The 119,294-nt window shown below is 40.9% G+C and overlaps 1 protein-coding gene and 2 long non-coding RNA genes across 8 annotated transcripts; 1 reads left to right on the forward strand and 2 right to left on the reverse strand.

The window, feature by feature from the left end:
• Window positions 1-5,100: 5,100 nt before the first annotated feature.
• Window positions 5,101-78,753, reverse strand: MXI1 (MAX interactor 1, dimerization protein). Of its 3 annotated transcripts, none has more exons than XM_019725104.2 (6): window positions 78,248-78,753; window positions 60,183-60,315; window positions 39,782-39,811; window positions 12,337-12,451; window positions 11,557-11,728; window positions 5,101-7,646 (listed from the first exon to the last, which is right to left on the reverse strand). In XM_019725104.2, exons 1-6 carry the CDS (start codon window positions 78,507-78,509, stop codon window positions 7,483-7,485), a joined length of 876 nt encoding a protein of 291 aa, XP_019580663.1. In that variant the 5' UTR covers window positions 78,510-78,753; the 3' UTR covers window positions 5,101-7,482. The 3 variants fall into 3 exon arrangements, with proteins under 3 accessions (XP_019580663.1, XP_019580665.1, XP_019580664.1); XM_019725106.2 differs by lacking the exon at window positions 78,248-78,753 and adding an exon at window positions 75,993-76,147; XM_019725105.2 differs by lacking the exon at window positions 78,248-78,753 and adding an exon at window positions 61,496-61,810.
• Window positions 76,084-78,041, forward strand: LOC109444035 (uncharacterized). Its single transcript, XR_002136770.2, has 3 exons — window positions 76,084-76,219; window positions 76,787-76,856; window positions 77,847-78,041. It is a non-coding gene; the product is annotated as an uncharacterized LOC109444035 (long non-coding RNA).
• Window positions 78,754-81,541: 2,788 nt separating the features above from the next.
• Window positions 81,542-110,812, reverse strand: LOC141572893 (uncharacterized). Of its 4 annotated transcripts, XR_012498426.1 has the most exons (9): window positions 110,597-110,812; window positions 109,714-109,870; window positions 97,693-97,744; window positions 95,979-96,018; window positions 95,657-95,858; window positions 92,593-92,648; window positions 89,843-90,179; window positions 87,865-87,972; window positions 81,542-82,567 (listed from the first exon to the last, which is right to left on the reverse strand). It is a non-coding gene; the product is annotated as an uncharacterized LOC141572893 (long non-coding RNA). The 4 variants fall into 4 exon arrangements; XR_012498427.1 differs by lacking the exon at window positions 95,657-95,858; XR_012498424.1 differs by lacking the exons at window positions 95,657-95,858; window positions 97,693-97,744.
• Between the last annotated feature and the right edge of the window lie 8,482 nt (window positions 110,813-119,294).

Genomic DNA, 119,294 nt, shown 5'->3' on the forward strand with positions numbered 1-119,294 from the left:
AAAACTTCTAAATAAAATATACGAGTACTAATGTTCTTGTTACTACCTCGTTTCCCCCAAAAATAAGACCTAGCCGGACCATCAGCTCTAATGTGTTTTTTGGAGCAAAAATTAATGTAAGACCCAGTCTTATTTTACTGTAAGACCCAGTCTTATTTTACTATAAGACCGGGTCTTATCTAACATAAGACCGGGTTTTATATTAATTTATGCTCCAAAAGATGCATTAGAGCTGATGGTCTGGCTAGGTCTTATTTTTGGGGAAACACGGTATTTGTAACATCTTCAGGTACTAAGAATCAGCAGTATCCTTGAAGGATTGCAAGGGAAACCTTTTAATCAAAAAGCACTGGACAGAGATTTGGTATAATTGTGTGGCCACACAAAATGGTTTTGGGTGAGATTACCTTGGTATGTTTATTGGAATAGTTGTTCACCTAGTGTTTGTGTAGTTAAGACTCTTGTGTTAAGACTTTTGCCTCTTTGACCCTATGGGCCTTCCTTTCTGCATGTTAATTTTCCTGGAGGGCTTTGCATTAGGAGAGAGAAAAGGAATAAAGGTGACCCCATTATATAAAATATATTTTTTAATAGGCACATATAGCATGAGATCAGGAGCCTTTGTGTCAAAGACCTAGATGTGGCTCTTTGAAAAGTCCTACCGTTTCCCTGAAAATAGGACCTAGCCAGACTATCGGGTATAACAATAAATACCGGGTCTTATATAGTAAGACCGGGTCTTATATTAATTTTCGCTCCAAAAGACACATTAGAGCTGATGGTCTGGCTAGGTCTTATTTTGGGGGAAACACGGTAGTATCAGGATGATAGTGTCTGGACTAAACTAAAAGGATTCCTGGGGAGCTAGAACCTGTCTCATTGTTTGATGTTCAAGTTGAGAAGATGCTTAATGAGAAGCATGATACCAGCAGTACTTTACAAATGAAAGTGGTTAAGCTCTCAGTATTCTAAAATCGAATATGATGCTTAGTCTTAGGAAGGTTTGTTAACAAAATTTAATGTAGCGTTTCCCCTCCGTCAAAAGAGACTTGAAGCTGTGTAACTGACAGACCAAAACGGTAGTCATTTAGGGCCCCCAAGTAGCTATTGGTTGCATGTTTCATCTTCTCAAAACTTGACATTAATTATTGAACATTTCAAGCATAGACTAGTTCTAACACCCCCAAAATAAGTAAATTTAAACCTTTAGTATTAATCAGTTAACATGCTTTTTAAATTAACATGTAGAAAGGCCATGGAAGAGCAAGGACTCGAACCAGACTGCCATGTTGAATCTTGGGTCCCTCGTTTATTACCTGTGTGCATAACTCCTCTTTGCCTCAGTCTTCTCAGCAGTAGAATGAAAATAATAACCTGTTTCATTAAGTTGTAAGGATGAGTGGGTTAATATGTTAAGTGTTTAGTAGAGTACCTGGCATATGGTAAGCACGATAGAAGTGTGCTGTGTGCAGAGTGGTAATGGTGAATATCTGATCTTTTTTCCTTTGAACAATAATTCGTTTTACGCATAATAATTCCCATTGTTTACAATTGTGGCCCCTAATTATAAATGTAATCAAATTACAACGTTGTATTAAGTACATCCTAGTAAATGTTTAAATCTTTATATTAGAATATCTTAGGACACATTTCTTAATGAGAATGGAATATAGGTTATAATAAAATCACCCCTAATGCCTGTTTAAAGAGGGATTCCTGGATTAGGGTCTTATTCCAGACCTATCTAGGCCAAGGTGTATCTGTTTCTGACAAACACCCCACAGGTGATTCTGATTTGCATCCCTGGCTGGGAACCATATATTTGGTTAAATGTGAAAGCAGCTTGATTTTTGAAATGAAGGAAAAATTACCTTAGTAAGTGGCAGTTTTCTTATCCCAACTGGGAAGACTAGGCATCAAACAAATGAAATTCATCCATTTATTGTAACAACTCTTTTTTTTTTTTTAATGCTTGTTTTTCTTACAAGGATGTGTGTGTGTGTGTGTTTCCATTACAATGCAGTTTTAATGCTGAGTGCGCTCCTTTAAAATAGCAAAGGAAAACCATCAGGTACATAAAGGAACATGTTTTGTGAATTGTGTGTCTAGATTTTAATTATAAAAAGTGAAAAATACCACTTGCAAATCCAGCCAAAAAAATATTTTCAAAGCTTTGACTTTTTGCCTCAATTTGGATATTAACTGAAATACAAAGAAAATCTATTAAAACCAACAAGGTTTTTATATGTTAAAATCTTTAGTTTAAATATCTGCTGATTTGTATTATACTATGAAGCAACCAATTACTATAAATGGTAATTTAAAAGTTCAACAGTAAATGTGAACATTCTTTATATCTAGGATTTTTGAGTTGCAAGTTAAACTGAATTTTTACTGCAGTGGAGAGGAAGAGCATAGCAGACAAAACAACAGGTAATATTGTAATTTAAACAAAAACCCAAATAATTAAATCCCCTTATAACTATGATTTTTTTAAAGCATGTCTGTGTATCGATATGTTCTTAAGAGGTTTAGAAACCAATGTTGACATTCTAAGAATATGTTTGGCCTAGCTAAAAATAAATAGTAAAAGAAAACATAAGATGAAAGGTGTTAGGTTTCTGTGAGGTTCTTCAGTTGCCTTTTCTGCCCTTCAGCTTATGTATATAAAGGTGGTTCTTTTGTGGCCTTGAGTGGGGTAAAGCAGATCTGAAAATAACACTGGGCTTGTGGTAGTTGACAGCTGAACTAGCTCAAAATATCAAATTTTGGGTACATATCTTTCAGTTCCCAGGAAATAAAAACGGGCAATTTACTTCCACCAAGCACCTCACCAATTTATTTTTATAAAACCAAGTAGACAAGTTACTGGAATTATTAAAATCATAATTTGTTTCTCCAGTTAGTCTTTTTTAAGACCACAGCTAAAGAAACCATGGTTATATTCATAAAGAGAAAAGGTTTGCTTTTTTGAAGAGCTACTTTCTCAACTTGAGGCCAAAAATTATGGTTATTATTTTTGCTGGCTCATGATTTCCCTTTCTTGGTGAAACTGATGTACTTTCCCCGCTCCTCTCCCCCCCGCCCCCCCAAGCCCTGTACTCACTTTAGCAAGATGCCGTGAATTTCTGACCAGAGAAACAGAATTCAGGTTTGGAGGAAATGCTTGACTCTTTATGTCCATGGAAAACTAAGAGTTGAAGTCTGAGATCTGCAGCTAGGCTAGTCTTTAACAGATGGTCATTTGTCCAATTGTTCATTGCTCAGAAGTATGCAGAAAGTAGGTTAAGTATCCCTTTGGTTCTTTTGCCCCGTTTTTATCCTCCAAAAGCACTGTCAGGTTTAGTTTACCTAGGTTTCAGAGTAAGAGTGATGAAGCTAGTTTAGAAAAACTGAATTAAATTTGTGGGTTTTTAAATACACTTTAGAGATATTTTATGGTTTTTGTTATGTTTTTACAATGCTATTCTGTGCCTTGGTGTGAAAATCTACAATATCCCAATTACTGCCCTACCAATAAAGACTTTAAGCGTTCCTCCATAGCAGAGCCAAGAGCTTGAGAAATGGAAAACATTCCAAAATTTTAGGAAGTTAGCTGGCAATACTTTAAAAGAACTTTATATAAGCTATTTCCCCTAATTTATGATTGTATAAAAAGGTAAAACAGGACCAAGAAGTTGTCAGCCAGTACATATATTTTGGCCTATACTGATCATTTAAAAGAATCAAATGTATTCCACAAGAAAACTGATTACCTGGTACATGGGCCAGGAAGTTTTTTTTTTCCTTGGCAAGGCCAGCACTAAATATTAACTAGGGCATTTAATTATTATGCAATGGTTACTATCAGTGTATAACATACTCAAGCTCAGGTCAGACTTTTTTTTCTTAAAGAAAAGACCAGGTAATCACTAAAACCGATGATACATCAATCTTATAAAGCATTTATTTAAAAAATTCTATAGGATATCAAAATTGACTTCTTACAAAGTATAACCTGCCATGGAATTTTGTGAAAATGAACCATTTTATTTAATAGAAATAGTCTTTCTGCAAGACCCACAGTCAGAGTAACTAAAATTCAAGATTAAGGATGAAGAGATTTGAAGGTTGCATTCATCAAAGGAAGAGAAGTACATACCTCTTAATTTCCTTTTGGTGCTACAAACTCCTAGAGGAGGGGGGATTTACATACATTGGTTTTAATCCTTAACAACCTTTTGAGATAGAGGTAGTATTTATCACTTTTCAGGAGGAACGTTTCCATAAAGGAATTAAGTAATTTGCCCAGGGTCCTTAGCAAATGCTAGAACTGGGATTTAAAGTGACTCAAACCCTTGTTCTTCACACCTTATGCTGTTTCGGGGGGAGTATGGAATTTTTGAGATGGAAGGATCAAAGAAGAAAGAAAAAGGGCAGCTAGTTGCTCCTTCAAGTGGAAGAAAACAAACTCACCAAAAACCTCTCAAGAGAAATGACCCAGGAAGCAATGTAGCCTTTAGGAGCTTTGCCTCAATAAACCTTACTGCCTTTTAAAATCCTTTCATAATGCTAAAAGCTGTCAGTGTCACCGGAACTAGAAAAGGCATTTATTTTTACGTGAGCTCATAACTATTAGAAATGAGTAACAATGACATCATCAGAATCTTCTTTGTTAATAGGCACTGAAATGGGATTTACCTGTACCTGTTAATATATCACTCAGGCATTGTACATACAGGGTACCATAACAGGTTAGTGGGGACTAAATAGGAATTTCCCAGACTTGTTTTTAATGTAAATAATATGTGTGGCCAAAGGGATTCCCTTAAAAGTTATCTGGAGAGCAGATAAGAATGACAAATGGCTTTGTCTTCTACTTGAAGCAGTTAAGATTATCACATACATTAAACCATCTACAGTTAGGTTACATGGAGCTATCAGTCAAGAAGGCACCTGTTTAAATTATAGAACAGGAAATGGCAATGATTCAAATTGCCATTAATTCCGGACTACTGAAGTAGGATCAACATAGACATTTACGTGACAGATGCCACTCAAGGTGTGGGTGCTCATTTACATTTTTTCCTAGAGAAAGGTGGTACAAAAATCACTCGGGTATTCTTCATTCACAATTTTTATTTCTTGCAATTAACTTTTGTATCTTCAAAGTCGATTTATCTTTTAAAAAATTAATACTTCTTACTCATCATACAATCCACCCCCCTCCCCCAAGGAAAACAAACCCAGGGAAGGAGTAATTTGGGGGGCAGTTGAAATAGGTACTCTAGGTTCGTGACAAAGGCGACAAAGGCTTCTCAGCCTACCATCCTATACATATACAACAAAATGGCAGCACCTCAAGTTCACCTGAATGAAGTTCCAAATCCCAGCCCTAGGCAGGTGACACAAGTGAATGCCATGGGAATAACAATGGAGGCTTACTCACTGGCTTCCATTTCCTTTCCATGGCACTTAGCAGTCTTCAAACTCTCACTCGGGAAAGTCAAAAGTAAGCAAATATATAGAGCAACATTTTGACCCATCCAGGAGTAATTTTAAATGAAACCAGAAATAATTTATCTGGGCCACAGAAATAAATTTGTTTTATCATGTTTTTCATTAAGTCCCCAGCACCTGAAGTACCAAGTTCTAATAATGGGCTCCTAAAGGCATGCAGTTTTTCACACATCTACTTCAAAGAATTTCTTCCACTCAAACATAGCACAATCAAGGATAAAATATTTTTGGAGGCACAGGAAGAGCACAAGAACAAGTAAGTATATATATGCTGAGGCCCTGTGTATGACCAAGATGGTAACACTTCATATATAGAAGCAGTGAAAGCTGTTAAAGTGCTACTTACAAAGGATAGTCTAACATTACACACAACTCAACTGCACTGCTAAATATGGTTGTCTTTATTTTCTTTTTCCTTGCCCAGCCCTCTCTAAACAAAATAAAACTACAGGACTGAAATTAACAACCCATTAAAATCAGCAATAAGTTATGAAAATCATAAAGCTTTTTTTTTTTTTTTTTAAGTAATTAAGGGTAGTTAAATTATTTAAAGTATACAAGTTCAAAGAGCCAGGGGTAGGGTCTCCGAGAAGGCTTCCTGGGGTAAGGGAAAGGGCCAGGGGGAAACTTGGGAGGTTGAAAGACAAAGGGAACATGTGACATCAAAGTGCAGGCTAGGAATTCCATGTAAAATAACATTTCTGAAAATATTGATAAGAGCAACAATAGCACCTGCACGGTGGGATTGTGAGGAAGGAGAGAGACTGCCTGTAGGAAAACGGAAGCAAATCTTTACATTAAGATGAGACAAGTGCCGAACTTAACTATGTTAACTATGATAGTGTTCTTACTATAGATACCAGGTGGTTAAAGGTGGTCAAAGGTAATGATTCTAAAAGAAAACAAAAACAGCATTGACCTTTTTTCTACCTAGCCCAGACCTCATTCATTTTTTGCACTATAAAGAGTGAGGTGTGAGGTGTATTATCATTATCAAATGCTGCATCAAAATAGATGATTTTTTCCCATGTTTTTCCACTATAAAAGACATCTATGTTTTTTTATGGACAAGCTTTAAAAAGATGTCATTTTGGTTTTCAACACATACAAACAGTTATCAAAATCTGAAATAAAAATGCTGCCCTGGCTCAGACCTTGGCCTGCTAATCTGTGTGCACAACTCCTCTGGCCCACGCAGACATAGGCACGTGGAGCTTTTTCCTTCTGGCCCCTCAATTGGAACTCACAGGCTCTGTGTGGTAGAGGCGGCCATGCACGGACGGCCCCCATGCTGCCCAAAGGCCTAAGGGCTGCTAACTGGCGGTTGGGTGCCCTAGTGCTAACAATGCAGGATAAGGTTGGCTTGCTTAGCATGGAATCCAAAAGAAAGCTGAGCTGCATGATGATCCCTTTCAAAAGGCTTCATGGGAGTCTCTCCTTTTGCAGAGCATGAAATGAATTTTTTTTTTAAATTAAAGAATTGATCATCCACAGGCTTCACAAGGTGTCCCAGGCGGAGTTTTAATAGCTATCCAAGACTAATGCCTGATTATCTTGTCTTGTCATTACTATAGGTTTGATTTTGTTTTTAGGACCATAAATAAAGCTCAAGAAGGGTTCATATCCCATCCTTAAATGTGTCTACTCAATGTAGTACGAGCAAACTAGAAAAGAAAAAAAAGAGGATAGAATTTCCAATGTCCTCTTTCAAATCAAATCAAGAAAATGACACACAAGATTTCTGCTGCCATTAGAAATTGTGATTTTCAAAAATGAGTATTTGAATATTTGTTCTGCTGGGGAAGCTCTGCCCCACTTTTTGCTAAGTGTTTGCTTAAATAGAGGTCTTCTGACCCTTTTGTTCAAGTATAGTTTGGTTTAATTTTAAAGAGGAGACTGCATCATGAACCCAATTTAAGAGATTGTTTGGATTGAATTGGCCCAGTAAATATTTTGCCCTGCACTGTTATGTCATGCTGGGTTCTAGGAAGTGAACGAAAGTTTGACACTGGCACTGGAGTAACCCTCGTCACTCCCAATACTCTGCAGGCTGCTGTGGTCATCAATGTCACTGATGCTGGTGGTACTGATATTGTCCACTTCTCCATGGGAGAACTCTGTGCTTTCAACATCCACTTCAATCTCCTCTGCCAAAGGGAAACAAGGAAGAGCATTAGTAATCTAGTATACGTGCACTTTCAAAAACTAACAAGGCATGAGGAAAAGTGATTAATTTTTATAGTATAAAATAATTGTTATACAGGTTATTATCAGTGATGTCTGAACAGAAGAATGCAAAGGTGAAGAATGCAAAGGATGTATTTTTGCGAAAGGAAATGTCTGGTGTACAGTGGTGGTCTCAATTTAGGCAGCAAGTTTACTAAAGCCTTTGACGCCAGTCTGTCTGGACCTCCCACCAAAAGCATTCGGCTTATTTGGGAATTAGTGCTTAATATTAAAAGATCCCAACCCCAAGTGGTTTAACAACATCTGTTTTCCATTAAACTAGAAACTAATTCTCACTGCTGTTTATTAATCAGAGTTGCCTTAAAAGTGGAAAAAAGGATAAACTTAATATAGGCAAACTAGAAAATTTATCCGTCCAGGTCTTTGGTGCTATCATTCTACAGATACTTCTACAGTTTTCTAGGATTCGTCATAATAAAGATCTTTGATTATTCAGTAACGAAAACAAGCTGATCATTATAAAGTGGACTTTCTGGGATTTGTCTTCAGTTTAATTTTCTTGCATCAAATATAGCTTGAAATGAGGGCCTGACGCTTAGTGAGATCTACAGTAAAGATTATAGTAAAGGCATTTTAATGGTGGTACTTAACTTTACTTCAAAAATCAAACATGATTAAAAAAGACCCTAAATACATTTGACCCAGCTATTGATAGGTATTTTGCTAAATACTACATATACAATCACCAATAATAAAAAGCAATACACATTTAAAAAGATAAAAGACAGTTAAAAAATTGTTTTCCCCTAACAATGAACTCAACGTTCTTCAGTTCTCTTAAACAAACTCAAAGCCTGATGTTTCCTATTTGGCACTGACTTGAAGGGTTCACACTGATACAATTGCTTTAGGAGAAAAGTGGATTCTTGCTGAGCCCAAGAAGACAGAGTAAGTTATTTCAAAGAGTGTAATTTTCAAAAGGGCTTGATGCTTCTTCAAAAAGTTTTAGAGATCTGTTTTTAAAATGTAGGCAGCTGTCCAAACAAGCTGTACAAATAATCCTATGAATTCATAACTATTTGTTTCGTACCCATAATGCTTCACAGGGTATTTAGTGTTTCCCAGTATCACAAACACTCATCCAAGCTACAACTGGGAAATAAAATCAAAACACCCTACCTAACAGAGCATCATGCTCTCAACTCAATCAAAACAAAGTAAAATGATAAATTGCTCTAGCCAAATGGACTAGAGATGTTACTAAAAAATACTGGAAAAGAGGGCTGCCAGATAAGAACAGACCTAGATCAGGTACTAGCACACTGGGAGTACTAAAAAAATGAGAACTCTAATGATGAAGATACACCCTCTCTAAAATGTGGAGGTGGGTAGGTACAAAGAGGCAATAACAGCAGGAAGAGTAGTTCACATAGCTAGTAAGCAGAAGACTAGGACTAAGGCTGCTCCTGATTCCGGGTATTTCTGCTACACCTCTCACTGTCTCTCATCTCACAAACGTAGCATGTCCTAGAGGTTCTTGCTGTTGCCCCTGGCAAACTTCTGTTCTCCAAAACTGAGAGCCACAAATAAACGTTTACATAAGCAAAACATCAACAAAAATAACAAACCCAAGGACTCTTATTCTTATGTTAAAAGGATTCAAAAACCAATTTTAAAATCTCCTACAGAATATAGGAAATTTGAGTATTAAAAAGAAAAAGAATGACATACAATGTATACGAACAGACTGAAAACATGAGTTCATAAAATAATCAAAAACAAACAGCAAAATAAAAAGCCCTGTTACTTCTGGAGGCTGCTAAGGCACCAACTTATTCAGAAAATTGATAAAGCAAAAACAACAAAAACAAGCATTTACCCTATCTTCCCTGTATTTCAGAGTAACCAAAAACTTGAGGAAATATTCTTCTTTATAGATGAAAAAGTTAATAAACAAAGAATGACAGAATTAGAAAATGACTATTTTGTAACGCCTAATGAAATAATTGGGGCAACAATCATCAATGATTACTAAAACCATTAAATGAAAGGTTGATACATTTGCGTAAATGTATCAAGATGACATAACGTGAATCCACTAACCAGTGTTTTCACTACAGTGGGACAACTAGACATAATATTGATGCAATAGGAAGTATTATACAGCACCACCTATTAAGTATTCTTGCCTCAAAAAAGAACCTGAATTTAATCAAGCCACTAGAGCTATCAACCAGTTTATAGGAAAATGAGAACAGAAGAACATGTTAAATGACACCATGAGGTTTCAATCAGCCAAATCAAAAACGTGGGAAATTCTGTAAGAAAAATGGCAGTTTCCACAACAAATAGCATTGAAAAAAAAGTGGGAAGGGAAAATGTTATAGATTAAAAGTATCTTAAAAAGTACAAACAAATGCAGTGTGGTCTCTGGATTCTAACTTAACGGTAAAAAGCCATTTGGTAAAATGCCGTTTTTGAGAAAATCTATCACAGAAACTGGGTATCAGATGACATTAAATAAGATCTGATTTTATTAATTTTGTGGGATATTATGATAGTATTATGATTTTGTTTTTAAAAGTCCTATTTATTAAAGATACATAACTGAAGTATTTAGGGACAACAATGGTCATGTTATCTGGGATTTAAAAACATTCCCAAAAAAATGGTGAGGATGAGGGTGGTGGAGATAAAACAAGAAATGACAGAATGTTGACAGCTGTCCACACTGGGTGATGGATACATGAGAGTTCATTATTCTATTCTGCTTTTGTGTATGTTTGAAAATTTCCATAATAAAACGTCAAGAAATTCTGTAAAAATTTCTTTTTTGTTTTAGAATCCTTGAGATCTCGTGAGCTCTTATTTTCCCCAAATGTAAAGCTAAAACTCACCAGAGGTATTGCTGCATAAATTATGTAATCACTATGCTGTACACCTGAAAGTGATATAAAATACTAGAATGTCAACTGTAACAGAAAAAATAAATAATTTTTTAAAAATCACCAGAATTTACCTCTGGGATCTTTTATTGTGGTGTGAAGCCTGATGTAGTGGGAGCTACAGATGAATAGATCAGTGAAATTCAAATAATTTTTTTTTTGTTTAATTTTTGTTTTTAAATTCTGCCAAAGATAAATGTTCTGGGACAGACGGAAAGAGAAATGAGGGGTGTAGTACTTTAAAATACACATATAAAGATTAACATCGACAGTAATACAACACATCTACATCATGGATCTTCTTGATATAATAAATTGAGAAGAGCACATCATCCTCCTGATATTTCTTCCCCCAAATGTATAACCTCAATCTAATAAGAAAACATCAGACAAACCCAAATTGAGGGACACTGTATACAAGCTAATGTTCTTCAAAGGTGTCATGGTCATGAAAGAGAGACTGAGGAACTATCAAATGCAATGTGGAATCCTACACTTATCCTGTATCAGACAAAGGACATTCAGTAGGAAAGCTGGTGAAATTTGAATAAGGTCTATAAGTTAATAATATTGCATGAATGTTAATTTCCTGGTTTCAATAATTGTATTATGCTTATATAAGACGTTAACCTTAGGGAAACCTGGGTGAAGGGTATACGAGAACTCTGCAGTTTTCTACAGAAAATTTACAACTTTTCTCTAAGTCTAAAATTGTTTCAAAGTAGGAAATTAAAAATACATATATAATCAAGAAAAGTTCCATAGTTCATACAGGCGTTACTAGACAATGTTGTGATTGCATAAAATCTAGAAGGTTAGAGTGATGGCCAAAAAGAATGTAGACACAGTGCCTCCCAACCTACCCTCTCCTGAATGCAGACACAGGGGTGGTAGTGTTTCATTGGGGAAGAAGCACACTGCCTACCTCGCTCTGAATCAGAACGATCTGAAGAAATAGTTGATCCAATGCTGTCCATTCGTATCCGTTCCATCTCCTGAGGACCCTGCAGCTGTTCCAGTCGCCGCTTTAAAAATCTTTGTTCTCGTTCCAAGTTCTCTAGCTGGTGCTGGCTCTTCCTTTCAGCCTCTTCAAGTTTCTAAAATGATATTTAAATTTGTGTGTAGTTCAGTACAAACAGTAAAACTGACTGCTACCTAACATCTCAAAAGACTTCTTCTTTGGCAGACATGAATGAATATACAAGTACATAATGTGTACATATGAAAACATACATAAATACATATTTTTAAACACTGAAAATAGTTCTTTCTTCACTAGTTTAGTGCATGTAATGAATGCTACGTTACTAGGACAGCATAGTATTCTCAAAATCTGTAAAGTTATCTCCACGAAACAGAAACTTGCTCTGCATTGTCGTTTGATGGAAAAATACTGAGGGACACAGCCAAATGAAGTCATCTCCACCAGAGGGCACAACTGCCTTCCTTCTGGGTATCCGCAGAGTAATTGTTATTTTCCTAGTATTCCCAGCTCTTTAAATGGCCACGCTGTCAGAACAATTTCGTTTAATCAGGTTATGTTGCTCCTATCAGATTAGCTGGTAAGTTTTCAGAAAGATTTCTCTTGAGTCAGTTATTAAGGAGGGCATGGTGAGCTAGTTGATGTATGTGAGTAGGAATCATTGCTTCTAATGAAACCAGGACCGAGAGAATCATATGCAAATGTGAAAGTAAAAATTCTCACCTTGATGTGTGCTTTGGCTTTGTTGAGCAAACCAAGTGTTGTGTGCCTGGTGCAGTCTGGTCCTAGTGGAATCAGAACTTTTAAGCGTTCTAAACACAGGCGCAGATGAGCTCGTCTAAGAAAGACAAAAACGTCAAATCAGCACAGCCTGAATATTCCACTAGAAACATTGGAAACCTATTTTTAAGACAAGTAATAACTTGCACATTATTCAGTCTATAAACAATCATACCGCTTATTCTTCCGTTTCAGAGTATCTACAAGTGCAGGCATGCCTACTGATTTCCAGTCTCTGCCATTTCTGTTGTAGTCTACAGATACTGGTCACTTCAGATTATTATCCCCAGTGGGAACCCGTCAGAGATGATTTAATCTTTAACTCACCCCATAAACTATCTTAACTGTATTAACGTGGAAGTAGGAAAGCATACTAGGGCAATGATACTTGATTCTGAATGCCTGAAACTGCAGGTTAGAGTAAGGGTTTTCAGCTGGGGTACCCCAAGGGGTATAAAATACTCACAAATTCCCATTTCCTCCCTCCCACCTTTTACACGCACACACACACACACACACACACACACACCCATCCTACGTATCAGATTGAATCATATGGAATTTCTGGTATTCAACCATTTTTCACTTACAAAAATGGCAACTTCATCTGATCCAACACAATAGCAAAATTCTGTGACCAGCTAGGACAGGATCCTTAAGGCAAAATATACAGCTCTGTGGTCAATTCCAGCCACTGAAACCACAACCCATAAAACAGTCCCCTGCTTCCTAATAATCTAAGTGTACCAGCTCCTTAGCTTTTAATTTTTATTTCTGTCTCTTTCCCTCTCCTCTCTCTTACCACTTACTTCTAATTTTCTACACATGGGAAAAAGCCAGGTGAAAAATCCTTTACTAAAAGTCACTGCATTCTTTAATCCACCCATCCTGTGGGCAAGTTAGGGAAAATGTCTCCTGAAAATGCTAGCAGAGAGACTTATGGATTTACCTTCCCTGTACCCTAAAGGAAATATGATCACCATGGTGAGAGTTCTGGGTACATAATTCCAACCTAAAACAATGCTAGTCCACATCTTTGGTTCTGTGCTTCATAAGGCATAACATAATTCAGCAGTTAATAACACACCTGAAAACAAAATCCAGGAATGTGTTCATATTTTATCCCTACTCCTTAACTATTATTGAACATCTAGCAACTGTCTCAAATGTACCAGGCAAAACACATCCTCCATTTTCTCCTCAAAGAAGGCCAAAATGGTTTTATTAGCCCACTCACCAAACTATGCTTTCTCTGTCTTAATACACAAGAAATAATGTTAAGTGAAATTCTCAAATGCTAGCAATTTGAAAGAAGGGTGGCGAGCAAGGATGAGTAAAGATAGTGAGGTCAGAGATGTGGCTGATGAATTGTCAAGATTCCTCCAGTACCCACTAGCCCAGCTATAAGTTAAAGGTCTGTTAGTATTTTCCATTCCCAATCTCTCTAGTTCAATAACTCAAATCTAATAATTAGCTCCAGGCTGAAACCTGACATACCTGATATGGATAAAGGAATTTTTTTTTATTTTCGCTAAATTGAAGGTATAGCAATGAATTCCCCTTCATGTAATTTAATAAAGTCACTCTCCTCCCCTGCTGTGCTACCCAGAATTATAGACCCGTTAGCAAAATGTTCATTTTTAACTGGAAAACCTCTTAGGTGAGGACTCTTATATGATCACAGAGTGCTCTTGCTGAGCAGACTTAAAAAAAAAAAATCCATAGTAAAAAGTGCCTTTAAACTCTTCATTAGGATTATTACAGCATATGCCTAACAACTGTACTCATATATGACTGGAGGGTGGAGAGACTGGTAGTTCTCTTGCTAATAATTAGGGATTCCCAAGGGGGCTCAGAATTCAGTCATCTAAAAAAGTTAATAAAGCAACTAACTAGTAAAGTTGACAAGTATGTTGCTACGAGAATAACTTGTCAATTTTGTTTAAATTACTTTAAACAAGAAATTGAGAAAGACAGTGAATATATAGGAAATATCTTTGAGAAACTTCAGAATGATTCCTTACTATAGTTTCCTATCAAGGAAAAAATGGGTGGGTCAATTTTCTGTTTTGTGAGACCTAAGTTAAAGTCATATTAAAATTTGGGCAGAAATCAACTAACATAATATTAAAATGTCTATGTTTTCGCTCTCTATTCAGTTTTATATTCATTACATGACTTTTGTATACTAGCAATGTTCCAGAGACGTCCTTGAGTGGGAGAAGTAAAAAAAAAAAAGGTAAACTTTAAGAGTTTATAATCTAAACTACAAAACAAAGCATATTGTTTTGTTTCATTTGGTTCATAATGAGTCATAAAGATATCAAGCACAATAGAATCTGAATAAAAGGAGAGATTGTAATTGGAGGAGACATTCTTATAAAAGGTTGAAACTTGACTTAGGACTTCAGGGATATTGAATTTGTCTATGAAAAAGCAAGGATTTTCAAGTTAATTAAAAGACGAATAAAGGACTCAAACTTAAACCTACAATTAAAAATAACTTAGTTTCGAATATATGGTGATGGAAGAACTGACTCTGGGTGATGAACATACAATGGGATTTATAGATGATGTAATACAGAATTGTACACCTGAAATCTATGTAATTTTACTAACAATTGTCACCCCAATAAATTTAATTTAAAAAAAAAAAAAAAAAACTTAGTTTTTTCATTGGAGGGAAAACAACTGAGTTGGAATTCTACAAGGAAATATTACAGAGCCCCGCTCAGCAGTCTCGTGATCTATGACAGCACTGTCAAACCAGGAGCTCCCAGGCCACGCAAGCCAAGGTGTTAAGTAATGCCTAAATGAATAGAGAAGGCAGACTGTCCTCTAAAATATTTTTTATTAGCCACTACTGAACATTTCTTCAGCCACGTGATTGTAAGTGTGCTCCAAGATACAGCTTACACTAAGAAAACATACCCTGAGATACCATATCTCACAAAGGCCAATGATGACATTTTCTATGTTTTGTAAACACAGTCCTCCAAAATAGATAACAGTCTGAAGGAAGAGTGGTGAACGATGTATTCTGCTCTTCTGTGGGAAAAGCTGTATCTGTGGGAGCCAAATGTCATTTCTTAACAGTTTTTGTACTTGCAACTGAATCAGGCATTTGGAGAGTAGTATAACAAAGGGTTAATGGCAGTTGAAGGACAGCAGCTAACCAAGAGGGAGCCACACTTTTCAAAGTTGCCATCCAAATACTGCACACAGATTTCCACATGTGCTTATACGCCAAACATTTGGGTAAATGCACCGTTCCGAGAGCAATGGCTACCTTGTTACTGTAACGCGTATGGCACAATCCTTCTTGCCTTACAGTGATGCTGTGCTGTTTTTCACCCTTTCCCAGAGTCTCCCTGCTGGTAACCAGACTGCAAGCTTAACCACCAACAACCTAGAAAGGCCTATCTTTTGATGCCATCTGGTCTTTTCTTTTCTCGCCTTCATTCTCATGTGACTGGTGGCTCAGGAGCCTCCTGTACGTGGTTGACAATTCATGGGCTGTAAGACACTGGTGAAAGAAAAGAGGACAAGAGACAGAGAAGAAAAGAGCTTGGTTTGATATGAAAATCCTTATGCACTGAGTAAAAAATTGCAAGTACCATAAAGATGTTTTTCAAGTCTCCAAGGAGTGGAAGAGCTGACGCAGAGAACAAAGATTCATAAAAGGCATGATGGTGCACCTTTAAGCAAAATCGGGTAAGAAGGCCAGCGGAAGTTAAGGCTGCTGTGCTGACTATTCTGGTGAACACCAGACGAACCACCAATAGAAAAAAACCCTGACACTGGAAAATTTATGCAACTAGACTTGATCAAAAATGAGAAAAAAATTTAGCCCCCTGGTTAGCATTTACTTAACTTTTCACAACACATGCATAGCACAATAAAAACTATGAAACGAAAATCTTTCCGAATTTAGCACGAGAGACTATAAAGCAAAGATGATTAGACCTGCCGCAGGAGGTGCCCCGTGAGAAAACTGAAATTTCCTTTCTGAGAGGGACAGAAAAAGAGGATGGAGAGAGACCAAAGTACTTTTATTTTCAAAGATACTCAAGTCTGTTTTTAAGTGGGATTTAAATGTGGGTTTTACCCAGGGGGAGAGGCAATTCCCTGAGATAAACCCATTCGAGAGACGGTCCCACACCTTCAAAAAGGGCAAGCCCCTTGTGGGAAAAGGGAACAATCAGAGTCTGTTTGGCTTTTATTTTGGTAGATTGGGATCACTTTTCCCCGAAGGAGCCAATGCTGCTTTTGATTTCAAACCTTGTAAACTCTACTGCCAAACTGAAATATCCCAGAACATGAGGAGAAATGATTTTGCTATAAAATGTCCCCTCCTAGTCGCTGTGATATTTTTAAAGCATAGGTATATCAACCAGAAGAAGCACACAATGTTGACGATGAGAGGAAAGAATTCCCTTTCACAAAAACAAACAAACAAACAAAAAAACTGCAAGTCTCATATGATGAATGTTTTTCAAGTTGTACCTCGAAACTCGAATCCCTCTGCCCCACAACAATGAGAAACTCCATGCGCCTGCCCAGCCTCACCAGCAGTCCATTGGCTGCCGCCCTGGAAGGCACGGCCCTTCACTGCAAAGAACTTGCTTGTCTTTCATTCCTCCACTACAGGATACCAAGACTTTGCCAAGTAACTAAATCAAAATGGAAAACAAGTCAAGTGACAGGGACAGCACTTGTATTTTCCTCTCTGCTGAAGGTTACGCAACAGCCTGCTAGGCCTCCTTTGAGCCACATTCTTCAAAACTGCAGGGGCTTGTGGCCAGGTTTCCCAGCTCCCTACACAGCACTTGTGCACATGACAGCAGCTAGCTGCTTATCCTACACATTTCTCTACAATTGAATGTGTTGAGAATCTTCTGGAAAATCTCCCACATTTCCCAAAACAAAACATTTGCCTGCCTCCTCTTCTTATGAAAAATGACATTAAAAATGGATGCAGATACCAAGCACATTCATGCTGCTCATGAATTTTATTAACAAAAATCTGATCATATGCTGCTGTTCAGCTTATTTTGTTTTGTGAAATAAGAAAGCTTAGACAAGCAATTCCTATAAAATGGCATATGGTAATTATGTTTCACTTACAACTTATACTATATTATCTACTTCACAAAAAATAAACAGACTATTAACTCTCAGGTAGTCACACAGTATCTTGGTAAATGGCATTTCCCTAGCGTCACACGTGACAGTGTCATGGGGTTTGATGACAACAAAATAAAAACTCAGAAGAATAGCTGGGACCCTCTTCTCAGTTTTCAAAGAAAAGCTGCTTTCATTAATATTTCTCTTAATGCAACTGGTGTCTTACAAAATAGACAGATAGTAATATCAACAAATGTTATGACGAAGTTGCAGATTATATAAATTATATATACTATATAATATTATAAATTATTCTACCATCATATTGTCCGCCTCAGCACTGAAGGGCTCATTTATATACAATAGGAAATAAAATCAGTAAGGCTGAGAGACATGTTACTCACTCTTGGAAGGCTTTTTAAAAATCACTCTCTCCTAATAAAATCTAAGTAGTTCTTAGGGTAGAGAGCCAGAGAATATTTAAAGCCAAAAGGTTAAATATAGTAGGCCTTCCAGAAGTCATAGTTTTCCTCAAAGATTTGGAAGAAAAACACTATTTTATATAAAAACAAGCACAGATAATGCAAAGAATAACTTTTGAGATTAAAAAAACAGAACTTCAACTAAATCTCCCATTATTTCACACTGCATCGCAGGACGTCCAGGAATCTATGTGCAAACCTGCAGAGTGTATCACTGCAGATGACTGTCAGAGCTTTGGGCCTCAGAACATCGTTTTCTGAACCAGGGCTGGGACTATGTCTTTCAAAGGTTAGAGAGGGAGAAAGAGTAGAGAGGGAGACGAAAGGTGGGGAGGAGAGGGGAGAGAGATGTGAGTACTCAATAAATTAACGATGACATAATAGTGACATATTCTTTATCAAGCCACACCGATTTATTTAGTATTTGTAGCTCAGAGAAGTGCCACTCAGAAATAACAATGATTATCGGTAAACAATGAGCTCCACCCTATTATATCACTGAACTAGACATTGTAAAGATTTTTAAAAGACGCCAGTAGTAATCTTTATCCGTTTGAAGACGCTATAATTGAGCCTTCCGCCTACCACCTTTCCAGCCCCACTTCCCATTACTTCTTGAAAACCTCTTCCACAAACCAAATGTGCCTTTGTATTTACTGATTTCTCTACCTGGAATGCCTTTTTCTCCACCGTTCACCTACTTGGCATCTGACTCATTTGTCAGCCCACAGTCACACCATTGTTTCTTCCATGAGGCCTTCCTCGCCAAACCCCTTCCTCAGATAATTACTACTTGATTTTCACACTCATCACACTACATTTTAATTTTCTTCTAAATAAGACTGACTCCATCCTTGTAATCATTTCAGTTCTTCTAATACCAAGCAGAATGGCCCAGAGTGGGGAGGAAGGATGTAACAATTTTTAGTGGATATATCTGACTAGTCTCTAACTCACCAAAGTTGAGGTAACAATACTTGGGCCTCTAAACAGCATAATCAGATGCCAGGCCAACATTCATGAGAGCTCTGCTTACGATGCCAGAACTCTGCACTGGGGTTTGTGTGTAGCTGCGGTCACCCCCAAAGACAACTACATGCGGAATAACCAACAATCTCCAACTTAACTCTTGATTCGAGTTGACATCTTTTTTAATAGCGAAGCACAGAATTAAGGATTGCAGCCATTACAACAGAGTAACTTATCAAAGGATCGACAGGGATGGCAGACTAGGACCACAATGTTAAAGGAAATTCAAAATGAATTTTTTTAAATCCAATTTTTTGCCACCAATTTTGACTTTCTGACCTTATTAACAGGCCTCCTAGCAAGTAGAAAATCTGACTGGTATAGGTTTGGCCTCCATTCCAGCTGTTGTTCAAGAAATAGTGATAATAACAAGCAGGAAGGCATTTACTAAGGAGAAAATAGAAAACAAACAACTAAGAAAACCCAGGTATGGGAGGGAAAAGTCTAGAAAGAAGTACTCCAAAATGCAAGGGAGGAAAACAACCTAAGTGAGCAGTTTTTATTCCACCTGATAACATGAGAAATTAGTATTTACATAGTTTTACAAGATCCAAAGACTGCTGATCAGATGAAGCCTATAGAGCGCAAAACACACAAAGAAATTCTTTTTTTCACTGTCACGCATTCATCCCAAAGGAAGACCTGACTTTTGACAGCTCAGTTGAAAAATATAATTAAAATCTGGTTCCAGAGGCTTATGGTCTTCACTGAAACTAGCAAAAGGTACCTAATCTCCAAAGTGATTTAACAGAAATTGCTCGATGTCAATTCTGAACTAAATTTAGGTTCCGTGCATACATCTTATCCCCTCTGTTTATGAGGATTTGGTTTTATAAAAACAAAAACAACAACAAAAAAATGATCATTCATTCACCATATTTCTTCTTTGGTCACACAAGAACTTTCTGTATTCCAAGTTTCGAAGTCTGGGAAATAGGGCTACATCACTGGAGAAAACAGTGGCAATTTGTTCTAAATACAAAATAGCTTATTTTCCTTTGGCAACTCTCCAGGGGTTTGGGTGGAGGGAAAGGATACTCCTCTCTGGAGAGATCGGGCTCTGAACCTGGCGTACTGTCAAAACTTAGCTGTGGATGGGAGAGAAATTTTTTAAAAATTATTTATCTTTCACATCAATTTGGAAACTGATTAAAGATTTTTGCCTTATTAGCAGTTTTTCTACTCTTCAGCCTTTTGTTGGTGTTCATCCCTATTCTGGCAGCCCCCATTGGCTGATTTAATGGTACCAAGGGGCTGAGAAGTGTTGCTGTCCAAAAGAAAAAGCATTCTCACAGGGGCTGGGAAGGCAGTCTGCAATCACAACAGTAGCTACTTGTTAATTTTCTATTTGAAACACAGTGATGTCAATAGTATTGTACCCTGCCAGCCACCATGGGGTAAAGTACATTTTGAAACCAAAACAAACTTCCAACGTGCTGGCAAGTCAGATCTGAGCCACAGTGATAATGTTCTGTAAGACCTGCCCTAGTTTTACATACAAATGCACATAACAAGCATGAGTCTACTCGTCTATAAAAATTTAAGTCTAACCCGCACAGCCCAGTGCAACTTTTTATTTCATCAAATTACAGTCCAGAACGGCAGAGGAAAATGAAGAAATACTGTCACTGATCTCTACTAAACTGGCGACCCTATATAGCACAGGCAGCACGCTCAAAGAATGCTCTGTAATGTAAATGTTCATTTAGAAGCATTAAATGAAAAGAGCACAAGGGCTTTAAAAATGGCCCTGCTTATACGATGATCAGTATAATAGTTCATTTGAAGGGAGTGTACCCACTCAGGAGGAAAGACACATTTTATTAAATGGAGTAGTAACACTCTGGCCTAAGAATGACTAGATCCCTGGAAGATGAATATTCACAATTTGTACTAAATATGAGTAACCTGGAATAGGAAGCTAAATGATTAAAAGTGGTGACCACACTTACTACTGGCAGGCGGCAAACGGGTTTGGCATTGCTGGCCATCTGCCAATTCAGTCAAGCAGCCAGGGATTATTTTTAAAGTCCCATTTTCACACAATTTCCCTAAAATCAAAATGCACAGTTTAAAACAATTTTTTAAATTTTGTTTTGTTTTTTGGGGAAAAGGGTAAAATTTGGGCTGGAAAGGATAAAGAGCAATTGTTGGCTAACGTGTAATTAAAAAAAAAAATCCTGAGGTATTCACCGGGTATTTGGAAACTTTGGAAAAATAAGATTCATAAAATTTGAAACATAGTTCTGACAAGGACAGAAAATTAATGTTTTGGAGTTTGTTTTTATATCAAAGTTACTTAACTCATCTCATCTCTCTCTTTCATTATGCTTTATCACATTTTTTTTCTGACCAGAAAAGGCCCAAGAGTAGTAGTTCCTGAGAGTCATTTTTGGAGGCCTCCTCGGTAACACCTGGCACCTGTGCTGGGCACGCTCTGCTCTGATACATGTTTTCAGTGTTGCACTAGGGCACTGACAGATGAGCATTTTTAGGCAGGTGGAAAGTGAACATGCTGTAAGAACTGTTTTACTTTTTACAACCCTTCTGAAAAGGAAAAGGTAATTCCATGGATTAACAACAATTAACAATAGGCTCCTAAAAGGCAAACTCTTATCAGTAAAAAACTGGGTTCAAACTATAACTGAGTCGCAACGCTACACTTTGTAGACTTGTTTCTATTTACATTTGTCTACATCTCAGTTTGATTCTCCTCTGGTTCAGCCCAGGAAAAAATTAAATGAGAGAAGAATCAGAGATCTAAATTTATATGATTCCAGCCTTAACTTAATACCATTAAAGCTTTCTGTCCAAGAAGAACTGCTACTCAAGTTCCATTACACTTTGATTCTAGGAGAACAGCCCTGAAAAATCTACATTGTTCTGTGGCTTTGAGAAGGAAAAGCCAGGATGAGGGAACATGTTCCATTTTGTAACCACTGCCAATCAAAATCCTGGCTGTTAATCAGGTCAGGTTGTGCGGCTTTCTCGCCTAAGTATATCCCGACAACAAAAGCATAAAAACTGTTGCTCCAACCAAAGAAGGCGGTAGAGTTTGGAGGAGAACTTCGCCCAACTTGACTACATTTCCTTTCAGATATTAGAGATACTACAGGATGGAAGTCTTGAAACGCCGTTCAGCATTACCAGCATCTCTCAGGGAACAAAAGATATATGAAGGATCCTTTAAAATGATGAAAAATAAGACCCAAAATTTACTCAGTATTTTCTTCTAAGCACACCGATATTTCCTGAACATTAAAAGCCAGAAAATACAGTACATGTTTCCTTCTTCGTCTGACCCAATACACGCAGCAGTAAATTCCAACTGCTTCCAGGGGAGTTCTAAGAGCCCAGTGTCACCACACTGCTCTTTAGGAAAGCTCCTCCATTCAAAACTAGCAGCCTTACAACATTGTTCAGCTCTTGCGAAATTGCATTATGTTTACAAATGTTTTAACTGCAAAGATTGAATTTCCAATTGAAAAAGAACCTTATTTAGAAGAGACTGGATTTTTTTTTTTTTTCAGCTACGCCAAATACAAGCTGTTCTGTAAAGAAATAATTGTGAATCAAGCTGGAAGAGACTGAATCAAGATAGAAAAACCATACAGACATTACAATCCTAGAGAAAAATGCCATAATTGGTCACACCAATGATCCAAATGCCACAGTATGTTTTTTGTCAACACCAACAGATGGCTCAGAGAAACTAATGGTTTTCCTCCATGACAATACATATATATTATAGAAACATACCCCTAACATCTTCATACTAAAGCCCAATAGCGATGCTTTATCAAAACACTGATCTAAATTTCTTTGATTTTATTTTCATTTTTTATTAGGGTAATAAGTCCCTATATAGTTAGCACTGTGTAAAATGGAACTGTCTTCTTCATATTTTTTTTAAAATCCAAAAATTCCTCTTTTAAGCTTCCAGGGAGTATACTCCCCAATTCTAGTCATTATGATTTTGGTGAAAAAAAATCTTAGTGTATGCTTTCTTAATTTCCAGATTTCTTCCTGATTCTATCTAACTCAGCTATTGCATTTCTAGATTAGAAAGCCCATGTTTTTCTCATTTAATTTTAGCTTATTTTAAAGGCTCAGCCTTGCTCTAATTACTTTTGGATAAAAGTATTGAAAAAATAAAGCATTCTACGAAGAAGAGTTTTTGTAATAACAAAATCCTATGTCAACTGCTCATATCAGTTTTGGGGCAAACTTAAAAGACAGGTTGTATGTTGAAAATTTTAGTACAACTAAGGTTGATGTACTAGAAGAAGAGGCAGAAAGTTTATAAAGGAACAGGATTTCCCACAGAAACATCTTGCTTGGGGTTCTCTGTTAAAGAATAAACTGAGAAGTACGCTGATGAAATGTAACTTACGAGGGTCAATACATGATCGCAAAAGTTGCTAAACTCTTCATCATATGGGGCTCACAAAAATAAAATGAACATCTTTAACAGTACTCCAAAACAAAAGGACATCTAAGAGATTCTGGAGAGCTAATACGGGCTTTTAGTTATCCTTATTTACCTGAAGCTATAGCAGATTGATCTGTCCCAGTTGAAGCTTTTGGTTGTTTTCATAAGACACCTGGGCAGTCACCAATATTGCCACCACAATAGGGGGAGGGAACCGTAGTAGACACTCCTTCATAGGGAAAACACTGCCATTAAAAATGGCACTGTATTTTAGCTGTCTAATATTAGAGACCTACCAGGAAAGCAACTACAGATTAAGAGAATAAGAAGGTTTGATCGCATTCCCTAAATGCAGTGGTCCTAGACCCATATCTTATCCATACTGAATATCTGAAACTTCATTTTCACCCCAGAATAAGTGAAAAACTATAATGATTAAAAGAGCAAAGAGGCTTCAGATGTAGCATTTCTCCTGAAAGCCCTCTTAAACATCCTGAATATATGTGATAAACCAATTTTGGCAAACTCCTAGCGAGAACCGAGCACATCACAGGAATAATCACTGATAACTCAGTTGTTCATTCTAACTTCAGCCCGTGATAACACCGATGCGAGTTTACCTCAATTCCCATCGGGAACACACACAACTTAGCACTTAATTATATCCTGCTTATAGGGGCTTTAAATATCTTTTGTCTTCTACCTAGACTGTAAATCTAAGGGCTCAGGCCTTCTTTTATCCTATCCTCAGTACCTAGCACACAGCCAATGCCTAATAAGTGCTTGTCACTTGATTTGTAATTCTCTTTAAGAGTCCTTTGTCAGTGCCAAGAACTAATACGCCACTTCAAATGAACTCCCATTTCCACCCAAGATTTTAAATCAGAAACATGATCTTGGGGTTAATGGTATAGAAGACGGTTAAGACGCATTAGCAGATAACTGACCATTACCCATTGCTTAGAAGTCATCCTAGATTGATATTCAAAGGAAGTTTAAAACAAATTTGAAACCTAAATTTTCAACATAGTTCCTAGTTATCACAAGTAAAAGTACAAAGCACGGGGGAGGGGAGAGAGTTAGAGAGAGGTCAAATTGCGCTTTAATGGAAATAATAAAACTGCTGCTAAAAAATGAATAATTATTAACTATTATTTACTCCTAACCATTGTCTGTTGGACCTGTACTACCATCTCACCTCTCTGTGCTAAAATATTCAAAGCTCTATCAACATGTTGAGAAACCTCTAATTAACCTTCACTTGCCAAAAAAGAGAGGGCCATTTTGCAAACTGAAGCTGCGAAGTTCAAACATATGTTTGAGCTCCGGCTTTTCTATGTTTAAACTACGAAATCCTACATAGATGTACAATACAGTTCTTTATATCGTGTCCAAAAGTTTCTCCATAGAAGACCACTAACTGAAAAAAAATTTTTCTAAAATTAAAGCAATAAACCAAATGCCCTCAAGTTAATGTTTAAAAATCTAGTTTTTCTATTTCATTCAAATAAATATTACTAAACTAAGCACTGTTGACTACAATTTTAAAATAAAAGGAACTTGATCATAGCAAATTCTAAGGCTAATTAAAAATTTAGAAAATGACAAGCAAATGCCTATTAACTTATCACACGTAAGTTAATTTACATATCTTTATTTGCCTGAATATAAAAAAAAAATCTATGATCTCAAGGAAAGTGAAAACTAACCACTAACATCTTTTCTTCCAAGCACAGCTCAAACTATGCTAAACATAATTTTTTCTTTAATTTCTAATAAAATGCTCAACAGAGCCAAGAACAAGGTTCAATATACCATATTTGAAATTCACTAAAGTTGTTACAGGTAACTTTCTATTTAATGAAGTCTTATTATCTCTATTTTATTTACTTCGCAGCTTTCAAATGAGCCAAACTCATAACTGTTTTTTTAAACAAAGATATAGATATAGATATATAGTATATTCACACACACACATACATACATACATAAATAAATAAATACATACATACATAAATGTTTTTAATTTCTGGCATAATAAGAATGGCTCTAGATGAATACCTATGAGCACCAATTGGCCATTTCAATAACAATCTCTTTGGCTAAAAGCATTTATGGAAATTCTCAGCATTCTATGATGTTTTCCTTAAGCTATTAATTCTAAACTAAGAGAAACATTAGCCTTCCAAAAAAGAATAAATCTTCCCAAGGCTCCACCCAAGAACAATCTCCTAGCTGATTATGGAAACTTCCATGAAAGAAACTGTTTAAATAATTATACAGGCTTTTAATGATGTCAAATTAAACAGCTATCAAAATAAACCAAGTTACCAAAAAATCTGAAGTGAAACAGGATTAATACACAACTGCAGACAAAAATCACAGGGAAGAGTCTCTCTCTCAAAAAGCAAGCTGAAATTTATTAAGATGCTAATATCAAGTAATAGAGCTATGTAGATAAAACAGGATGAGAGCATATCAAGGGCAAGACACTTGTATAAATTCCAAACATTTTGAGGAAATGTTTTCACAACAAAAAAAAGATCTGTCACAGCTTCTATGTTATTCAAACTTTAAGTCACAATTAAGTTTCCTGGTCTGCTGTACCAATTCAAATACAGAAAGAAATATACTTTCATCTGTAAAAACCATCACATTCAAGAGGCATTTTCCTATGGTTCAACTTTAGCAGAGGTCCCATTCTGAAGCACAATCACCGCATGTTTCCTAAGTGGGTCATATTACCTAGAATATCCTATGGGGACAAATTGTTCTCTCTGAAGCAGGTGTGGAGAACAAAACTAGTTTCCTTGGAAAGGAAAGATACTTGTAGGGTAGCAAATATCTCACTATGTGCCATCCTAAAATACTTTCTATCTTGAAGTGGCAGAACTCTCTCTCTCTCTCTCTCTCTCTCTCTCTCTCCCTCTGTTTCTCTCTCTCTCTCTCTCTCTCTCTCTCTCTCTCTCTCACACACACACACACACACACACACCCAGAGCTATTTGTTTGACTTGGCATTTAACTTTTTTCTCTTAATCTACCATAAGGTGCACAGCCTACTACAAAAGCAAACACACAAAAGTGTTAATTACTAATTCACTAAGCACCTGCTACCTGTAAGACACTGTCAGATATAAAAACAAGCAAGTTACAATCTTCCCTCACAGAATGTATGTGATTTAGAAAGTATTACAGTATAAGGTAGTGTGGGTTGAATTCATATAAATGACACAAACAGATGGAAATTAGAAGAGATATCACTGTGGATAATCAGGAAAGACTTCCCGAAAAACGTATATATTAGCTGTACGTTGAAGGGAATGTGAAAAAGTTCTGGTTTGGGAATCAGAAAATGTAGGTTCTCCTTCTGCATTTGTCATTCATCAGCTTAGTGGAGCATATATCTTGGAGAGACTTAGGTTTCCTTACCCATAAAATAAGGATGCTAGACTAGATGATTTTCTAAGATTCCTTTCAGCTTTATTATTTATGGAAATGTATGGATAGGATTGTATATTGCCTTTTACAAATCTTTTTTAAGTTCACAAGTAATACACTCTTATTACAAAAACTCTAACAATAAAATCAACATGATCGTTTCTCCTTGATTCTCACTCCCTTTCCCAGAGGTAATGTATCCTTCCAGAACTTTTCCCATGTATTTCCATATATTATTGGGGTATTTTTAAAACATAAATGAGATCATACTGGAAATACTATTGTTACTAATAGGGAATTTGCTTTTTTCCTTAACATGTCTTGGAAATCTCTCTACACACAAAGAGGTCTAAATCATTCTTTTTATCTGCTGCAAGTTATGGATGTATTATCATTTATTCAGCCATTCCCTTATTGATAGGAATTAAGGTTAGCTCTAATTTTTTGGTTATTATAAACACTTTTGTTATTCTAGTTCATGCCTCTATGTGCATTAGAAATTCAAAAGGGGAGTGCAGAGAGGGGAGCCAAAGACTTTGAGCCAAAAGTATAGAGGTAGAAAATATAGGGGAAGATAAAGAAGTTTGAATCAGGTGTCCACATTTTCAGCAAAGGAGGAAATAGGAGTCACAGTAATATACAGGAAATATCTTTAGACCAGGAGTTGGGAGATATGGGTCCTAGCCCTTGGTTCAAAAACTAGATCTAAGAGTAAAAAGTGGGACTGGGTACTTGAAATCTCAGAATTTTTTGGCCTAGAAGAGATCTTAAAGATTGTTCAATTCTATCACCTAATTTTATATAAATTAAAGCCCAACCCTTAAACAAAAGTGTGATATTAATGACGCCTAGCTTCGCGCTTTTGCACGAAGAAATTTTTTTTTTTAAAGTTTGAATAGTCACTGTGATAAACGCTATAGGGAAACAAGAGGTGAGAATGGTTGGTCCAAAAGGAGGTTACAGTTAGAGACGCATAAATTTCTAGTTGATCCAGTCAGCACAGCTCTGATTTCCAGCAACCCTTAGCAACTCATAAGGGGAAAAAATAAACAGTGGAGATGTCCCAAAATTAGAGATGGAGTTGGCAAACTATCAAAGCAGTGAGGACATGATTGAAAAGATACTTTGAAGAAAGATTCCAATATACTGACCTGCAGCTACTTTCTCTTCAGATTGTTTATACAGAACTGTTTTAAATAAGCTAAGTAACATCAGTGAGCTCTTCCCTCCCGGTGTGACACACCCTCATCTAAGGGTCACTGACGACTGTTCAGTACAGCAGTACAATACAATAACCACACAACTGGATTTCTGGAGCTTGAGCAAATAAAAACTTGTCAGAGAATATTTTTTAAAAGTGCTCAGGATTTACCACTATGTTTACAGATTAACTTGTCACATTTCCTTAGAAGTCAAAGGTAAGTATTTTTCCAAAAGGGACAAAGTCCTAAATATTCATTAGTATTTAAATCTTAAAGCTCTCACACACACACACACACACACATCTGTGTGTGTACATATATATAATATACACAGACATAATATATATACACACACATATGTAATATATACACACACATACATACAGCTTTGAGGAATGTGTTTATACCATTTATACACACAGACACATATGCTTCTTAGGGAAAATTCTAGTTTTACAGAAATATTTACTATTACTATAAAATAAATACTTATTGTAAAATAAATTTCTATCACTGTAGCTACGGCACCAAGTGTTATAATAATCTTTAGATATTTTACAAAGTTCCAAAGTTTTAATGAGGTGAGGTTCTAGGCTCATTTTTCCAGGTGCTCTTTCATTTTGTGTGTGTACTGGGAGTAGGTTACATACATACACATGTATATATTTATATCAAGGAAAATGCTTTGGAGACGAGTGTAATAATTAAGTTTCTAATTTGCTTATAATTACTGAACTGAAAACATTCACAGAACTGTAAAACTTTTCATGTAGGGAAGGAATTCAGAGATCATCTAGGTTTCCTCCTTTTACAGCCAAGGAATGCAAGACCCCAAGAAGTGAGATAATTTATATGACATCCACAGGCTACCACTAGTAGACATGAAAGGAAAAATTATCTTCTGACTTCTGGTACAATTTTCACATCAATGTATTACATATCCCCAAATCGTCTGCGTTGGATTCCAACTATCCTTTTTTTGACAATTTAGCTCCTAAACCATGTTTAGTATTAAAACCTACCTTTCTCCATTGGCTTCTCCAAAATAACAAAACAAGTTATTTACTTATGAGTTCATTAAGTTTCAACTTTTCTTTTTAGAAGATATGAATATAAGCAATATGTCATGTGTTTGTCCCAGGACTGAATTATTTTCCAAGCAAATTTGTCTTCAAGAACTGGTTAGCAAGTAACCATATTAGGAAATTTTATTCTCGTTACTGAATCCTCCCCTTTAGACCTGTGGTTTTTCACTAGTAACACCCATGGGATTTTCAATTGGCACTATTCACTAGAATACATATAAAAGCAAGTATAAAGTAACTATCCTCTGCACCAGCTAACATGTAGCAAAAGAATCTGAATCTCTTCATTTTAAAAAGATAAATGCAAGACACTAAACAAATCTCTCACTTAATAAAAAGATTTCTTACTGATATACCTCTTGGCATGCTTGAATTGCCAAAATTTGTACCAAAATAGAAAATTTCTTTAAATGAAGATGCTAATTTAAAAAATGCATTTGAATTGCAGTTATTATTAAACCAATATTTATCAGAACATTTAGGCTGCAGTGATTACTATACACAGCAAAGGAATTTAGTAAAACAGCATATTGCCTTAAAGTCTAGTAGAATTCTACTGCTGTATAAATTATTATAAGTATCAGTGTAAACGGTATAGTCAGTTTTATGGATCAAACACAGTCCTCAAGTTGCATATAAAATAAACTTTTGTATACTGCATCATCTAAAATATATCAGGAAAATCTATTAAACTATTCCTTTTTTAAATTACGAATTCATAGTTTGAGAGGAAATGTTTTCTTAAACAAGTGACAACTGCACTGAGATACACACTTTGCAATCACTTGGGTAAAAAGCTACTACACTTTCACTATGATATTCACTGCGCCGATTATTTAAAGTCTGACTTAATTATTTGTTTATTTCTAGACATAATTTTAGACTCTGAGTTTCAAGTTATATTTCTAGGTTATTTTTAAGACCTAATGATCTCATCTCTACCCATGTATCAGTTATAGAATTGATTTAAACTTTAGGAATTGGATAGCTGAAGTTCTGAGAACACTAGGTTTATAGAATGCAATCGTTGTCTGAGGCAGCTTCTGTCACCCTGCAGCCTGGGTCAGGGAGTGGAAAGCTTAGCCTTAATGAGCTATTTCTGACAAAGGTCAATACAGAAACTGTGAACCTATCTAGACACTACGGCAATGACTTCATTGCATAGGCTGCATTTTAGATGTGTAATTTTATCCTGGCTATGCTCCTCTATTAACCATAAATTTTATCTCCAAAACCCACCCATTACTTCATCTCTATCTCATATAACATTCAATTCTAACCCTAACAGGTGCCTATCTCTGTACAGCTATTTTTAGTTGTCTACAGTTTTCAGCATTCCTACCATATAAAAATACAGTTAAAGTATTCATTTATAATACTTGCATACAAAAGTAAATGCACCGATTACATGTCTGACAAATGATATTACTCTACATACTGTTTGATGTTAATTTCTATATTAATCTGGTTTTATAGTTTCATAAATAGTGAAATTCTATTAAATAAGTGTCTACTTTCCAATGCTTAGCTGGCTACTTTTTAGTGTTACATAGCTACCGTTAATAACTCAGTACTATAACTCAACTCCTACTGTCTAAAAAAAGTACAAAGAATAAATTTTTCTTCTTCAAGATTTTTAAATGAATTAAAAATAAGTTTTCCATCTTTAGACTAAAAAAGGGAAGTAGCCATCACTTTTATTTGCCAAATCAGAAAAGTAGGTCAGTGGCTATTTCCTGGTCTCTGGACAATGCTGTTTCTCCTTCCCTCCACAATTATACTTTTTAAATTTTGTTGTTCAAGTTATATTTTATTATACCTGAAGTGAAACTGACACAATTCATTCAATATATGGTCTTAATTTTGTTAGATTTCATTGTTAGAGGCTCTTAAAAACCTTTAAATATATCCTTTTTATATGCTACAGAGTTCAATCTTTCTTCATTATCTTACTCAAATCACATTAGGTAGTAGTACCATATAACATATTGGAACCTCATCTGTGGTTAATCACGTATTTTCAGTAAAGTGTTGAGTCCTTTGTGCAGTTCCATCAGACGATGATGACATTAGCACTTTTTAAGTGTGAAACTACAAGGTCAGTGGACTTTTCAGGACCTTTCCCCCATTCAGTGGTGGCTGGTATGATGGATGGATGACCACAAAGTTGGGTGAACAACACTAGTTAGCCATTATAGTGAGTATGAAGTGGTAACTTTTGGTTTTGATTTGCATTTTCCTAATGACTACTGATATTGAGCATCATTTCACGTGCTTACTGGCCTTTTGTATATTTTCTTTGGAGAAATATCTATTCAAATCCTTTGCCCATTTTTATATTGGGTTGTCTTTTTATCATTCAGTTGTAAGAGTTCTTTATATATTCTGGATACAAGTCTCTTATCAGATATATGTTGTTTTTTTAAATTAAATGTATCAGGGTGACAATGGTTACTAAAATTACACAGGTTTCCAGTGTACAATTCTGTAATACATCATCTATATACCACATTGTGTGCTCACCAGAGTCAGTTCTCCTTCCATTGCCATATATTTGACCTCCTTTACCCTACCAGACACATTTTACAAGTATTTTCGCCCATTCTGTAATTTGTCTTCACTTTCTTGATTGTGTCCTTTGCAATACAAATGTTTTCAATTTTGATAAAGTCCAATGTATCTATTTTTTCTTCCATTGCTTGTGCTTTGGGCATCGTATATATATGTAAGAAACTGCTGCCTAGCCCAAAGTCACCAAGATTTACTCTCATGTTTTTTTCCTAAGAATTTATAGTTTTAGCTCTTAAATTCAGGCCCATGATCCATTCTGAGTTAATTTCTGTATATGGTGTAAGGTAGGGATCCAACTTCATTATTTTGGATATAGATATCCAGTTGTGTCAGCACCATTTGTTGAAAAGACACTGAATTGTCTTGGCACCCTTGTCAAAAATTAATTGACCCTAAATGTGAGGAACTATCTCTGGATTCAATTCAATTGATTTATAAGTCTGTTCCTAGGCCTATATCACACCGTCTTGATTATGTAGCTTTGTAGTAATTTTGGAATTGGGAAGTATGAGTTTTCCTACTTTGTTCTTTTCAAGATCGTTTTGGCTATTCTGGGTATCTTGCATTTCCATATGAACTTTAGGATCAGTTGTCAATTGCTACTAAAAAAGGAAGCCGAGATTTTGATAGGACTTTCATTGACTCAGTAGATCAATATGGGGAGTACTGCCATCTTAACAATAGTAGGTTTTCCAATCTATAAACACAAGATTTCTTTAATTTCTTTAAACAGTGTTTTGTAGTTTTCAGTGTACAAATCTTTCACCTCCTTGTTTAAATTCATTCCTGTATATTTTATTCTTTTGGATGCTATTGTAAATGGAACTGTTTTCTTAAATTTATTTTCAGATTGTTCACTGCTGGTGTACAGAATCGCAGCTGGTTTTTGTGTGTCAATCCTGAAGCCTGCAACTTTGCTAAATTCATTTACGAGCTCTATTAGTTTTCGGTGGATTCCTTAGAATTTTCTATACATAAGACTATGATATCTGCAAACAGAAATGGTTTTATTTCTCCCTTTCAAATCTGGATGCCTTTTATTTCTTCCTTTTGCCTAACTGCCCTGGCTAGAACCTCCAGTACAAGGTTGAGGAGAAATCACGAGAGCAGACATTCTCGTCTTATTCCTGATCTTAAGGGAAAGCATTCAGTCTTTCACCATTAAGTATGATATTAACCGTGGGTTTTTCATAAATGAGCTTTATCAGGGTTACTGTAAGATATTTTCACACTGAGATTTGCATCTTAGTAATAAACCAAGGTTAAGAAGAACTTTTGACTAAACTTTTCATAATTATCAGATCCAATCCAAACTGTACACTTTTGATCCAGCTGCAGTTATATATTTCAAACCTACAACAAAGGTTTAGATTCCTTAACCCCATGACTTATTTTTAATGGAAATTCTGCCAAACCAATCGTGCAATTGTTTTTTCCTAACAAATGTATTTTTTCCTACAATGTGCATACTGTATATAAAAGTGTATGTTCTATTTAAATAACTGTCATACAAGCACCCAAAATATGCAGCTAAAACCAGTCAAGATATGTTTCCCCGCCATGGAATCCTAAATAGTTGGATGATGTACTAAAAAACCATTGCTTTACCCATGGGCACAAAGATTTATTCTTATGTGTTGTTCTAGGATAAGGCAGACCAAAACAATCACTCTGTCAAAATGTCCACGTCAATTGAGGACATGTAGACAATCTTTAAAAAAAGAATGTATTCATTATGATGTGCAAACCATTGGGATAAATATAACCAATACATTAAAAAAATTCTAACACAGAAAAGCTGAAATTATTTATGATATTCTAGTCTCCAAGTATATACAAATCTTTACCTTGTAAAAATATTTACCATTTTTAACTCATGGAATGAGAAAGGAATAAAGACCTTACAAGTGGAGCATAAACTCCATCAGATAAACTGTTCCCCTTTACATAATCACTTGGTTTTGTTTTAGTACACTATATAATATCCTAATGAAGTGAAAGAATCAATTAGCCCTTTAAAAAAGGTTACTGACTCTTTTTTTTATAAGCAGGATAAAGTCCTGTATAGTAAAAATCCTTTAAGACGTTTCCACTTACCAAATTTTTTCATATAATGTATTTACATTTTAAGAATTCATTACATTTTCCCTTTACCGCCTATGAAATTATTATATTTGTTGTGTTCTCAAGAGTATTTTACATATTTTTCATTTTCCACTTAAGTCATTATAATTCGGTAACATATATTATTCACTATAGATATACTCAATAGCACATAGAATCATTTTTTCACTCAGTGGATATTTACTGAATGACTGCTATATACTAAGGGTAAATAAGACCAAGCCCCTGCCTTCCTGAAACTTAAGAGTCTCTGAAAGAAGTTAAATAACTCAAAAAATATTTCAAACAGAGATAAATGTTAAAGTGACAGAAAATGCAATGGGATAGAGAGTGAGTGGGGGACAATTACTATTCTCTAAGGAGATGACCTGAGAACTGAGAACTAAATAATGATGAAGAGCTAGAGCAAAGGCTTTACAAGCAAAAGGAAGAGCAAGTTTAAAAGCCCAAGATGGAAATGAACATGGTATGTTGGAGGGAAAGTAAAAAAGCAGTGTTAGGGGGATCCTAGGAGACCAGGGATAGAGTGGTAGAACTCTGCAGGCCACAGATTTTACCTAATTGCAATGGGAAGCCAGTGGAAGTCAGAAATGACATGATCTGATCTATCCTTTGAGAAGATCACTGTTGCTGCTGTGGAAGAACAGAATGTGAGGAGGAATGAACAGTAGCAGTTAATGGAAAATAATATCCCCTCTTTACATGGTGTTTTAGTACTCTCTCTTCCTTTCTGTTCCCATTCCTATCACCTGAGTGCTGGTTCTTACATCCTTCTACCACATGGGCTACTTCAACAGCATCCAAATTAGTTTCACTGCTTCTATAGCTAGACTGCATTTAAAAAAAAAAAGTTTCGATCATGCCTATCTTTTCACTTTTAATGCCTCAAAAACTCACTACTGCTAACAAAATAAAACCCAAATTCCTTGACGTTTCAGTAACATTCCACAGTTTAACTCCAAACCACCTTTCTGGCCTCATTTCCCCCTATTAATTTGATAGACTCCGTCCTTCCCCTCAATATGGTCTACTCACTCTCCTGAACACAGCTTATGATGCCACCTTCCTGCTTCCATGGACTGACCCTTTCCTTATTCTTTCCTTAGATTCAAATTCTACCTCTTCTTCATACACTCTCCTTCACGAGCCAGAGCAGTGGCTTTTTGACAGCATTTTATATCATGTATATATAAGTTTCACAATTCTACATTTAACTTTACTTAAGCAACACACTTTGGTATTTTCTATTCTATTTCTTTTGCAAAATGACTCACTAAAATGACTGCATAGACCACTAACGGGTTTCAACCTTCAGTTTCAAAATCCTTTTTAGTGGACTTTTCTAGACATTCACTGGTAATTTAACTAGATCCTGGTATTGAGATGAAACCTATAATTATCAAAATATCTCATACTTCATTTTATCTACCACAGTGCCAAGCACAGGATTTATTAATCATTACTGAAGAGAAAGACTGATATTAAACATAAATATCAAATTTATGATCAGATAGGATCATGAATAGGTCTGTTTTGTGTTCCCATCATTTTGTTTCAAATTGTAATTATGATAGCCAAAATGGCTAGTTTTCAATAACACTTTGACCTACACTTCCTGTGTTCCTATTTTACATAATTACACAATAGTATTGCATAGTGAGGGAACACAGTAAGTACGCCATAAATGCTTCTTTTCATCTCCTGAATCTGTTATGACCTGTTACGGGTCTAGGGAGACAGGATGAGTATACAAGTAACAAATGCTCTGAAATATTAGACTAGGTTTGGTGCAACCATCAGGGTTTTAGGCAGAAAGAAGCCCCCAGGCCTTTGTATCCAAGAAAGAATCTGAATTTCTTTATCAGTCCTGAACCCACCTAAACCTAAAGCTCCCTAATGGGCTATGGGCATAGTGGGTAATTGTGGACCACAGCAAACTACTCTGGGTTTGCCAGACTCCCAGATCTCCACCGTTAGGCCTTTCTCTGAGGTCTGGAAGTATGAACCTCAACATGTGTCTCAAGGACAGACGTAGGGGTTCCACAATCTTGAGGCTTTATTTAAGATAGACACCTAGAATGACTCTGTCATTCACTAACAATTTAAAATCATCTATTCTAATTCTCACTGCATTGCCCCAGCAGAAAACACTAACTTAGAGCAGCTTTATATGTAAGATTTTAGAATCAAGCTTAAAAAAAAAAATATAAACGAACTTCTGAAATCAATATTTTGTATGTAAAGTAGCAATATTTCAACAATATGAATTACTTCAGAAGTATGTTTTCAGAATAAAGACAAAATCAAATTACCCTTTTGATAGTGAATTACTTTCCTCATATAAACACATACTCAAAAGCAAATGAAAGGGAAAGCCAAAATTCTATTTATTTTAAAGCTAGGTTAACTTTTTTATTTAAAATGTCAAATAAAAATGGTGCCTCGGTGGGGAAAAAAACAAAAAAAACTATTAAATAGAACTAGATGGGAGCTTTTAAAATGTAATAACAATACAGGCTTAAATTTTTTTTTATTTTTTTTTATTTTATTAAATTTATTGGGGTGACAATTGTTAGTAAAATTACATAGATTTCAGGTGTACAATTCTGTATTACATTATCTATAAATCCCATTGTGTGTTCATCACCCAGAGTCAGTTCTCCTTCCATCACCATATATTCGATCCCCCTTACCCTCATCTCCCACCCCCCACCCCCCGCCCCCGTTACCCTCTGGCAACCACTAAACTATTGTCTGTGTCTATGAGTTTTTGTTTCTCACTTGTTTGTCTTGTTCTTTTGTTGTTTTTGGTTTATATACCACATATCAGTGAAATCACATGGTTCTCTGCTTTTTCTGTCTGACTTGTTTCGCTCAGCATTACTCTCTCAAGATCCATCCATGTTGTCACAAATGTTCCTATATCATCTTTTCTTACTGACAGGCTTAAATTTTAAAAATATTTTTTATATTTGGCCTCTTGAAAATTGGGCTAAAACACTCCGCCCATTTAGATCATCCTGTACCTACCAATACTTTTGTTTTTTGCTAGATCATAACCCAGAAACTTTTCAGAAGTGAAGTACAGGTTATTAAATTGGATTCTTCCTTTGACACTCACCCTGACACATAACTCTAAATTAAAGATTTATTTATATTGATAAATATCCCTCTTAAAATCTAATATATTTTGGAAAGGTTAATTTTATATTACCTTTCAATTATGCCTTAAGGAAGAGAGGGAGGGAGGGTTAAAGAAAGGAGGGAAGAAAGGAGGGGAAGAAATCATTTGAGAAAGACTATCCAGGACTATCAGAAGAGGACAGAAGAGGAAGAGGGAACCATGCCTTAAGCGAGTTAGGGTAGGAACCAACCAGAAAGTCTTAGACCTAAGTACATAAAATGAGAACAAAAAGCCTTCACTGGAGACACTGGAGATTGTGTACAATCCAGGTTATAAAAGCCACGCATGTTACACCAGTGCCACAGACAGGTAACAGATTAAATGACTTACAGGGTGTATCAAAGTAATACTATGGGTGATAAAGTTATCATAAGTCAGAATTGATTTGCCAAATGCATTAAACAAAGTTTACTCAAAGATTTTTAAAAGCTCCATTCCAAACAGTTTACTGAATTCAGTCTTACTCCAGTGTTAAAAAAGTTTTTGCCAGGTTTCCAATGAGGGTCTCCCAAGAACCACATTCAGGTAGGTGAAATGATTTTTCAAGGCACTTGGATATCAGTATTTATAACATGTGGCCCAAAATACATTCTGTGCTCTAATTTAAAGTTCAATGTAAGATTTTATTTGTCAAGTCATTTCTTGGTCTTTTCACCATGTTTAAACTAGCCAGATACTTCCTTTAATACACCAGAAATTCAAGGCAGAAAAGAGAGATTCTCTAAAGTGAAGATTCCTGCCAAACTGCTTTGCCACAAACTAGCAAAACATCTTTAACTAGACTATTGAATTTTGTTTCACTTTTATCCATCACTCAATATTGAAGCCATCATCTACTATATATGCATCAAATGCTATGAAATGAGGATAAAAAATAATGAACAAAACAGAATCCCTGCCTGTGAGGCAATCATAGTCAACTGGCAGAGAGACATATGAACAGATAGTGCAACACTGCTTGGTTAAGTTTTAGAACCAAGAAAAGGAATAAAGGAAGAGGACAAGTTTGGGAGAGAAGATGAGGATTAAACAAACAAAATATTCTATTTTTGACACAGAAATTAGATTAATAACCAACAAACTAGAATTGTCTGCACCAGTCACTTTTAACAATAAAAAAGATCTGAACAGAGCACAGTGCAAACAGAGTGGTAAAAGTCACCAAGTCAGCCTGGAGGACTATGCTAATAAACCCGTTCAAGAGGATTTGACATTTAAATTCATCTGCAATGAGGCAGTTAGACTAGTGAATCTGTAAGGTCCCTTCTACTTAAAAAAAGGCAAGACAAAAAGTTGAAGGTCACAGAGATCTTTTTTTTTGTCAAAAATGACTGGTGCAGTCATTTCCACTTTGTTGGTTATTAATCTAATCTCTGCATCCAAAACAGAATATTTTGTTTGTACAATCCCCATCTTTTCTCCCAAACTTGTCCTCTTCCTATATTCCTTATCTTGGTAAATAATAATACCACCTAAAACTTAACCTTCCATAACAAACCAGTCGCCAATTTCTAATGATTCTACCCTATACATCTCTTCATTCTGTCTACAGTGGTACCTGGGTTTTCGAACGTAATCCGTTCCGGAGACCGTTCAAGTTTGGAAATGTTCGAAAACCGAGGCATGATTTCCTCATAGAAAGTAATGCAAAAAGGATTAATCCATTCCAGACCTTTAAAATCAACCCCTAATTTTACTATCTAATAATGATACCATAGATCCATAAAATTACAGTGTTCATCAACGGAGATGTTCGAAAACCGAGGTACTACTGTACTTCTATCTCCAATGGCCTCCATCATCTCTTACCTTGGAGCCTTCTAATAGCCTCCAAAAGAGTTTTCTTTTCTTTGAGATCCCTTCTCCCAATCAACCAATTCTTCGCACTGTAGCCAAAGTGATCTTTCTAAACACAAATCTGTTTATATGACAACCCATCTTAAATTCACTGAAATTCCCCCTATTGCTCTCAGAAAAAGTCCACACTCTTCAGCATAGCTGTCAACGTCTGGCCTGGCTTGCCTCTTTTATAAGCATATTGAGACTCCTGCAGCTTCCTCAATATACAATGCTAACTCACCATCTGTAGGGGCTTCCGAGACTCCCTTAAAAGAGAATCAGGTGACCCTCCAACATGATGTTTCATCACCCTCTGCTTCTCCATTACCATACTCACCATACTCCCTTAGGAAGCTCTAAGTTCCTTAAGGACAGAAACTATCTTACACATTCTTCTATTTCCTGTGTAAAGCATTATGGCTGCCTGGCACTGACATAGTTCATGTTCGATAGAGATTTGTTGAATGCATAGAATAAATGAACAAACTGAAAAGAAAGAGAAATTCAGTGTCCTACTATTTGTCATAATATGTACTAGCTACACTACAGAAACCTAATCCTTTAGCAAGACCATATTTAAGCCATAAGCCTATCACAATTAACCTGTTTTCAGAGACAGAAGTAAAGAAAGCTACACCATAAACTCAAAATTCAAATCAGCTTAAAAATGTATTTACGTCTTCCAGTTTGGATAGTATAAGCTTACTATTTAAGTCATTTTTTGGAGAGCATACGTATCAGAATCATGACATATTACACATTTAAAAAATAAAAATTGTAACTACATATTCACTATTACATTATTTTCACAGGTTTAATGTTGAGCTTGCTTTTTAAACATAAATGAAAACTTCACCTCTTTACTGACTCACCGATTCTTTTCCAGCTCATTGTGTGTAGACCTAAAAGGGAAATAAAAAAGAGCATTAGCCATGTTTTGTTGCTCAGGTTATTAAAGGGGGATTAATTTAGTTACTGCTATACCACACCCAATGAATTTATGTAGTAATGTAATATATGATCAGACTCCTATAATTTCATTCATCAAGAAAAAACAGTCTACATTCTTCATTAGGACTATTCATTCAGATATAGTGCTTTCAGTTAACAACTCTAAATATTTTGAAACTGGAGCTTCAGTGCTGTTATATTTTAATAAAATTAATACTAGCACATGTTCTCTTGCCTACTTCTAGTATACCACATTTTGTTGAGTTGTAGACATTATATCAGAAATTTTAATTCAAACATTATCTCATTTTTGTTTAAAGAGAGAGAGAAAAAAGGTGTATGTACTTCTATGTCCTCTTCCATCTCTACTTAACCCACTCCTAAACACAGGATGAAAATGTTTTAGCTAACATAGAAGCTGAAACAGGCTTGCCTTACAGCTAAATGATACAGACAAATTCAATCCTCCCTGCCTTCTGTGTGAAACATAAACAAGGAAAAGTCATAGAAGAAAGAAAAATAATATAAATAAAAGAAGATATATTAATAAAACCAAGGAACACATTTTTAAAAGACTGGGAGGATATACCTCAAAATGTTAACAATGGTTGTTATCTAAGAAGAAAACTTAGAACAAGTAAAACAAAAACAATGAAATACTAGAGTAAGTAATAAATGGAAACAATCTATTTTGAAAGAAGTAGACTATTTACCATAAACTTATTCTAAAGAACAGTCTGGCAATCCACTATATGACCATAAATACAAAAGATAATATACCCAAAGATAACCAATTGTTGAATTCCAATATTATATTGAGCCTATAATCAAAGCTAGCACCCAAAGAACCCATTGTCAACAAAATTAGTAGGTTCTTCCCACCTCTCAGGCTTTTCTTTATTATGTATCTTTCTAAAAAACATGAAATGATAGTTAAGAATATGAACTTTTTTACCAAACCAGGAAATGCATGCATATCTAATTATACCACTAGCAAAATTTAACACAATTTCCAAATACCAAGAAGCAAAAATGACCATGCATGTCCTAATCTTTAGCATACTGCCATGTTCTTTCAATTTTTATAAAATGCGTCAGTGGTGTTTACTGCTATTTTGATGGCTTTTTTGCCTGTAATATCAAGGCAATGAATCCTGAGTATTTTAAATGTTCACGACTGTCTTAGGCTGCGGAGAATCAAAGACAGTCTCTAGTTGGTAAATTAAGGCAAGTATATGAATAATTATAATTCAAGGCAGAATAAATATATGAAGAAAGATACAAAGGATTGTGAGGGGTTAAAGAAAGAAGAGTTTACTTCCAAATGGGGCTATTGGGGAAAACTATAGACAACGGTGGTATTTAGTGTGCGATTTAAACGATGAGCACCATGTGCTGCTACCGTGTTTCCCTGAAAATAAGACCCAGCCGGACCGTCAGCTCTAATGCATCTTTTGGAGCAAAAATTAATATAAGACCCGGCCTTATTTTACTATAATGTAAGACCGGGTCTTATATAAGACCGGGTATAATAATAATATAACATAAATAACATAACAATACTGGGTCTCATATTAATTTTTGCTCCAAAAGACACATTAGAGCTGATTGTCCAGCTAGGACTTATTTTTGGGGAAAAACAGTAGTAGAGGCTGGACCTGGTAGGGAGAGGTCAATCCAAGTGGAAAGGACAGCATAAGCAAACAAGCAGAGCTGTGAAGTCCACAGCAAAACCAGAGAACAATAATGTATAGGTCATAAAAACCCATGGTATTCGAGGAAAGAAGTCCTGATTTTAAATATTAACTCTCTTATTCACACTAGCTGTGTGACTTGGGACAAATTATTTAACCTCTCTGATTAACAGTTTCCTCATTTGTAAAACTGGAATAAAATCACATGCCTTGGCTGGGTTACTGTGAAAATTAGAGAAAAAAATGTAAAAGCATCTAGCCCTTTGTAAGTATTCGGTAAATGTTAGCTACTGCAAATATTCTTATTATTTTTAACAAGACTAAAAATATACTACCCCAAACAATGTTAAGTATGCTACATGGGACAATAAATTTAATAGAGTCTTGATAACACTTGGAATTATCCTGGAAATAAACAACCATAATGTTGAAAAAAGAAACTGAAAGAAAAGATTGGTATTTACATTATTTAGTCAGCTGTGAGGACAGTACAAAGTTTAGGGAATGCCAAAGAGAAAGATGCCTAACTATATGTACACAGAGAAAATAATGATCCCAATAGTGCTGGCAATAAATGAGAAATTGAACTTATCACAGACCAGCACACCCAGAAACAACCTCTGTGCTCCTCTGAGCCTGTGTGTCCAACCAAGCCCTTCCAATAATCTACCATTGAAATATCCAAGGATGACAAATTCCCTGTAAGGTTGACATGTTCTGAATAATCCATCTGGTTAGCCCTCTTTTCTTCTCCAAATAAAATGCACCTCTGAGAACAAATACTAATGAACTATCTTCCTTTCAGACACCCTTACTCTTGAATGCTTAACTTCCAAGGACAGAGAGAAAGACATTTCTATCATTTTACCATTGAATCACAGGTAATCTTTTTCACAAATAACATCCCTTTTAAAGAGACGTGTTAATGCATTCCCTGTGTGACTGGGAGTCATTATCTCCACCAGATCTGTGACTTTTCACCCACTACAACACAGCTCTAATACATAAACTTTTAATTCTTTAGGGTACAGTTTGGTGGCAGTCAATGAAATGAAGCATAGAGTTGAAACTGCACAAAAGAGTACAGTTTGGTTCAAGAGGAGTGCCACCGTGGAAGGAAAAGAAAAGTCCCCATTCCCAGAATTAACATTTTCTTCTAGCAAAAGAGAAGACCTCTATCTTTGCTGAATTAATGAGCCAACCCCCAGTTTAGTAATATTTTTATTTCACTTTCTAATCCTCAAGTGCCTAATGGATGTTGCTCTCCACACAACAAAAAGAACACACTCTATGAGGCTAAATGAGTACCTTCTGTCTGTATCCTAAAGCTTATACATCATATAAACATACTCAGAAGACAAGAAAAAAAGAAAATGTCACCCACATTGGAGCAAGGGCCTGCAAAGCACAGACCTGAAGGGGGTTGAAGAAGAATTAGTGGAATGGTAAAACTTCTATGCATATCTTCTTTAACTTTCTTCTGTATTTATAAAATGTTAGTGCAGTAATACATGTACACAATTATAAACACACACACATATATTGGGGGGATATAATTTCTTTTTTTTTTAACTGCTAGTAGTATAATAAAGTGGTCAATGAAGTTTGAAGAATATTGTAACAAAAGAAAATCATGGTAATTGCCAATAAAGTAATTCTTTCAAAAAGGTAGTTTTGTACATTTGTTTCTGTCAAAGGTACATATTTTTTAAAAACCATTTAAGACAACAAAAACTTGAATATTGCAGACTTTTGGAAAAAATGCATCATAAGAAATATATTGCTTCTTTCTTAATCATGACAAAAATATCACTACTATAACTAAAACCACAAAAAAGCGTCGAAAAAATGATGCATGACAAAAACTACAATCAATAAACTTTTCCTTAAAACTTATATATCTAAGCTGAATATATGCATGCTTTATGACTAAACATTTCCACTCACAGGCATATACCAAACTAACATACGTATATATACTCACCAAAGGACATACAAAAGAATGCTCATTCTTTCCACTAGCCCCAAACTGGAAACAACTCAAATGTCCATCAATAGTAGAATGGATGAATAAATTGTGAAACATTCATACAATGTAATACTATAGAGCACTAAGAATTAACAACTATTATGCAATTAACAAGGATGACTCTTCCTAATTTAAACACAATGTTGACTGAAAAAAGACAGACACACAAAAAAACATAATGTATACCTCAATTCATATGAAGTTCAAAACTGGAAAAACTAATTTATGGTATCAAAAGTCAGAATAGTAGTTACCTGGGGGGGTGGGGGGCTTCTAAGAAGAGTCTGTAATATTTTATTTCTTCACCTTTGTGAAAATTCATCAAGCTATACACTTCGTATTTGCACACTTTTTTGTATGTACATTTTCAATAAACAGGAAAAAATTACACATGAACTGATTTTGGTAAAATTTTATTTCAATTATAGCAAATACCCTAACCTAAGTCTCTGACAATCTTTTGGCATACTACATAAACATCCCTAAGTTATGTACTTGGTAAAGCATAATTTTCAATAAATATGTAAGTATGAAAATCACAGTTTTCTAAGCACAAAGGAATTAAACTAGAAATCAATAACAACATAACTAGAAAAATAGCAATATTTGGAAGATATGCCAAAAATCAAAGAAAAAATTGCAGAAAAATTAGAAAATATCCTGAACTGAAAAACGAAAACACAACATATCAAAATGTGTTGGATGCAGCTAAAGCAGTGCTTGGAGAAAAATGTTTAGCTTTAAATCCTTATGTTGGTGGAGGCTCCAGGAGCCCAAATTCAATGATCTGAGATTCTACCGTTAGAAACTAGAAAAAGAAACAAACTGAACCAAGAGAAGTTGAGCAATGATTCTCAACTCTGAGCTATTTTGCCCACTAAAAGGCATTTAGCAATCCTAGAAATATTTTTGGTTATCACAACTAGGGAAATACTACTAGCATTTTGTGAGGAGAGGCCAGGGATGCTTCTAAACATCCTATGATGCTGAAAACAGAAATATATGGCCCAAAACGCCAACAGTGCTGAAGATGAGACACACTGAAGGAAAGAAATAATAAAGGTAAGGAGTGACCGAAATAGAAAACAGGAAACAACAGTGAATATTAATAAAACTGAAAGCTGACTTTAAAAAATCAGTAAAATTGATAAACTTCTTCAAAGACAGATGAAGAAAAAGACACAAATTACCAATATATCCAAAAAAAAAACAAAAAACCCAATACCAAAAATGAAAGAATGCACATCACTACATATCCTACACACATTAAAATAAGAGATTATGAACTTTATGCCAATAAATTCAACAACTTAAATGAAATGGACAAATTTCTTAAAGAATACAAAATTATTAAAACTTAAGAAGAAAGAGAAACCCTGAAGACTTGCATCTAATAAAGAAATTGAATACATAGTCAAAAACCTTCCCACAAAGAAAACTCCAGGCCCAGAGTGTTCATTGGTAAACTTTGCCAAGCATTTAAGGAATGATACCAATCTTATAGAAAATCTTTCAAAAAATAAAGAAGGAATATTTCCCAACTCCTTTTGAGGCCAGTACTACCCTGATATCAAAACCTGACAAAGAAATGACATTAGAACACGAACACACACACACACACACACACACACACACACACACACACTATCCCTCATAAGCACATACAAATTCTTAACAAAATATTAGCAAATTGAACCCAACGACACATAGAAAGTATCAGTTTTACAATAAAGAATTTGTCTGGTCTTTATCCTTACTTCCTGAAACAGAGCTTCTAAAACCTCAGAATTTCCCAAGTTATAGGAGTGTCTCCATTATTCATGGTGGCCCCTTGGACTACATGGGCCACCTCTGCTAAGGAGAGGACTCACACTGGAGAGTGCCCATGCCATAAAGACCAACGCTGTGATCAGAGGGTTGGAGTTTTGAGCCACTGATATCAGCCCGACCTGCTAACCTCCAGGGAGAGAAGGCTCACTAGAAACTGAATTCAATCACATGGCCAATGATTCAATCAACTGTGACTATATAATGATATGGAATAAAAACTCTGGAATAGCAGGTTCCAGTGAGCTTCCTGGTTGATGAATACATCAATACGCCAGGAGGGTAATGCATCCTGACTCCACAGGAAGAGGACACGGAAGTTCCATGACCAGGACTGTCTCAGAACTCACCCTATAAGTTTCTTCATTTGGCTCGTCTTGATTTGTATTAGCTATAATAAAACTTGTAATAATAAGTATAGCACTTTCCTGAGTTCTGTGAGTAGTTCTAGTGAATTACTGAACCAGAGGAGACTGTGGGAACCCCCAAATTCGTAGCCAGTTGGTCAGAAGTGCAGATGGCCTGGGGACTCCTGAACTTGCAGCTGGCATCTGCAGTGAGAGTAATCATCTTGGGGACTGCACCCTTAAATTTGTGGAGTCTGAGCTACGTAACTACGGGTAGCTAGCATCAGTATTGCAAAATACACCATGACCAAGTAGGATTTATTCTAGGAATATAAGATTGGCTTAAGATTCAAAAAAATAGATCAATGTAATCAACCATATTAACAGAATGAAAAAGAAAAACCACAGTATAATATCAAAAGATATAGAAAAAGCATTTCACAATATTCAGCAGCCATTCATGACTTAAAAAAAAAAAAAAAAAAAAACTCAGCAAATTAGGAATTTCCTCAACCTGTTAAATGGCATCTACAAAAAAATCTACATTTATCATAATCAATGGTGAAAGAATGCATGTTTTCCAAAGATCAGGAACAAGACAAAAATGTTCACTCTCACCAGTTCTATTGAGCACCAGATGTCCTAGCTAGTGAAATAAGGCAAGAAAAAAAAAAATACAGAATGGAAAGGAAGAAATAAAAATATCTTTAATGCAAACAACATTATTTATTGCCTATTCAGAAAATCCTAAGGAATCTACAAATTAATAAAATTAATAAATGAGTTTAACAAAGTTAGTTTACAAGGTTAATATACCAAATTCAACTGCCATTTACAACAGCATCAAAGAATATTATATACTTAAGGATAAATTTACAAAGTATATGCATGACCCACACTCTGAAAAACTACAAAATATTGCTGAACTTTAAAAACATCTATAAGTGAATAAATGGACAGATACCATGCTCATGGATTAGAAGAATCAATATTGTTCAGATATGTTAGGTCCCCCAAATTAATTTATAAATTCAATGCAATCCCAATATTCTAGTAGGCTTTGTTGCAGAAATTGACAGTTAGATTCTATAATGTATGTGAAATGCAAAAGACCTAGAATAGTTAAGGAACTTTTGAAAAATAAAAACCAAGTTGGAAGACTTACACTACATGATTTCATAACTTAATTAGAAAAGCTACTGTAATTATGACAGTGTGGTATTGGAAAAAGAGTAAGTATTTAGATCAATAGAACAGAATAGAGAGTCCAGAAATAGATTCACACATATTTGGTCAAATTTTTACAAAGGTGCCAAAGCAATTCAATGTCGAAAGTATAGTCTTTTCAATAAATGGTACTGGAACAACTGGATGTCCATTTGCCAAAAAATAAACTTCAACCTTTACTTCACACCTACAACAATTAACTCTAAATGAATCTTAGATCTAAATGCAAAACCTAAAACTTCTAAAAGAAAGCATAAGAGAAAATTTTTGTGATCTTGGATTATGCAAAGATTTCTTAGGACACAAGAAGCATGAACCATAAAAGATAAACAAGATAAATCGGACTTTACCAAAATATACAACTTTTGTTCATTAAAAGACACTGTTAAGAAAATAACAAAGGCAAACCACTGAGTAGGAGAAAACATTTACAAAACACATATGTAATAAAGAACTTGTATTCAGAATTTACAAATAACTCTTACAACTCAACAAGGAAACAAATAATAGAAAAAAAAAAGACATGAACAGATACTTCACCAAGGAAGATATATCAATGGCGAACAAGCACATAAAAAGATGCTCCAAGGATGGCCAGATGGCTCAGTTGGTTAGAGTGTGAGCACTGAAAACAGGGTTGCTGGTTCGATTCCCACATAGGCCAGTGAGCTGCACCCTCCACAACTAGATTGAAGGACAACGAGCTGCTGCTGAGCTTCCAGAGAGGCAGCCGGGTGGCTCAGTTGGTTAGAGTGGAGCTCTCAACAAGGTTGCCAGTTCAATTCCCGCAGGGGATGGTGGGCTGCGCCCCCTGCTACTAAAGATTGAAAATGGCAACTGGACTTGGAGCTGAGCTGCGCCCTCCACAACTAGATTGAAGGACAACGACTTGGAGCTGATGGTCCCTGCAGAAACACACTGTCCCCCAATATTCCCCAATACAATTAAAAAAAAAGATGCTCCAGGTCATTAGTCATAAAGAAAATGCAAATTAAAACACGGTGAGATATTATGACACACCCACCACTAGAATGGCTAAAATTTAAAAGACTGACAATACCAAGTGCTATCCAAGATGTGAAGCTACTGGAAGCCTCCTACATTACTTATCAGAATGTAAAATGGTACAGCTGGGAGAACAGCTTGGAAATTTCTTTATAAAGTTAACATACACTTACTATATGAACCAGCAGTTCCACTCCTAAGTATTTATCTAAGAAAAATGAAAATATATGTCTACAAAAAGACCTGTTTGTGAAAGTATACAGCATCTTTACTGATACTAGTAAAAATTATACTCAACCTAAATATCTTTCAACTGGTGAGTGGATAAACAAATTGTGGTAGATCCATACTATTACTGGACTATTACTCAGCAATATAAAGGACTAAACTGTTGATACGCAGAACATGAATGAATCTCAAAAAACATGCTACCTGAAAGAAGTCAGGCACAAGAGAGTATATATGGTATATGATTCCATTTATATGAAATTCTAGAAATGGCAAAACTGTAGTGACATAAAACAGATCAGAAGTTGCCAGGGACAAGACGTGGAGATAGGAAACTATAAAGAGACATGAGGTAAAATTTTTTTTTAATTATTTCCTTTTTAAAAGATTTTCATTAAAATATAGCTAACATAAATATATTAGTTTCAGATGTACACCAGTTATTCAACTATTATGTACCGTAAGAGACGTGATCACCATAAGTCTAGTAACCACCAGACACCATACATTATTACAGTATTATTGACTGTATTTCCTATGCTGTATATTATATCCCCATGACTTATTTATAACAGGAAATCTGAACCTCTTGCCCCCCTTCACCTTCCCCTCCCTTTTTAAAAACATTCAATTACAGTTGAAATTCAGTATTATTTTATATTAGTTTCAGGTGTATAGCAAAGTGGTTAAACATTTATATAATTTATGAAATGATCCCCGACTAGTCTAGCACCCACCTGGCACTATCATGAGGTAATGTTTTAAAGGAATGAAAATGTTTTATATCATGATTGTGTTGCAGGGTACCTGACTGTATCCATACGCGTATGTCAAGTCACTGAATTGCTTGATAAAAATTGGGTAATTTTACTGAATGGAAATTATATCACGATAAAACTTATTTAAAAAAAATAATAAACCTCATCCTGAAATTGAGGCAGTAATCTAATCTACCACAAAGTACTCAGGAATGAGAGTAAAATATCAATTGCTTATCATAGGAGACTAATCCTATAAATTACTAGAAAGTGTATAACTTTGGGGGAAATCTGTACTTCCATTTACTTAATTTTTTTTTTTTTTTTCATTTCTGGCATGTGATTATCTGCTATTAGTCAAAAGTATAGACAGTCAAATCTTCATCTTCCATAATAAGAAGTCAACAGATAACAGCAAGATAAGCTAAGCTTCTTATTTATAAATATAAAAGCAAACAGAATAAACTGTTAAATTATTACAAGGGGTAGTATTTAGGAAGCAGAAATTGAATGGGGAGAGATGGGACAGGGGAATGTTAGTTTTCTTTATAAGCCATTTAGTATTAATTGTCTTTTAAAACCATATATCCAGTTTAATAACATCTATTGTTTTATATATTACTTTATATTACTACATTTATATTACATACATAATTTTAAATGTTAAGAATCAATTTAAGATAAATATACCTAGCTCACTTTCTAATCTTAGTAGTGCCAGAAATTAAGAAGCATCCACTACATACTAAAATTACACATTATTTGTAAAATAACCACTTCTTAGATGAAAGAACAATATTAAAAACTACAAAGAATTTTGAAGTTTGCAATTATTGCTCGTAAGCATATTCTCAAAGATTAAAACAGGAACTTTAAAAAGATAAACCACTAATGAGCTAAACTACTTCATCAGTTGATAAATCCTATTACAGAGCCACATTCTAAAAACCTTTTAAAATGGAGAAAATATCAGTGATTTCCTAAATCACTTGACTTCCAAATTGGAATTTAATATTTTAGGAAAGAGGCATGAAATAAACATTCAGCAGGTACTTGCTGGGGGAAAAATGAGTTGTACCATAATTAACAGCATTCCTCATAAATATAAAGCCCATTTTTTGAAGTTGATCCTAATTTTTATTATTACTATACTCTGTTCCTCCCTAAAGTACGAGAAGCAAACACAGATGTTACACATCTATTTCAAAGAATGTTATTTCTAAGGGAAGTACCTCACATGTAAAAGTGATTCTCAAAGGGTCAGGGAGGATACCTAAATTTTCTTCCTCTGGGAGCTTCAGGAGCGTGGATATGCCTCCAACTGGCTACACTCCCCACTTATTAGTTTATGTCAAGTGTTAAAGGAATCACTGCTTAATATTCATTCATTCCACCTTTAGTTCTTTTTAGCATTTGTCACATATTCAAGACTCTTCATTATCTTATCGCAACCAATAATAACAATGTTTTTGAAGTTTTATTAAGGTATAATTTACATACTATAAAATTCACCTATTTTAAGTGTAGAGTTCAATGAGCTTCAGTAAATTTATACAGTTGTGTAACCTTTACCACAATCCAGTTTTAGAATACTTTTATCACCCCAAAAGTTCCCTGATGTCCATTTGCAGTCCATCTCCACTCCTACCACTAACCCACCACTGATCTCTTTTCCATCTCTGCAGTCTTGCCTTTTTTGTAAATCTCATATAATGGAATCATTTAACAAGCACTCTTATGTATCTGACTTCTTTTATATAATGTTTTTGTGGTTCATCCATTTTGTTATATGCATGAGTAATCTGTTTCTTTTTATTGCTGGGTATTGTATTCCATTGTATAAATATGCTACCTTTTGTTTATCCGTTCACCAGCTGATGAACATTTCAATTGTTCCCAGCTTTTGGTGATTATGAATAATGCTATGACCATTCATGTTCAAGTCTTCCTGTGGATGAGTGGAATACGAGAACTTCATCTTAAAGAACAGTGCCTCACCTTGTTACACTGTACTATTAACATCCAAGTTATTTTTCACGCTTATGAAAATGGCCAACCATATGCGGTACATACTGGTACTTAATAGATACTAAATTTCTACTGATACTTAAATGTTTGTTTAAAAAATAAAAAGAAAAACATTACTCAGCTATTTCTGATAATATGCACCTCCAATTCGATTGTTAAAAACAAAAATAACTTTGTCTCCAATGAGTGTACCTGCTACAAATAAACTGACAGTAAGATCAGTTTCATACAAAGCAATTAATTAAGCCTAAGTTTCTCTAAAAGTCTTCTCAAAATATGTCAACATTTCATTAAAAAATACCTTGAGATCTACATGATTGGGCTCAAAGTATTCAGCTATTCCTTCAATTAGTAAGTACTTATTGAGTGTCAACACCGATTGTATAAATACTGTAATATTATGAAGTCTCTGCCCTCATGTAGCTCACATTCTATCATCCACTTTTTGCAAAAAAAAAGAAAACCACTAATAAATGAGGCAGGACTTACTAAGAAAATTACAACTATATACCGCACACTACCATACTATATCCTTACATTGTTAATCACCATGTAATTCTACTTAATTTATACATACTTTAAATTTTTTCAATTTTATATAGATATATCAATTTGTTTTTGTAAACAGGATTAAATATAGTACTTATGATAAATTCCATAAAAATATTAGACTTTGAGCTTTTGGTAGCAAACCTAATTAACAATGATTCTATAGAAAAATGAGATTCAAATATTTTTTTACATATAGTGCTATTTCCAGAATATAACCTGCCTTCCAAAGGACGAATGGATAACATTAAAATTATAATATTAAGTACACCAAACAGTTTTAGAGCCAGGCCTAGAAGTCTAGATTTTAAATTGTAACTTATGTGCATTGACTGTTATCAACAAAGGCTACTGAAAAAAATCCTAAGAGACTCCATATTAATCACAAAATATTGTCCAAAGTTTTTGTGGAAACTGAAGATCACTTTTATTGTTATTCATATAGAAGATATATACTATCACATAGGGCTATGGTGACCAAAACTAAAAACCTGAAAATTCACATCTTCTAATTTCAAGGCAAACTTACTACATTTTAATCTCTACTTTCTTTTATTGGATAAAAGGAAAGGTTCTTTACAGTTCCTCAAAGAGAATCCTATCTTGTCCCTGTCTAATTCATCAAAATAAGAATAAAGAAAAGTCAATTGCTTTATCAAAATATGACTGACTGAAAACTAAAACTATATTCCTCTATAATTTAAAAACGCCCATTTCAAATAGCTGCAAAGCTCTCCTCATGTGACCTCCACAAGTGGTGTTTAGTGTTCTCAAAAGACTATCAAAAATATGTCCTGTGATAAACAAAGGCAAGGAAAGAAAATCTGTAACAGTTACTTTCCCTTGAAATGTATGCAGTGACAATAACAAATCTAGTAAACCAAGTATTTTTTCTTGTAAGAAATTACTTAGATAAAAACGTAAGAAATTTCACTCTAACAGCAAGTGAGGGAATCCCTGTATCTCCTCGAATGCATGGTAAAGTTAATCAATGAACAAGTATATACTGTGAATCTACAGCATTTCTGCAACAACCTATTGTTGTTGTAGAACAACAATCTTTTTCTATAAATTTAAATAATTTACTCTGTACTGTCATCTGGCATAAATAAAAATGGCCCTGTTTATAATATATAACTGACTTGTATTATTTACCATTTTAAAATATGCATATCATATCTTTTCAAATATACTATAAGCTCCTCTATGGTAGAGAAGCATGTATAGCAATAGTTCTATGTACATAGTGTTTAAGTTCAGTAAATTTGGTTACTAATTACCTTTAAGAGATCAGTTTCAATAGTAAGTGAAAAAGTCAGGTGAAAAAGAGCACTGGTGGAAAGACATTAAAGCAGAAGGTACAGAGGACACGTTTCAGACATTTGGCAGAGCAGAAAAGGAGAGCACTAACACGTAGTTTTCAGGTTATAGTCACTGAGTCTTAATTTTTAAGTAAATTATTACTAAAGATTGGTTGTTAATCCCAGAGGAACAAATCCCAAGGATTAGCCTCATCTCCTAGTTCTACCTGTGGAAATTACTTTGCATACCAGCCCAATTTCTTCAAAAAAACCCAAAAAAAAACAAAACGGAGGGGGGTTCAGGTGAGGGGGAGGGAGTTCCACTTTACCTCACAGAATTGTTCTGAATTCAAATGAGATAATAATGTATGTTAAAGATCTTTATACACAAGTAGTATATTAAATGTAAGATGTTGTTATTATTACTGAAGAGGGATTCCATACTTTGACCCGACATCCTAATTCTTCATGCTTATCCTAAGGACGTAGGTGGACAAATGCACAAAGGATCTGTACAAAGATATCCACAGCAGCCCTGTTTGGAATAAAAAGATGGATGATTGTCTTAAAAAATTATGGTACACACATGAAAAAGAATATCATGCTGTAATTAAAAATTATTTAATAGATGTGTATGAACATGAAAAAATTTTCAGAATAAGTGAAAGTGAGATTGCAAAAGGTTCAACCTGGAACGCCTTCCTTCATTATCACACTTGATCAGGTCCTCTGCTATATCCCTCACAGGATCCTCTATTTCCCTAGTATTCAGCTCATCACAGTTTGAAATAACATATTTATATGTTTACTTGATAACATGTGTTTCCTTTATTAGATGGTAATGCAGATGGTACACACCACACACACACACACACACACACACACACACACACACGGGGAAAAAATTCTGCCACTGTTTTAAAATGTAGGAAGCCAAAATGTAAAATAAAACAGTCTAGCAAAAAAATACATATATACGCATACTTAAATTATATCAACACTACTGACCAAAAATGGGATCTAGGAATATATTTTGTCAAATCATACCATCAAACTTATTTTATTAGGTTAGTAACTGGAAAACTGTCTTCACTTAAAAAATGACAAAGAATCGTGCTATAGCCAAAAGGAGGCAATGCTATTTCATGTGTAAGGAGACATCTAGAAGAGACAGCTTTTTTCAGGTGAAAAGTCCTGCCTGGTTAGAATGATGCATATACTGCTTAAAACCCAGCTTGATATCAAGCTCAACCAACCACCTATAGCCATAATGCTTGGGCAAATCACTTACCATCTCTAAGTCACGTGTGATTTAATCATAAAATGGGTGACAATATCTTATCTTCATAAAGCAGATCACTATACCAGATGAAATCCTGAATTCCTTTTCTGTGATATGTGATCTTCCACCATCATATATTTAATATTCTGGCAAAAGGCCTCTCATCAAAAAGTAACAGAAGCAGTTATCCTACTGCCTTACAAGACATGATTATGTAAGTCTCCCTCAAAAGATACTTCCATAGAGGAATATATCCTTAAGAAACCCAGCAACAGCAAACTTAGGCTTGAATGAAGCATTTAATGGAAAGTCTGAGTTTGTTTAGAGTGTGGTATATAAATAATTCTTGAAAATTTTTCATTTAAACGTGGTTTTGGTGGAAGACAGAATACCACAGACCATATCACATAGGATATGTTAATTATTCGACATCTGGAAAATACTGAAGAACAACCGTTAAGAGTTTAACTGCTACTAATCTCTCCTCCTGTCCTGCAACTTTGGGAGCTTTCTATTAGACAAAGACACTGAAACTATTTCTTAATATAGAAAATTTGAAAAACATAGAAAAGTAAAAAGAAGCTTAACAAAAAATAATGCTTCATCCAATTAGTCTGTGAACAAATAGGTACATGTTTAGGACTAAAAACAGAAGGTATGGTAACACATTAAATGCAGAAGCACATGTAAAATCCAGCTATCTTCTATTAAGCCAGACATTAAAACTATTTATAAAAATGCAAAAAGAATAAGAACAGAAGATGTAACAAATCTCAAATTACTTTCACCGGGGAAAAAAAATTCTCTACAACTATCCTACAAAAAGAATTCACCACCACCAACTCAAAGAACTAATAATCCATCAATAAGACAGTCCCAAAAGATAAATCTGAAAATATAATACAATAATTTCCTCTAAAATATGACTAAAACATTTCATTATTCTGTAGTTGAAGAAAAGTTCAACTAAAGCCTTATAAGCAAAAGGAAAGTTGTTTTGTTTTTTAGTGTCCTCAATCTTAGCAGGTAGAACTGAAATATTGCTGCTGTGAGATTCTTTAGTACTAAAGAGAAGAAATTTTTCCTCAGCTTGAAATTCAAGCATAAATTAGTACATACTACTTTCTAGATCATCGTAAAATAATGATTATTATGTATGTGTCACAGAAACATACAAAATTTACTGACAACATTTGATAGACTTATGGTTCTTTGCAATACAAGTTTTGGTATTTTATTTTCATGACACAGGATGAGTGTTCTTTAAAATTAATTGTAACATTCTGTAGTCTACTATAATATACACGTTTACAGAATTGGCAGTTTGAACATTTATTCTTCAAATACTACACATTGTTTTCCTGTCCAAATGTATTATTATTAACACCCTTTAGACTACAAAGTAATCAGAGAGTTTGCCAAACAGGAGTTGCATATTTTTCCACCATTTCTCCTTCCAGAGTCTAATATAGTACTCAGCACATAAGAAAAAGTCAGTTCCAATTTAGAACAGTCTACCTGGAGTTTGAAACCCTTCGATTCTTTGAGAAACATCTATGTATATGATAGGTACTGGGAATATAAGTAGAAGAGGTTAAATTCCTGCCTTCATGGAGTTTTCAGTCCAACGAATGAGACATGAATTAATCAAACAATCAGATAACCCTATTTCTACAAACTGTGCTAAACACTATGAAGGAAAAGTAGGAGTACCATGAGGGATATGAATACCTGATCAACTCTGGCAGATGAGAAAAGGCTTTCCAGAAGTTATGATTGAGCTGAAGTAAGAGTGTTATTAGATACTATAAAGATAATTTGGCAAAAGGGGAAGAGAAATGATTCCCAGAAGAGAACAAAGTATGTGCAAAGAGATGGGAAACATGGTGTATTGAAGAAATTGAAAGAAGGCTAGCCACTATAATTCATCAGAATTGTATCTGGGGCAAGAGTGGTTGCAGGAATACCATTTAGGAGGCTATGGCAGTTGTCCAGGTGAGAGATGATGGTATCTTAGATTAGGAGGGTAATAATGAAGATACAAAACGAGGCAGAATCAAGAGATGCTTAGGAGGACATCAGTGTTACACTGAAGCCACACAGAGTAGAGTTAGTAGAGTTTTAGAGATGACAGAGCTTAAGATTTTTCAGTTGTGAGATGAAACAGTAAAGCAACTAGGAATTTGAGCTTATCTGATTGCTCAATGAGCCAGACAGCTGATTGCAGCCAGGTTCTCTAAGAGCAGTACCATTTTAGTAAGGGTGATTTTTAGGAAGTGTGCTAGTAGGACATGACCAAAAATACATTTATTTAAAAAACAATTATATATTATAGGTCCCAAATGTCAGTTAAAAGGATCCCAAATAATAAAATTACTGGGATTTACAATGTACAAACTTGTTAACATCACATTACTTTCTCTCCTTCCATGAAAATAAGATTTCAAGACTTGAGGGAAAGGAGGAATAGGAATTTATGAGTAAATTTGCAACATAAACTTATAAAATAACATTTTATGTTAGGAATATCATATGATACCTGACAATCTTAGGGGAAAAAAAGTTAACCAACATTGTATCTTAAAGATGCTACAGTGTCAGGGAAACAAATGTCATTTTATGACATACACGATACAAATGTTCACAATGCATAATAGGTTTTTGGCCAGTTAGCTCAGTTGGTTAGAACCGGGTGCTCTTAGGTGCTCTTAACAACAAGGTTGCTGGTTCGATCCCCACATGGGCCTCTGTGAGCTGCGCCATGCATAACTAGATTGAAACAACTACTTGACTTGGACTGGTGGGTCCTGGAAAAACACACTTATACAAAAGTTTAAAAAGAAATGCATACTAACAACAGCAACTTCCATATAGACAGCTTGTTAATTAGGAAAATAAGATATATACACTCATCACCTCTATTCCTTTCCTTGTTTCAGAGGACTAATAAAAGAGAATTTTTACAAGTCATCTTTCCTTCTGCTTTATGTATCCAGTATAATAAAATCTGTTAAATCCAGTAATAGGCTTAAAGTTAACAGGAAGTCTACAGTTTCCCCCTACAAATGGATTAACGACACTATCTCCCAAGTACCTTAGTACTGGAATTTGATCCTTGGCTCCCCTGCTTCACAAAGCAGAAATTTTGAAAAATGGTAAGGAGAAATCATTTCTAGTGTTTCACTTTAACATACTAGTTTTCATCTACAAGCCTCAGCCTAAACCCCCATATGAAGAGTCCTTGAGATAATATACCGTTTCCCCGAGAATAAGACCTAGCCAGACAATCATCTCTAATGCGTCTTTCAGAGCAAAAACTAATGTAAGATTCAGTATTATATTATATTGTATTATATTATTATATTAAAAACCCGGTCTTACATTATAGTAAAATAAGACCAGATCTTATATTAATTTTTGCTCCAAAAGACACATTAGAGCTGACTGTCCAGCTGGGTCTTATTTTCGAGGAAACATGGTATTCTAAAATCTATTTCTCTCTCCTCATATTCCCATGAAAAATTACCTTCCTTAGTCTTAGACGGTCCAATGTACACATATTTACTTTCCCTTGGGTACTGTAAGAACAACATGGCATGCTTGTAGCTTTACACATTTTCTGACATGCTGTGCTAAAACACAGTAATTAGCACTTTGGTCCCCCATACAATGGAATCCTAACAGAAACACTAGCATGAAAGAGAAACATCAGTCAAAACTCCAAGCTGAGGGCCGCCCGGTGGCTCAGGTGGTTGGAGCTCCATGCTCCTAACTCTGAAGACTGCCGGTTCAATTCCCACATGGGCCAGTGGGCTCTCAACCACAAGGTTGCCAGTTTGATTCCTTGAGTCTCGCAAAGGATGTTGGGCAGCACCCCTTGCAACTAAGATTGAACAGGCACCTTGAGCTGAGCTGCCGCTGAGCTCCTGGATGGCTCAGTTGGTTGGAGAGCATCCTCTCAACCACAGGGATGCTAGATGGACTCCTGCAAGGGATGGTGGGCTGCACCTCCTACCACTAGCAACGGCAACTAGACCTGGAGCTGAGCTGCACCCTCCACAACTGACTGAAAGGACAACTTGAAGCTGAACAGCACCCTCCATAACTAAGATTGAAAGGACAACAACTTGACTTGGAAGACAAGTCCTGGAAGTACACACTGTTCCCCAATAAAGTCCTGTTCCCCTTCCCCAATAAAATCTTTGAAAAAAAACTCCAAGCTGAGCAGTATAAGTCAACGGATGATAAAGACTTATTAATTAATGACCTGTAACATAATTGGTAAAATCTACAAATTCACATCTTATTTATGCCTGTATAATTTTTGAGTTGTTCGTAAAAATGTCACATCTGCAATGATGGGGTGGTATAGTGAGTGAATAACTAATGTAGTAACTGATCTTTAAAACTGTCAATAAATCAGTGCCGTAGAACTTCAAGGGGAAGAAAAGACCTTGGGCAGTATGTAGTCCATCCCCTCATTTTATAAATAAGGGCAGTAAGGAACAGAGAGAAAATGCAGTAAGATCACACACCTGATTTCTAGAAGATAAAGACTCAATAAATACTTGTAGCATGACAGAACCCAGGTCTGACTTCCTACCTGGTATTCTTCCTATGTCTTCAAATTTAAAAAATAATGTTTTTTTAAATTCATACATGGATTATAAAACCCATAAATTCCTGAATACAGTAGGTTTTAACTGTTGATGCCTTAAGCAGAGAAACTATGACGAGCAAGAAAATTTATATTTTTAAAATACTATATATCACGGTACATATTTTCATCCCAAACCTACCATACCACAACAAATCCTCTAGACCCACACCTAAATGTAAATATGGCATGTTAAGCTTATGGCTAATTATTTTAAAAGTTAAGTTTTAAAAATACAGAACAGTCTTAATGAAGAACAGAAGCCAAAAAAGGAAACATACAGCTTTAAAGATGAGTCAAAGGAAAAAGAGTGAATCTCAGTTTTGCTTCAGAGATGTCAGAAATGCAGAGTAGGAAGAGCCAGCCTTTTGAGCTCTGTTATCTATGGGAGCCTCAGGTTTTCTGCATCATTTAGTAGTAAGAGCCCTTACTCCTGCTCCCTCCCTAGGCGACTACTCAACTACCTGTCCGGAGTTACACAAACCCTTCAAGCAAACTTAAGTTACCCAGAGATTGCTGTGCCCCTCCAAAATGAATGTTTATATTCTCTAAAACAAATCTTTGGGAATCAGGAATAAAGGTCTCATTTAATTCTTCTTATCAACGGAAAAGGCAGCCTCTGCTGATTTTAAGATGGCTCTTTGAAAACTTCTTATACTAAGATGAATCCTTAGAATTCACTGGCCCTCTGGAACAAAAACAACGAAGAGCCAGTCAGACCCCAAGAAGTTTCAAAAAACGGATGTCATCTATGACTGAGTATATCCCGACAAGCATTTTGTAGGTCTGTGCTGAATGAAGAATAAGCATCTTTCCTGTTTTTCTTTTGGCTTTCAAAGCTCCCTTACTAATTCAATCTCATCATTAAATAAGAGGTAAAACTTCCACAGCGTCGTCTCCCCCTGCATTCTTAAACAACAAATAGACCATATCCACTAACTTCCTATTCTACCTAAAAATATATCTAGTGCTTTAACAAAACCCTGATTCTGCTTTATATCCTGCCTGAACTATTTCCGAGTTTTAAAAATTCTTGGATTATCCAAGTTTAAAGCTGGCCCAAGATTACTTTTAGCATGCAGTTGCATGCATGGACATATGCTGCCAAGTCTCTCAACTTAATGTCCCGTCAGTCACAGACCTCCCCACTTAATGCCAGCAAGAACTTTGGTTGTCTTTCCAGATTCTATTCCTTCCCTTCCATACAAAGTCAGGAATGATTCCTAGACCTTAGCCAAATCCCCAGGGCTAGTGGTAAAGGAACCCATTTGGCTGTTCAGTATTACTCCAGACTTGATAGTAGAGAACAGAGGTCAGTAGGGCTGGCACTTCTGCCTAAGTGTGTGCTCCTTCCCTCTGGCTGCCCTTTCCAAACCTCCCCACTTGCTACCTGTTGGCAGTGCTGGTATTGCTGCTCCCACTGCTGTGTTTCTGTGCCCGGCTCAACCTCCGTGAGGGCTTTGAATGCTGCAGCCGTGGACTCGGCATGGAGGGGAACGTTGAGGCATAGCCATGTTCACACTCTAAAGAGACAGCAAGAAAATAAAACGTGGTAAGAGGAATATACCCAAATCCATGGATCCACAGATCTAAAGTCCTTGCAGTAAAAGGTTAAAACCGGAGAAGGAAAAAGAGGTAATATTTTTTCACTCTTTTTGGTTGGAAGATAAAATGTCTAGTCCTTACCTGGATATCAAGCCCGGGACATTACATGCGGACCCAAACAACCACCTGGAAGGTGTATGGAACCTTCCTCTAACCCAAGTAACTTACCCCTCTACAAAATCCTTTTGTCCAAGAATTCTTGACTCAAACACACATTTCTGAGCACAGATATCACTCACCTCAATTATTTCACTTGCCTCAAAATTTTCTAAAAGGTGTCTCTCGAAGCCCCACATTTTTGTGTAGTTAAAATAATTCAATCACCTCGTTGCAGGGCATTTTCTCTCCTCAGAGTTCCTACTCTTTATACCCCAATCTCGACATCTCTTTTAGTCTCCATTGCCAAAGGCATCCCGTCGCATCACACCTCGATTCTCAGAAGCCTTCCCCGTAAGCGTGCGTCCTCCTCCCCGCTCGCAGCCGTTTCTCCCGCTCCGCCACCTGCGCCGCCCCCAGCCCTTCCAGCAGTTCGGTCCGCCCTCCGGCCTCCCAGGTGCTCAGGTGCGCCTCCCCTCTCGACCCTCCCTCCCCTCTCCTCGGTCCACCTCCCCTCCTCCCCCAGCTCCAGGTTCACCCTCTCCGGTTCTTCCATCTCCTCCCTTCCCTGCCCCTCACCCTCCTGCACAGACACAGACGCACACGCACCTCCCCTCACATGCATGCGCTCATGTATACAGCTCCCCTCACACGTGTGGCTTCTCACACCCCTCCCTCACAAACTAACACGCGCACGCCTCCCTATGCGCCCCCTCCTCACGCGCACCCCTCCGCACACGCGCACTCTCCACACACACACACACACACACCGCTCCTCACACGCACACCTCCCTTCACAGGCGCACCCCTCCTCACACACGCACCCCCTCACACGCGCACCTCCCCTCACACGTTCACTTCTCTCACGCATCTCCTCACACACGCATCGTCCGTCACACGCGCACCTCCTCACACACACACACCCTCACCCACAGCACCGCACTCCTGGAGCGGAGCAGGAGTGCGCGGGGTCAAGCGGAGGCGACGGCGCCCAGCCGTTACCTCGGTCCCGGCGCTCCAAAAACTCGGCCGCCTCCAGCAGGCGTTGCACATTGATCATCCGTACCCGCTCCATGGGCACCGCGGTGGCAAACGGGGCCTCTCCGCGCTCCCTTCCCCCGCCGACAGGAGGCGCCACAGGCAACTACAGTCTGGCACCGCCCCGGGACATCTGCGGCGGGCGGGCAGGCGGGCCAACCCCGCCACAGCTCGACTTTCAGTCAGCCGCCCCCAGGGCTCAGCCGCCCCCGCTGCTCCAGCAGCGATGCCCGCAGCCCGCGCGCGGTTTGTTTACCTCCCCTCCTGAGCACGGGGGAGGGGCGGGAGCAGCGCCGTGGCCCGCCCCCTCCCGCCCCTTCCTCTACCTCCTGGGAAATGTAGTCCCGCCCCCCCCCACGCCCGCTGCACGCTGGGAGTCGTAGTATGCACGCCGCTTTAGCGCGCCTGCGCTATTCCGAATTCCGCAATGGCCGCTGGGATTTGTAGTCCCGCCTGGCTTCTCTCTCCAGGGTATAAAGACTAAGAAGTTAGCTGGGTTTTGCTTCTGTGAGGGAAGGGTTTGAGCGTGCTGAGTCTACTCCTGGGAATCCCTTTTCTGAGCAACTCTCGGCGGGTACCCAGTAGCTGGAGAATTTTTTTAATCTGAAGTTCCAGTCCTCTATCCCCTACTACTTTCTCTTGTAACTTCTGTGCCTCAGTTTCACCCTTTTCAATATGTGCTGCTCAACAGCACACACAGAAACACTTGTTGTCATGCAGGGACTCTGGTCCTGCTCCCCACACAAGAACGCAGGATATGGTGAGGCCAGAAAGGAACACCCACGAGCCATAGATAGGGGAGTCATACCACTATATTCTCGCTGGCGACTGGGATGGAGACTCAGGAAGCAGGAGCCACATGATCTGCAATCCACCGCGTGCTTCTACCAACCAACCCACTGCAGCCACTGCAGTTATATCAATGGCTAATGGCTAACTGGTAACAGGTGATGGCCAACTAGTCACAGCTGATGGCCATCTACTACCTGAGCCAGCACCTTTCCACATGAGGCCGAGAGCCTGGAAACTGCTCTCTGGGACTCTGTCCTCACACTTATGAAGCCAAAATCACTGTTCAGAAACAAGGGATGATCCCATCAGAACCAGAGAGGGCTCTGTAAGGCTCTGCCACCTCAATCTCCACGCAGAGGTAAAATTTTTTAAGTCTTATTTTTGAAAACTTCTTTCTCCTCCCTCAGCCCCTCATTAGTGATTCTAGAGGCTAGAAAACCTCTCTGGTGCTGCAAGTGAAGGATATAACTCCCTGGGTAAGTGACTTGGTGCTCAAGTCACACAGGTTTCAGTTCAAATCCGGACTCTGCTACTTACACTAGGTGTGTGGACTCTTCAAGCCTCATTTTTCTCATGTGTGAAATGGATATAATTACTCCATTTATCAAAATGTTGAGGGCCTGCCACGTACTGTACTAGACATTTACAATGATAGAAACAGATATGGACCCTGCTATGAAGTGTATAATCAGTTGGGCTTATTGTGAAGATTAAATGAAATAATTCCAGCACTCAATAAATAGACACCATGATCATTTTTTCCACTCATGTTCTCCATAAACAGAACTGAAAGCAGTAGCTAACGAGAGCAGGGACCATATTAAAATAATGTCAATGGCTGCCCTCACCATCACCCTCTTTCCAAGTCCTCAATCTAACAGGTCCTCAAAGTCTAGACCAGAGTTACTCAGCCTCAGCATTTTTGACATTTGGGGGCAAATAATTCCTTCGGGGGAGTGGGGAAGGGACAGGCAAGCTGTGCATTGTGGGATATTCAGCAGCATCCCTGGCCACTACCCACTAGATGCCAGTAGCACACCACCAACCCTCAGGTGTGACAACCAAAAATATCTTCAGACATTGCCAAATGTCCTCTGGGGCACAAACTCATCCCTGTTTGAGAACCACTGGTCTAGGGAGAGGAAGGGCAAGAGAGTCCTAACTGTTGAATGCTCTAGGAACAAGCTGGGAATTGTGTAAACATCCATAACTTTTCCCACCCTGATTATTTTAACCTGCTGGTGGACATCCAAAATGACAGGAAGCTCCTGGTGAGGGGAGAAATTCCAGTGGCTACTGCAGAAAACACCATCTCAAAATGAAAATCTTACTCTCAAAAATGTCATGAGCTCCATACTACATTTTAATACCACCCCTGCTTTTTTTAAAGTGAACGAGATTTCTAATGAGATCAAAAACTGCAAAATTCTGCCAGTTCTTTAAAATATTATACTTGGCACCACATTTAAGAATCAAGTAAATGTTCCATCAAATGCAGGGAGACCCAAAATGAGAGGTGTTCACAAACCACTGGAGAATTAATTTTTTTAATAAAGGCTTTAAAACAGGAACTGTGCTTTTTCAGCTGTTGGCTAGGTCGCTTAAGATCTAGGCTTTCCCATTGGGTGTTGGTAATAACCATCCTCCACCGTCAAAAAAGGACATGTTGGGTAGGGGAAGAATAGATTTAAAAGAAAATATCTATTCACTCACAATATCTATTAGTTGAGGGTAGAAATTATTAGGTTGAAAGTTAGTTTCTACCACTTGTAGAACCCCTTTAAGCTTTAGATCCCAAATTGCTAAGAGATACTCCAGGAATTTAAAAGAGGTAGTTTTATGACAAATAAACGTCTACTCAATGGGAGGTAAATCGTGTGATATGCAATCAAGAAAAAAGTACAAACTGAAAATACACACGGGTTTAAGATGGTTTAAATCCATAGATCATAAGTTCTAGCAGGTATCAAGAGAAAGCAGGATGTTGGTGCCCGTGCCTGGCTTTTCACAGTTGACCCCCAGATGAATTAACCAGTCCTTTTTTTAGAGCCACAGCCAAGGAGATAAGAAGACGGAAAGTAGGGTGGGAGCCACCAAAAGGCCACCTGGATATGTTGAAGAAGAGGAGAGGTGATAGTGGGCAATGGACCGTGTTAAGGGCTGATTTATGTATAGAAATATCCAGCCTTTTCTAACAGCAATCGAAAGTGCCACTTCCTTCCTTCTCCCTGCTTTGGGTGACTCCTGCAGTTCTTGCTTGGACATTAGCCACAACGGCCTCCTACAACACTAAGCTTGGGTCTGTAGCCTCAAGAGAGTGATGTTTGGTAACCACAAACCATCCCTCAGCACCAGTCCCAGCCTAGAGGAACCCAGAGGCCACCATGGCCTTTCTTTTGCTCACATGAACAAATGCAGATGGGGAAACTGAGGAGAAGCATGGCTTCCAAAGTCTACAGACAAAAGAACCTGGAATCTTACCTATAGTCTTTGGTTCTGTCCTCTCCCGAAAGTAGCTCTCTCAGGGAGTCTCATTTGAAGATGGAAAAAGTCCCCCAGAGTCCTCCAGGCCTATAACAAACATAGCCCGATGGGGACAATGTGCTTTCTGAAGGAAACAGGCAAAGCTCACTGTTCTTAGGGGTCATTTCCCTGCACACTTAGTCAATGCAGATTTTCAAATGATTTATTGCAGACTCACGAACAATGGAGGAGGCTGGTCTGTGTCACATCTTTTCTGCAGATAGAAGAGATGGGTAAAGGGGAAGGGATCATGAGGTGAAGCTACAAGTCCAAAGACACTGTGCTGGTGACACAAGGGGCTTCAGAGAACTTCCCTGAAAACTACAAGGTGCTTACCACGCAGGGCACTGTTTTCTGCAATTATCTTTAAGGATAAGGGAAATCAAATAATCAAGGTTGGGGACAGGGAAGGGTGAGTCCTCAGCTCCTAAATGAGAGCCGTAACAGTTATACATTTTTCCATCCCCCACCCCAAAATGACAATTGCAGACCCCCCTTCTCCTCCCTTCAGAGCCCAGAAACGTGAAGAACAGCAGAAAACCTTTCCCTCTGCCCAGTGAGTCAGCCTTGCCTAACTTCATGCGTAAGCTCTCCTCAAGTCAGCAGCAGCTCAGAGCTGCGGGTCTGTGTGCAGCCGAGATAAATTTGGGTCTAGAAGGGATGACGTAATGCTAAACCCGAGAGGTAGCTGCCGCCTCCCAGAGCTCCAGTCACCAGGGCTGTCTGCTGACATCCCAACCACACGGAAAAGCACCAAGCGACCCAGGTGCCTGTGCTGGGGAGAAAGGGACAGAAAGGACGTGGGGGTGGGAGCAAACAGCAGAGGAAGACAGCATTAATCTGAGAGCACTGAATCTGGAAGTTTGTTGCTTTTTAACTTCAATTTTCTGGTGAGATCAGGCCACTGGCTGAGGCTGAAACAGCTGCACTTGACTTGCATCCTGGCCTATCTCTTCCCTCTTATAGAAAAGGACTTCTTACATTTTATTAAATGGACCTTACTACAGCAGCCTAGTTTGGTGATTATAATGGATTTGTTATTTGTTAATCTCTCAAATGTCCCATTCCTTCGTTTTTTGCATTAACTTAGACCCAAGAAGAAATCTGCATTGCAGGACTCAATTAATATGCATATCTAAGTGGCTTGCTTACTAGGGGAGCATCCCACTTGGAGGTACACCAGACAAGGTATTCAGGAGGATTCTGCTAGGGCCATGCCAGATGAATGTTCCCCCAAATAACACTTCATGGTTTATTTCATGGAAGTTTAGATCACTGAGCTTACTGCCCAATCCAGTCTTCATTTTTCAGATGGGAAAACTGAGGCTCAGAGAGATATGGTAACATACCCAAGGCCACACAGCTGTCTATCACACAAGGGGTAGGACCCAGACCTACTACAGACTCTTGTCTTGTGCTCTCTACCCATCTCCAGAATTCTTTTTCTGGTTGATAAGTGTTTTTAAAAATATATAAATAAATAAAACGGAGTGAGTGTTCTGGTCTTTTAACTTTGTGGAGCCCCAACCTTTAAATATCAAGTAACATTTCAAAGGGATCCCAAGCCTGCTTTAGTTTTCTATTCAAGGTTCATTCTTCTCTGAGGAGAGGTTAGCCTCAGAGTCAACTCCTCTGCTGGTGGTGATGACCACAAGCCATGGGCCAACCTCACACTACACCGCTTTAATTAAAAAACCACCACAGGTAAATATTCTCTGTCGTATGGCAGTACATAGTTTCCTTCATTACAGATGCCCTCCAAGTATTTTATTCAGATGACACTTCACATTTGTTGCTGTAGTCACATATGATTATTCTCCTTTAATGTGTGATGAGAATCATTTATACCGGTAGATTGTGTGACTTTCAGCCATCTTTGGCACATTGCCTGTTCAGCCAGGGTATTGCTATTCTTTTGAAACACTGCTCATTCCATGAGTTAATATTTTGTTTAGAATTTTCACGTCTATATCCAAAAGCAAGAATATACTATAATTTTTTGGTTGCATTTATCGGGTTTTGGATGCAATGACCTATTCGTTCAAAGTTAGATGCAACTTAATTTGAAAACCTTAAAAAAAAAAAAAAAGAGCTCGCCAGAGGCTTCCCCTGCTGCTAAGAGGATGCCCCACATTCTTGCCACAGCCCTGGGTAACCCTCCATCCCCCGCCAGGAGGCTGCCTAGAGTTTCTCGGCCCCTACCCCTTGGCATCCCCTCTCCCTTCCAGGCAGTAGAAACTTGTGGAGATCTCTCTTTAAGCCGATCCAGGTACTGGACATTAAATCACACACCAAGCCTTGCTGCCTTGTGGCTGAGTTCTCAGCTCAGGTGCGCAGTTTAGAATAAAAATACCAGGCCCTTGCCTGCCAAAGACATCGGTAATCTATCTCTTCTCAATCCAGCATCCTGATTCTAGGATTCTGGGATTCTCCAGAGTTCCTAGAATAATATACCACTATTTGCCTACTAGTAGCTGCCACATAATGAGAGCCAACTATGTGCATGGTGCTGCTTGCACAGTCAGTTCATTTAATCCTCAGCACACCTCTGAGATTCCTGATTCACAGACGAGGCCCAGAAAGGTTAAGTGATTTGCCCAAGGTCACACAGTAGCTAGTGAATAGATTCAAACCTGGATTTTTCTAACTCTTGGACCCCACAGCACACAACAGGGTATGTCCAGTTGGACATAGTCAAACAAAATTAGTTAGGGCAATGGTCTCAACCAGGGGTAATATCATCCCCCAGGAGGCTTTGGAAAGGTGTAGGAGTATCTTTCTTGAGTGTCACAATGACTTCGGGGTTTGCTGGCATTTAGTGGGTGGGAACCACGGATGTTACATCCTGCAGTGTTCTGTACAAATCTGCACAAGAACTGTCTCACCAATGGCTCCCTTGTTGGGAGACACTGGATCAGAAGGTTAAAGGCAGAAAACTCATCATTCATTCAACAAATATTCCTTAAGCATCTACTGTGTGCTGGGCACTCACTTAGATGCTAAAGGTAGAATAATGAACAAAACTAATTATGGCTCCTGTCCTTAAGGTGCTTGTATTCTAGACTGACAGACTGATGACAAGCAAGTAAAATCATTGTCAATTGTGATAAGCTGGCTAAGGGATCAATGATAAATGAGGGTGGGGGCAGCTTTAAGTGGGTGGAGGGGAATCCCAGGGGCTGTCGGGCCAGCTTCTCAAATTTTAGTGAGCACACGAATCACCTGGAAACTGTGGTAAAATGCAGATTTGGATTCAGCAGTTTCGGGTTGGGGCCTGGGAGTCCCATTTCTGACAAGTTCCTCACAGACACCAAGACACCTCATCTTCTCACCACACTCACTCTAAACAGTAAGGGTGAAGACCATGCAAGGAATTTGGATTTTATTCTAAGTGAGACGGGAAAGAAACTATTGAAGGGTTTTTAAACAAGTAAGTGACATGAATCCAGTTGTAGTTAAGATCACTCTGGTTTCCTAGATCTCGATCGAGGAAAGGAAGAAGTTGGACCTAAGCTGTTTGACGGAACCAGCTGGCCGATGCTGTCACAGTGGCAGCCAGGGCCTAAAGCTCATCTCTGTAGCTCGCACTTGCCTCTCTCCTCTGGCTTCTCTGGCAGAAGCCCTAGGCTGCAAGCATGGGCCAGACCAGTTGTCCTACAAGCTTGGGCACCTAGTACAGCCTGACAGGGTGTGGATTCACACCCCCGACACCCTAGCATGCAGAGCTACAGGAGCCCTACTGGTTGGGTGAGTGCCCCAGGGGTTGCTGGGCAAGGTAGTGCTGCACGTGCAAGTAGCAACACCCTAGACCATCACCCTCTAGAAAAAAGGGCCCTATCTGGCTTCAGTGTCAACACTCAAAGAGCTCTGGAAGATTTTGGCTGCCCTAGGATGAGTGGGGAGTAAAGGAAGTCACTCCAGGGAGGCATTCCCCAGGGGACCCTTAGCCTGGACTGCATACATTCTAGATTCCATTTCTTGCCTCTTGTTCCCTGAGGCTTCTCCCAGAGCTCTAAGTTTTCAGAGGAAGAAAGAAAACCCTGGGTGTGAGTCTCAGCTCCACTCTTTGTTCGTACTATGTGGCCTTGAGAAAGTCAGTCTGCCTTGCTAAGACTAAGGCTTTCCTCATCTATAAAATGAGGATCATTATAGCACCCTCCTGGTGGAGGATTTAATATAAAACACTTAGCACTGGGCCGTATCATTATTCCTTAGGAAAACAGAGACTTGTCAACAACACCCTTGGGACAGGTTATCAGCCTCCCAGGAGACGGACAAGAATTATTTAATGGTCTTTTATTTGTCTATCATTTGCACTGGACTGCAGAGCTGGAACTGGAGTCCATACATACTGCACTTTGAAAGCACCGGTCACAGTGTTTGGCTCGTGGCAAGTTTTAGAAATTGTTTGTTGAATTGAGCTAAATTTTACAGCTGGTAGGAAGAAAGAAAGTTGTATGCAAGGTACTCAGAGTTTTGGGAGTCAAAAATATAGTACACAAGGTCAAGTGCGGTGGAGGAAAGAAGAAGATAACACAGGTGAATGCCATAAGGTAGTTCTGAGTCCCAGTAGAAGTAAAAACAAAGGCCATCTGAGCTCCCACTTGCTACCCATGGCCAGAAACAGAGCTACCTTAGGCATGCCCTCCATTCAAATATCCTTGCTAATGGCAATAAAGACACAGAGTAAAATATCTCACATAGTAGGTAAACCAAGTCCCCTTTTACCAGCTTTAGTTTGAATTTCCCAATCTCCCTCTCTCATGAGACAGGGAGATTATCTTCCTAATTTTGCTGTTTATCTTCCTAATTTTGCTATTTAAATGTCCTTAGTAGACGCTCAAGTTGGATATTAGAGGTATGTGGCCAAGGGCATGTTGTGTGCCAGAGTGGGCTTGGGAGGAACATTGGTATGGACAACCCCCCCCCCCCCCAAGTACAGAATGCCCCCATCTGTAAAGAACTGAGAGTGGAATGTGTCTGTTTACAAGGCTGCTTACACAGTACTTGGTTTCCTAAGTTCAGGCAGTTTAAAAAGAAGGAGGAGGAGGAGGAGGAGGAAGAGAAGGGGGAGGAGGGGGAGGAGGGGAGGAAGTCATCAGATCTGTAAAAATTACAAAGACAAACACAAAACAAAGGATTTTAAACATGGAGGGCATGGAGGGGCGGAAGTACAGGGAGGAGAGGACTATTCCTTTTGGAAGCCCAAGATAAATTTTTGTTCTATCTGTAATGATGGCTAAAACCAAAGACACAAAACCCAAGTCAGATGCAACCCCACATTGCTGAAGTTCACTTTAAGACAACTGAATTTCTAAAACCTGCCAGTGGAATAGAGTATACACTCCATGAGGAAAGGGACTATACCTCCGAGACCTAGCACAGTGCCTGACATAACGCAATATGTACTCCCATAAATACCAGTTTAATAATGGACAAAATCACCAAATCAAGAGAATTCCTGCCACGTAATTCCACATTTTATAAAACCATTTGCCACAAGGGCCTTTTAAAGAGAAGCTCTCTAAATTTTTTTAAAAGGGATCCTACTTACATATATTTCATGGAGATGTATTGCTCAAAATAAGAGTCACCTGAATTTTCAAAATATTTCACAAGCCAGGGGCCCAGCATAACATTCTGCCAAGATGAGGAAGCAAAGAAGGAACCACCGGCTCGGGGAGGATGGCAAATGCCCCATTATTTTTGGCCAGAGAGATTAAGTCAGCTGTTGACAGCTTTACCACCTCCAGCCAGGCCACTCAGGGACAATGATATCAGAGACAATTACTTCCTTTTAGTTTAGCAGACGAGCTAGAGAGCAGGTGTCTGTCCCTGAGGAATTAAGCCTCTCTCTAGTGTGAGCCCAGAGCTCTACCCTCTACCCCCAGAAGGAGGTTCCCACTGGGAAGACTTGAATTCCTCCTCTTCAGTTCAGGCTTGGGTAGCCATCCAGTGGCCATCACTGCCTTCAGGCTCCACCCACTCCTCCTCTACCTCCACCACCACCACCACCACCACCACCACCACCACCACCACCACCACCACCATCACCACCACAATGTAAAAGAAAATGTCTTTTCTAAATGGCAAATACAAATTAGCTTCATTTAGAAAGACTATTGAGAATGTTGCAATGACCTTTGCAATAACTGGACACACCCTAGAATCAGTAAACCAGGTTTCAGAATTGCTGACTTTATGAGCACCTGACCTGTAAAGTAAAAGCCCAGTCTGGGGCTCGGCCTGGGACCCATTCTCACATCAGGCAGGAGGGAACACAACCCAGAAGGACCTGGTTGTACATCTGCTGTGTCCTCTTGAGCAAGCCACTGTCCCTCTCTGGGCCTCAGGCTCCTCATCTGTATAGTGAGGATGATGGATGCCCTGTGACCTCTGGGGCTCCTTCTGACCCTGACACTCTGTCTTACCTCCTGACTCCTTTGAAAACAAAACCCAAAATGGAGTGGAAGGAAGAGTGGGAAAGGGAAGAGAATCGTTCAGAAGGCCAGAAGGCAATAAATCTCCCCCCATTTCTGCCTGCTGAAAATTGTTCCTTTCATTCTGCATGAAGATTCCCACTTCTTGCTGGGTTGTTGCTTTTTTACCTCTCTCTCTCTCTCTCTCTCTCTCTCTCTCTCTCTCTCTCTCTCTCCCTCTCCAAAAGCCACAAAACCACAACTCACCTCCCCAAAACAGGTCATTTGGAAGCCAGAGCTGTTGGGGGTGAGGTGTCTCAGGCCTGGCAAACTGGTGGTATCTAAGTGAAGACCAGGCCAGGGCAACCATGTGCTTCTCCTCCAGAAACCCAGTTTAAATCAATATTTATCCAACTGTATTTATAGAAAGTGGTGGTGGTAGGGAGCAGGGGGTGGGGTGGAGAGGCAGGGGGGATCTAAAACAGAATAAGCCACAATGACTGATGCAAATCTTTGTGGCCAATTCATTTCTGCAGGGCCGGGCTTTTTTTTTTAAGGCAAAAGACCCAGCTTTTGATGAACCTGCTGTTGGCCCCAGTACCATAGCAACAGCCCCAAGTCCTCTAATATGTCCAGAGGACACACTTGGGAAAGGCAGTGGGGGCAGGGGTGGGAGGCAGGGTGTTTCCTAGGAGCCTAAACTTGAGTTAAGGCCAGGAGTGTTGAACAACTCTGAAAAACAAACCCTCTCTGGTTGGCTATTTTGTCTCCAGCCTCACTTCTCAACCTTTTCTAAGCAGGGTGCGCTCAGGAAGACCTTGGACAATCAACAGCGTGTTTAAAACACCAGCTCTGTTTTAGGTTGCCGGGTGACCTTGAGCAAGTCATTTCACCTTTCTGGACTTCAATCACTGGCTGTAAAATTCGTAACTACATATATGGTTAAGGCTGCAGGCTTATTCTAGAATCAGAGGCCTAGGTTTCCAAACTCAGTCCTGCCACTTACTAACCATATGACCTTTGGATAAGTTACCCAGCATCCCTGCTCCTCTGTTACCAGCTCTGTAAATGGGTGTAATAAAATTGCTTGTGTCATGGGGTTATTGTGAAGATTGAAAGAGATAATGCATGTTTAGCCCCATACTTGGTACATAGTCAATGCTCAATAAATGGTAGCCAGTACTGATACTAAGCAATGCAATTAGTTGCTGCTGCTGCTGCTGCTGCTGCATGCAGGCACCCTCTTCATTTTCTTCAGTTTTACTCCAGACTTTCGTTTAGCCATCCTCAGATAAACATCTTCATTTCTGAGTGTGTCAATAGGAGAGTGTTTTGGTCTAGGAGGGAAGGTAGGTGAACCTAAGGCCCTGACCCCTTTCCCTGGATCCCGTCCACAGGGCACCCAGTCCCTGGGAGCTCTGGGACTCTAAAAGCCACAACAATGTCCTTGAAAGTCTACTTCTGGCACTTGCCAGTGGGCAGAGATCATATTTAAAACTGGAAAAAACGTTGAATCTGGGGAACATAATTTAGGATGCAGAGGAAATAGAAGCCTGATTTAAGAATGCTCTTTACACAAGTGCACCAAAAACAAATACCCCACTCTACCCCAGCATAAATCAACCCATAGAGTTTTCAGAACAAAGCAATTGCACATAGTAGGTACTCATGCATACTTGTGGAATAAATTAATCATAACATGCCTGCCATGCAGAAATGTGACGTGCTTGAACACTAGCTGCCATCAAAGCCTCAATTTTAGCATAAATTGCCCTAATACCCTGCTCTCTAAGCCAGTAACTGATTCGTTTTCAGAGTCACAGCTGATGATAGTGTATACACTTCCAGCTCTCCAGGCTGAACTACCATCTCCTTGTAGGCTTTGGTCTTTATAGCCCAAGGGCAGTCAATGTCCATTATTGGGGATATCCTCCCTCCTTGGAAGAGATCAGTGTTTCCCTCTCTTCTCCAAGTCTTCACAAAGTCTGCCATGTATCCCCCACCTTCAAACCTGATTGCTATGCCATAGTCCGTAAATGCCAAACCAAACCAATCAAAGAATGTGTATTACGGGTCTCCTCTATGCCCAGTGGCATGCTATGTGTAACAGTGACATACACTTAAATACTATAGATGATCTGTTCCCTTAAGATGCTAATCACCTCCCAGTGAGGATAAAGCAAAGACACAGGAAGCAAGAAAAGAATCACACGGTATTGATTATCAAAGCTCAGAGAAGTGACTATGTATTGAGTACTTACTATATTTCAGGTACCTTCAACGTTTTACTTTAACATTTTAACACTTTAAGTGTTTAAAGGGAGTGCCTCATGTAGTTGTTCAGCAATGATGTGAGGCTGGTGCTATTGTTATGTCCATTTTACAAAAAAGAAATGGAACCTCAGAGAGGTGAGGTGCCTTGTGCCCAATGTCACACTGCCAGGAAGCAGCAAAGGAGGAGTTTGGGCCCTGCTCTTGGTGACTGTAAAGTTTCCCTTCTCTCAACTACCCTCACTGAAGAACTAGCCAACCGAAGCTGCCTAGAGGAGGTGTGAACTAGCCTAGGTCTTGACAGTGAGTAAGATGCGCCTAGCGCCAGGGGAGTAAGAGTATGAGGACATTCTAAAGAGAGGGAAGAGTGTGAGTCAAGTACAGAGGCACGACTGTGATGTCTGTTTGCTGGTGGACCTGCTGGACAGGAACGGAGGTTAAGTCAGGAAGGCAGGGTGGGGCCAGATGATAGGACACAGCTGCAGCTCCCTCCATTAGCAGGAAAAGGCTGCTCCTTGGCTGGTTCATTTCCCTAGGACAATACCTCATTCTCAAACCCAGGTGGTCCATGCCAGAGAGCAGCCCATGGCTTCTACTCCCATTTAACCATTCTTCTCTATCTTAAGCATTTGCCCCCAAACCACCTTCCCCAGACCCTGAGAAGACCATTTCCGTCCTCTAGACCTTTTTACCTGTTACAGTAGCTTCCACTTGCCTGTCAGACAGCTTTTATGCACACAACCCTTTGTGAATCTTTTTCTCTTTCAGTTTTAACCTTTTCCAAAACAGGAAGTAAATATTTTTCTAATTACCAGTCAGTCCTAAATTGCCACTCCTCCACTGGACCCCAAAATGGATTGATGCCAGAGGTTATTTATATATAATTTCTGAATTTGTGATTACAGGGTCACAGTCCCCGTGATTAATATTTCTGGAGGCCTTTAGTTTGAGATTATTGGAGATTCACACCAGTTGGCGCTTAGGGACAATGTACCTGCCTTTCCTAGGGTATGTTGCCCTGCACAAAGCAATCAATACTTGGTGACTTAACCTGAACCCTCTCCCCGGAAGAAAACTCACCATTCTCTGCTGGGAATAATTCAGCACTATGGCCACAACTTGGTGAGCACTCCTAGAACAGAAACCTTAACGAGGCAATGAAAAGCAGTTCTAGCAACAATGTAAAATAAGGCAAGCTCTTGCCAAGTACTTCGCAAACAACAGTAAAAACAAAACGCGTGAACGCGTGACCGGGTTCTATCGGTGCATTTCGAGAAGGTCTTACAGAACCCGAAATGGAGAATCGAATCGAGGCTCAACAGCCATCTCCCGGGAGAAGAGCTTCCCTTTAAGAAGGGATTGTACCAGCTGGCCTCACTACAGCTCCCAGAGATTTCCTGGCTTGCCTCCTAGCCCCACCCCCTGTCTCTGGCCTCAGCAACGCGTGACGTCATAGGAAGCTGCAGCTGCCGATTGGCGGAAACACGCAGCTAGGTCAAGTCCAGTCAGAGGAAAGAAGTTTGTCTCCATGTGGAAACCATGTGTCTCTAGCTGGGAGGGGGAAGAGGAGGAGGCGGAGAAACTAAGATCAAGTGATTACAGGGGAACTGGCTGAAAGGAAGGCGGGGAGGTTGTGCACCTGAGCCGGCCAGTAATGACCTTTGCAGTAGTGACCTAAAAAAAGAAAAACAACCCAAAACTTGCCCAACAGACAAAACTTGAGCCCTCCCATCACAATAATAATTAAAAAGCCAGGGTCCCTGCTTCCTTCCAAAAACCAGGGACCTGGGAAATGCTGGAATCCTATAGGAAAGCCAGATCCCCATCCCTCCTCCCAACAACTGAATGATGTAAGCGTTTCGGAAAGCGGGGCTCTGAAGCAAAACAAGCCCCGCGCGCGCGGAGCGACCCGCAGTGCCGGAGCCCGGCGCACGCACGACCCGCCCCCCGACTCGCATTATTGCTGTGCACACGCGGATCGCCGTGACGCGCGGGCATTGTGTGCAGCGAGCAGAAAACAACAGAGAGCGCAGCCAGCGCAAAGAAGCGCCCCCAATAAAATGAGGCAGATGTAGGGCCCGTCGTTTTCCGTACCCGGAGACCCAGACCGGGCGCAGGTGGGGGGGCGTGGGGAGCCTAAAGTGGCCCCCGTGGGTCGCTCCTGTTTGCAGGGAGTATAACAGAGGGCCCAGAGAATGGTCGCCCCTAGTTTGCAGGAGGTCACCCTCGCCTGCGTGAGCTTTTGGGGAGGGGGAGAGGGCCTGAGGCGGGGTCTCTGTAGCTGAGCCCGGCACGGCGCCACAGCCCACGCTCTCGGGGAAATCTGGGGACCGTTGTCATCACGTCATGCAGAGCCAAACAGCGGCGGCGAAAAGAGGCAAGAGAGCTAAAAATACTCCCGCGGGGAGCCTGCCAGAGGGGGGGTGGGCAGCGGGGCAGAGGAGCTGATTACGCACACGAAGTTGACTTTTAGTGAGGCGCTGAGGTTCCGTGTCCCTCTTGGGGGCTGGGGACGTGCAGGGCAGACGCCTCGGGAGAGGGACCGGGAGGCAGACCCTTGGCTTTCTCAGCCTCGGGAGCCAAGCTCCGCTGCTGCTGGCCCGCCCCGTGCGGGACAGCCGGGCCCAGCGCTCCGGGCCCTCTGCTTACGTGACTGGTGGCCACGCCGGATCCCCGGCACCGGGTAAACAAGGAGGTGGCGGCAGCCAGGGCGGCCGGAGGTGGGGTGTGTGGGGGCAGCCGAGGTCTCCGATTGTCTGCGGGTGCGAAGGGGTGACGGGACCCGGTGGAAGCTAGAGCAGCCTCTTTAGTACACCTCGCTGGGGGAGGGGGGCAAGCCAGGTTTGCCACACACACTGCCAAGGTGCCCTCTTAGGGTGCACCCCTTGCCAGAGCCGGCGCCAAGGAACAGACTCCGGAGAATCAGGGACCCGGGCGGGGGGCAGCTAAAGAAATCGCGCCCCTCCCCCCCTCCAACAAAAGCAAACACACCAAACAAAACCACGTCTTCAGCCAGCTCCACACCAGCTCTGGCTTTTCTGAAACTATCCTCCTGACGAATGCACACTCCCAACTCCCCCCTCCCACCCCCCACCCCCGCCGCGAATTATCGCAATCTGATTCGGGTACATAGCCGGCGACGAGCCTTTCTCGAAACCCAGGCAGGCACTCCGAGAAAACAGGAGAGAAGAGAAAGAAAAGAACGCACCACCGACCTCCCAACACAAATCCTTGTTTTTTTGCCTTACAGCTTCTGCACAATTGCACTGCCAACACACGCTTACTTTAATCCTGGAGGACTGGCGTGTCGGTCAGCTAAGGTGTTTTTGTGTGTGAGGGTTGTTGTTGTTGTTGTGTTTTGGGGGGAAGAGGATGCAAGATCTGACACGTTGCAATCGGACCATTCTCTCTCTCTCTCTCTCTCTCTCTCTCTCTCTCTCTCTCTCTCTCTCTCTCTCTCTTTCCCTGTCGTTTCATTGATCTTCCTACTTGTTCGGACAGATTAAACAGACTGGTTTTCTCTAGTCTGTCGGTCTATCTGCCCCGGTCCCTTCCGCCTTCTCGCAGCTACGTATTATTTGTGAGGACCGCGCTGGAGACACCGCACACGCGTGCCCCCATTAGGGCGCAGAGTCGACTGCTGGGGAGGGCTGGGGGACCCGGCTGGCAGGGGCAAAAATGAAACCGACAAATACAAAAAAGGAGGCCAGGCCGGGGTGGGGCTCTCAGCAACCACCAACCCCCCCACCCCACAACGCATCGCTCCCCACCTGAGTCTGGGAGTGAGGAGGGGACGGTAGAAATCCACCAGGAAGGCGTTTGCCTTCCTCGCCCTGTGCGCTCGCTTGGGAGCCGTCTCCCGGAAAATAAAGAAACTGCACACAACAGCCCACACCTTCTTCCCCAACTATTGTTTCCTGCGAGATCCCAAAGTTTCCTTCTAGCTGCGTTCCACTCGCCAAGTTTCCCTGGAGGACCACGGGTCCGGGGCGAGCTGCTGGCGCTGCTTGGCCCTGCCGGCCTGTTTCTGTGGGGGACGGGGGAAGCCGCACCCCAGGGCAACAGAGGCGCAGGGGCTCTGTATCCGAGGACGCGATGGCCTAAGCCCAGCCCTGCTGAGAGAGGGGAGGAAAAAGCGAAGTAGACAGGAGGGAGAAGCAGAGCCAAGCCAGCCCGAGCTAACGCCAGGAAGGGCTTTTGGTGGCTGTTGTTATTGTTGTCGTGTGTGTCTGTGTGTTTTCTTTCTGGAATCGCTGAGCTCTGCCTACGGTTTCCAACTTTCGGCTTCTAATCCTCCCCACCCCACCCAGGAACGAGCGACAGAAAAACAACACTTGTCTGCCCGAGAAGGCTCCGGAAAAAAAAAAAAAAAAAAAAAAAAAAAAGGAAGAAAGGCGACCTCGAAGAGATGAGCTCTTGGCTCAGTTGTCAGCAAACAACAACACCCCCGCTCCTCCGCCGGGAGGTACTCCCAGCCTCGGGTAGATGGACAGACACACCGACAGGCCCCCCTCACCCCCCGCTCGTCTTTGTTACATCTTTAGCAGCTTTGTGCGTGCGTGTCCTTTCTCCGGTGTCATCGGCTTTACTGCCGAGGGTTGGATGTGAGTTGGGGGGAGGGGGCGCGGGCCGAGCAGGCGACAAGGGTCGCCTGAGTGGGCGAGGAAGAAAAAGCCGGGCGCAGAGGAAGAGCAGGGGCCCCAAAACTTACTTTTGTTTTCTTTCTCGATCTGCTCCAGGTAGCTGGCGGCCTCGAGCAGAATCTGCACGTTCTGCAGAAAAGTGTTGATGTGCTTCTCCATCGAGTTCTCGCTGGTGTTGAAAATGTCCGAGAAGGGGCACCTGAGCTTGGTCCCCGCGGGCTCCTCCGGTTGGGCCGGGGGCTGGGGCGCGGCCACTGCCGGGGGCGCGGCGGGGGCCAGCCCGGCGCCCTCGCAGCGCGCCTCCTTGCGCGGCCGCCCGCGTTTGCCCATGGAGAGACCGGGGTCCGCTGAGCTCGTCCTCTTCTGGGGCTACGCGACGCGGCCGAGCTCCGCGCCCCAGGGGAGACCCGGCTGGCTGGAGCAGAGGAGGCGAGGAGGCGACCTGACTTCCCTAGCCTCGCTGCGTGCAGTTGTGTGCTTGAGTGTGTGTGTGTGTCTGTGTCTGTGTGTGTGTGTGTGTCTGTGTGTCTGTGTGTCTGTGTGTGTGTGTGTGTCGGTCTCGCAGTAGGTCTGTGTGTATGGGAGATTGAATGAACCTACAGGACAGACGGAGGCGCTCTGGCGCCTGGGTCCTAGTGCGAGCCTCTCTCCATTGGATCGGTCAAAATAAAAGGTGGAGACAAGAGAGTCAGGGACCGCCCCTGGTCGGTCCTCGCACCCTTCCCCGCCTCTTCCCTAAATTTACCAGTGTAGAGCGCGGGATGAAAAAAATATTCGCTGTCTCTGAGTGCACCTGCATAAAAACAAACTACTAAGATGTTTTTTTCTTCACATAAAAATAATAGCTCGTAAAGCGTCCAGCAGAATGCTTGGCACATAGTAGGTCCGCAGTAAAATAACTTTAAAAAAAAAAAAGCCCAATCAAAATAATCATCACATGTAACCTGAAGTTTCCTCCCCCAATACACACACCCCTGCACACACACACACACACACACACACACACACACACACACACCACACACTCACTCACTCACAGAGGCAAGGCCTTGTGCTTTCAAAGGGCCAGATGAAATACCCAGGCCCACAAATCCGGTTTACAGATTTACTCACTCTTTCTTTCTCCCTTCAAATGCAAAGTTATTTTCCAGGAAGGGGAGGAGATGTAAGCATCCCTCTCCACACTCCTCTTCCAAGCCTTGGTCCAGCTGTGCAAAGCTCACACTGGGGTGTCACCACACCTGGCTCCCTTTTATTTGACAGAGAAGCAGAAGTGGCAGCCTAGGACAAACCACCCCAGCTGAATTCCACCTTTTGGCTCTGAAGACCCCTACCCCAGCTGGCATTGTTTTCACTCTGCTGCTGTCACCCAGTCAGTCTGCAAGAACCATGGATGTTTTCCTGGGCTAGGAAATGTGGTGGGAGTCAGGGGAATATTTGAGGGCCTCTGGGGAGTGCCATAGAGAAGGGTTCAAGTCCCAGCTCTGCTGCATACAGACTGTGTGAGCTTGGGCAAGTCCCCTAACCTCTCTGGCCTAGGTTTCCCCAACCGTGAAACCTCTGATAAGATTCTTGTGCTGATTCAATTATATCTGCACTGAGCACACTGTGGCCCCTACTAGTAAGATATTTTTTTCCAACCTAGATCCAGACTAGAGCTCGGGTCCCCTATTCACATCCAATGGGGAACAAGCTGCAAGAAACAAGACTCTTCCGCACTTCGTTGGAAAACATCTCTGCAACAAGCCCATCTAAATATTGACACCTTGCAAGGCCACCTGGAGTTTTCCTCCAGGGGAAACATTTTCATAGAAGACACACGGCAAATGCTGCCCCCTGGAGTTGTGCCACCCAGTCACCCTGCTCAGAGGCAGGTTCATGTACATTTGTCAGGAAGACTCTTACTGGAAATGGGAACTTTTTGAAAAAGGAGAGAAAGTACATTTCTTTGTAAAACTCTCACTATAAAAAACGTAGCATACACACACCCTCACAGAGACTTCAAAGAAGTCTTTTGTGCTTTTAGAATACAGCAGGTCCTCAAATAACGTCATTTCATTAGTTAGTGAGATGCTGCAGGAACTTGACTCTTGTTTATATCATTTAGCCTATGGAAAAATTGGTTTCGTTATAAGTCGTTTTGTTTCAAGCTGCAGAACCTATCGACGGCATTAAGTGAGGATTATCAAATACTAATAACATGCAGCTGATATGACAGGAACAATTAGTAACTGGCATTTTAAAGCCAATGTATTCATATTTTGGACCATAGTATAATTATACTACACATACTCTGCTTATTTTCCATTTTGTGACAAATTTTGCATGGCTGATCTCTGGATCTTTTGGCTAGGCTAAGATACAGTAAGTGTGGACTTATTCTATACTAATAACATGCTGCTGATATGACAGGAACCATCAGTAATTGGCATTTTAAAGCCAATGTATTCCTAAGAGCTGTGAAATAAAAGTTTGCCTTCCATTATCACAACAATTACTGACTTTTTTATTCCTGTCAGAACCACAACCTGAGTTATTCATATTTAAAAGTCTATAAATCTCTAAGGGCTTGGGGAAGGTACAGTTTCAAACAAGTTTTATCGAATGCCGTTTTGCAAAAACTGGTGCTTGTGCGAAACAGCTATGATCTCCTTTGTCCCAATGTAAAGTGATAGCAAGACAATGAACCAGTGAAGCCCAGAGAAAACCTTGGTTTCGTATTAATTCCCCGGTGGAAGGATGGGCCAGTATGCACATATGCAGTCCTGCCACCTACATGTACGTATAAATACAGCCCCCCCAAGACAGGCACGCCCCACGCATGAGTGCAGGGTCAGTGGTAGAGTGTTTTGTAATTATTTATTTATCCTTGTTTCATCTCTCATAGGTCTGTGAGCTTCAGAAAGCCCAGTGGGAATCTTCAAGCTGGGCCATGGATCTGACCAAAGCCAAAATAAACAATGGCTTGAAGAAAATCTACAAAAAAGTGCTGATTTGCACTATTCCCACAGTTGGCCACAGCCCCCACCATCATTCCCATGGAAAACACCACTGCTGGTGCCAAATCAAGTTTTTCCCCCATCATAGTGGCATTGTTTTTTGTTATTATGTGAGTTCTTAGCATCAGACAATGGCACCACAAGAGACACAGTGGAGGCAGGAGAAATGCCTTTTTGTTTCACAAAGTCTATACTATTGTGCCCCGGAGTCTCACATATAGTTTAGTTGCACATATTCATTTTGGTAACATGTACGTGGAATGATGAATGTGCCAAGTGAAAGCTCAAAGCCTCTTGCTTATATTTTTTCAGAGCCCATCAAGTGTTAAACCATGTTTGCATCATACTGCTCTCTCCCTCCTCCCCCACCCCCCACACCAATTAACAGATTTTTAATAAGAAAGTTGGCCCGATAGAAAGAGTGACGGTTCAGGCGTTATATCATGGGACAGGCATCCAGGATGCTGGGTTACAAGCTCAGCTCCATTCCCGATTAGCTTTACTTCCCAGGAGGAGCCATTCAAACCCTTTGTACCTCACTTTCTCCCAGGCTTTGCCTCCATAAATAAACAGGCCTCTTTGGAAGCTTGCTGCGAATCTCTGCAGAGAACAGGTAGGGGATAAAAAGGCAGGTGGCCAGCCCTATCAGAAAACTCTTTGAAAGAAAAGCAGTGACTTCTTGCCGTGTCCAGGAAGGCCAGCCACGATACTCCGGAGGGCCTAAAGTATCCCAAGTGCCTGCTCATCCTGGGTCTTGTTTACCCAATTTTCTATTCTTTGTTCGATCTATTTGCCTGTTTGGTAATATTTTTCCATCAACCTTGTTAGTATATTAAAGCAAGACCACTCTCTCTTTTATTTTCCCCTCTTCCCCCCCAGACATTTTATACTCTTACATCAAAGGAATTGTTTTGTCTGTAATTGCGTCTTCAGGTACAGAGAGGCTGGTTAATTACTGAGATGGTGCTAGGTGAGTGGCCCCCAGACCTCCTCATCCTGCATGCAGGTGGGATGCCCTTCCCTGTCCTGGATGGACATCTTGGCTCTCCTGGGCTCCTCAGCCTTGCTCTTCTTCCTTACCCATTCTCTTCTCACTAGTCCTTTCTGCCTCAGTCTGTCCCTCCAACATCTAGCCTTTCTTTGGATCTTGCCAGCATGGCTAGACGAGGTTCTTCCCTGCTCTTTGAACTGTGGTCTTTGTCCTCAGGCTTGGTAAACACCATCCAGAGATCTTCTGTACCCTGCATTGTCACTTAAGTCTTAATCCCCAGAGCTCTCTTAGCCAGCTGTGCCTGGGCACCTTTTCCTTTAGAAAGGGATCATCCAGCAACAGCTGAGGAGCTGGCTCAGGATTCCTTCTCTCCTTGGGAGTCTTCATCTTGCCTTCATCTAGGAGAAGGGAGAAGTGGCTTCAAGGAAAGTCCAGGGCTAGAGTGTTAGGGACTATAAGACACAAGCAGAAGGGCAGGAACAAGGAGGACTGTGGGGCGCTGCCTCTCCCAGTGGCTCCCGGCACAGCCTCGAAAGTGCTGACCAGGCCTATTTCCACTACTCCCCATGCCTCCCCACCCCCACCCTCACCAGTGAGTGTAGACATGGCAGAGGATAAATAGCCTCTGCCCTACATTGGAGCTTACCCGGGTGTCACCTGCTCCTGAGGCATTATCTCTGCTCTTCTGGACTCTGCCCTGCCTTCTCCTGGACCTCTGAGGCTGGCAGGCCCTTCCTGTCTTAGACAACTCCTGGGCTTCTCCTATGCAACGCCCAGTACTTACAGGGTTCATTAGACTATGAGCTCATCAAGGACAGGAAGCATGTCTCGCTCCCGCTGGCATCCCTAGCCCCTGGCACCTGGCACAGCACATGAATGACATAAAACAGGGGCTTAGACCATGAGGGTCGAAGGCATGAATGCCCTTTCGCGCCTGGCCGGAAGCTTGGTGCTGGCCCTACATGGCTTCCTCGCTCCGGTGTGGCAAGAAGAGGCATTTGACACTGTCTGCAAAACTATTTCTGAGTCACTCACATTAAAGTTTAAATATCAAGATGCTGTCTCTGTGGAGAAGCCAGAAACCCATTGAGCCAGATGGTTGAAGTTCCCTTCCCCAAAAGTGCAGAGGCTCAGCAGCCCTTTCCCCTCCAGATCTGGTGACATGATGGGTGTCCTCTGTAATAAGATGCCTCTGATGGATAATTTTCAAAAGTCACCAGGCAATAAAGGCAGTGGCCTGAAATCAAGGTGCAATTCGTAGAGAGCTATTTTTTTTTCCACATCTTCTCACTCTGGGGTGTCTCCTAAATGGATCTTTCAGGTCTTTACTTTCTCTAACATCTCCATATTTAAAAAAAAAAAAAAAATGAATTCAGCAAGGATTCTAAACTCATGTACATTAAGGCACCAATGACTGAAACTAGCTTAAATATGATCATTCCCAGAGGCATTTGACATTAAAAGATAGCCAGTTGCTTTTAGCTAAAGGAATAAAGTTCTAATGGTGAAATGTTAGCTATCAAGAGAGGGAAGGGAAAGAGATACGCAGGTGATAAAGGGTCTTCTTCCTGATTGTTAGCTGGCTGAACCTGTGTAGTCACTTAACCTGTCAGAGTCTCAGTATTCTCATCTACAAAGTGGGAAGAACACAGTTGGCCTTGTTGAAGAGGTATATATAAAGGAACTTTGAAAACTGTAAAGTGTTGTGCACATGTCAGGATAGTATCAGGCTAGGAGAGTCCTGGAAGATGTTCAGGGAAACAAAAACAATGACAAAAAGTTGGGAGTGAGCGTTAGAAGCCTAGAGTTTTGGGCCAGCTCTTCCACTGAGCTACTGTGTAATTTTGATAAATCATCTCACCATCTGCCTCAGTGTCCTCCTATGAAGAAAGAGTTCCATTGGCACACAGTCTACCTCTCTCCCCATTCCAAAAAGCATCATTAATTCATCTCCCTCATGGTCATTAATCACAGACTGGGATGTCAATACACATTGGGGTTTTGGATCAGCATGAGAGAACCAGCACGACCACAATGAGCTGGTAAAATTCTAGCCAAAAGCAAAGATACTGGCATTTTAGGTCATCCAATCTGCCTTATCCCTGGGAAAAGGACACTTCCCATTGGTTCTTTTTTTGTGAAAACAAAACAAAAAGTTGGAGGAGACCCATTCCTGTCTTCCAAGAGGTCTGGGAGCCCAGGACCCCACTCTGTGAACCAGAAGCAGCCATCACATCCGCGTTATACAAAATGTGCAGGTTAGTTCCCGACCTTCTGCCTGGATACCTGCCCACCCCTCTGAAGCCTAGTTTCTCTTTCTCTGTTTCCATCTCTCCTGCCTGAGCCCTGTACATTGCCCTCTCCCTTTCCTGACCCAGAGCTCAATTCTCATGGGTGAAAAGGTTGATGAGCACTGAAGTGGGTCCATTTATCAGGGATAACAGACACATGAGCATGTACTCAAAATACAAGTACAGATTAATTGATTTATTCCCTCAGAAGACATAATCTGACCTGTGTCAGGCTTGCTCCAGGTATAGGAACCCAGCAGAGCGCAAAGAGCCAAAACCCCCACCCTCATGGGACTTATTTCTTACCCAGGTATACACATAGACATAGGACCAGTCGTATGCATGCAGATATACACATAGGCACTTACATGCACTCAAAGATGGGCCCCTTTACTCCTGTCTTTCAGAAAATGGAATTAAACTCCAAGCTGGAGCCAGAGTACTAGGGATTCATACAGAGAGACTGTTACATCCTCTTATGTGTCACAGAAATAGTCATAAAAGAGTGAGAAAGGGTTTGCCTTCAAGTTTCCCTTTCTTCTTGCTTACATTGGAAATTAATTTTTGTTTGCATACAACTGACCCTTTGCATGTTTCCACAGTAGCAAGGCATACCACATTATGTATTAGAATAGTTAAATTAAAAAACATTCATATGTCATTCTAATTCACAGAGTTCCAATGATCTCAGAGATATGTGGCCTGCCAAGGAGTCACGTCAAAACAACTGTCTGAAATTATAACCTACCTGGAAAAGTCAGAAAAGTAATCAGAGGCTATTTCCATATAACTACACCCTAAAAACATCCATCCCAGACAGGCAGGCACATGACAATAACATGTTGGCATACAGTTGCAAGAATCTGCCTTAGACTTTTGATACTTAATTGCATCATTGTTAAAGCAGAATTGAGTAAAAAATCAGAGACACAGAGGCTAGAATTGGGAAATTCTTCTTCATTTCTTGTCCACTCTTCAAAGTCGTGGAAGAACTGGGCTCTATCAAATCTGTGGCTGAACTGATGTTGAGAAAATGTGTTCTCATCCTGTTCGTTTTAATTTTGTATCTTTTGGATATGAGCACTTTTGAACACATTATAGGTGTACTGTTGTCCCAGATTGTCTTAGAGATACTGTTAAAGTATAAGAGCTACTATTCATAGAATGCTTACAATATTCCAGACCCTGTTCTCCAAGCACCATTTTATTTCATCCTCATAATCACTTCATGAGCTATTATCATCACCCCCCATTTTACAGACGAAGAAACGGAGACTGAGGAAAAATAAGTGCCTTGCCCCAGAGGGCAAAGCTAGCAAGTAGCAGAGTTGGGATGCTCCCTGGTCTCCCGTCTGGCGCAGCAGAACATTCCTTCTTCCTGTTTATAGCCCTCTCACCTTTATTACGTCCAGTCACACATGTGTTGGGTGTAAGTTTATGTGGTCTGGCTAATTGGGTTTATGTTCAGGACAGGGGTGCTTGTTCCAAATCCTCATGATATCATAAACTGAAAATTTCTCCAGTAAAGGACACTTGGATTCTCCCTTCCCAGGCTGTGGTTGTTCCAGAACTTCCATGGCTTCTCCTGAGCGCCTAATAAGCACCCTGCATAGCATAAGTGTGCAATAGACATTGTTTGATTACTAGGAACTCAGCACAGGACCAACCCAGGGAGCAGGCAGCACCTCCAGTGTTATTTATCAGACATCACCAATCTCCCACTGGCACTCCAGCTAACCTCTCATGAGTCATCCTCCCCTTTACACGATTAGCTCTGCTGCTGAGTTAAAGGCCAGACACCGTGCCACAGAAGGCCCTAAGAAAACATGCATATTTCTTTCCTGCCTGGGCCAGAGGTTGTGAAGCTGAGGGCAACACACAAGTGCATCTGTAAGGATTGTTCCCACGCCGGGCAGAGGTTCTCAGTCTGCGCCTGTGCATTAGAACGACCTGGGGATAGAAGTACCAGATTTATGAATTGAAAATACAGGATGCCCAATTTAATTTGAATTTCAGAGAAACAACAAATAGTGTTTTAGTATAATATACCCATGCAATATTGGGCCATACTTATGCTAAAAATTATTCGTTGTTCATCTGAAATTCAAATTTAACTGAGCATCCTGTATTGTATCTGGCTTTAATTGGGGAGCTTAACCTAGTGAAATTAAATTACAATCCCTGGAAATGGGGTTCAGATACCAGTCATTTAAAAAGGCTCCCTAGGTGGTTCTCATGTGCAGCTATGCTTGAGAATTATGGATAGAGGGGACCTAACGTCTTGGAAGAAAAATGGAATTTGGCCCAGGGTAGGAAACACCCAAGTAGGAAGTAGTGGGGAGACATGTGACAAACTTTGCTTATCCAAGCGTCTGCCTTTGGGGAGCTCTGCTGGGCCATATCCCAGCCACCAAACTAGGCAGCGTCAGAGTGGAGCTGAACTGTGCAGCCAGCTTCGTGTCCTCAGGGCCACACCAAGGTACTCAGCACCATCTCCATGGAGCTTGGTACCTTCCAGAGACAGGAACCCCCTCCCCCCACTCCTCCATCCTGAACCAGCTAAGCTAGCATGTATCAACTTTCATTTCCTTTGTGTATTTGAGTTAAGCAAGCACCCAAATTTCTACTGGGACTTGGGGAGCTCAGAGTGCAGTCTGCCTTTGAGAAATGATGCAATACAGGGGTTAAAATCTTGGATGGTGGATCCAGGCAGACATGTGTTCAAATAGTGTGTCCGTCATTTACTTAGGTCTACAAGCTTGGGCAAGTTACATTACCTCCCCGAATCTTGGTTTTATTATCTGCAGAATGGGAATGATAATTACACGTACCTCACAAGGTTATTGTAAGGATCAAATGAGAAAATGCCTATAAAGTGCTTAGCATGGTGCCTCACATGAAGGAAGCTCCAAAAAGTAGCTGTCATTATTATTTCATTGCCGCTACCTTTCCCAGATGCCCCCTGCAGATCTTCCTCTCCCAGAGGGTGGCAGCAAACAGAGATCGTACTGGTGGGGCTGCAGTGCTATGAAATCTGGAGCATCCCAAGGAGCCCCTCTGCTGGGCAGAACATGGGCTCAGATCCGCCTTGTTCTCTCTCACCTGTCTGGCTTTGAGCTGTTGACCAAGCCTAGTAAGATAGGATTACCCACAGCATAAAAGAAATGACTTAGATTGCACAAAAGGGACCTGACTCCCTGAAGTCCAGCTGTGACTTTGTCACTAACTGGTCATGGTCTTAGGCAGGGCATTGCACCTCTTAGGGATGTTTCTGCATCTGTATGATGGATGTAGGCCAGATAGTACCTTCTATCCATAATGCTCTGTGATCAGCTTACTTGTAGAAATTCTGGTCTCCACTCCATAGCCACTCTCCCCAGAGAATTAAGGTTTTTTTTTCCTACCTATTTCCAGGGTTCTGAAGTGGAGCGTCAGGATGCTTGCAGGGTGAAGAGCTTTAAGAGTTGTGGATTTCCTGCCTTCTCTTCAGGTACATATGTAGTTGTGTATTGCTAAAAAAAAAAAAAATACAATATGCCATCCCGTTTATGTTTCCCTTTAAAGAATGGAGGGAAACTTCTGTGCTCATTCTACCTTTAGCCCTTTTTTAAGATGGCCCCAAACTCACCAACACTGAGACAAAGTGCATGGGTACAAATGGAACTGAAATGTGAAGGAGCTATTTTGAGGGTGTCATTCAAAAGCTGAAGTTCTCCCCCCAAAAAACTGGAGCACCCTGGATACACCTGTTCTTTTTCTCTTAAATAATCCTTTCCTAATCCTTTTTCAAATTTCACCTGTCGTTGAGAGTCCATTGCTGTTGTCAATTTTGAAGGACAAACCTGTTTTTCAAGTGGTAATTGCATTGGCCATCTGTCTCCATTGGCCACCCCCCACCCCACCGTCTTTCTCCAAACCCCTAAATGACTGAAATAATAGTGCAATAAAAGAATCTGGTTTCAGCAGACAGCATTTTGTCCATGTGTGTTTAATATCAAGATTGAACCTAAAAGCAAACCAGGTAACAAAAGAAAAGTCCTCTTTGAGTTTCTGGAAGTTTACTTGCCACAGGGCTCAGACCTGGAGATGCAGCTGACCATCACTTCTGATGAAGAAAATAATTTTATTCTTATGGGTCCTAAGGAGGGGTTGTGTTGCTTTTTTTTTTTTTTTTTACAAGGGAACATAACTGGCTAACATTCAGGATGATGAATATTCTGAGAACATGGTTATCTTCATTAGGGCTTGAGATAAAATCCTATTCAAAGTGGTCATGAACTCTTTGAAGATACACAGGAAATCTCAAGGAAACACAGTTTAAAAGACTCTTGTTCAAAGGAAACTCCTCCTTTATTAATAATATTCAGAGATTTGTTCCTGATTTGGTTTTGGTAACTTGCTGTGCTGAAAAAAAACCCAGACAGTTTCTCTGGGAGATCAAACTCAAAAGTTGAGGGGGGCGTAGATAATTAATTTGGGGGAACATTGTTAGCCACCACTTGGAGTTTTGGCATGGTAAAGCAAGACCCAACAGCTGGGCATGTTGGTGTTTTTAGGATAGCCCTTCTGGGTGTAAAACTATCTTTGCCTCCCTCCTTTGAACTAGCAAGATTTAACATCCTTTGATTGGGTTAATTTTACGGTGACAACAGATTTACCCAGAGATCGTCCTTGCATAATTCAGGCCTGATTATCTCTCTGGCAAGATGGGCCCAAATTATTTCATGGAGACATTCTATAAGGAAAGGACTTTGATCACTTCAAAATGTTAGTGAGTTATGCTAAAAGTTGATATGATACTAACATTCTGGTGGGTTTTTGCTTTGGTGAAGAGGTGTAAGTAAAAACAGGAAAGAAAGAACTTTCACTTCCAAGAAGGTGACATAGACACAATTTTCTCTTGTCCTCCTACTAAGTACAACTAAGAACCTTGGACATTCCATAGAAAACAAACCTAAGAAGATTGTTAGAGGTGGAGAGAGAAAGGCAGACCAGTTAGGGATCTCAGAACCCAAGGAACAACACACTGGTGAGTTCTCTGGGTTTTATTTTTACCTAATTCATCCCAGACTTGGAGCTGAAGAAGCTGGCAACGTGGAAACATTGAGTGCAGACAGAAAAAGGCCAAGTAAAGCCTGATCTCTGTAGCCAAAGGACCAAGAAAGGGGCAGCCTGGCATGACAAAAAAACTTTTAGATAATAACCACCATGCTCCAGCCAAATACCACAGAAAAGCTGTGACCCCACCCACACTCACACCAGTAAAGGCCAAAGGGAGAGCCTTGACTTCCACCCTAGCCAGGCTGTAACAAGGCTGCCCGCATCCCTCACCAGAGTGGTATCAGAGGAGGCAGACTAGGGAGCTAGGACCTTCAATCCTACCAGCCGGTACTGAGGCACACCACTGCATCGGGACCACATCAGGAACTTCTACTCCTGCACAGCTTAACAAAGTGCCCTTCTCCTCAGGTGTCAATGGCGGCGACAGGGGAACCTGGACTCCACTCCTAGCTCCACCTAGCAGTAACAAAGCAATGCTCCCTTTTTCCTGCCACAGCTGTGTCAGAGGAAGCCATATGGAACAGGAGATTTAAATAGGAGTCAGAGTCATCCCGTAATATGGAAATGTCCGTATTTCAATAGAAATTCATTCATCATTCCAAGAACCAGGGAGAGCTCAAAAAACAAATGAGAAAATGCAATCAATAGATGCCAACACCTAGAACAGAGAAACAGCCATATTAAAATGTTTCAATAAACAATTAAAAAACATGCTTGAAAAAAATGTTTTAAATATGAGTGGTGAACACACAATGCAATATATATATGATGTATTATAGAATTGTACATTTGAAACCATATAATTTTACCAACCAATGTCATCCCAATAAATTGAATAAAAATGTAAAAGTTAAATAAATAAATAAATGAAAATCTCAGTGAAAAAAATCTAAGATATAAAGAACCAGATGGGCATTTTAAAACTGAAAAGTTTAATAACCAAAATAAAAAGCTCAGTGGATGGGCTCAACAGCAGAATGGAAGAGACAGAAGAAATAATCAGTGAACTAGGAGATGGGACAAGAGCAATTACCCTATCGAACAACTGAGAGAAAATAGACTGGGGGAAAAAAAAAAGAAAAGAAACAATTGGAGACTCAGGGACACTATCTAACATTCATATGATTGGAGTTCCAGAAGGAGGGGAGAAAGAAAGCAAAGCTGAAAAAAATACTTGACAAAATAATGATTTAGAACTTTCCAAATTGTTCAAGATATATAAACTACAGATTCAAGAGACTGAGTAAATTCCAAATAGGATAAATCTAAAGAAATCCATGCCAAGACATACCATAATTAAACTCCTGAAAACTAAAGACAAAGAAAAAAAATCTTAAAAACACCAGAGAAAAAAATGTAGATATAAACAATATTATTCTAAAATTTACATGGAAAGGCAAATGAATTAGAATAGCTAAAACAATTCTGAAAAGAAGAAGAAAGTGGGAGTGCTCAATCTGTTTGATTTCAAGACTTATGTAATATAAGCCCTATCTTACACTGCTCACAAAAATTAACTTGAATTAAAGACTTCAGTGTAAGAACTGAAAATGTAAAACTCCTAGAAGAAAACATAAGGGAAAAGCTCCTTGAATTTGGTCTTGGCAATGATTTTTTTGGATAAGACACCAAAAGCACACACAGCAAAAGCAAAAATAAACACATGGAACAATATCAAACCAAGAAACATCAACACAACAAAGGAAACCATCAAAGAAGTGAAAAGGCAACCTGAATGGGAGAAAATATTTACAAATCATATATCTGATAAGAGGTTAATATCCAAAATATATAAGGAAATCATAAAACTCAATAGCAAAAATCAAATAATCCAATTTAAATATAGGCTAAGGACCTGAATAGACATTTTTCCAAAGAAAATATACAAATGGACAACAGATACATGAAAAGGTGTTCAACATCACTAATCATCAGGGAAATGCAAGTCAAAACCATAATGAAACATATCACCTCACACCTGTTAGAATGGCTATTATCAAAAAGATAACAAGTGCTGGTAGGAATGTGGAGAAAAGGGAACCCTTGTGCACTGTTGGTGGGAATATAAATTGGTGCAGCTACTGTGGGAAACAGTATGGAGGTTCTTCAAGAAATTACAAATAGAACTACCATATGATCGCAAATTCCACTCTTGGGTATGTATCTGAAGGAAATGAAATCACAACCTCACAGAGATATCTGCACCTCCGTGTTCATTGCAGTATTATTTACAATAGCCAGGGACATGGAAACAACCTAAATGCCCATCGACAGATGAATGGATCAAGAAAATGGGGTATATATACACATATATAATAGAATATTGTTCAGCTCTAAAAAAGAAGAAAACTTACTCTATGACAACATGAATGAAACTTGAGTGCATTATACAAAGTGAAATAAGTCAGACAGAGAAAGACAAATATATGATCTCATTTAATATGTGGAATCTAAAACAACCTGAATCCATAGAAACAGAGAGTAGATTGGTGGTTGCCAGCGGTGTACGTGGGGGTGGAAATGAAATGAAGGTGGTCATAGGGTCCAAACTTCCACGTGTAAGATGAGTAAGTTCTAGAGATCTAATATAGTTACTATGTGACTATAGTATGTGACTATAGTTACTATGTGACTATAGTTAACAATACTGTATTGTATATTGAAATTTGCTAAGACAGTAGATCTTAGAAGTACTCACCACATACGTACCTAAACAAGTAACTATGTGAGGTGATGGTGTGGTAATCATTACCTTATTGTGGCAATCATTTCACAGTACACATGTATATCAAATCATTACATTGTACACTTCAAACTTACACAATGTTATATGTCAGTTATATCGCAATATAGCTGTATTTTACACACACACACACACACACACACACGTATACTTGCAAGATGTTACCATTGGGAACAACCAGGTAAAGGGTAGGTAGGATCTACAATTATATCAACATAAAACATTTAATTGAAAAAAAAAAATAGGTCAGGGGGAAAAAATCAGAATTACCCTTGGAAGTTACAACTATGTCCCCCCATTCATAAGTGTAAAGTACATCAAACTATACCTTATTCCACTTCAATATGGGTAACCTCTGGTCCAAAAAGAACTAGAATTATCTCCCTGTGATATAAAATTTAAGAAAGACAAGAAAAAAATGCATTAGTGTTGCATAGAGCTTCTGTAACACAAACATTTGGTACAATATGTGTATCACTACAACAAACATTGGAAGAATCATTGCTTTATGTTATTTTAATGATATTTTCATTAAATAATAGTTGCAAGTAAAAAAAAAACAGGCAGGATCTCTCTCTTCTGAGTATTACCACTGTTCTTGGGTTGGAGTTCTTTTTGTCATGTGTTCTGGGACCAGTAGCTGCTGCCTCAGGTTCCCACCCGCAACTTTCTGGCACAGCAGCAGTTTTGGTTTCCTTTCCATGCCTCACCAAAAATGAGGTGATCCCATAGCAGTCGGGCCAAACAGAGACCCAGCGCCTGCCCAGAAATGGAATCTAATACATGTCCACATGACTGCCCTAAGGAGACGTACCTACAGAAAACAGGACCTGACAATTGGTGGCATGTGTCCCCGTTGTCCCAGAGAGACTGTGGATGAGATTCTGAAGCAACTGGAGTCTGCTTTGCTACTCTCTCAACTCCCCTTCTTTCCCTCCCAGGTCTCATGGTCCTCTAGCCATCTAGCTTGGGTTTCTTTCAGTCTTTTTTTTCTTTTAATAACTTAAAATTTTTAAATAAGTAAATAATCATCACAGAAGTACAGAAAAGAAAAAGTAAGATAATAAAAATTATCCAAATCCCAGCTGCTACTGATAACATTTTGGTTGGTATATACAAACAAACAAACACACTTATTTTCCTAGTTCAGGACCTTAGTTTGTACCACCCTCCTCTCCAGGGAAAAGTCAAAACACATTAAGTGAAAAAGCTATATTACCATAATGCAAAATATGCTGCATAAGTCCCTGTATTACATGTGCCTCTAGCAAAGTCTTCTTCCCTAAAAGAATGTTCTCCCTGGCTACATTATACATACACATTTTTTAAATAAAAAATGAGATCATACAGTACAAGCTGTTTTGTAACCTCTTTTTTTTTTTTTTCCCCACTCAATAATGAATCATGAACATCTTTCCAGGTCAATAAATATGCTTTTACAATATTTTAATGGCTGCACAATATTCCATTGTATGACTGTACCATCATTAATTTAACCAGTCTCCCAACAGTAGACATTAAAATTGTTTCCAAACATTTTTTTTTGCTGCTGTAAACAACGTTATAACAAACATCCTAGAGCAAAATCTTTGGGCACGTTCTTAATTATTTCCTTAGGCTACATTCCTGGATGGGAATAGCTGGGTATATGTTTGCACATTTTTAAGGTTATAAAAAGGTTTTGTCAAATTGTCCTGCAGTTAATTTGCTCTCTTTCGCTGTGTATGAAAAGTCCCACCCGCTCTTCCCCAAACACACAAACAGTATCCTGATACTTTGGGTGCCATTCTAATTTTCAAGGAGCTGCCAACTAATTCCTGATTAGCTCTTCACTGATGCTAAAGGTTTAGGCTGATGACACGATTTGGACCTTTCCTGTGGCAATTTGTACTTTAGATGTGGGTGTCTGAGGAGGGTAGCGTGGGTGGTGTACCCTTTTAGTGGACCAGGCCTCTGTAACATCTGTTGCTGGCACTCAGAGATCAGAGGAGATATCTTTGGGATGTCCCCAACTACCACCCACCACAATGGAGGCTCCTTTGTCAGCAGCACCCCTTCTCCCCAAGCCTTTGGGAAGGAGTGATTCCATTAAAAACAACTGAGCCCCAAGTCTCTCAAGGTGCCCACCCACTAGGACAGACGCACATCATGTTTTCTCAGATTTCCAGGTTGGCCAACTCCAGTGGTGGCAGTGCCTCTTCTAGGCCAAGTCTAGTTTCAAATTCTATGCAGGAGGCCCCACAATTGCATCTCCCCTCTCATGAGCCTACTCAAGGCTGGCTGCGTGGCAAGTGTGCACCAAATCCACATCATTCTCTGGCCAGGCTGTCCTTGAGTCACCTCTAGAGAAAAGAGAGTTGGTCCTGAAAGCAGGGAAATGGTGTCCTGAGTCTCGGTGCTCCAGCAGGGCAGCTGGGCTGTGGAGTAAAACCTCTTCCCTGTTTCATGCATTTGAGTGACAGGAAGAAGGGACGTCCTGTCCCAGATCTCTTCCAGCCTCACGGGATTGGACAATGAGAAAATGTCCGGGAAGAAGACTTTGAGCCCTCAGGACAAACTTGCCTTGGGTTTGTTATCGCTGTTATCATTAATAGCCCCTAATATGTGCCAAGTGCTGACCACCCTGGGCCAGGCACATGTTGCTTAATGGGGATTAGCTCATTTAATCTTAGCAACAGCTCTGTGAGGCAAGCATTAGCATTATCCCCATTTGACTGATAAGTAAACTAAGGTCAAGAGATTGCCCAAGTACCATAGCTAGTAAGTGGGAGAGCTGGGAATCTGACCTACGTGGTCTGACCCCAGAGCCCAGGTTTTTAGCCACCAGGCGAAATTGCCTGTACAACAATCACAGTGACACCAACTACCAGCCACTGAGCAGATAAACTAGGTGTGATGAGAACTTGAAATGCAGAGTCTCACTTAAGCTTCTCCTCCCCTGGTGAGGTGGGGATTATAGTCACTACTTTATAGATGAGTAAACTGAGGTCCTAACAAGTTAGTTGCTTGTTCCAGGGCCAGGAGAACCGTGAGCATAATTGCTCACACGCCACTTTTCCAACAGCCCGTTAAGCCCTGATCAGCAGTGACCATGGGACCAGGAAAGAATCTGTGCACTAGGTCCCGAGGACCCGTGGCAAACAACACCCCTCCCACTGCCCCCTGGCTTATCTCCTAATTAAGCATTTTGTCAGGGCAAGTGGCTTTTTGTCCTCAAACAGAACTTCTCTTTTCCACAGAAGAAATCAATTTCCTCCATGTCAAAGTTGCCAGTATCTTTCAATTGTTGTTTTCTGGAGTGGGGGGCGGGGTGACACCATCAACAGTGTAGCTTGTGACAGTGCCCACGGCTCTCCCACCCCCTCCAGCCTGCCTGAGGGCTCCAGTCTTACCTTCAGGTACCAGTTTTCAAAGCCAGCAGGCTTTCTTTATTTCCAGAGAAGCAAAGAGAGCTTTTGGACTCTACCTCGATTTTTGGATGCCAGTCCAAACCTGGAGCTCAAGGACTGACGGAACCTCACCTCCACCGGGATGCATGTTCTGAGAACACTTATGGCCTCAGGGTCTTGGGGTCCTTTTTTTTTTTTTTTCAATCTAAAAAGTTACATATGTTTACACATAAGTACATTTGAAATGATGCAGAAGTGAATAGGGTAAAAACTAAAATTCTCATTCATCCTATCACACCTTCCCCACCCCACCCAGATCACTCACCACAATCCTTCCAGGTTTTTCTTCATATATTTTCATTTATCTGTGCAAAAATAAACATGGAATTTTGTAGACATATAACTTTTTATGCACAAAAGTACGATAGCATAAATTATTATTGTTTTTACATAAAAAATATCTTGGTATTCATTGCATTCTTTTGAGTAGGTACATAATATTCAGTAATAGGGATGTGATTCCCCCCTCTCTATCTTACTTATAAAATGGTTATTTTGGGGGCTGGCCCAGTGGCTCAGGCAGTTAGAGCTCCATGCTCCTAACTCTGAAGGCTGCCTGTTTGATTCCCACATGGGCCAGTGGGCTCTTCAACCACAAGGTTGCCGGTTCAACTCCTTGAGTCCTACAAGGGATGGTGGGCTGCACCCCCTGCCACTAGCAATGGCAACTGGACCTGGAGCTGAGCTGCACCCTCCACAACTAAGATTGAAAGGACAACCACTTGACTTGGAAAAAAGTCCTGGAAGTACACACTGTTCCCCAATAAAGTCCTGCACCCCTTCCCCAATAAAATCTTTTAAAAAATGGTTATTTTTATTTTGATAGGGAAATATATACATGGATACATTCAAACAATACAAAAAAAAAAAAAAACATTCAAAAAAAAAATATTGTATCTGTCTTGCCCACTGATGTATCCTCAGTGTCTAAAACAGTGCCTGACACATAATGACCCAATAAACCAAGGGTGTCTCCTTCCCACTCCTGGACAACCACCATCCAGCCTCCTGGTGTCCTGGTTTCCTTTGGGAGATAGTCTGCACACACTCAAGCATAGCTATCAATACAGTCTGCGACTTAAATACAGCCCATCACCACCTCCTTTTTTTCCTCCTCCTAGCCCCACACACACTGGCAGAAGGCAGAGCTTTGAGGGAGAGAGATAACAGTCCATGTGACTGCTGGTCAGCCCACAAGCAGGAAAACAGGACAGAAAAAAATCGAGGCAGTAGCCTTAGGAGACGTGAATGGGATTCCAGCCTCCAAGGCTGACTAGCTCTTGATCGTATGAATATGATTCTGAGCTTCAGTTGCTTCCTAGGCAAAGGGGGCATAAATGCATGGACCACACAGGATTGTTCTGCAGAAACTGTGGGGGAATGTGTGTGAAAGCAACAGACACATGGTAAGTGCACAGCCAGTGGAAACAGGCACCAAGCAAGTTGCTCTGTGTGCTGTCTTGACATGGAGGATTCAGTTTTTCCAGGAAGCAGGGGAGAAGTCAAAGTTTTGCTTTTCTGAAACCAGATGAGCCTTTAGAGCCATCTATTTAAAAAAAGAAAAAAAACCTTTTATTTATTTAAGTGTGTTTTTCCAGGACCCATCAGTTCCAAGTCAAGTAGTTGTTTCAATCCAGTTGTGGCAGGCACAGCTCACGGTGGCCGTGCAGGTTTTGAACTGGTAACCCTGGTCTTACAAGCATCGTACTCTAACCAACTGAGCTAACCAGCTGCCCCCAAGTGCCATCTATTTTTCAACTATGGTTTACTGCTATTAATTAATCAATCGAAAAATGTATTTGAAGAGTTACCAGGTACCAGGCAATGTGCTAGATGCCTGAGATAGAAAGAGGGAAAAGTTTAGGCGGCAGGATCCCTCACTCTATTAGGGAAGCCATTCAACATGTATTTACTGAAAGTCTACTAGGTATAGAGGACAGAGCAATAAACAAAATGGACCAAAAATGCATAGAACCTACCTGAGAGGCTCAAATAAAGAGAGACAGATGCACAGGGGACAGCTAGATCACCCTAAACAGAGAGATGACACTTGAGATCAGTCTTGAAGGACGAGGCAGAATTCACAGGCAGTCAAAAGAGGAAGAGCATTTGAATCAAATTGAACAGCCTTTGCAAAGGCATAGAAGTGTGAAAGAGAACGGTTTGTATGAGGGGAGTCCTTGTGACCCGAGGACTGAGTGGCTGGGCCAGGTGTGTGAAGGGGGAGTCACCAGGAGATGAGGTTGGCAAGGTAGGTCGAAGAAAAACTGTGAAGGGCCCTGGATTGGTTTCCTATTGCAGTTGTAACATATTACTACAAACTTAGTGGCTTAAAACAGTGCACATTTATTATCTTGTATATCTGGAAGTCAGAAATCCAAAATGGATCTTACTGGGCAAAAATCAAGGTGCCACAGGGATATGTTCCTGGGGGGGGGGGGCTAGGGGAAAATCCATTTTCTTGCCTCTTCCAACCTCTAAAGGCTGCCTGCATTTCTTGGACTGTAGTTCCTTTCTCCGTCTTCAAAGTCAGCAGCATAGCATCTTCACAATCTCTCTTTCTTTCTCTCTTCCCTTTTCATGAAGTTATATTGGGCCCACCTGGATAATTCAGGCTACTCTCCCCGTCTCAAGATCCCTAACTTAGTCACATCTGCGAAGTCCCTTTTGCTATGTAAGGTAGGTAACTTACTCACAGGTCCCGAGGATTAGGAAGTGGACGTTGTAGGATGTAGCCCTTATTCTGCCTACCACACGCCTCTTAAGTAAACCACGTCAGAGACTTAGCCCTGGCTGAGTGGATGGGGCCCTGTTTGTAATGGGCGTTTGGAGAGCTCATCTTGGTGAGCAGATCTTTCAGGACAGAAAAAGAAGATGGAGCTGAGGGGAAATATTTCTTATTTGCTAGTTGGTTGATTTTGTTTTATCTTTTATAATAACATAAAGTATTAAAGTGTGATTTTTGGCTGAGGGAACAAGACAATGGATGAAAAGAGAAATTTAAAGGAATTAAAGATTGCACTAAATACATAATTTTTTTTTTAACTTGAAAAACTCATGCTGGAGGGGTCTCTCAGCTAGAACACCTCCTTCATTTTCATTCATTCAGCCCAAACTTCTGGCTCTAAGATAAGACTCCCCTACAGGGTATTTCTAAAGGACACTCATCCATTGCCAACTTCAGAAAAGGCAACTTCTTCCTATATATATTATTTTAAATCTTTTTGTATTGTCTTCTTCAAAAATTTGATCTAAAGGTAACTTAAGCCCTCTCATTCTACTGCTATGGTAACATCAAAGCCCGATGATCAGTTTATTTTATGAAACCACCTGGGACACATTCCAGATCAGTGGGAGAACCTCTGGAATTGGAATTGAAGACCCTGGTTCAACTCTCGGCACTCTCGGCTCCTTGGACACACACACACACACACACACACACACACACACACACACACCCCTTGGACAGGTCAGTTATCCTTGTAGCCTTCCTTCCTTTCTGTGGAATTAGAATAATTATAATACCTGCCTGCTTACTTCACTGTTGGTCTGAGAGAACCAGTTGAAATGGTACACAAAGAACTCTGTAATTGGTAAAGCATGGTACAATTATGGGACACTATTATTATTTTTTCATGCCCAGACACTTATTTGGTGATTTTTTTTCCTGAAGATCATACTCTATTCTATCTATAAGTGGGGAAATAAACTTTGGGCAAAGCCGGGTAATTCTTGGCTGGCCATTGGGGAGGAGGAGACGACTGCAACCATTGTTCCCTCTCACTTTCCTCAGAAGTTCCACCCCCAATCCCAGCTCCAATTCACCCTGCAGGGCTGTCTGCTCTCAGGGGCTTACAGTCCCGTGGGGGATGGGAGAAGTGAAGTGACAATTACCATGTGCTGTGGTAAGTGTTGCAGAAGTCATCTGAACCTGTGGAGAGAGCTGATCCCTCCAGAACAGGGAATCTGTCATTGGAGACTGGTGGTCGGGCTGGCTTTTAGAGAAGTAACCAAATGCTGAGTAAAAACAAACCAGCAGTGAATCAAAAAAAGAGGAAAGAAAGGGCACTCCAAGTGGAAGAAACAGCAAATGTAAAGGCCTGGAGGGTTTCAGCAATAAAATAGGTTTGGGAGCCTTGGAGGGGACAGCCAAATTCACAAGGCTGTTGCCTGCTCCCACTTTTATCTCATGGACTTTCCAAAGTCCAAGCCCATCTCAATTTTGAGCTGGCCTGGGTCCTGCAGGCTACATCCCTGCCCTGGAACACAACTCCACATGGTTATCGAACTGGGGCAGCTCCCAACAGTTGGACAATTGACCTTGATTCTTTCTCCATAGAAGCCTTGGGCAGCAGCTTCATCTCCTGGAATACATCTACTTTGTAAACAGCCAGTCTGCCATCAAAGAGTTTCTCACTGAAGGCAATTTTGTTATTAGGAAAAAAAAAAGCTCCTGTCTCCCCATTCCTCCCCCAACTCCCTGACTTGACTTCACATCATTAGTTTCTTGCTTTGGCAGTTTTATTATGGAAATGACATATTGAAATACAAATTGGGACGGGTACAGTATAATTACTAATACTGCATATTCATTTCCTCCCTTTGTTACTGGTGAGTCCCCATAGAGCCCTCTCACCAGTCACGTCCCAATCCTGTGTGCAGTTAGTGCTTGTCTCGTTTCTTCTGAGGGCCAGGCAGAGCTAAGAAGGGAAACGCAGCCAGAGGAAGTACCTGCCTTCCCTGAGAAGGGCTATTTTTGTGACAATGCTGAGCAGCAGTCCGGGCCTCTGAGGTCCAAGGGCTTCCCAGCTCTCCCCCAGACAAACAGCTTGCAGAAGAGCCAGACACGGGAAGTCCCAGCCAGGGAAGCTTTCTAAAAAATTAAATGCAACAAAAGTACCATTTTCAGGACTCTGAGGGCCGACGGTCCATGCTGACCTATGCTGTCTTCCCAGACCCCTTACCTCTACCCTCAGCATCTCCTCAGGAGAAGGTCACATAAGTTGGTTGGCTGATCACCTGCCTGAGCTGCTCAGTCAGGCGTTCAGTGCTGTGTGCCCTGTCCCACCTCCTTCGATGACCTTGGTTTCTGCCCTTCCCCAGGGGAGTGTCTTGCTGTGAACGCACCTCACTGTGAGGCACGAGTGGCTGAGAGAGTGGGCTCTGGGTTCCAGTGTTGCCTCTGTCACACAATAGTTGTACCACTTTGGGCAAACTTGCTTAATCAAGCTGTAACTCAATGTTCCCATCTATAAACTGGGGCTTCAAGTAGTTTCCATCTCAAAGAGATGTTATGAGGATGAAATGCCTCAATGTAGATAAAGCATGTAGAACAAAACTATTGTATTTCAGATTTATTGCACGGATGGCCTCAATAAATATCCTGTCTGTATATAGCCCTTTGCAATGTAGTCAACAGTGAATCTACTCCTCCAACCCTTGAGTCTGAGTCACCTTGTTTCTTTAACCAGCAGAAGTGACAGTGGGCCAGTTCTGAGCCTAGGCCCCAAGAGGTCTTACTCACTTCTGTTAGAGCCCTGGCTCTGTCATGAGGACAAGCCCAGGCTAGCCTGCAGATGATAAGAGACTACAAGAGGCAGAGATGAGTCAGCCTCATTGTCCCAGCTGAGGCCCCAGACCTGTGAGAAAGCCCAACAATGATCAATGAAGCAACCCACAGGCAACCTTCAGCTGACTACAGGAGCATGAGTGAGGCTATCCCAGACCAGAAGAACCACCTGGCCAACCCACAGGCTCCAGAGCCAACTACATACTTATTACTGCAATGCGCTGCATTTGGGGGTGGTTTGTTATGCAGCAGTAACTAACTGGTGCATACAGTAAGCTATTATTGTACTTTCTCCCTCCTCTCGTACTCACTGTCTATATGTCTTAACCCATTGCCCATCTAGACTAAAGTCTCCAGGAACAGAAAGATAGTAAGGTATCAGGGCAAAAACATAAGCCTTGAAGTCAGACAGAGTTTAAATCCCAGAGTTCAAATACGGCATGTACGAGATAGGACCTTTATCACATGGAAATCACGCCTATCATCTAAGATTATGGTACGAATTGAATAAAGTGATGTCTGGAGAAGAGTCTGATGCCCATATTCTCTTTCTCTTTCCACAGGAAACTCAGGGTCTTGCACATAAAGTAACATTTAATACATGGAGATTGAAATCATAATTTTCTTGACTAGGTTGAGCTGTTAAGCTCAGCTACCTGATGCTCTAAAGAGGAGGCACACGTCGTAGCTCCATTCAGAAGCACAAAGGAAGTGTTCTCCAATTAGCCAGTGATGATGAGATGCCAATAACAGCAGGAACCCATGGAATTTACTTAGTGTTTGGGAAGCACTTTTACGTACACACTGTTATTTTTTACAATAATTCCGTGGAGGGCCTGAGGATCAGCATCGTCCCCGTTGTACAACCTCCAAAGAAATTGCTGAGGTCAATGGTTTACCTTTTATACACAGCGGGTATGTGGCAGGACTGGGACTCCCAGGGCTCACGCTGCCCCCAATATACCAGTTATTACAGCGCTGAGGGATCAGGCAGCGTCCCGCGAAGGGAACACTAACCTCCGCTTTTCTGCTTATTGAAAGCATACAGCATAAAGTGAAATGTTCCTGATGGCCTGGAAACACAACTCAGACCTCACCTTGGCTCAGGAGACCGAGGTCTTGGGCATTTTCAGTCCAGGAGCCTTTTTGTTAAGGTGACAAACCTCCTCTTGTCCTCAACACTGCCAGGAAATAAAAGGACCCAGAAGAGTTCTCAAGGAGAACTATCCAAGTCACACGCTGCGGCTGACATATGAGCAGCCAGCCTACTACTCTGAGGTCCTTCCTTTTGCAGTTGTTGGGAGGGCCCTCCGCCACCACCATTGGACAATGTGTCCCGGCAGCTGACTCCTTCAAGGGTTAGGGTTAGGGTGCTTCCGGAATAAAAACCATCAACCCCTTTCTCGGAGAACAGTAGGAAGGCAGGGCTGCCCACCTGCAATGCCAGTCAGCACAGGTGAGGATCCTCTCAGCGGGCAGCTTTCTGTCCTGGGTAAGATCCGGGGTTCAGAAGTGGGCATGGGAGATGCAAAATGTCAGTGAAACAGTGAGTATCATTCCTGCCTTCCAGGGGCTCAAAATCCAAATGGGGCCTTCTGGGGAAGCCTTTCTGGGGAAGCCCTTCCGGGGAAGCCCTTCTGGGGAAGCCATTTCCAGAAAATTGGTCAAAAGTTGAAGAGCTATTTGTATAAAGATATTTATAGCAGTGTGATTCACAGTGATGAAAATCTGGAAATTGCCCAAATGCCCAATAAAAGAGGATTGGTTAAGCAAATTTTGTTTCATCAAAGTGATGAAATATTACTTTGCTATTAAGAAGGATAATAATGGAGTTTAAGTAGATCCGTGGAAAAGTACATATGAAATAATATTGAGCAAATTAAGCATGCAAAACAGTTTCCAAGCCTTGGTTACACCCGTGTAAAATCTTACATGCACTGTAGGAATGACTGTGGGAACACATCACAAAATAAAAATAGCAGTTGTTTTAAGGTAAATGGGCATGATTTACCTTTTTGGTCATGTTGGCTTAATATGCAGTAAAAAATCTAGGAAGTAGCCAGAGAGAAACATGCCATCTGGCTTTCAGAACACTGTACAAAACACCAATAGTGCAAATGAGAAGGAAAGAACTGCCCAGTAGTGGGGGAAGCGGGGGAGGGAATTAGGAATAGTTGAGGTTCTTCAAGACTTTGGCTTAATGATGGATCATCACTGAGCTGTCACTCCCAGGGACCGTTAGCCATACCCCAAAATATGAAGCAGTAGCTATGATGGAATTTCAGACACAGCGCGCTGGGGGAGTTTTAGAGTGCAGGGCACTCTTTTTGGTGTCCTTCAAATACATCAGTAAGTTGGCTGCTTATTCAGCACATGGAAGGCTGGTCCTCAAACTGCGTTCAAGTGTTTTAGTCTTGTGTTCTAATATAAATAGCACTGTTAATGATGACAAAGAACAAAGATGAGCAGTGAGAAGGTGAGCCGGGCACCCAGTTTGCTTCAAAGAAGCCAAGTTTTATCATCAGGATGTTCAATGTCAGATGTATCTGGGGCTTCAAGGGAGGCCCGTGCATGTATCCCCTCTGAATTCCTTCTCTAGCCAGAGGTGAGTGTCCTAAAATGCACATCCTGAGACGTAACCTGTCTGTTCTCAAATTTTATTCTCAGCTGTGCTTTGGAGGCATCAATATGCAGATTCCAGGTCCCCACCACCTGATTCTGATTCAGGCAATGAACTATTTGCCAACTGGCCTGCCACGTGACACCTGTGGTGCTAGGACCATACTTCTTATGAAGCACTGAGTTGAAAGACTTCAATTTCTTTAGACGTGCAAATCCTAACCCAGTCCTTACTTGAAGCTGTATGGGACATTTTCACATTTCAATGGGGGAAACAGGAGGAGGAAGAAGAGCCTAAGGGCACAGGACACTGAGGAAGAGGGGCAGGTCCCCCTCCCCCAGGGGAGAAGCCAAGACCAGAAAGCCAAAGACTTTGTACCCAACTTCACTGATGCCATCTCTGCCACCACTGGCCAAAGCTCTATGATGATCTGCCATCTTGTTATGAAAGGATTGGGGTGTGTGCACACAGGCACTTGTCTGTGAGTTTCGGGGCTCAGGCTGGGACAAGCACAAGAACGGAATGGGGCTGTAGGTGCCTCTATGATCCTCTAACTCTCTCAGGGTGCTCACAGAGATGGAGAGACAGGCTTAAATAAATTATTATAATAAAATAATGAAAAAGTGCCCTAAGAGAGGAATACAAGTATTGTGGGAACCAGGGCAGAGAAGGGAGTGACTAATAACTCTATGTGGGGGTAAGGGGAGGGCGGGGCTGGTAGGATGATTAATTGATGACCTATTAAGGGCCAGGCATTGTAAACAGTAATTTCGTCTTTACAACAACCCTGCAAAAGGAGGCATTATTTTATATGGATGAACATTATCTCAGAAAGATCGCTTGTATTTCAGCATCACACAGTAGTGGTCTGGGCACAGCTCTGTCCAATTCTGAACCCTGAGGTGTGATTTCCCCCTAGGATCCACTTGGCTGGATCTTGGGTGAGTCATTTCCTCTCAGGTGCCTCATCTACAAAAGCAGGGTAGGGCTCTTTGTGTGAGATGGGGGTCCTCCCAGCTCAGAACCTTGAGGAGCCTACCAAGGCTTCAAGTGGGGGAATCAACAGGCCTGAAAGAGAATGGATATCCTGCTTTCCAAGAGGGACCCTTGTCTTCCACAGAGGAGTCCTTATGAGACAGGACACCATCCTTCACCCCCACTACCCCCCCTCCCCCACTTTCCCTTCTCCTAGGTGTCAGAGTTACTGCTCTTAGACCCAGGCGGGAGGGAGGTGAGCATGGACTTTCCAAACCAGGAATATTTCAGCAAGTTGCAGCAAACTCGCCAGGGGAACAGGATAAGAGTTTTTTTGTTTTTTTTTTCTGGTTTCATATTTTGACTCTGATCTCCCATCTCTGTTAGAAAGTTGACTGATCCTCAGTGCAGTGTGGGGGTAGAGGAAGGCTTCTTTGTTAGAAGTGAAAAACAAAAACAAAAACTGGTGGCCCCAGCAGCCCACAGCAGCTACACAATAAATGGGCTGGGAGGAAAGCAGCAAGGCGGGACCCTCTCGGGGCAGCCCTGGGAGGACCACACATGAAGCTTTACCTCCCATAGCTCAAATGCAAACTGAAGGAAACTCAGCCCTGGCTGTGCCAAGTCCCTAGCCCAAGGCTGTCAGGAAAAGATTCCTTCTCTCTCCCTCCCGCAATCTCCCAAGTCACCAGAAAACCTCTTCTGCAAAGCCACACCCATTCCTGTCCCAGGGACAGGCCTGCACATGGGCACCCAAGGTCTCCTGCTGCAAGCTCAGAGCAAAGGACATGGAGGCTGATCATCTGTTTCCTGGAGTAGCAGCCATGAGCAGAACACAGGGTCACAGGGCTCAAGGGACAGCCCCAGGTGGCATCACTCCAACAGCTTTACACAAGCAGCTGCTTTGGGTTGGGGACAGTAGTGGCAGAGCCCCAACCCTTGGTCCAGAATTTTGTCTCTATCCATGGACACACAGCTGCTCTAACCTCCCCAGCCAGCCCGCAGGCTCTAGATGACCCCATGTGATGCTTTGACACCCAGATGTTAGACCAAATATTTCCCAGCTGTGGAAATAGGCAAACTGACTGTGGCTGGTCAAAGGGAGGGGGACGGGAAGGTGGAGGTGAACAAAGCAAAAGACACCTCACATTTGTACCATTTCCCACTCAGCTAGAGAGTAGCTTTAGCTTCTACCAGTAACAGTGGCAAAGGCTTGCTAGATACTTTTATACGGGTTCTCTTATTGATTTCTCAAAGGAACCAAGTGAGGTGTATATAAGTTATTATCCCTTTTTTGCAGGTGAACAAACTGAGGCTTAGAAAGGTTACATGGTGGAGGCAAGATTAGCACCAGGGCAATCTGGCCCCAGAGCCTCTGCTCTCAACCACTACACCCAGGGGAGGATACTGGGCTCTCCTTAGACTTGTAAAAAAATCCACAGTGGCCTCCATCTCATGATGACCAGTCAATGGGAAGCTTTCAGGGGCCCTTCTCCCTCCTGGGAAAAGAGGGAGCAATTACTCCAGAGATCATGGGGCACACGTGGACTCCAATGGGAGGCTAGAGGTGGGGAGGGAGCCTGTTCAGCACAGGGAGGTCACTTGGGATCCAGTCACCTTGGCTTGCCAGCTGCTGCAGGCCCCTTGCATGCTGATCCCAGGGAGAGCCTAGGTCCCTGGGCCCTTTCTTTCGGCACCTCACTCTCCTCCAACACATTCTAAAGCTAAGTTGTGCTAATGAGCTATTGGCTGCCACTAAGTTACCTGTTCCCTTCTTTGGGTCACATACCTTTTTACAGGGTCCTTCTGGAAGTAAAGATGTGAAGTGTTGGGGGTTTGGGGCACTACCGGAGGTCTGAGGGAAGATCTCTGCCTCTTCCTCAAATTGAACCTGGGACGTTGCCACTCAGCCTGGAGGATTCTCACATTCAAGGGGCAGAAAAACCTTGTAGGGGTGAGGGAAATTAAGTGGGGTGTGGCCAAGATATTGAAACAACGTAAGTGTCATAGACAGAAGAATAGGTAAAGAAAATACAGTGTGTTGTGTATATACAGTGTGTATATATAGATATAATATTATAGGCTATATATTTCATATAACATATGTGTGTATGTATATAGTATATATAATATATATTATATGTATACTGTTATATATTTTATGTATACTATTAGATGTATGTGTATATATATACACAATGGAATATTATTCAGCCTTAAAAAAAGGAAATCTGGGCTGGCCTGGTGGCTCAGGCAGTTGGAGCTCCGTGCTCCTAACACGGAAGGCTGCCAGTTCGATTCCCACCTGGGCCAGTGGTCTCTCAACCACAAGATTGCTGGCTCTACTCCCGCAAGGGACGGTGGACTGTGCCCCCTGCAACTAACAACGGCAACTGGACCTGGAACTGAGCTGCGCCCTCCACAACTACAATTGAAAGGACAACAACTTGACTTGGAAAAAATCCTGGAAGTACACACTGTTCCCCAATAAAGTTATTTTCCCCTTCCCCAATAAAATCTTAAAAAAAAAAAAAAAGGAAATCCTGTCACCTGAGACAACATGGATGAACCTGGATGGTATTATACTAATTGAAATAAGCCAGACATGGAAAGACAAATACTGCATGATCTCACTTGTATGTGGAATCTAAAAAAAAAAAGTCAAAGTCATAGTAATAGAAAGTAAAGGTGATTTTCAGGATCTGTGGTTTGGAGGAAATAGGGAGATGTTGTTCGAAAGGTATAAACTTTCAGTTATATGATGAATGAGTTTTGGAGATCTAATGTACAGTAAGTATGGTGATTATAGTTTAAAGTACTGTATTGTATACTTGAAATTTGCTGAGAGGGATCTCAAGTGTTCTCATCATATAAAGACAACTGTGAGCTGATGGGTATGTTAGTTTGATTGTGGTCACCACTTCACAGTGTACATGTATAGAAAACATCTTATTGTACACCTTAAATAAATATGACATATTCGTTAATCACACTTCAATAAAGCTAGAAAGAAAAAAAATGGAGTGTGGTATCTGCCTAAAGGGCTGTCACAAAAAAGATGGGGAAGAGGGTTTTCAGAGGGCAGAGAAAGTAGTAGGAGGCAAGTGTCAGCTTAACACAAGAAAGAATGCCAGACTATTTTCTCTTGTTAGTGTTATTATTCTCACAGCTGCCATTTATTGAGGAGAGTGTCAAGCATGATGCTAAGTACTTTTATCTACACCAGTTTAAGTAAACCTCCTGATCACCTGGGAAGTAGATGCCTGCAGTTCATTAGTATCCCTACACCACAGATGAGAAATTAAGCTCAGTGAACTTAAGTAACTGGTTAAACGTGGCTGAGTTAGCATCTGGAAAAGCTGAAGTCCCTACCCACATGTGGCTTCAAAGTCCACACTCAATCATTAAGTCCATCCTCTCCCTGCCCCTCGAGAGGGGATGGTGAGTTCCCCATTCCCAGAGGTATTCAAGAGATGCTGTAACATGCCTGATCACAGGAATCTCCTGAGCTGCTCTTCAACATCCAGCTCCCCAGGCCTCACCCCAGAACCACAGCTGAATCTCTGGGGAGAGCCCCAGAGTCTGTTTTAGGCAAGCGCTAAGCAAGACCTGGGAGTCCTGCACTGAGAGGAACCTGGACCCAATGCCCTCTCAGGGCTCCCCACTCCTGTTTGGCCTGAGATTTTGTGTTTCTATTTTTAGGCAGTTCCTCCTTAAACCAATGTGTCAGACTTTCTGGCACCTTCTGATGGCTCCAGGGCACCTGAGCTGTCTTTAGAGCCCGCCCTGATGCCCCAGAGATACGTGGAGCCCTGGGAGCCAGGGGAAGAAAGCAGAGGAAGCCAGGTTTGCTGAGTGGAAGAGAGGGGGTGAAAGGGAGAAGGCCTTTCATTTCCAGCTCTGAGGTGCGCTCACTGATTCTCTCCACACCAGGCCAACAGTTGGGAGCCTGTCCTCGCAGCAACCAGCCGTTGCAGAGGAGAGGTTACCCCTCATCAGAGAGCATGAATGGAGGGAAGGGGGTTTCCGTGCACCATTTTTCCCACTGCTTTCGGGGGACGGAAGATGGCTTTTGGGGATACGAGTAGAGGAGATACTGTAGAGACGTCCTGTCTCCTTAGAACCCCTGCAGCACCAAAATGATGGGAGTGCTTGCTGAGCCTGAGTGCTGGCTTTGTGGGCTCCCCCATGCAGCCTCTCAGGTAATCCTCATGAAAGTCTCTTGAAATAAGTAACAGTGATTGCTCCCATTTCACAGATGAGTTAATCAGCTTAGAGAGGTGAGCCTACTTGTCCCCAGCCCCACCTTCCCTGGCAGAGCCTTCAGACCACCACTTTCCTAAACACCCACTGTGCTGCCTCTCAGGCCCCCAGAGAATTCAGTGTTTCCTAACCTCCTTTTGAATCGTTGACTTTTGAAGATGTGCCAAAAGCTGTTATTTTGTTATTAACAGTTAATGTTCAGCAATATTTACATTAGAACATGGGCCAAGTACTGTTCTAGGTGCCTTCTATGTACTGTGTTCATTTAATCCTACCGACAACCCTAAAGGGTATTCTCATTCTCCCCATTTAACAGATGAGAAAACAGAGGCTCAGAGAGGCTGAGTGACTTGTGTCAACAGTTGTAAACTGGTATAGCCATGCTTTATACTCAGTAAGTCGGACTCCAAAGTCTGTATCATTACCCATTTTATACATATATACATATACAGGCATACCTTGCTTTCTTGTACTTTGCTTTATCACACTCCATGGGTGTCACCTTTTTTACAAATTGAAGGCAAGACCCTCCACCAGCAAAAAGGTTGGGACTTGCTTTATTGCGATACTCACTTTATTACGGTGGTCTGGAACGGACCCTGCGCTAGCTCTGATGTATGCCTCCACGGCCTTATTCCAGAGAAGCGCACACACATCCACAACCGTGCACCCAACCTCAGGGGATTTGAGGCTCTCCTGAAATCCTCTTTTGCAGTCCCGTTTACAATACCTAAGGATTAATTAAAAAAACAAAAAAAAACAACAAAAAAAAAAAACACCTGAAAACAAAGATTTGGCTTTATGCTTCCAGGAAGACCATGCACTAGACATTAGACTGAGGGAGCACAGTCCTGGGCCCTGGGCGGGGCTGCTCTGAAGCTTCCCTTCCCCCTTCGCCAACCCCACACCTTTCTTCCTGAGTGACCCGTGCTATTGGGCAGCTCCATCTCACACCTGCCCCCTTGCCCTGAAACAGCTGGGCCTCCATTTGCCTTTCTGGTGGGGTACGAGCCGGGGTGGAGTTCAGGAGGACATCTGGGAGTGGGGCAGGTGAAGGAAGCGCTGCAACTAGATCTCAGGGGTCTTACATTTCAGTTTATAGCCGAATCACCTGTCAAAGCTGATTCCCACCCCCAAGGATACTGTTGGCGTCCATCTGAAGTGTTTTAAGTAAAAGTCTCAGGTGTTCCTGATGAGGTGGCCCGTTGACCAAGACTAACCAAGGTCAGAGTCCACCTTATTCTCCCCGCTGGCAGTTGCAGGCAAGCTGAGGACTCTTGGTTAATCCTCCTCCCGCCTGGGCAATGACATCGCCGGAGCATCCCAGAGGGGCGGGGCTCCTGGGTTTGTCCGCGGGGCCGGGAAGAGGAGCTAGTCCCTGGAACTCCCTCCCGGCTGCTTCCTCCCTGACGCTGAGCACGTCGCCCAGAGCTCAGTCCGCCGCCCTTTCTCTCACCTGCAGGTGCAGCCACTCGCTGGCCTTTACCGAGCCTCCTGCTGAGTCTCTGCTCTGAGCTGTGAGGGACACAAGCCTGAATTTGACATAGTTCCTGGCCTCAAGGGACCCAGAGTCTAGTTGAGACAGTGGGCGAATCAAGTGAGAAATGTCAGTGAACCTGGGGCATTTGAAGTCAAGGACTGTGGGAGCCAGAGCTCAGCCCAGAGGGCAGGGCAGCAGAGTGTCGTGGGGGAGGGGGTGATTTCCGGCGAGAGGCGGGGGTGAGTGCTGGTTGGGGGCATAGAGGCCACTGCAGGGGAACCTGGGAAGTGGAGTGGCTAACTGACCCGGTTTGCCCCTATCAGGGGTCAGGGGTTCCCAGGATGCAGGACTTTCAGTGAAAGTCCTGGGCAAATTCTACATGGAAGGCAGGTTGAGGTCACCTGCAGAAGGCTCCAAGTGCTCCCCGGAGGCACAGAAGAGCCACCTGAAATCTTCATGACACTGAGACTCTCACTCCACCCAGGGGGAGGTGAAAGAAAGCTGGGAAGTCTGGAGGTTTGGGGACCCACTTCTGAACACTCCAGGCTCTTTCACAAACCTTGAAAGGTCTCTTGATACACACAAAGGACTGGCCCAGATCACCTCAAGTTTCAAGTAAACAGATGAGTTAACACTACAAGAAGCAGTAGGAGTGGTGACTAAATCAGTTTTGAATTGAGCTCTTACTCTCCGTCAGGACTGTGATAAATGTCTAATGGAGACTGTGTCATTTAATCCCTGTAACTTCTCCATGAGGCAGATTTTATTACCCCCAGTGGACAGAGGCACAGAGGGGGCAGGTCACCTGCCCAAAGTCACACAGCTAGTCAATGACTGAGCTGGGACAGCACACTTCAATTGAGGAATAAATAAAGATTCACAGGATGTTTCCTCTCATTGGTCAGTGCAACACTCCCCAAAATTTTAAACAATACTCACCTGACACAGAGAATTAGAACCAGAAGGAGGAAATGACTTAGTTCAAGGCACAATGATAAAAAAAGAAAAAGAAAAATCCAACAGCTGGAGACAAAGTCAAAATAAGTCTTCAGACATGAAGTTGCTTTCTGAATGTCTAAATGTCAAAACCAAGAAGCTGAAGCCCCACAAGCTTGTTTTCCCAGGAGAAAGGTACTTTCTGGTTGGGGCTCTAAGCAGTGTCGGAAAAAGGAATAAAAGATCGGTTGCATTTCTGGAGCTCAGTGAATAACAATGGGGGCCTCTGTCATTCTCTGGGTCCAGCAAGGTGACACTGCTAATCCTAACATCTATCCCACAATCACAGGGCCAGAGAGAGGCCCCTGTCCCCAGAGCCCTTACCAGAGAGTCACCCAGGTTCAGTGGGAAGATGGGGGCAACCCTCACGTGGCAGTTTCCCCTCTATTGGGTCGAGGAGCTGCGCAGCAGTGATTTTCGAACTTTCTGCCGACAACCCACAATAAGAAACATTTTCTGTCACAACCCAGCTTGTACATGCCTGTATATGTGTCTCAGGAAACAATACTTACTTGTATTAAATGCAGTGCACTCTGTTATTTTCTATTCTATCCGAATTCATTTGTTTTAAAGCTGGTTTTGAGCCGCTAAATTGATTTCACTACCCACTAATGGTTTATGATCCACAGTTTAAAAACACCTAGCACTGTGAGCAGGGAAACCGAATAGGATGTGTTAATGACAGGAATTTAGATTGCAGTCATTATCTCTACCACTGTGCCTTTGAATAGTGTTTTGTGTCTACCCTACTTTCATCTAATCAGCATTTTTCAAAGAGTCTTCCATGGATTACTTTTATTCTGGGAGATTTGGATAGATTTCCTTCAAAGTGGTTCTGTGGTCAGATAAATTTGAGAAATGATATATACTATAGCCACACCTGACATGTCACAATGCATTGAGCATGTTCAAGGCTCTGAGAAGGTCTGCACTGAAGGGCCTGATTCACTCTGTTTACCCAGCCTTTTTTTTTTTTTTTTTTTTAAACCACAGAGCCATTTACTCCCTTATGGGATCACTGGTATTCCCCATAAACCACCCAGGGCCTGGCTGCTTCACATTCTTCGTGATCCTCACCCTGTCTCTGTGAGGCCAGCGGGGCGGGTATTATGGGTATACTGCTGGCACAGAGAGTTCCCCTACTTGTTTGGTTTCCCACATCCAGTTGGGGCCGAGCTGGGCCAGAGCCACGCCTCCTGACTCTCTCTCAGATGGGGAGCCCTCAGCAGTCCCGTGGGCTCCGGAAGGGCCACTTCCCTGAAGGGCTGAAGCCACACCTCCACCCTGAGCTGTATTCAGGGACAGTGGCAGGGTGCCAAGTGTCCCAGGAGTTCAAAGCTCAGCCTGAAGAACCTTTAGCTTCTCAGCCTCCCTAGAGGTAAAAAGGGGACAGAGACCTTGTCCTCCCCTCCTCTCCACTCCTGAACAGGCATTAAGTAGCTCACACAGCAATTCTGCCTACAGATTAACCACCCACTCCCATGACTTCCAGCGCCTGCTCTGGTTCAGGCATCCTGGGCTGGGGAACGCATGCTCAGGTTTGTGATACAACTCTGCTGGTTTCTTTTATTAGTTTTTTGGAACATGTCATTTATTCTTTTGATACAAAAGAAACACAGGAATATATAATAAAAAAATTTCTCTCCTAAAAAAAAAATTTCTTTCCTATCCCAGTTGTCAAATTACCCAGTTCCTCCGCAGAGTCAACCAATTGCACCAGTTTCTAGTATCTGTGCATCTGCAAAGAAAGATATGTATTAAACCCACCCCCAGCCACATTAGATGTTAAACACAAATTAACATACTCTGCCCTTACTTTTTAACGTAATGGTGGATTTGGAAATGTTCCCTATTAGTACACAAAGAGCTTTCCTACCCTTTTTTACTGCTGTATCTATTATGTCCCTTTGTGGAGTCATCATCATGTATTTAACTCACTTCCCATTGATAAACATGAATTATTCCCAGTGTTTTCTATGAGACGTGATGCTGCGGTGGATAATTGTGTATCTAAGTCGTTGTGCACACTGGTGAATGTGTGCGTAGGATAAAGTCCTAGAAGTGGACTCAGGAAACATGGGGTGTCGTTCTGCCCTGTCTTAAATGGGCTCTGTGACCTTAGGTAAGGCACGGGCCTCAGGCCTCACCCAAGTCTGTCCCCACCTTTGTAAAATCAGGATGTTGGCGCACACGATGTGGGGTCCCACCAGCTTGCTTCTTTATGATTCTGATGTGTGTTCTCTGTGTTTTCCAGTGGTGGGTAAGGGCAGCCCTGAACTGTCCCTACTGTCTTGTCTCTGTCTATTCTGGAGAGACTTCTCATTTATGCAGTCGCTGGTTAGGAACGGGTCTTTGGCCTTATTCTTTGGGAGAAGCCAACGGAACTGTGTGACTTGCCTCGATTATCTTGCTCCACAAAAATAGGATCTCCACGTGGGCTGGGATTCAGTGGGTGTCACTGCTGTATCCCAGTGTCCAGAGCAGCACTGTTCAATAAAAATACGAAGTGAGGCAACAAAAATGAGACACCGTTGCAAATGGCGGCACTAAATGGCGAAAATCTGGAACACAGACAACACCAAATGCTGGTGAGGGTGTGAAGCAGCCGGAACTCCCATTCATTGCTGATGGGAATGTAGTGCTCCCGTTTAGAACAAGCCCGTCATGAGAGTGCCTTTCAGAAAGGCGATTTGGTGGGAAGGGCAGAAATAAGAGATGGCTGAGTTTTGGGAGCTGAAGCCCTACTCAGTGCTGCACTCCACATGCCAGGGAAAGAAGAAAAATAATAACTAAGATTCAAGACTCGTTGAGAGGTAACCTCATCTAAGTCTTTACATGCAACACTCCGTTTAATCTTCAAAACAAGACCCTATGAGGAAGGCACTCTTAATTACTTCTTCTTTAGAGGTGAGAAAATGGAGGCTCACAGAGGCTGAGCTGCCTGAAGTCTCGCAACTCAGCAGAGCCAAACTTCTGGCAGGTGTGCTCGGTTCCATTCTGCCCTTTTCCCTCCCAGACCATTTCTCACCACTGGATGCACTCACTGTACTCTGGAGGAGTCCGGACACAAATTAAAATATGTGGTAGCTAGAAAGTTCAGCAGAAAGGAGCAAGATGCTTGTTGGGTAGGTGTATGGAGTGGTTCTGGGTGGAATACTATCAGGGAGAGGTATGAGGGGGACAAACGGAGGAAAAAGAAGTGGTTCTTTGTGGTAGTGCCTCTGTATCATTTACAAGCCCTACAACCAACCCAGTTCTGTCCTGCTGAATTGCCAGCCTGCTTTGCTTGCCCCAGAATGCTCTCCCATCCTCTCAGAGAGACTCTGATACAGCAGATATTCCTTAGCACCTAAGAATCAGGAGTAGATATCATTTTCTGACGAGGAAACCAAGGCTCAGAGACATTAAATAACTTGTCTCAAGTTATCACACAGCAAATAAGTTGCAAGGCTGAGATTCAAACTTCTTTTTGGACTCCCAGTCCAGTGCTTTTCCCCCCTATCATAGTGATTCTTAATTTGGGACAGACTGTGTGTCCGTGGAAGATTCTGATGACAGCTATCTTCCCCGTGTCTCCAGTGAGCGTCATGCATGGGTGTACGTGTTGGGGGCTCATTCACAATGCTACGATTTTAGGGCAGTGCTCAGACCCGAGTGAACATGCCTTGCTTTGCTCATGGTTTGTGGGACCCCCTCATAGAAGCAGCAGTGTCACAAGAACTTATTAACACCTCTTAAAGACAAAGACAACTTAAAAGAGCTGGTTTATCACAGAGATGGGTCCCTTCTTCACAGGCCCCAGGGGGGGCCCGGAAACCATCAAAAGCTGAGGCTGGGAAACCCGGCTTCCTGCTTCTGGCCTCAATTCCCCACCACCATCACCACCATGACCACTAAAAATAAGGCCAAACCCAGCACATGCCCTCCCCAAGCCACCCTCCTTGTGATTTATCTCCCTGCTTCCTGTTGATCTTGAAAGTTGTTTTATTTCACAGCCTCTGACTTCTGTTCACAGCCCACTGGGCCTTCCCCAGCTTGAGAGGAAACAACAGTTAAAAAAGAAAGACCAATAGAAAGTGGAAGGTGGGGAACAGCAGGGTACTGAGAGGTAACATCCGGCCTCTCTTCATCTACTTTGCTGGGAAGGTATGGACCTCCCTCCCACCCACCAGTGTGACTGCCCCAGGGAACTCCATCCACTCCAGACCCTGTTCAAACGCTGCCAGGGCCAAGCTGGACGAATGCTCAGTCACTGGTTTTAATAAATGTACCCACTCTCCCACCAATGGTTGTGGGGGTATGGAAGGCAAAATTGCTATCTGGAATTATTCAACCAGCATCGGGGGAGAACTGGGTTACAGGACACAGGACCTTTGGAGACCATTGATGAGAAATGCCCGTTTGTCCCCTGGAAAATCAATGGCCATTGGCCCAGTTTTCTGGTTCTGCTCCAAATACCTTCTTCCAGCCATAATTTCAAATTCCATCCCCTCCAGGAGATCTCCCAGGAGCCCCACTAAGACTTAACTCCATCCTCTCCCAATCTCTTTGCCTTGCTTCACAACTTTTGTGTCTGTCTTCCTCACTGGACTGTGAGCCCTTGGAGGGGATGTGGATGACTTCTTAATCACTCTTTTTAAAAATTACACAACTAATATATGTTTACTGTGTGAAAATATCAGGAAATTCAGAGAGCATCCCCTTTCCCCCAAAAGGATAAAATTTATCCATGCTGCCCCAGCTGGAACTTGTAATATTTTAGTGATCTTTCCATTTTCCTGTGCAGACACACACACACACACACATTTACTTAACAGAACAGAATCAAACATTCTATTTTGAGTTCTTCAACTCCTTTTGTGCTTGCTCAATAATCTTAAAGTGTGTTCATACCAACATTTTATACCTACCACTGAAAATCACTGCAGAATATTCTATCAAACAGTTGTACCAGATTTTCTCAACCAGTCTCTTATTGTTGGGCATTTAGGTTAATCCATTAAAAAAACAAACAAAACCCAGCTTTATTGAGATATAATTTACATACCATAGAATTAATCTTTTTGAGGTATACAGTTCAGTGGTTCTAGTATAGTTAGAGTTTTGCAACCATCACCACTATCTAATTTTAGCACATTTCAACACCCCTAAAAGGAACCCCTTAGCTATTAGCAGTCCCTGGAAACCTCTGAATTACATTCTGTCTTGATGGATTTGACTATTCTGGACATTTTGTATAAATGGAATCGTACAATCAATGCATGGCTTCTTTCCCTTAGCATAATGTCATCAAGGTTCATCCATGTTGTAGCCTGGTCAGTACTCCATTCCTTTCTGAACAAAGCACAATGCCACATTTTGTTTATGCATTCATCATTTGATGGACATTTGAGTTCTTTCCTCTTTTGGCTACTATGAAGAATGCTGCTGTGAACATTTACGTACAAGTTTTTATGTGGACATAATGTTTTCAGTTCTTTGAAGTATATACCTAGGAGTGGAATTGCTAGATCATAGGGTAACTCTAGATTTAACTTTTTGAACTGCCAACCTGTTTTCCAAAGTGGTCGCACCATTTTACATTCTCTGCAGTGTATTACATCTGCAGAGTATGGAGACTTGAATTTCTCTACCTCCTTGCCGGCACTTGTCTATGTTTAACCCCGCATAGCACCTAGACCTGTCCCTTGAATATAGGACCCACTGAATCCATGTTTGCTGGACTGAGCTGCACGTTCTCTGAACAGAGACCTTTTGCGTCACTGAAACTCACCTCCATACTCTGTCTCCCCAGACACCAAGCTGGATCCGGCCTTCTGCCCTTGACGTGGGGGAAGGCTCTGTGGAGGAGTTAGCCTGTGAGCTCGGGGACAGTGATAACAGGACAGCGTGGATTTGGGAGCAGTTGCCCACTCTACACTTTGGTTCTGTCACCTGTTAAGTGGAAGCTGATAGTTGTACCTACCTCATGAAATAATGTAAATAAAATGCTTAGCACCGTGCCTGGCCCCCAGCAGTTTCCTCCCCCTTTGCCCTGGGAGGATGAAGAGTTGGCTTTCGGAGGAGCTGGCGAAGGACGTGCCACTCCTAGGCAAGAGCATGCGCGATGACGTAGTGCTGTGAAAGCAAGTGGCTGGAGTGAGGCAAGTGGAGGGAGTGTGAAATGATGCCAGGAGGCAGCTGGGGCCAGGTCCCCAAGGAGCTCCTGGTAGGTGAAGCTGGATTTCATTTTTCTTACAAGTCGTAGACTCTGGGTGGGGAGTGACAGAACCATGATTTACATGGTGAAAAGCTCCCTCTCCAGTGGTGCGAGGCTGAACTAAACGGGCTGGGACGCGGAACAGCAAGACCAGTAAGGGGCTGTGTAGAGGAATTCAGGTAGAAGTGAGGAGCCTAGGCCACTATGACAAAGGGGATAGAAAGAGGGGCCCAAAAGGAGAGATTCGTGAGAGAGCATCCATGGGATACGATGGCCATGTGGCCTCTGTTGTCGCCCAGGACTCTACAGGTCTCACCTTATTAATCCTCACAACAGCTTTGCAAGGAGATACCCCCTTTCCCAGTTACAAGTTAGGAAACTGAGGAGCAGTGAAAGTAAGTGACTTGTCCAAAGTCGAAGCTGCAGGGATACAACTTCTTGCTTGATTTATCTTGGTGTCTCTCTGGGAAGGACTTAGCTACACAGTAAGGGCTGGGACCAATTGGAAAGGGAGGGAAAGCAGGAGGGACAATTCTTCTCAGTGAGGCTCGACTTGATTGGCACATCACAGCTCAGGTGGAACAGAAGTGGGTGAACGGAAACCACGACCCAGCCAACCAACCCATGTTTGCAGTGAGGGTGGGTTATGAGCCCAGGAGGAGAGCAGGCAGCTCCCTTCCTCCTCAGTCAGAACCCCATCCAGTGCTGAGAGCCTAGCTCCTCTGGGTTTGGGGTCATGCTGGAGTAGCTCAGGACTGGTGGCTGAGGTCCGGCTCTCCCAAACAGCTGCCATCATCAGGGCTGTAGAGACCCCAGTCCCTTGCAGAAAAATTAACACACTGAGTGGAGCTACCCTAGGCCTGCCTCACAGGAGCAGGTCAGCTAAGGGGCAGTGTGGAGAAGGGACAAGATTCTGCCTGCACTGGGTCAGGGAATGGAGGAGGGGACAGCACTGGTGGAGTCCCCAGCTGCCCAGCCTCACACAGAAGGGGGAACACCTTGCTTCCACTTTCCCCCAGGCCATACTCCCCAAAACCCCTGACAGCTGCACATCATTCTTTGTCCACCAGGCCCTGCTCACTCAGCCTAAAGTTAGCAGAGGCCCAGATGGGGACATGGCAGGGAGCCATCTGGTCTTCTCCCAAGACCCTCAAACCCTGCCCCCCAGTGACTCAGCCTGCCTCATCCCAACGACTCCCTTTTCCTCTGCCCCAGAGTCTTTATCCACGTTTACTATCTGTCAATTAGGCGGCCTCAATACCCTGCACACAGAAAGCCAGCCAGCCAGCCAAGCATGGCGATCCCTGGGCCCCTCTCCATGCCTCTTTTTCTCCTGGGCTGGGGAGTGGGGGAGAGGGAGAAAGCCAGTTTGCAGCTCCTCTCCAGCTCCAAGCGGCCATCTGTGGTCTCTTTTCAGTCAACTCTTTCTTCCAGACCATAGTTGGAACTCCTGGGGTGGAGGGCAGGGGTGAGGAGAGA

This window comes from Rhinolophus sinicus, linkage group LG07 (assembly GCF_036562045.2).
Source record: "Rhinolophus sinicus isolate RSC01 linkage group LG07, ASM3656204v1, whole genome shotgun sequence".
Lineage (NCBI taxonomy): Eukaryota > Metazoa > Chordata > Mammalia > Chiroptera > Rhinolophidae > Rhinolophus > Rhinolophus sinicus.

Coding starts and splice junctions, on each gene's coding strand:
- MXI1 (XM_019725104.2), bottom strand. CDS start 78,509: ATGGGCAAACGCGGGCGGCCGCGCAAGGAGGCGCGCTGCGAGGGCGCC. Junction 12,452..39,781: donor AATGAGCTGGAAAAGAATCG/GTGAGTCAGTAA, acceptor TGTCTTTCTTAG/ACGAGCTCATCTGCGCCTGT. Junction 11,729..12,336: donor AAGCCAAAGCACACATCAAG/GTGAGAATTTTT, acceptor ATATCATTTTAG/AAACTTGAAGAGGCTGAAAG.